This window comes from Dermacentor silvarum, chromosome 3 (genome assembly GCF_013339745.2).
Source record: "Dermacentor silvarum isolate Dsil-2018 chromosome 3, BIME_Dsil_1.4, whole genome shotgun sequence".
Lineage (NCBI taxonomy): Eukaryota > Metazoa > Arthropoda > Arachnida > Ixodida > Ixodidae > Dermacentor > Dermacentor silvarum.
The window spans coordinates 133,512,832-133,657,010 of record NC_051156.1 but is presented as its reverse complement, the minus strand read 5'-3'; the positions used below and the strand labels follow the sequence as shown (position 1 = coordinate 133,657,010).

Sequence of the window (144,179 nt, the reverse complement as noted above, 5' to 3'; positions counted from 1 at the left end):
GCATTATCCCAGCGCCGTCTGCATGATCTCGAAAGGACACCACTGAATAAGTGCGCCGTTATTTATCAAAGTACTCGTCAAGGTCGTGCGGTGGTTAAGCTAACGAGGTTGTCTACTTCTTTTTATTACTACACATATTAGTGTGGTGAATCGGGTTATTTCTATAAAATCCCGCTCAAACGTCTCGGCAACGCGCATAAGCAGCGTAGATTGTAATGAAAAAAAAAAAAAAAACATCACGCTAGTTCAGTTTGAGCCACGAAGCGTTAAGGTTGTGATACAAGCGCTGCATTGCTACTCGACAACGGCACATCTAAGAATGCCCACAAAAGGCTTTATAGCCTTAATTTCATAGTTTTGAAAATTGCTTTAGCAAGTACATTTAGGGTGACGGGACAAAATGTTAAATTTCTGTTTTTAGTGAATGATACCTAACCTAAACAATACTGTTTATTTGCGAAAATGTACTACGCTGGTGGTTTAGATGCACCATTAGGATGAACAAATCGACGAGCATTACCCAATTATGTGGCGTGCGAGGCTTTATGACACTGACCTATGTTACTGCACGCGCTGCTAATCTCCTGTGTACCTGAAGTATTCACGTGCAGGAAGCTGCCTTTGAAGCCAGCATTCCCGGAGGAGAACGGAGCGCTTGATAATATTGTCATGCTTTGCGTTGATGATGTCCTACTTATCTACCTTACTGGCCGCTGGGAAACCACAAATTTTCCCTTGTCACTTTTGATTTGCAACTACTTGGTGGATAAATTTGCATGCTTGCAGGAACACAAAATGACAACACTTACTGACCTGTTCACAGTGGCGTTTAGACGATGGATAATTTTGCGAATGGCTACTTTAAACGGTCGTTTTATCGTATGACTGGGGTTGGTAGATAAACCGAAGTGGTGCATGGCGCTGCAGCTGAGTGGCACGGAATGTGGCTGGGGGATGCGGAATCTGTGTAGCCTTATTTGTAATTAAGACCACCTGGAGTGGCAAGTGTGCCTTACGCGGATGTGTTAATTGTATATATTCTTACGCTTGAACACTTTCCATTCTTTAAACGCCAAATGTTCCCGAACGTCTTCCGACGTTTCGAGGCGTTAGGCAAGATGGACCGGCAAAAATATAAGTAGTAACTTAAGAAGCATTTGTCAATTGGGCTTATAAAAAACACTTATAAAATGGACGCTTATAAAAAAGCGTCCATTCATTGCGGTATAGGCCTGTCAGGCCAGGAAGGACGCATGAACAAAACACCGCAGACTCGCAAAAAACACGAGACAACCTTCAATTCAGTTCTATTAGGTATGTGGGCGATAATGTTTTGAATCTGCATGCCTCCTTGTAAAAAATAGTCTGCTCTAAAGCCAAAACAAAAGAAGAATATGAATTGAACACAACCCTTATACATGGAAGCATTATTATACGGGCACTCACTGCGTTGAGATGCAATAATTAAGCCATGACTGATGCTGCAAATAATACACAACCTCTTTCACGAGAGCACTACTATGTTCCACGACACAATTTGGTTGTGTGTTAAGAATGTGTCCTTGTAGCTATACCTGAATGTTTGGTGCTTAAGAAGCTATACATTGATGGTGACAGGTTAGTAACCGGCATGTTCAGGTGAAGATATTTAGGGTGACTTTTGTTAACCAGCAGCTGTAGTAGAGGTTATGTAAGTTTATTGAGATAATGATAGCTGTTCGAGTACAGTACACGCTATGGTCTCTAAATGTATAGTTTTCCAACATACATTAATAAATTATTGATTGTGAAAAGTTACCACAACTGGCTAATGGGTTGAACACTGCTTGATAAATCTCTCATAAAGTTACAACAAAGAAAATGATGACATATCCATCCAAAACTTCCTTATTGTTGTCCACAGCTAGTGAAACTCCTGATGGAAGGCTCTCAGATCAAACGTGCCAAAGCCGATTTCTCGCAGTAGCTTCAAAACAAGAACTAAATGTCACACGTACTTAGTTTTTCCCTCCTCTGTCAACCTATTATGAAGAGCGAAAATAGTCATTGTATTCGGCGTCTTATTGGCGTAAACAACCGTACATAAACCTATACCTATTATTGCTTCGGCCGCTTGTGGTGCTTGCTTCGGTGGTGTGATGCTCTTTCATTTTTTTTTTCTCCAGCGTGATCTCAAAAATTGCGAGTAGTGCACTTAGTTTCACCCATATTATCATTTCCAGTGTTTGAGCGCCAAGCAGATAAAACTAATATTCCTTTTGAGCCCTATAACAATTACGGAACCACACTTCCGCTCACATGCCCAATGGTCGCAATATTGCTGCAATTCTAAGAGCAGTTTCGGCAAAACCGTTTCAGTTCCAAACTTTACCAACATCGCTGCACAATTTTCGAAGGAGCTGGATGCTGAATACCCTGCCACAATCCCTCGTCATCGTTATAACCGTTCTCCGAGTTGTTTAGCTGTAGGTGCTTGTATCATGGCTTCGTGCTTGTCTTGTAGTTGCGAAACCAAATTATTTCTCCAGTAGACGAAGTATGTTTATATTGTGACGAATAGTTTTTTTCTTGTGTACATTTGTACTCAAGGTATGACTCTGTAGTTCAAAATTCTTAGCCTTATATCATTAAAATTGCTACCCTGAATAGCCTGCAACTGCCTTCACATTGTGCTCTTGCGGCACTTGAGAGGTAATGTCATTAAATAAAAACAAATGGTCAAATGAGGCAACTCGGGTGGTAGCCTCAAAGAAGATAATCATTCGAAATCCGGCAAGCAGTATTACACCGGCCAGAAGCATAAATTGGAGCTGGTACAGGCTGTGAGGTGTGATAAGCGCAATGAGCGTACGTTTCATAGCAAAATGTGGAATCAGTCACGGACATATATGGGTCAACTCACTCATGAATTGACGTGTGCGATCTCAGGCCTAGTCGTAATAGCCTGGGTTGCTACCCCGAGATTTCGTACATGTTTGAGTCGGCAGAAGAGACCATGAACTTGTAAACTACGTATAATACGCGCCTAAATATAATATTTTGCCTCAGTGCTATGACTACCGTTATATGATCGGTCCTCCCACCGTAATTACTCGCATGCGACGCATGCTCCCTTCCCCAGCGATTCTTCATACGGATTGTGCCGGAAGTAGTCATCGTTATAAACTTGCTTAAATTCGAGCTTTCAGACAGCCTAATTTCGTTTCACGGTCTAATAGAAAGTTATTTCACTAACCTTAAAACTCTGTTCTACCGAACGCATTTCCGTATTCGGGACGCATTCAGATTGGACGGCGTCAGTCCTAACATTCCATCTAAATTGGTACTGCCTGCTGTAACATTTATGTATAAGGTCGAAAGACAAACAAGAGCACCACGGCGTTCGCAGTTATTCTACAGTCTGCCTTGGCGTCTCCCAGTGATGACTGCTGATCTAACGGCAATGTTATGCAATATAAGGTGGCTTCCTATCCTCACCGTGATGGAGCCTCCATCTGGTGACCGAATGTAGAGCACATATGCGGTCAAGAAGAAGTTGCACACCACTAGTGGCACCACAAAAAGCACGAAGAAGCAGCAGATCTTGACCCAAGTATTGTCGCTCCGGCTGCGCCACTCATCAGGACTGTCCTCGGCAAGCAGTCGACGCCTATCGATGACTCGCACCCTTCGATTCTGCGTTATGGAGAGTTAAAAAAGAAAAAAGAAGTTTAGATAACGTCGAAGCGACCGAAAACATTGAAACGCTAAAGGCAGAGTTTCTGAGCACATCAATTGTAAAAAGTTGCGTCCGATCGTTTTTTTTTTCTTCGCGACACCAAATAAAATTGTGTATTACGGCTAAGCAAAGTTTCCAAAGCTTGCAGAAAGGAAGAGTCGACGGTGGCGTAGAAAATAAAAAGCAGTGGCAAGTACGTAAGGAAACAAGAAAACGAATATCTACACGTCAACTGAATTGTGCAGTCTCCTTCAGTGTATACAGGCTGTATTTATGCCTCCAAACAGTTTGGAGCAAAATGCAGATATCATGTACTAACCAGTCAGTCATTGATCGGAATAATTACTTCCCGCTAGAAGCGACGAGTAAACGGCTGTTGGGAGTTCTGTTTGCTCTTTAAGTGGATGAATAAAAATTTGTTGTAAAACAAAAAATTTGAACGACATGACGAATTCTCAGAGTTGCAATGCAAGCATCAGGTGATAGCGGTGACGACCAAAGCAGGAAACGGCGGGGCGAAAAACGTTACCCGCAAGGTAACGTAACTCTGCGCGTTAGACTACAGTGCTTATTTGTGATCCTCTTTATGCTTTTATTGGCAGAGAATACATCTGTCTTGATTACAAGGCAGGCGCACAGACTACTTAATAATTATTCCTGCGAAGCCTTGTGATTTTCTTGAGCATGTAGAAGGCCTGCAAATAACTTAACGCAATTGTTGAATTGTTGGCAGGCCAGAGCAAATAAAACTGCTGGGCAACGAATTTAAATGCAGATTACACCTATTGTTCATGTACAATAATAAGCGGAAAATGCCAGCTGAACGTCGACAGCATGAAAAGAGGGAAGGTCAAGCGACAGTTAAATACCGAGTGAACCAGTTAACCTTGTGCCGAGCATAAAAAATTCTGGTATATGATACCCGAACGCATCCAACTCAGTACATTGTTCACTGCGCCTTCAGAAACTGGAAGCAGTTTGTAGTATTGGCTGAAGTGAAGAATTACCGAATGTAAGTCAATAAATTTTTATGTATTGGTTACGATGAACAACTTAAATGAAGGTGTAGAGCATATTGAGTTATAGCAGAATATTTTCTACGACGGTATCTGCCATATATTTAATTTAGGGGGGGGGGGGGGGCTTCAGTGAAAGCTTGCGTTGTCTGGTAAAGTGGCACGGGACGAGGCGTTGGAACACTGTGACATTGGTGTGCCGAAAACATGATCGCGATGAATAAATAATGTTGCACGTCGATAGCATTTCTGCACAGGCCTTAGGCTACGGAGATAAATTGCACACCACGGTCTTGGCTTCCAATTCCGCTAAGATATTTTGCCTACTATTGGGACAAAGCAAATCGAGCCATGGTAGTTTAGAAATAAACAGCACGTGTGAACTACTGAAACTCTGTCAACGTGTTTACACTTCACACACTGCCTAGAGAGCAAGCAAGTGCTGGCGAAGGGTGGCAGTTGCATCAGTTGATAGGCGTGGCCCGCGCCTCTCAATCCTAATTTTCTTTTGCAGCTTGTTTTGTGTTCCGTCCAATAATGTTATAGAGTACATGTGATTCTAGGGGTAACTTTTCTTCGCATCTTACACACTTTCTTTGAAGCCCCAGAAAGTAATACCATCGGAGAAAACTTTATTTAAAGTCGTTATTTCTCAATACGCGCGACAATATATTGATGGAAGTATGCGTTCAAAGCAATACTTGAAGAGTTCAATTACTTTTTCTTAATTATTGATCATCTTAGTGAAAGAGAATGCGTTTGCATAAAGAACAGTTGGTTGCGTTATGTAGCGCTTCCAGATACTCTATACAGCGGGTGAAAAGTTAGCTGGAGCATCACATAAACGTACTGTCACGTTCTAGGAAACAGGCGACGTTTAGCTCAAGCGTTGAGCTCGAGTCTCTAACCGCCAACTGAGCACACGGAAGACTCAAGCACCCGTGCGTAGATCGGAGGGTCTGCGTCTGCTTTTAGCGCGACAGCTTTAAGGGCCCCGTGTCGCAGAAAATCCAGCGTTGGAAACCGGCGTATGATGTCAGCGGGTGGCGGAGAAAATCATCCCCAACCATCCCGACCCCGCAGGCCCCCCACGTGATGCAATGTTTTGGTGAACAAAAATTGAATTTCTCACAGTGAAGTTCGTCAGAAAAATGGTAAAGTACGACTTTACCATTCGGCGTTGGATTCGCCGTCGAATTGTTCACCCATCGGCTTTGGATTGCAGTTTGAATGTACGAGAAAACCTAATTCTGCTACGAGGAAACTCAAACACAAACCCCCTTTCCAGCATTTGTACCCGACCTAGAGCGACGCGCTCGGGTACTTTATTTGCGAAAATGTTATCCAGATGGCTCTCGGATTCTAGGCTGGTCAAACTGCGACTTCGCCTGCTAATGCGCTTTTGGACACGCGCACGCGTCGGGGCAATTGCGAACAATAAAATAATAAACAAAGGTGCTACGGCCTTCACATTTTAATATAAGACCACTCATATTGCCCCTGGAAAAACGTCTTTCCAGCAATGCATTTCTGTTTAAAGTGAACGCGACTTTAAGGGGATCAGTGTAAGATTGTTCTTTGTAAGCTGGCTTTCCCACGTTCGGTGTTGCAGTGAATAAAGCCTACTTGCCGTATGCGAACGGTGCGATGCGAACGGGTTCTGATAACGCTATCGCGTTGTACTATTAAAGGCGAAGCTTAAGCGTCCTCGAGTTTTTTTTTTTTTTTCACTGGTGCTCGTCAAAGCAGGTGACGGCGCGTGTACTGCTGCACGTCTTCGTCTGCTTTATAAATATGCGGCTCCTGTTGCAAGGTGTGGCATTGTTCTCTCCCCTCGGAAGAGCATCGACTCGATGATAAAAGAAGCACGCACACTACAGGGCGAACGTACAAGTACACACGCAAAGACACATGCACACACAAACTGTTGTGTCGGCGCGGCGGCCATGGACGCCGGCGCCGGGCACGCGGAAGGCAGGGGCACACCGCGACGGCGGCCGAAAAGTACCGAGTCGAAGAACTCTTTAGATTCAAAAGCCGCAGCTTATATAGCCCTGGAAGGCACAACATCACCCCATGGGGGCAGATTACGTTGGTTGCGAAACCGAATCCGCGATACCACATCATCCCCCTTCTTTTTAGCAGAGCAGGGAATGTAAACAACATTATACAATTGTTAATGAATGAACAGAATGACCATTCAGATGCAATGTTGTAACTCAGAAAAATATTACGTCTGATCGAATGACTCACTGTAACTATCTCCCCCCCCCCCCCCCCCCTGTGCTACGAAACATACTAGCATATGTTACATTGAAGACTAAATAGGCACTCGTTTATTTTTCTTTAAAAAAACACTACCGCACACTTTCCTTATTTGCAACATATGACAAAGTATGGTACTTCCATACATACAGTGGATAACGCAGCCGATAATAAATGAAGAACAGCGACACACTCATGCCATACTGGTGAAAATGAAATCTAACATCAAAATGCAATGCAACCAAAAATAATAACAAAGAACACCTGAGTACCTCTTGTAACAGTATAGCACACATGAAATACAAGCACTGCAAACAAAGAGATTTCATACATTACGGGACAAAGTTATTTAAGCACTGCGGTCTATTCTGCGTCTTTCCGACCGCCGAGGCAGCTGTGGCGTACCAACTGAGGGCCCAGTGACCTGTATAGGAGCCAATGATGGCTCAGAAGTTGTATGTGGGCTTTCCTGCTCAGTTAAGCACTCGGCAGACAAAGATGGGGGAGGAGACAGTGACTTCGAATTTGAGCAATTACGCTCGCTGAAACGTCCGCCAGGCAAAGCTGGGCAGGGAGACAATGACTTAATGTTTCAGCTCTCAGGCTCGCTGAAGCGCCCGCCAGATTAATATGTGTACGAATAAGATGCAATAGAGTCGGATGACTGAGTGACACGCTCCTCAGGAACAACTGGAAACGAACTCTCATCTCTAACTGCATGGGAGGGCGAAGGCTCAGAACTATGTCCGTTGTTGTTAGATGAGAACGTTGCATGGTGACTGGGCACATCAGTCGGTGGTTGCAGTGGTGCCTGTATTAAACCCTTTAGTTCACATAAGCGCCTATCAGGCGAAACGGAAAGCGTTCTTTTAGCTGGGCACCACAGCCGGGCATTGAATTGGTGCCTGGATAGAAGCCGATTCTGTAAATGCTCTGCAGTCGACGCTGCGAGCGGTGCATATTGACTCCGCACGTCAGTCACAGTTTGATGATGCGGCTTATCATCTTGCCTTGCGGCTTAAGACTGTTTCACTGCTGGAACGGGAATAGCTACCAAGGCAGTAATTTCATACGCAACAAACTGGGAGTTCTGCTGTGACAAATGAATATTTACTGGCGACTGCATATTACGATTTACATCACGATGTTTTTTCGTATGTACCAGTACCAACTTCAAAGCATTCCAAATAATGCCCTCACTCAACTTAAATACTTCGGTACCAACCTGTAATAGTACCGTGAAAGAACCTCAATATTTATGATGTTTTCCTGGCATTCCTACTTTAACTCTGTTGCCAATCTGAAAACTAGGCGACTTCGCTCCCCTGTTTTCGTCCACATGCTGCTACACATACTGCTGCCTGCGGAATACCCTGTCCGCACAACGGCAGGCTTCAATGTTAGTCTGAAGTGTTGAGTTGTAGATCTGTTATGTGAATGAATAAACGAGGTTGGCCGAATATGCAACAGCCTAGCAGCAGATAACGCTGTCGTTGCCTGTACAGTAAACCTGTAAATACCTAAGAAATCAGAGATGGATTTTTTTCAATGGACGCTGCTCAAGGCTGCGACAACTGAACTTGCTCCTTTAACGTCCTGTTAAACCGCTGTACCTGTCCATTAGCTTGCGGATATTAGTTATACGAACACAGATGTTTATCCCTCGCTCTGTAAAAAAAGCCTCAAACTGGTGCGATTTGAATTGTGGGCCATTGTCCGTTACTGTGTATGTAGGAAAACCTTCTCTACTGAAAACTGCTGACAAAAAGGTCATGACAGCACCTGAGGTGACTTCACGTGCAAAACAGTGTTCAGGCCATTTTCAATAATTATCGACCAATGTTATTGCAAATCTGGAGGCAGGAGGAGTATGTGACAAGGGACCGACAATGTCCATTGCTAGCTTTTCCCATGCCCTTTTTGGAAAAGGGACTGGCTGTGCAGGAGCACATATTGGCTGTGCTGATTAATCTGCAGGCTGACAAATGTAACAATTTCGCACTGCATTTTCGACCTCGTTGTCCAAGCAAGGCCACCAGCACCATTCTCTGAGCTGCTGTTTAGTTCGAACTATTCCTGGGTGATTTTCATGTGCCAGCTGTACAAACTTATTTCTTAAAGACTCGGGGATGTCAGACCTCTCATCACGGAAGATTAACGCTTCAACAGACGAGAGTTCTTCCTTGACTGCAAAGTAAGGCACTAACTCTGAAGGCAAAGCCTTTCTGGTAGGCCAACCATCAGTAATGAAATTGGCAACCTGCTGGAACAGGCTGTCCCGTGAAGTGGCTGCCTGTAATTCAGCCGTGTTCACGCATGAAATCACTACAGAAATTATTTTTTCCTCCAGTTTCTCAGCTGTGGGAAGCTGGAGAGTAAACCTAGACAAAGCATCTGTTACGAAATCATTTGAACCCTTGTAGTATTGTACGGTAAAATTTTAACATAGTAGTCTGTCACACCACCTTGAAATGCGCAGTGGGTGCCGCCCTACGGCACCGGCTGAAAGAAGTGCGGTTAAAGCCTGAGGATTGGTGCGCAGAATGAAATGGCGACCCCACAGGTACACATGCCAAATTTTCGCAGACAAATAAACATGCCAATGCCTCCCGTTCACTAGCAGAATACCTGCGCTCAGCAGGCGACAATGCTCTATAAGCAACAGCAACTGTGACCAACTGATTTCCTTTCTTCTGTTGAAACACTCCTGCGGGCCTACATTGGATGCATCGGTAGTAATGACTATGGGGAGAGTCTCAACAAATATATGGATCATTGGATTATTGGCAATAAGTTTCTTTATTTTTGCATAACATGCAATACCTTCTTCGGACCATTCAAATACCTGTCCCTGCCAGCGCATCCGGCGCAGTGGCTCAACAAGTTCGGCATATTTTGGTAAAAACTTTGCATGTTAGCCTGCTAGACCATGAAATGACGGCAGCGTTTTACCAAGAGTAGCAGGGGCTGCATTGAGGATAACATGTACTTTTGATTCAAGCGGCGATAACCCTTGAGTACTAACATTATGACCTAAAAATTGTACTTCATTCACAGAAAAGACATTTTTGGTTAAATTTCATACCGGAGGCATCAATCTTGTTCAAGGCAGCTTTAAAGTTAACGCCCTACTCCGCACGAGTTACGACAGGCTAAAATGTCGTCTAAGTAACAAAGTACTCCTGAAAAACCCTTCAACACCCGAGACATCATTTTCTGAAACACAGCAGGGGCAGATGCGAGCCCTAAACACAGTCTCCGGAAGCGAAATAAACCTTCGTGAGTGATGAACGTAGTTAAGTCCCTACTATCCTCAGCCAGTTCAACTTAGTGATAAGCTAAGCAAGATCAAGTTTAGAAAACTAAGTGGCACCTGATAACAGATGAAGCAGCTCCTCGATGTGGGGCAGGGGAAATCCGTCGTTCAAAATGACCTTGTTCGGTTCACAAAGGGCCCCACACAGTCTAATGGAATCGTCCTTCTTCTTGACAACCATCCGCGACACCCAGTCCAAGACGTCCACCTTCTCGATGACTCAGGTTGATTCCAACCCACGGTGTAAGAATAAGGAGAGGTGCTGACACTCTCCCCCCAACGCGCGCGAAAGCGCCGCTCGCTCGTGTCCAGATTATGTTCGGCTTGGTTGCAGCTGGTTCGGCGCCGTCGTAGAGGGCGCTGCGGTATACGGTCCCAGCCTCGGCGGCAAGGCGCGTGCTGCCGCTGCTTCGTCTTTCTGCTTGCATGTGCGGTTGCGCTGTTTTGAAGGCACGATTTTTGTTCGCGTTCGTTTCATGAGTTTATGCTTGGGAATGGTCGCCACGGGCCCTCGACGAAGGTGGCAGCGGCCTTCTGAGGGGCGTTTGAAATGGCTAGAAAGTGCTTCGTTCCGAACTGCAATTCTGGATACCTGACTTCTGCGGAGCCTGTGCCTTTATTCAAAGCGCCGTCCGACAGCGGTCGTCTAAAGCAGTGGCGCCGTGCAAATCTGAGGGCAGACCGAACTCTAACGCCTACCGACAATGTCTGCACCAGCCATTTTTCAGAGGATACGATATCGATGGCATATTGTCACGACGTCCAAAGCTCGAGAGACAAACGAAACGCACTTGTCGGCAGAGGCAGTAACAAGAACGGACGGTTTGAAAATAGCGCGCGCTAATCACTGCTTCTTCTTCTTCTTGCTATGTTTTTCATAAGTGCCGATGTGTCCTATGCCGTCGTCATCGCCGCGCTAGACACGTGGCAATATTACGCGGAGCGCTCGATAGAAGGATTCCCACCTTATTTCCAAACTGTCCAAAGAACCTCACACGGTCAAATAAACCTCGAAAGCCGCTGCGGAAGAGAGAACCTCCTGTGTGCCGCAGTAGTTTGTGTAAATTTTGCTGCATGTAAAAGATATCTACTGGGTGGTTTACTATCATGCACCATGATTGGAAAATATGTAAATGTCACGTAGCTGGACAGAACCAAGGTAATGTTGTCTGCCGTCGCTTGGAGATACTCAGATTATTTTTTATTCCGCTTAATTACATAATTATTTTCATAATTGATTTATCAAGTCTTTTAATGCTATAATTGGATAAAAAGTATGAACAAGAGAATTGTACAGCAGGGTGAAAAACTCCCAAAATAACTTTCTGTTGCTCAATACGTGATACATAAAAGTGTTTTCCGAGCGTGAACGAAACCCGCGAATACAGCAATATTGCCGCGCGACTGGCCGCGCGACTGGCCGCTCGAGGCACTTTGCGTGTATTCGTGAGCTTCTTTCATGCTCGGAAAAACACTTCTACGTAGCGCGTATTGAGCAATACAAAGGTGTATCGGGAGTCTTTGATGTTGCTCTACAATTTTCTCGTTGACACTTTTAATCTAATTATAATAATTGAGAAGTTGATCAATAAATACGACTAATTATCTAATTATGCGAAATGTAAAAAATAACCGAGTATCTCCCAGGGACGACAACAACATTACTATGGTTCTGTCCAGCTACGTGACATTTGCATATTTTGAAATATTTGTGCACCCTGTAAAATACTGCTGTTTTCCGTGCAGATGTGTGCCTGATTTTCAAATTTGTTCCATCCTGGCTACTGAATTTTTTTTACAATGCGCGTGCGGTGTATATTACACGCTTGCATTTTTTATACATTTTTCCATTGTGGGAGTGTATGAGACCGCAAGCTTCTGGGATGGTTATCACCTATCAAAATTATCGAGCTGCTTCGATCATGCACAAGTTTTTTCGTATTGTGTCAATGCAAAAAAAAGTCTATGGGATTATTGTGTGGTGGGTGTAAGTGTATTTGTGGACAGGCTGTAGCATGCATTGTCAAACACGCTTACATTGGCACATTCTCATATGCAATTTAAGAAAAAAAAGTTACCTCTTCTTTTTTAGATCCTGCAAGAGTCACTCAGTCCTCAATGGACGAAAGCCCAATGAATAATATACACGGTCTATGTTAAGTGGAATTGGAATAAAAAAGGCATTTGCTCAGGTTTTCATCAGTAAACTGTGGTAGTGATGCTCTAATTCAAGATAGACGCCTGCCTTCGTCCCGCCTAATAAATTCCCATTTGAAAGAGTTTTTACATAGCTGATGTGCATTCTCATCTTAAGTTCTAGCCATGAACAGCCACTTTGTTCTAGTGCATTGCATATCGGAAGCTTGCGCCGTTTCATTTCTTAATTTATATCGCGGCCACATTGAATTCGCGCAACGATGATTGAACGGTTTTCTGAGTGTGAATGGAAGCAGCGATAAGCATGAAATACATTTTCTGGGGCAGTCACTATTTTCTTCTGATTGAGGGGTAGCACGTGGGCTAACACTTTCATTTTTTTATGCTTGGATGAACGGCTAGACCGGACGAAACAAACTGCGCGCGCGAGGGTAACTTCAGTGGGTTTTGAGTGCTGCCCGATTGATCCCTGTTCACGTCATCCACGCCCTGCACAAGGAACCTTCATGTTAGCAAAGCCTGGTACACTTATCACTTTAATGTGAAATAACGATTTTTTTTCGCGCTTTGAGATTTACTCACTCCACTATGAACGAAAATTTAGCGGAGGCAGAGGAATGCCAAGCCGCCGGCGCCGCTAAGCTGGGACCGCTGGCCGCGGCGCCATCTATCTGCTCGCAGCAGAGCTACTCGGTGCGCCCGCGCGCGGCCGAACATAATCTGGACGCTCGCTCGCGCGCAGTGTCAACACCTAAATATTCTTCCACCGTGTTCCAACCGAATAAGTTCATCCGCCGCTTTCTGACGAAGGAGGAGGGGAAGCCGGCCGCCGCAGCTTGTATGACACTAGTTGTACCTCAGCTCGACGTTTCACTTGATATATGTGACCCGTTACCAGACCCAAGCCTGGTGCGAACAGGTGACTAAATTCCAATGGTGTGTTGACCAGCACTGGAGAAGTAAGTGCGATCGGCGCAGAGGACAAATCTCTCGAAAGATGACTATTTTAAGGCCTTGTGGCGTCGAGCCCCAGTGAAGATCCTCTTTCACTTGCGTAGAAGTTGACAGGTGCCGAATTGCCTTGGAAAAGTGCTGTTGCCTTGAAGAATCCTAATTCCTGACAACTTGTTCTGAATAATCCTGGATAACCAGATGAGACTGAAGAAGACGGACGTGTGAAAAGTACTGTTGATAATCTTGAAGATTCATAAGTGACACCACCGCTCCGGTGTCAATCATGAGTGGCAGTACCACGTCATTCACTTGTATAGGAAGACGCATCAGGGTCAGGGCAGTGACGCCGTCTTCGATCTTTAAAACAGTAACTGTATTAATAACAGTACTGTCGGTGATGTCGACTTCGTTGATGTTTACATTTTGTGACGTTCGGCACATTTGAAAAAAATGGCCTTTTTTCCGCATGTTTGGCAGAAATTGTTACTCGCTGGTCAACCAGGGAAATTTGCCCCATGATGCAGTGACCCGCAGTGAAAGCAGCCGCTGGCTTGAGTCGGACGACGCCGAGGGAGAGGAGGCGCCCGGTTGCCTTCTTCCCTGACGCGGAGGCCCACCTCCTCATTCTCGCTGTCCGCCATCTTGACCTCGCCTCGGTCGGGAGGGGGGGGGGGGGGGCGAAGGTCAATTTGCTGGCCACCATATTGTTCTTGGCCCAGATGGGGAGGGAGGCCGGTCCACTGCCCGCCATCGTGCCTTTGGCCAGGCTGGGGAGGAAGGCCGCCATCTTGCCGATCTCGTCGTGGGCGACGCTCATCGCACCGGCCATGTTGGGGTTGTCGCTTATTACAGCGTCTACTTTTAGAACGCTAACTTATTGCATAAGTTTCTCCGTGCACTCTTCTTCCTTGCCAACCTCCATGGCCTTCTTGAACGGGAAATCGCTGCTCATTCAGAAGAATTTCTGGCGCAATAGGTTGGACAGCAATCCACAGTGGATTTCAACCCCTTTAACATTATCTCGGTTACTGCCCCAAACTTTCACGCGTTCGCTAGCCTCTGTCTTTTAGAAAATCTATTGTGGATTATCAGGACCCTGGAGTCTCCTCTTGAAATGCCATCTTGTGGCGACCTCATAATCTTCTGGTAAGCAACACCTGCTCAGTACCGCCAGCGCCTCTCCATACACGCCAGCTACCTCGGCGACGCTGGTTCCCCGTCAGCGCCAACCTGGCTCTGATCTTCGACAGTAGCGAAGTAGATTCTGACGCCCTCCACTCCTAAAGCGTTTAGAAGCATTGCTTTCTTACGCGCCAGCGCGACGTTCCTGGCAACGGCGTCGATGTACACCTGTAAGACGCGATGCCAATTACACCAGGTAATTGCCGGCATGCAGAGGGGCACTGCAAGAATGGAGGTGGAGGAATGGTGGCATTCATAGTGAGGCAGAACGGAAAGACAGGAGGTGAAAGGACGACGTCGTAGCAGCATCGGAGAGAGGCTTGTGAAAGGCAGGGTTCCAGAAGGAGTCGAACATAGAGGTGGCAGGCAATAGCAGGTAGAATGGGCTTGCCCTAGTAGCAATATCGCATTCGTGCACTCACATTTGGCTGCACTGCACCCAGATTATCCTCATCGCCAATTTTATGTCAGCGCCGGCCACGCAGGAACGCAGGGGCACGCCGGGACGGCGGCCGAACAGAGATGCAGGAGCAGGCAGGTACCGAGGCGAAGAACTCTTTATTCTCCCTCTTCCCTTCCTATTCCACATAATAGGCCATCGAGCCTTCCTACAATAAATACATTTTTATCATCATCATTATTCAAAAGCCACAGCATACATAGCCCTGCACGGCTACAACAGCGCCCCCTGGGGGTGGATTACGTTGGTTTCGAAAACGAAACCGCAATACCGCACAAACGACTGCTGATGCGCGGTCATATAATGCGCGGAAATGTCACGAGAACATGATTGTCTACGACAAAAATACATAGCAAAAAGAACGACATGTTCCAAAAACTATGGTGGTCATGAAGTGCCGTATGGTTTGAGCTGCACAACGTGCACAATCCCGGGTAGTGTCGACGTCGAGTTGGTTGGCTGCTTTTTATCTATAGATCCTCATACTCAAATATTCCCAAATTACCATATAGAGATACTTCTTTTGTACATGAGCTATTAGCAGCAAGACGAAATTATTGCACCCGAAGTACACTTTATCAGTATCTCACAAAGTTTGAAGCTTGACACTAAAGAAACTGTTTTCATGAAATATCGACGCTGTGTAGCGGGCTGCGAGTCGACCATTTCGAAGGTTCTGGAACCCTTGTAATCTAACATTGTAATGGTCATAGGACCCTAACATCAGCTCTGTTGAAAATCACAAATTATATCCTGTGTAACAAAATATGTGGCTTTATGAACGATAACACCACACAATTGTGGAGCATAGCGCTATCTTCGCACAGAAGGGACACGTAGGTGCCCTTATTACAGCCACTTATACTGCACTGACACAGTTGCAGAATAGAATTAATAACATTTAAAACAAGGCACGCCGAGATATTGTGCGCAATATACCTTACAGCGGTAATGATTCCCACTGATAAACAGACGTAAAATTTGCCCCACTGATGGATTCGCCACTGAAGCAGCCGTTTTATGCATAAATATTAGAAGCAACGATGAACATGAAAGCGTACTTTTAGAATTAAGGTATATGTTCTCTTATGTCGTCTTTGTATTGTCTTCGAAGAAGCGCGGCTCTCAGAAATAACGTGAATATCCCTACTACCACACAAGTTATTACCAATGTGTTAGTTTGGTACTTAAATCGCCATCCCTCAAACAATGCTACAAAAAAGTGGCACATCACCATGACGCAGGTAAGCTCGTTGAAGAGGATCCAGATGCAGCAGGAACGAACGCGATGGCCGTTGATAGTGGAAGGTTGTTGATGATGATGGTAATGCTCACCTATGGCACGCACCCACAGAGGGATAGGCAAAGAACGGGTTGGCACAGGCTAGACATGTAATTGTTAGACATGTGAACGTTAGACATGTAATTACTCGAAGCAGAGAAACAAAATTTAAAAAGGCGCACTACAAATTAAAATTGGTAAGATCATTTCTATTTGTACCAAACTAATGAGGTGGACCCACTACAGAGGATGCAGAATATAACACAACAAGGGGGCGGTAGAGTAGATACTTGTTTTGCAGTTGTGCACAGCTATTCTAATGGATTGATCCAGCACCTGACAACCCAAATGAAAGAAATTGCAGTAAAGTATAAAATAGGGAACATTTATACAAATGTAACCTGTATGTCCACTCCATATTATATATCCTGACGAATAAAATTTGAGGTCAAGACAAGGGAAAATAATTGCAGAACAAACCTTTTCAAAAATACTTTTTCTGCGAGACCATTTCTGAGTGGAGTCGAACGCCTGCTACAGTTAGCATACTTGATAATGAAGGTGTTGCAGCGGCAAACAAATTTTCTTTCTTTCTTAGATCGACTGCGGCTGATGTTCTTTCTTGCGATTTAAGTAGAAACCAATGTGGATATGTGAATACTGTGTTTTATTGTTACACGGTCATATTTCATTTACCGAAGGTCTTAGGCAATTCCTTAATTCTTTATATTGAAAATGTGCAATACTATTGGAATGTAGTACTTTATTTTTTCCTGTACAGACTGTTGAATATTGCCGCGACGCTATCTGTACCCAACCACGCTGACAACAAAGACGACGACCTCGAGCGTGCAAGCGAGGTGCTAGAAAGAAGAACTGCTGCCACCAACATATTTGAATGCCCTTTTGCAAGATTATTTGGCCCCTTTCCCAATAAATGTAATAGCGACTGATGCTTCCTCGTGTGAAGAGAAGGCAGGCGTGGGAATATACTCACCATCCCTCGATTGGTCTTTTTCACTTCGCCTGCCAGATTACACACCAGTTTTTCAGGCCGAACTTCTGGCAATAATTCTTGCATTGAGAAAGTTACCGCTATATGTTACAAAACTTATTATTGTCACAGATTCACTTCTGTATGCTGCGCGCTTAACGCATCTACAAATTTGACAGCTTTAAACACGTTTTATACATTAGCTCCTCCCCACTTAAAGTTAGTTCATTTAGTATGGGTACCAGGCCACCGAGACATTCAACTTAATGAAATAGCTGATTCTTTAGCACGAGCTTCTTTAAAGGGTCCGGCGATATCTGTGCTGCCAGCAAATGCGTATATCGCTGCAGTCAGATATAGGCAGTTTTCTTTGACTGAAGACAAGAACAGCCTCGCACTAGCAAAATCAACAGACTTTATACATCTAAATTATTCTTGGAATCGACAGTGCTGTCCCAACCGGCAATTCGAAGTAACATTTACAAGACTGCGTTGCCGTATTCCACAACTAAATTTTTACTTGCACAGATGTGGTCTGGCGGCAACCCCATTATGCTACCTCTGCAATGAACCAGAATCTATCGATCACTTTTTACTATCCTGTCGGCGGTTTTCTAATCATCGACAACGATGTTTAGAAATCCCACTTCGTAATCTAGGACTGCCATTAAGCAGTTCAGTTTTACTCTCACTTGGAGCCACGGTGTTAGGATATAGCCACGGGAATGTTTGCCGAGCCATTTATAACTTTTTATGTGACACAAAAAGATTGCCTTATTATTATTTTCCCATTGTTACCTGATTACTTTATTTATCCTTCAATAAATTATAGCTTTAGCAAATTCAAAAAGTAAAGTCATAAAACCAGAATTATATTACTATTATTATTATTATTATTCAAAATCTACGTACTTCCTTTGCTGTATTTAATTTATTATTAAATTCATATTACTATTCCTATTCAGGCAAGGCTGACTAACTTAGTATGGACTACTTAATTCTTTTATTATTGCTTTATTTCTCATTTTCAATTAGTCAATTATTTTTATTCTTATACTTATGTATTTATAAATTAATTTATTTCAAATTTCTATCATAATACCACCCGGTTCGTGGCCTATCCCCGTCAGTGGGTTGTGCCAAATGTTGAGGCATCATCATCATCATCAGAAGAAGAAGTTTTAACTGAGTGGTGTCCCAACCGGCAATTAGAAGTAACATTTACAAGACTGCGTTGCCGTATTCCACAACTAAATTTTTACTTGCACAGATGTGGTCTGGCGGCATCACCATTATGCTACCTCTGCAATGAACCAGAATCTATCGATCACTTTTTATTATCCTGTCGGCGGTTTTCTAATAATCGACAACGATGTTTAGAAATTCCACTTCGTAATCTAGGACTGCCGTTAAGCAGTTCAGTTATACTCTCACTTGGAGCCACGGTGTTAGGATATGGCCACGGGGATGTTTGCCGAGCCATTTATGACTTTTTATGTGACACAAAAAGATTGCCTTATTAATATTTTCCCATTGTTACGTGATTGCTTTATTTATCCTTCAATAAATTATAGCTTTAGCAAATTCAAAAAGGAAAGTAATAAAACCACAATTATATTATTATTATTATTATTATTATTATTATTATTATTATTATTATTATTATTATTATTATTATTATTCAAAATCTACGTATTTCCTTTGCTGTATTTAATTTATTATTAAATTCATATTACTATTCCTATTCAGGCAAGGCTGACTAACTTAGTATAGACTACTTAATTCTTTTATTATTGCTTTATTTCTCATTTTCAATTAGCCATTTATTTTTATTTTTATACTTATGTATTATAAATTAATTTATTTCAAATTTTTATAATAATACCACCCAGTTCGTGGCCTATCCCGCTCAGTGGGTTGTTCCAAGCGTTGAGGCATCATCATTATCATCATCATCATCAGTTTTGTCCTAATTGTCTCAATTAAATACCGCTCTTCGCTCTTGCCTCCAGTGAGCCGTGACACTGGTGGAAGTGCTGCGTATCGCATCCTCGCCTAATGATTCGGACGACTCCTGCGAGTAGCCCTGCATCCAGCCCTTCAAGTCATCATCCACGCGTCGAGACACCTGTGCACCGCGCAAGCCGCCGCCTGCAAGGTCTGTGTCCGGAATTCGGTCTCTTGCAAGGAAGCTTGTCAGCGACCGCACCGACTCAGGAAATGGCTCTTGCAAATACAGCACAGGTGACTGTTCAGAACAATCTAGTCCCCAAAAGCTTCCGCGGTGACACGTATGAAGACTCCGAAGACTGGCTGGACCAGTACGAACGCGTGGCTAGGGTCAATCAGTGGCGTCCGGACCAGAAGCTTTCCAATGTGTACTTCGCTCTTGACGGTAGCGCAAGGACGTGGTTTGAAAACCACGAGGCACATTTGACAACGTGGGACGAATTTTGCCGTCGGCTAATTGATACCTTCGGAAGCACTGATCGCCGAGATAAAGCACAACGCCTTCTCGAGTTGCGCATTCAGAAACCCAACGAAAGTGTCTCCATGTTTGCCGAGGACATGTCTCGTTTGTTTCGCCGCGCAGATCCCTACATGCCTGATTCGAAGAAGCTGAACCATCTCATGCGCGGCGTCAAAGAACAGCTATTCGCTGGTCTCGTGCGAAACCCGCCTACAACAGTGGAAGAATTTATTAAGAAAGCCACAGCAATTGAGCGGGCGCTCCAGCAGCGTTGCCGGCAATACGAACGCCTAACTAACGATGCACCTGCAGGAGCCGCAGTCCTGGCAGTGACCGACGAGACCTCGCTGCGTGAACTGATCAGAGACATTGTGCGCGAACAGATTGCGATGCAAACTGCGACACCGCAGGAGTTTACTGTTGCTTCGGTCACTGAAGTTGTCCGCCAAGAAATCCGGCAAGCATTTGCATCCCCGGAGCCACTCCCTGAACCGCGTCCCTAGCCGCGATTCGAGCCCCGCTTCGAGCCACGCTACGAGCCACGTGCATGTAGCTACGCAGAAGCTGTCCGTCGCCCGCTTTCTACCGTGCCAGTACAGCAGTACCACCAGCGGCCACCTACTGCTCCCTGGATACAGAGAGAGCATTTCAGGCAACCCCAGATTCGCAGGACTGACATATGGCGCACTGCTGATCGCCGACCATTGTGTTTTCACTGTGGCGAACCAGGGCACATTTATCGTTTTTGCCCTCATCGCCAGGGTGGCATCCAGGAAATGTCACCTGCTACTCCGCGACAGTTTCCAGCGAGAAATCCAGGCTTCGACGACAGTATCACTCGGGAACAAGGCAGCACTGCTAACCTCCGGTCGCGCTCACCGTCTCCATTACGCTATTCTTCGCCGGACCGTCGCAGTTTCGCCGACGTGGTAAGAGGCCGCTCTCCAAGCCCACGGGGGGAAACTGAAATCAGCGACCTCCGGGGGGAAGGTTGCAAGTCGTCGAACCGCCGAAAATCCCCCATTATTACTGAGAAACGAGCAGAGCAACCCGGAGAAACGGAACACCGACGAATTTGTGAGTGCCGACCTACTCTTAACGATTGATGGACACGACGTGACAGCTTTAGTTGATACTGGTGCGGACTTTTCGATAGTGAATGAGCAGTTGGCAGACCGGCTTAAGAAAGTCAAAACGCAATGGACGGGCCCTCATATTCGAAATGCCGGGGGCCAGATAATGACAACTACAGGAAAATGTACTGCACGACTCCAGATAGGAAATACAGCTTTTGTCGCCTCTTTTATGATTTGAAAAGAGTGCTACAGATCACTCATCCTTGGAAGGGACTTCTTGCGGGAGTACGGCGCCGTGGCTAACATACGTGATGGCGACATAACCTTATCGAATAGTACAGACCCGAGCTACGACGAAGAGCGCCAACGTACATCGTTACGTGTCGCCGACGACGACGTCTGCATACCACCACTATCATGCAGTCTTGTCTCCGTCAGTTGCGGAGAACAGTTTAACAAGGACGGTGTCCCCGAACAATTAACTACACTTCTGTTCCATCAAGGTGTTGCCATCGCTCGGGGTATCGTCAGCCTAATCGATGGTAGCACAGAGGTACTACTGACATATTTTACCAATGAACGCCGGCACATCAGTAAAGGCACCGATGTGGCATACTTTGACGAAATTGACCACGTTCAATACTGCTTTGCCGTAAAAGAGGAATCAACCACCGATACGATGCCGCATGCACCCGTCGTCGACGTTGACCCAGGTTTAGCGCCGCAACAGAAACAAAGTCTCAGGGAACTGCTTGACCATTTTAAGGACTGCTTCTCTACAACATCCCGAGTGCGTCAAACACCACTGACGAAACACAGCATTATTACGGAGGAAACAGCAATACCCATCCGGCAGCATCCGTATCGCGTGGCTGAGAAAGAGCGTGAAGCAATACAGCAGGAAGTCAAGAAAATGCTAGAAGATGATGTCATCCAGCCGTCAAAAAGTCCTTGGGCGTCGCCCGCGGTACTCGTTAAGAAGAAGGATGGTAGCTTGCAGTTTTGTATCGATTATCGCAAGCTCAATCGGATTACGAAACAAGACGTGTATCCCATACCACGCATCGACGATTCCTTCGACAGGCTACGGCATGCACGCTACTTCTCGTCAATGGACTTAAAGTTTGGGTACTGGCAAATAGAGGTCGATGAACGGGATCGCGAAAAGACTGCTTTTGTGACGCCTGATGGGCTCTATGAATTCAAAGTTCTCCCTTTTGGTTTGTGCTCCGCCCCAGCCACGTTTCAAAGGATAATGGATACCGTTCTCTAAGACCTTAAGTGGAAGACTTGCTTACTGTACCTAGACGATGTCATTGTTTATTCTGCCACATTTGATGAACATCTCAGACGGCTACGGTTAGTTCTTCAAGCCATACGGTCCACTGGGCTTACTTTAAAAGCTGAAAAGTGTCACTTTGGCTATGAAGAAGTGCAGTTTTGGGGTCACGTTGTAAGCCACACAGGTGTCAGACCTAATCCTGAGAAAATCGCAGCTGTCGCAGTTTTCAAGGCCTACGGACAATAAGGCAGTCAGACGCTTCCTGGGCCTATGCGCATATTACCGGCGATTTATTCTTCTCACTTCAACTTCTCACCGCTCACCTGCCTAACCAGAGAAGATGTCGCGTTTGTGTGGGGCGAGGAACAGGAGGCGGCATTTAATGAGTTGCAGCACCGTCTACAAACTCCACCTGTTCTTGCCCACTTTGACATGGATGCGCCCACAATGATCCACACCGATTCCACCAATGTGGGTCTAGGCGCCGTCCTTGTTCAGCAGCAAGACGGCGCTGAGCGAGTCATCGCTTACGCGAGTAGAACACAGTCACGTGCCGAATCGAACTACTACACCACAGAGAGGGAATGCTTGGCTGTAGTATGGGCAGTTACCAAGTTCCGCCCGTACATATACGGCCGCCCATTTCAAGTCAGAAGTGACCACCATTCTCTCTGTTGGTTGACCAACACGAAAGATCCATCTGCACGTTTGGCACGCTGGGCCCTACGGCTTCAAGAGTACGACATGACAGTGGTCTCTAAATCGGGAAGGCAGCACTTAGATGCCGACTGCCTTTCCAGATCGCCGATCGAGTCGTCAGGCGGAGATGATGACGAATCCACAGGCTTTTTAGCAGTTGTTGATGTGGCCACCATCTCTCAACAACAACAACAGCACCAGGAGCTCACTTCTCTAATTGATTTCTTAGAAGGCTGCACCACAAACAAGCCTGGGTTGTTCTCAAGGGACCTGTCATCATTCGGCATACGCAACAGTGTTCTTTTTAGAAAGAACTTCTCTTCAACAGGGAACAGATATCTACTGGTCGTCCCTAAAACTCTCCGCAATGAAATAATGCAGGCCTGTCACGATGAAGCTACCTCAGACCACCTAGGGTACACAAGAACATTAGCACGGATCAAAGAGAAGTACTACTGGCCACGGCTTGCAGCACAGGTGAAGCACTACGTTCGAACGTGCCTTGACTGCCAGCGATGAAAAGTACCACCTGCGAAACCTGCCGGACTATTACATCCTGTTCCGGTGCCGGAAACGCCGTTTCCACAAATTGGGATGGACCTCTTGGGCCCATTCCCAATATCTGCCGCCGGAAATAAGTGGATCATAGTTGCGACAGACTACCTCACGCGATATGCAGAAACCAAGGCCCTTCCGAGCAGCACAGCAGCCGAGGCCGCACAGTTCTTCATTTAAAACGTCGTCCTGAGGCACGGTGCTCCAGCGGTCATCGTAACCGACAGGGGAACCACGTTCACGGCTGAACTTTTGCGAACTGTACTAACGCTCAGTGGCACGGTACACAGAAGGACCACAGCCTATCACCCGCAAAGCAATGGACTTACGGAGGACCTCAACAAGACTCTCGCAGACATGCTGAGCATGTATGTCGATGTGGACCACAAGAACTGGGACCAAATATTACCCTACGTCATGTTTGCTTATAACACGGCTCGACAAGAAACAACAAAAATGACACCATTCAGTCTCCTCTACGGTCGAGAAGTGACGACAATGCTGGATGCTATGCTGCCTCATGATTCCAGCGATTCCGAGACTGACGCCGCAGATTTTACAGCGCGCGCCGAAGAAGCACGACAGCTCGCGCGCGTTCGCATAACTGGCCCGCAAGAGCGAGATGCCCGACGTTACAATCACCACCATCGATGCGTCGTCTACCATCCCGGCCAAAGAGTCTGGGTTTGGACTCCAGTACGCCGCCGGGGCCTCGCAGAGAAACTTCTACGCCGATACTTCGGACCATACAAGGTTCTACGACGCCTTAGCGACGTCAACTATGAAGTTGTTCCTGACAGCCCATCCTGCTCGAGGCGCCGTATGAACCGGCCTGAGACTGTGCACGTGGTGCGCATGAAACCTTATTTTTCTGAATAACATGGGTACTCTCTAATTTGCTGATCACCCGGTCCTACCCGCCGAGTATCGGGACGATGCTCCTTCTGGAGGGGGCAAATGCCGCGACGCTATCTGTGCCCAACCACGCTGACAACAAAGACGACGACCTCGGACGTGCAAGCGAGGTGCTATATAAGAAGAAGTTTGAACTGAGCGCTTTGTCCTAATTGTCTCAATTAAATACCGCTCTTCACTCTTGTCTCCAGTGAGCCGTGACAATATGTACTACTATGCTTTGTTCCCTTTACTCCATGTAGCCCCCATATCGGCCCTCTCATTGTCGCTGACGTAGTGGTATGCTTTCGCGTTTCCGTCCAACCGAGTCACTGACGTCACATAGGAATATGAGTACCATACCAAGAGAGCATTTGCCATTATCTGTGTCATTATTTGCCCCTGCATAATCAAGACTACATTGTAGTGCTCGTTTTATAATATACGGGAAAAAGAAACCGACGCTCGAGGTATGTCACCTCCGAAAAAAAACCCGACGCACAGGGTTAATGCCTAAATTGCGCTGTCGATAAGAGCAGCTGGAAAATAGCTTTCGACTAGTATAAAAATTTCGAGGAGTCCAAAGCACTTCTTATGAGTTGTGAAAGCCAAAGAATTATTGTCCAATTGAACGTCGCTGACCAGACCTTCGAGTTATGAACTCCTCGCGGGCAAGCGAGTGCGTTCAGACGCTAGGTCAACACCTCCTAGACAGCACGAGTCCGCTGCACTTCGATCCTTGACATCATGCTAACTTGCCCGACTTCCATAGAATCTAATGGGGATTCTGTCGAGTAAGCTGTGGCTATTTTGACGTGAGCGCTTATGTCCAAGGAAGATTGCGAGTAGTATGATGTCATAAAGCAGAATGCAGAGATCTGCTACCTAGGAACGTGAGTAAGACACGCGTCTTTTGAGCCTGTGGGTCTCCGGTTCGAAACGCACTTCCGCCAAAGATTATCCTTTGTAATTTATTCCGTTTTTTTAACGCGACATTATTTTATCCAGGGTCCACCATCAACTTCCAGTAACGGCTGTGACGTCGGCGCGAGCGCGTAAAATATGGTCCCTCTTGACAGGGATGGTGCCACCATCTAGGAGCGGTGAAGCGAAGTACTGCATTATGACGCTAACGAGTACCAGCAGTATGCTCTTGGCTAGCCTCAGCGTAGCGGAGGCGGTCTAGGCCTTCGGCTGAGGTAACGAAGCAGTTTCCGCACAGGATTTGTCTTTCGCGTCCGATTAGCCTGTGACGCCTCCTCGACCATGGAGTGCTGCTTCAACATGCATCAGGAGTGCCTACACGCCGCCTACTTCTTCGCTTGCGGTGGCACCAACTAAGAAAATTGCGGCGAGATAGGCAACGACGTCGACAGGCGAATCTCGCTTTGGTCTGAAGAGAGACACACCAGTCTAAATCGGAACGCTTTCGTGCGTTCGCTGCACATGCTGCGAACTCTGCCACTCGCATTCCTGAAGCTCAGCGCCTCGCAACTCAGGTGTCAACCTAAGACACTACGGAGCCGGACCAAAATGCTCCAACTTTCGCCGAAGCGAATTGGCAGCAGGATGCCGCTCGCCATGCAAACCTGCCACACGGTCGTTGACCCGCAAATAATGCGCCTTTTACTGCATCGGACGGTGAGTTCACGCCACACGGGGATAAGATAACTGCATTGTGTGTACCAAAGATAAAGTGATGCGTCGTTACCAAAGATCAACTTGCAGAGGAACAGCATAACGACAAAACGTGACAATCTGTTTTATAACGTCGACAGAAAGTTCACGTCACCAAAAGGTCACTGCTACTCGTTCCTTGAAAAAGTTGGGCTTCTCTACCGAAAGTACTGTCAGCTACTGGCAGGACATTTAACCAGCTCATCGTGCCGAAGGTGGTTAGAAGACCTATCCTTGAAGTCGCACACAAAACTCTTATGGCCGGACATCAAGGCATTCGGCGCACGACAGATCGAATCTTGGAGGATTTTACTAGCCAGATCTGCATGGCGACGTGAAAAATTTCGTCAAGTCCTGCGATAAGTGCCAGCGAACAGCACCGAATCCCAAAATTGGTGTTGCACCCCTGGGCAACATGCACATCATACGTACACCTTTTGAGCGCATTTAGGTCGATTTAGTCAGTCCTTTATCACCGAAATCGGACCCTGGCAACCGTTATATTTTCACCCCCATTGACTCTGCCTCCCGATATGCGGATACCGTTGCTCTCCTTGCAATTGATGTTTTGCACGTGGCAGAGGGAATGCTTGAGATTTTTTTTTGGGGGGGGGGGATTGCTCTACCGAAAGAGATCGTAAGCGACCAAGGAACAAGTTTCACAGCGGAAATCATAGAAGAGGTAGGGAGTCTACTTGCCATCAGGTTTCTCCGAACAACCCCCTCTCATGCCATGGCGAATCGGTTCGTTGAGAAGTTCAACGGGACCCTGAAGACCATGCTGAAGAGGATGTGCCAAGAGAAACCTGGATCGTGGGATAGGTACCTCGCTCCTCTGCTCTTCGCCAACAGAGAGGTGCCGCGAGTAAGCTGGGGCATCTCGCCTTTTCTGTTGAATTATAGTCGACACGTACGAAGACCACTGACGGTCCTCAAAGAGCTCTGAACCAATAAAAATATCGACGGCGAAACTAGTACATCCTATACCTATCTTGTCGATCTTCGAAACCGCATTGAAGAGACATGCAAACTCGCCCATGATGAGTTGGAGTGGGCACGCGCAAAACAGGAAACGTACCTTGACGGGAAGAGCCGTCCTCCCAATTTAAACGGTGGCGATAAAGTACTACTTCTACTGCCGACTAATTCCAACAAATTATCAACGTAATGGAAGGGTCCATTTGAAGTTGTCGAACAAAAGAATGCTTGACCTGTGATAAGCCAATGAAGCCAATGATAAGCCAATGAAGCCAATAAGCCAATGAATTCCGCAGTGTCCTATCCCACTAGCTTTACGGGAAAGCGTCGAGAAGGAAGTGCAAGGAATGTTAAATTGGGCGTCATTGAAAAGTCGCAGTCACCCTATCACGCTGCCATCGTAGTTGTCATGGAAGCCGACAATACGATCCGTTTATGTATAGACTTCAGCGAGCTTAATAAGACCTTGACTGCTGACATTGAGCACATACCACGCATCGACGTGGTTCTTGCCCTTGCTGGTCAGTGCAAGTTTTTCTTAAGATTTGATTTTACCAAAGGTTATTGGCAGGTGCCTACGTCTGTGGACAGTCGAGAAAAAAAACGCCTTTTCCAGTATATCTGGCCTGTATCACTTTGTAGACATGTCGCTTGAGATCAAGACCCCAGCTCCACTGGTCTCTGGTGTTTGCGGTAGCAGAGCCACGCATAATTTTTTATGCAGCGTGTTGTTCCCGCGACCTTGACATTACTGCCACCTGCATAGTCCGCGACGACCTGTCTTGTGCTTCGGCGCAAATCTTGGTTTTCTGCGTCGGGATTATGGTCAGCTGTTTCACGCACGCAGCGTGCAGCGACTGGTCACATAGATGGTTACGTTGAAGAAAAACCACAGTTGGTCAAAATTTCGACCAAATCATAACAGACGGTGTTCTCTAGGTAATGGTACTAATAGTGGTAACAATCTTTGGATATGTTCTCGAATAGGTTCACATACGTCGATACTGTTGTCCTAGAGGTTGCCAACACACGTTTCATCAAAGTTATCAGCTTGAGTATAGCTCAAGTTGACCAAATGTTCAGCTCCAACCGCGGCGGCTTGATTTAGATGGATGCGAAATGCAAAAACGCCCGTGTGCTTGCGTTGTAGTGTACGTTAAAGAACCCTAGGTAGTCAAAATTATTCCGGAGCCCTCCACTATGGTGTGCCTCATAATGAGAACTGGTTTTGGCACGTAAAACCCTAGAAAGAAGAAGCGAACAGCATCACAGTAATGAGGTTGCTGGAGTGGAAATGTACCTCTTTGTTTTAACGAAGGCATTGGTTGAAATATCCAAAGTGAAGCTAGCTATTCGTAGCTATTTAGTAGCAGTAAATGTTTATGTATTGGCTACATTTGTTATTGAGCGGTGATTGAGTGCAGAGCAGAGCGGCACTTCCCACCACACAGATTAGTCAAGATGGGGTATGCGTTATAGCACGCATCACTTTCTTAAAGGTGGCCCGACTAAGTGGAAACGGATGAATAGTTGAGGCTATACAAATTGCCGTTTATTTGAACCTATATTACGAGGCACATATGAATATCGTAAGCCATGGCGCCTGCTTTCGTAATAACGCTCAGCTCGAAGAACAAAGCCGAGAGTGTATTGCTTTTAAAGAACGGATAGTCTGAATGTTCTTCCATATTCATGTTTCATTTGAAATCGTTTGTCGTAATTTGAGTAAATTTAGCATGATGTACACGTGTATAATATGCAGATCCAACACACATGTCCATTCTGTGTGACCCAAATCTTTAGTAAAAGGGGCAATTGAAATCTTTACGCTAAACGGATATATTTACAGTAAACGATGCGATTATGGGGCACGCCGTAGCGAGGGACTACAGAATAATTGCGACCCTCTGGGGTTCTTTAACATGCACCCAATGCGCTGGCATTTTTGCATTTTACACTCCCTAGAAATGCGGCTGCCACGGCCGGGATTTAATCCCGCGACCTCGGGCTAAGCAGCGCAATGCCCTAGCCGCTTGCCCACCAAGGCGGATAAAGAGCAATCTCACAGAATATGTGTGCTTAGCTACAACATATGTCACAATTTACTTCCATTCATTGAATTCATTCAATTTCTCAAAGTACAATCTGTCTGAAAGATTGTAAAGTACCACTTAACTACAATCTACACAGATGATAGCGTTGGATTGTGATTTAAATATGCGAGAAAGAAAGCCTGATAAGCAGCGAGCGATCTTTGAATGGTATCGCGTTCCACTCTTAAAGGCATAGCTTAAGCGTCCTCCAATTCTGATGGTGTTTCGCTGTACTTTGGTTCTAGGCACATTGACGGGAATGTTGAAAACCAAGCCTTTATAAATTTTGAACAAGCGCGCGCCTCGAGGCAACAGCAAACAATTAAAATAAGAAGGTCCTAGGCTCTTCACATTTTGACATAAGACGGCTTACATTCCCAGCAACGCATTTGTGTTTAAACGTGCAGCAGACTTTAAGCGGATCTGTATAAGCTTGGTCTTTGTGAGCTGGCTTTCCCACGTGTGTTGCAGTGAAGCCTACTCATAAAGAAAAATGCGATGCGAATAGTGCGAACGCTATCACCGCTCTTAAAGGCGAAGCTGGAGCGTCCTCCAATTATTGTATTTAACCTTAAATACACGTTTCAAACATAAGGTCGAAGATGAAGTTTCTAAGGTTAAATGACGTTTTCCACATATTTACTTCTTCTTTCTGAGGTTTTACGTGCCAAAACGAGTTCTGATTATGAGGCACGCCGTAGTGGAGGGCTCCGGATTAATTTTGACCACCTGGGGTTCAAAATCAATCCGGAGCCCTCCACTACGGTGTTAGCCCATATTTATCAAGCATAATTCTGGCTTAGCATGAAATACATTAGCATTATGTACAGAACCATAGAAGAAAAAGACGCAGCACACTGCAAGTGCATCTGATAAAGCTCCTCAAAATTATTCGCGTGTTTTTTTTTTTTCGTTGTAAAAATTCAACTTTCTTTTGTCTTCATGCGTTGAGACTTCCTGATTAGTCTGAGTGGGCGAAGTGCCACTCAGACTAATAACAAAAATAATACCGCCTGAAATAGTATTACCATATGCCAGCTCCCTTCCATAAAGTGATAAATAATTCGTGTGCTGAAGTTGCGAAATCAGATCTAATAATGCTTCCCGTGAATTAATGTACCAGCGCTCTAAATAAAAAAATATGTGAAGGAAGACCATGCATTGCGACCGTATCGAGAAGAAGGCGAGTGGAAAGCATTTTATGACCAGAAATTGCACTTCTTTTTCGGGTTCATGGGCTGCCCTGCCACGCAGCCGAACGCATTCGAGAACTCGGGCATATTCATCAATGGCACTATACACCGGGAGCGGTATGGTGCATAGCGGCTCGTTATTCGGCTGTACTGAGCGCACGACTTGACACAGTGGCTGATGAAAAAGAGCCTCTCCGCCGATATGTTGAGGCCGGCCAATCTGAGCATCCGCTCCTCGTGGGACAACGAAGTGAAGGCGTCGTATGCAATCCTCACGCCCACAAAGTCAGCAAGGTTCTCGGAGTCGAGCGTGTCATTCACCACATGTTGCCGGGGCCTCCGCCTTACCTGCGAATTGTGATCACGGTACAGAATAAATCTATAACGCGAATGTTAAATAAATCAAACTGTTACGCGAGCTACAGCCGGTCGTTTAAGCACATTCCGAGAAGTAATCAAGCAGCAGAATGGCTTTTACTGTGAGAAACAATGATATGAATGTGTTTTCTTTGGCGACTTGGTTCTGAACAAAAAACAACAATCATCGCTCAAGATATACAAGGAAAAAAACGCACTACACAGGACAGCGCTACGCGAGCGCTCGTCCTGTGTAGCTTCTTTGTCCTTACCTTTATTGCTCTATCATTTGTAAAATTTATTTGTTAACAGAAAGAGGCCGATCGCGTTTGTTCGCTCCTGCATTTGTTTATTCGTCTTGCTTTGATTAAGGTTCAAAATGGCATAGCCAAAAGTTTTCTGTGGTAGTCTACCAGGCTGAAATACGCACATGCTTCATAAGCCCCCGAGACTTGCGTACATGACGTCACCGATTTGGGATGTCTCCGTCTATCATTGCAACTCTGCTGCCGTGCATCGTGGGATCTGCACTGAACTCCTCTCAAGAACTCCGAGATCCCGGAGAGCTGCAGCTGCTCTATAGGGCTCCATATCTGTTGCACACATAATCCCAAGATTAAATTCCTATTTCACAACATCGTTTCATACGCCGGGACTAAATTTGCCAAAGCTTGTTGTCCTCTCTTTTCAAATGATGTCCGACAGACGGTGTTAGTAGCGCGCAGGATTTTGCCACGTGAATTAATAGGCCGCTCCTCAATTATCTCTCCAATCAGTGGCGAACGACATTCAGTCAATGTAGCTTGGTTACCCATTAGCTCAGTCGTAAGATGTTGCAGTTTGATTGCTTTTAGGTGCGCTTCCTGCCGTCTCCATCATGCTACGCACATTATTCTGATAATATGACCGTTCCCTAATGGTGCTGCCACGTGTAGAGTAATGGCGAATGCGTGTGTATTTAGAAATGAGGTAACCTAGCTAACCAATAACTATATAATCAATGCACGGGAAACAAACCTCCAGATCAAGTGTCTGACATGTACCAACCACCATTTCGGCCTTAACTGAAAAACAATATTCCCTTTACAGTTCTGGTTCGGTTCTTGGAATAATGATGGTCATTTTTAGTGAAATTTTTGGTTGATATCCTCAGTCGGATCATTGTATCTGCAGCACGAATGCCAAGCAAGGTTTCTATCGTATGTACTAGCCATCCCTCGCATCGACGGAACGTACCTTGCAATGGAATTGATCAATATTTGGGTACCATATATATTGTGACGGAGGGAAGAAGCAAGACGGGAAAATATATTTACAATATTTACACAATTGACAATGATTGACACAACCAGTCAGTCACTGAAGCGTAGTCTTCTTCAGTCTTCAAGCTCGAGCTCCTGTTCCTCGATATTGTGCAGAGCAGGGTAACGTATGTCCGCCCACCGTGGGAGCGCCATCCCGGTGCTTCCTAGGTTGAAGAGGACTGGTAGCGTTTAAGGCGGCTGAGGTGAACGATGTCATGGGGAGTCTGGAGGGAGCAAACAGTAGGTGTGACCGGAGAGATCTCGTAGATCACGTCGGTCACCTGGTGAAGGACCCGGTAAGGACCGGAGAATCGAGAATTAGTTTTTCAGAGAGGTCAACGCGGCGGGTCGGAGACCATAGAAGGACAAGATCCCCGGGAGCATAGTCAGCGTCACGGTGACGACTGTCATAAATGCTTTTCTTTTTGATCTGAGAAGCACGAAGACGATGGTGAGTAACTTGGCGTGCTTCTTCGGCTCGGGCAATGACATCGTGGGCATACTCAGACACGAGCTCTTGAGGGGTAGGCAGTATTGTGTCAAAGGGCAATACGGGATCGCGGCCGAACAACAAATAAAATGGCGAGTGACCGGCGTTGTCGTGGCGCGAGGAATTGTACGCGAATGTGACAAAGGGGAGAGCAGTATCCCAGTCACTATGGTCATCAGACACATACATGGAGAGCATGTCCGTTATTGTTCGATTAAGCCGCTCAGTAAGACCATTCGTCTGCGGATGATATGCAGTAGTAAGTTTGTGTGTGGTAGAACAAGAGCGGAGCAAGTCGTCCCCAACTGTTGAGAGGAAGTAGCGAACCCGGTCGGTAAGAAGTTGACGAGGAGCGCCATGGTGAAGAATGATGTTGTGCAACAGGAAGTCGGCTACGTCTGTTGCACAGGAGGTTGGAAGGGCTCTGGTCATCCCAAACCGAGTTGTATAATCGGTTGCGAGGGCAATCAACTTGTTGCCGGAGGTAGTGTAACAATATAATAAAACCGAGATTAAATCAATGTAGAACAATTGAAGCACTTGGAAACGACAGTTGGAATAAAAAAAAAGAACTGACAAAATACGATAAGGTGAACTAAAGTGAATATAAGGTTAGCCGAAATTATTTGAAAGGAAAAGAAACTGCAGTCTGAAACATTGTTTCCACTGCTAATGGGTCATGAATAGGTGTACTGTTTGTTTCATTTTTTTTATTCTTAGCAACCAAGTGATAAAGTTGTGACATCTACCATATTTTAGGCTTCTTGCAGGAAAATGATATCGAAAGCTACTAGTATTTAATATTCTCGGCTTTCGATAGTGCTTTCTGCGTCTCCTTTTTCCGTAGATAATTGCTTGTGCGATCAACTTCCACTAGGCATGAGCAAAGACCGACATGTGCCTTTTTTAATCTTAAGACCTATCAGGAAGATTTAGCACAGGGCCGACTAATTTTCCTAATCAAAAAGATGTAAAACGCCGAAATGCTTTTGATCAGACAATACCTTGAACGCTTTGAATGAAATTTGTTTTAATTGGAGAAAGCTCCAAATTTTAGTGATCCTATGAAGATGAAATTTAATTTCGGGCCTTAAAGGGGCCCTGAACCACCCCTCGCGCTTGGTGAAATAACATAGTCCGCGGGTAGCATACGTTGTTGTGAACATCTCAGCCAAGTTCTGCTGTCGTTAGCGGTCCGTGGAGGCTCGCAAGCGGAATGCAAAGTCACCTTTCTCTCAAATGCTCTCGTTTCAAAAGACCCCATAATCCCCGCTCTTTTCTGCGTGCTTTATTTTGTAATAAAGCACACTCAAATACACGGCTGCTATGGCCACTGCGGTCGGCTACACCGCGGCCGCCGCGAGGTGGCGCCACGAGTCCAGTGGCTAAGAGCAGTGCGGCTCGCTGAGGACAACCGCGTTTTGCTTACGTTTAGCGCATCGTAGGCACCAAAATAGGAACTCCAAAATGAAATTTGAACTACGCGCCATGGTGACGTTTCGGAGGCGGGGCGTTGTAGCTCCGCCCCTCTCCGCCGTAGCCTTCACAGTGCAAGGCATTGAAGGAAGAAGGGAAGCACATCGGACGTTTGCACGCTTGATTGCCAATAACTCCGCTTCTGCTGAACATTTTGCCGCAAAGTGATTCCGAAATAGCCTATCTTCACTTCATATGTCTTTCTCCACTTCGGCAGAAAGTGATTCAGGGCCCCTTTAAAGCTTTTGTAAATATTCTCGAAATCGGCAAGTTTAAAAAAAAGTTAAAGCATAGAATTTACAACTCTACAAAAATAGATATCGGAGTACTGTAAACTGTATCTGTGAGACTATCTCAAGAACATACATTTTATATAAGAATTTATAGGTTACATGAACTTGTTTAATGTTTACGATGGTTTTGGAAACTTCGAAATCGCAAAGTACTGATGTTTATCAGAACAATGTATGATAGAGCAGTTTTGATTGTTTCAGGTGCGTTATTTGTTTCTAGAATTTTAAAGAGATTGTCGTAATTTCTATCGCTGAGCTGCAATTGTAGGCATGATAGTTTAATTTACGAAATTAGGGAATTTTCTATCTTCTTTTTAATTCAGTTGAACCGGCGCCAACATTCGCGAACGAGACCAGAAAAAATGACCGATCAAATTCAGCTACGCTTATTTTTTGCCTGTTTATACGACCCAACACACGCCCGTCACGTTCCCTGTCTTTTGTCCTTGGCGCTCTATCAACAGTGTCAGCGAGATGAACCGATGCGCTGCACAGGAACGTTTTATTGTTGCTTTTGCGTGCCTTTGTTAATACTGAGCCACCTGCTGTCGCAGTCCACACTGGAATCACCCGACTTCCTACGGACTTAAATTACCAAATTATACAAGGAGTTTTCTGGAGTAGTAAACTGCGTTTTGGGAGCGATAACTAAAAGTAAGTAATCGTATATTTATCATTAACACAAGCTACAGAAAAACCTCCTCGAAAATAAGATTTCTTCCTAGGCTCATTTTTCCTAAGGGCCTTGCATCTGCAATGCCTCTAACTGTTGCATTTTTAGTGCAGCGTCGCTCTTATTGGCCATGCCTTTATGTAAGGAGCTATAAATACCCCATTTCGGCACTTGCGACTCACAAGGGTGCTCGCGATGAACGCGTCTAGAAAGATGCATAGCTGTGTCCAGGTGTATGTACTTACAGCAGCTTGATGCGATTTCCGTATGCACCGTGCCCTTCGGGCGTATTTCTTCTTGAACTTGGGCGTCACCCAGGGTCGATTGAAGCCATTGTGGTCAAACTCGGTTCCTCTCACGTCATATGCGTGCATCATCTCGTGGCCCATTATCTGTAAGCCGACAATATTCTTTCATCAAAGGTAAACTAAGAGCATCGGGCGACAATAAATAAAGAAACTATAGGTCACCAGCCGTGGAATTGCTCACCAGCGCGCGCAAGCAGCTGGTGAGGAGCAAATGTAATAATAATGAATGGCCGTCTGTGCGATAAAAAAGCGAGATAGCTGCGTACTTTTTTCTACAAATAATCATTTTAACGCCTGTCACAAAAATTCAACCCAGTTCCACCCAATGTGGAAATATGCTGAAACAGCGGAGCTGTAGTTCACTTGTGTTTCTCTGTGATTTTTTGTGGGTTTCTGTCATTGTGTGTGAGTTTGTGATTATGTTGTGATTATGTTTGTTTTCCAGTGATTTTCGTGTGATTATGGCTAATGTTTTGACTGTCTGCTTAACACTCCCTGCTAACTCCCGGTCGAAGAAATCTCTTGCACCGTCGGTCAAAGCGGTCTCTCTGCGCTTGCGTCTTTGTTCTGCCTCTTGCTGGGAAAAATGAGGGTTCGTTTTCTTCCAAGAACGCTTGACTTGCGTGTCTTTCTTGCGTAGCTCTGGATTAGCCTCCCGCCACTGCCGTTTCGCTTGCGCTTCCCGCCGATGATCCTCTTTGGTAGCGGTCTCTTGGCAGTTACGTCTGGCTTGCGCTTCCCTCTTGCGTAGCTCCAGATTAGCCTTCCACCGCTGCCGTTTCGCTTCCGATTCCCGTGCTCGAAACGTAGAATTCGTCCGGCGACGGCACTACCGCTCTCGAGAGAGCTCCCGCAGCCACTCGCGCCGAGCGGAATCCATCAAGGTGGCCTCTCATTGAGCGCAGCGCCCCAAGCGGTGGGGCGCGGAACCTGCCCCTTGCGTGACACTGGCGGACAGACGGACGGCGTAGCCTCGACATACAATAGCTCCGCTGTTAAAATTGGTTAGGGCGAAACACTGATGGCGATAAGACGTTTTAGCGTGGCGCTTGAGCTCCTTGGACGCCGTACTAATTATACGCGGATGCGATACGCGTTGATGTGGCAAAATTTCTGGCAGCCCTCCGTAAAGGTGACCTGAAACACTTTTTTAACTAGCCACACATTCGCTGCACTGTTAAAGGATGTGGCGTTATGAGTCCTCTTCCGCAAAAGTTTTCGAATCCTTCAAATATAAGCTGACTTAGAGGTAGTTACCACACCAATGCGACGCTTTCTTTGCCCTTCCGTCTCCACTAACGCCTTGGAAGCTACAAAGGGATGATGGCAAAGGCGCAAGGCCCCGCTCAAAACTAGGACATTTTCGTAATTTTTTTATGACGCAGCTTCCGGTTGCCACGCCCATGTCGCCACGCCCTTGTAGCTACGTCGCTCACAGAAACCAATCGGAGCAAGTGGTTGTCGGCCGCCAGATTGCTCGTCATGGCACCTTGTAGCGGCCGTAGTAGTTACGCTACGCAGTACACCGCTGCGATCGCCGAGGCCTCGCTTAGCAGACTCAGTTACATGGAACAGTCGTGTGCAGACATCAAGTATCCGCAAACACCGGTTGGTGGGCTTTCTAGCGGCCATCATCATCTTTATTGGTCACCTTTCATTTACGGCGCGCTCATGTGCGTGGGCATGCGCATGCGTGCGTGCTGCGATGTTAGAAAAAGAGAAGAATAAAATATAGTCTCTGCTGCTCCTGCCATCGGCCTGAACCGTTCCTTGTTCTTGCAGATGCAGTTGCAGAACGGTGCAGATTCACCTGCCATCGCTTTGGCTACAGAATACTGCAGCCTGGTTTACACACGTGGCGGCCATCTTCACCCTTCGGCGCATTACTTCGTAACAAGCGACGTTCTAGCACGCTGTTACCGCTCTCTCAACCGAGGTGGTTGCCGAGTTCTACAACGTTGGGGACGCGTCCAACGATACCACCCCCTATGACCACTTTAAAACGACGGTGCTGCATCGCACGTCTGTGTCTGTGCGCAGGTGTCTTCAGCAGCTTCTAAACGAAGAGGAGCTTGGCGACCGGCGACCGTAGGAGTTTCTACGTCGCATGCGGGGGCTTCTCAGTGACAGTTTGCTGGACGCAAACAGCCCGCTGCTGGGAGAACTGTTCCTTCAGCGCCTGCCGCAGAATGTGGTTATTGCCTTGGCTACCACACCAGACGACCTGTCCCTCGACAAGCTGGTGGAGCTGGCCAATCGCGTCATTGACTATTTAGCAAGAGGTATACTGTGGCGACGGCATCTACCGTTCCGCTGTCGCAATTCGAAGACTGGCAGTCTCGCCTTGAGCAACTGATCGATGACCTTGCTGAGACTGTTATGCACTACCGCCTCCGTCCCACCCGCGTCGACGAGACCGCGATTCCCGTTCCAGATTGTCTCTTAGGTCTAGCTAGCTCCCGTTCAAGCCCTCGTCACCGCGTAAAATGCTGGTACCACAGTAACTTCGGTGCCAGCACACATCAGCGCCTTTCCCATTGTGGCTGGCAGGGAAACATACCTCGGAGCCACTGATGGTGGCCAGTCACTCTTGCCGTGCGACAAGCCGCCTGTTCTACGTCACTGACAGGATTGCCGGACATCGATTTCTCGTGGACATGGACGCAGAGGTCAGTGTCGTTTCTGCCATACGACTACATCGGCAGCGATCTCAGAAAACTGCGCCTCTTCAAGCAGCCAACAGCTCTGCCATGAACACTTATGGTCAGCGCTCCCTTACTATCGACTTGGGTCTCCGACGCACCTTCCGTTGGGTATTCGTCGTTGCAGACGTACGCAGGCCATATTGTGTGTTGATTTTCTGACCCACTTCCACCTCAGTGTTAATCTCCGCGCTCGACTCGTCGACACGACAACCAGTATGTCTACACAAGGCATCATCGCACCTACGACATTAAAGCACTGGAACGGCGCCTCAGGTACCATCATCAATGTACGCCTCAAATCTGTCAGACTTCCCAGCCATCACGAAACCGTCCAACCTCGAGCTGCCAGTACGTCTCAACGTCACACATCACGTTGTCACTACTGGCCCTCCAGTGTTTTGCCGACCCAGACGCCTCTCTGGGGACCGCCTTGTCATCGCCAAAAGAGAATTCGAGCACATGCTGCAACTGAGCATCATCCGTCCTTTGTCGAGCAGTTGGTCATCAGCTCTCAACATGGTTCCTAAGCGTGATCCTGGGGATTGGCGCCCGTGCGGCGACTACAGTGCCCTCAATGCGCACACCGTCCCTGATCGCTATCCCCTCCCCCACATTCACGACTTCTCTGCCAACGTACCGGGAGCGGTGATAGTCAATGACAGATTTGGTAAAGGCCTACCACCAGATTCCGGATGAGCCAGCGGACATCCCTAAGACTGCAATTGCGACACCATTCGGGCTTTGCGAATACGTTCGCATGTCGTTCGGGTTGAGAAACGCTGCTCATACGTTACAGAGGTTCATCAATGAGCTAACCCTGGGACTCCTCTTCCTATTTTGGTATCTCGACGACCTCCTGGTGGCCAGTGTTTCCCCCGAACAGCGTTGCGACTATTTGCGCCTGCTATTTTATAGGCTTCAGGAACATGGCCTTCTCACCAACCCCGCAAAGTGCCTCTTCGGTGTCGACGACATTAAGTTCCTCGGACACCGCGTGACTCGCGAGGGTATCAGGCCGTTGGAAAAGAAGTCTCAAGCCTGTCGCGACTTTCCTCGCCCAACATCAATCTGTAAGCTCCGCGATTTCCTTGGGCTGCTGAACTTCCACCGCCATTTTCTTCCCAACATCGCCCACATTATCATACCACTGACCGACCTACTCAAGAACACGAAAGCTCCGTCCTCCCCACTGTCTTAGACGTCTGACGCCGAAGCGTCCTTCCAAGCTGCCAAAAACGCATTGGTGGATGCCACACTGCTGGTGCATCCTTTGCACGCTGCACAAATGCGTCTCATCATCGATGCATCTAATAGGGCTGTCGGTGCGGTGTTACAGCAGTTCCAGCGCAACTCCTGGTACCCACTCGGGTACCACTCGGGTAACTGAAACCTGCAGAAACGCGATACAGCACGTTCGTTCGTGAGCTTCTGGCGGTATACTTAGGCATTCGACATTTCCGACACCTGCTGGAAGGCTCAAGCTTTCACGTCCTTACGGACCACAAGCCCTTGACATTCGCTTTTCGCGCTAACCACAACACTCATACCGCACGAGAAATACGGCACCTCAACTTTATCTCCGAATTCACCCTGAACGTTCGGTACATTGAAGGCCCAGTCAACGCGGCCGCAGGTGCCCTCTCCCGTATCGACGCAATATCAACGGCCACACTTGAATTCGAAGAAATCGCCGCGGCGCAACTTACAGACGTCGAACTTCGGCACATCCGCTCATCCACCACGTCACTGGCGCTGTCCGACGTTCCCCTTCCTTTTTCTTCGGCTACCATCGCTTGTGACGTCTCACGGGATCGAACACGTCCGTTTGTCCCACGCCGGCTCCACCGTCAAATATTCGACAAGCTTCACGGCGCAAGTCATCCCAGAGTTCATGCTACTCAGCGTTTCATTACGACCCGCTTTGTGTGGCCGAGTGTGAACTCTGACGTGCGCCGCTGGGCGCGTGAATGACTTTACTGTGAACGCTCCAAGACGACACGACACACAAAATCACCACTTCACTCCTTTCGCCCACCCAACGCTCGGTTTGATCACGTTCATATCAATATCGCTGGCCCACTTCCACCATCCAGAGGTGCTCGCTATATCCTCACTTGTGTGGACCGTTATACACGCTGGCCTGAGGCGCTCCCTCTCACCGACGTAACGACATTTACCGTGGCTTCCGCGTTTTTAAGCGGTTGGATCTCACGCTTCGGATGCCCCAGCGTTGTTACCACCAATCGTGGCCGACAGTTTCAATGCGATCTCTTCCGCGAACTCACTGCCTGCTTGGCGTCCGCCATGTCCATACTACCGGGTACCACCAGTAGTATGGACATGGCGGATGCCAATGGAATGGTCGAACGCCTTCATCGTCAACTTAAAGCTGCCTTGATGGCTCGCCAGGCTCGCGCTTCTTGGGCTGAAGATCTTCCTCTCGTCCTGCTTGGCGTGCGCTCGTCTTTCAAGGACGACCTCGGCTGCACAACTGCGGAGTTGGTCTATGACACAACGTTGCGTATGCCTGGTGAATTTTTTGAGCCAGCTACTGTCGCCACGACCGATTCAGACAGTTACTTCAACGGCTCCGCTTCCTCTTTTCACGCCTGTTTCCTTGCCCTAGCCGGGATGCATCGTCGACTGGCGTTTTTGTCAGCAAGCACATGACTACAGTTAGCCACGTTTTCGTCCGGCATGAAGGCATCTGAGCTTCCTTTACGCTTCCCTACGACGGCCCTTTAAAGGTACTCAGTCGGACAGAAAAAAACTGTGACCATCGAGCTCAACGGACGTGAAGAAGTCGTGGCTATCGACAGAGTCAAACCGGCCTACCTGGCGACATCGCCAGCATGGTGCGCTTTCGACCACTTCACCACCACGGAAAACAAGGATTTACCCGACCACCCGACGCTAAAGGCCGTTTCATGGGCACCCATGCATCGCTGCGCTTCTCCTAAACGAGGGGGGGGGGGGGGGGGGGGGCGGTGAGCCCTCTAGCGGCCATCGTCATCTTCATCGGTCGCCTTTTATTTATGGCGCGCTCAAGTGCATGGGAATGCGCATGTGCCTCGTTTCTCGTGCGAGGTTAGAAAAATTACACCATCTTCCCGAGGGGAACCATGGGCTGATGCGGAGCATCGCGGTCGTTATAACGGCGTTCACGCGTCGCGTGTATCATCAGGAGCAGCCTCTCGTTGTGGACGTTTACACGCGGCTTCCCGTTCTCGAACTTCGGGTTCCGCCACTCGCTTCGTACGTTTACGTTGAACTTCGCGGTCCCGAACCTCAGGTTCTGCTGCTCGACGTTCTCGAACCGACACCGCTTCACGTTTCCGAAGCTCAGGATCCGCTGCTCGACGTTCACGAACTAACGCGGCTTCACGTTCACGAAGGTCGGGTTCCGCCGCTCGCTTCGTACGTTTACGTTGAACTTCACGGTCCCGAACCTCAGGTTCTGCTGCTCGACGTTCACGAACCAACGCGGCTTCCCGTTCTCGAAGGTCGGGTTCCGCCGCTCGCTTCGTACGTTTACGTTGAACTTCACGTTCCCGAACCTAAGGTTCTGCTGCTCGACGTTCACGAACCAACGCGGCTTCCCGTTCTCGAAGCTCAGGATCCGCTGCTCGACGTTGACGTTTCGAAGCGGCTTCGCGTTCTCGAAGTGTGAAATCCGCTGCTCGACGCTGACGTTTCGAAGCGGCTTCGCGTTGGCGAACTGAATCTGGATCCGCTGCGCGTCGCCGACGTTTACGTTCTGCGTCGCGAGCTCTTCTCTGCGCAGCCTTGTCTTCAGAGGTGCTCGCGGTTCTGTTAATGAACTCGCAGCGTGACTAAACCGAAGCAGCAACTGAGGCAGACGCGCAAGCTCCGGGTTTATATAAGAAGCTGGCGCGGAGGGGAGGAGGAGAGAGAGAGGCGCGCATGCGCGTGCTATCGCACAGGTGGCGGATGAAGACAAGGAGGGAGAAGCGCGTTATCGAACAGATGGCGTGGAGAGGGGGAGAGAGGCGTTATCGCACAGCTGGCGTGGAGAGAATGAGGAGAGGTGCGGACGGACGCCGACGCCAACGACGCCGCGGGACAGGCCGCCGCTATAAGATGCTCTGCATCTAAAAAGAAGAATAAAATATAGTCTTTTCTCCTCCTGCCATCGGCCTGAACGGTTCCTTGTTCTTTCGCTCGCCGACTCACATATTGTTATAGTAGACCTAACCTCGGTACCCTATAGCTGCTACGCTGCTTACGACGTAGCTGCTGACGCTACGCTGTGGCCTCGGCTGCGGGAAGTTGTGGGCTCCATTCCCACCGCTGCCGGGCACCCACTAGTTCAAATGGGTACAAGCGTACCCCGGACTGGCGTATGGCTTCCTTCAGGGGTGATACGCTTGGGTAAGGAGCCTGCGCCCAGAATTCCCGTCGAAACCCTCAGTGAGCAGGGAAAAAAAGTGATGTATGGGCCACTCCCACGGCGGCCATGTCGCATGTGGCGCCCCAAGCACCTATTGAGGTGGGGACACATTCGGGTTGAGGCCCAACACCCCTTTCCAATCGTTGATGTCCCAAATGGCCAAGCACCAGGCCGGTCGCTCGGTCGCTCGCTGGCTCACATATTGTTATAGTGGTCCTAACCTCGGTCCCTATAGCTGCTACTCTGCTTGCGACGTAGCTGCTGACGACATTGCGAACGAAGATATATTGCGAACGAAGATATTTTTTTCTGTTCTTGACACGAGATTGTAAATATCCTGCGGCATGCAGTGGTATAATATTTCGCTCACATGTTCAAGGGAGCCTCGTCTACAGATCGGTAATGTTTTCTTACTACTTTCAAAAAGTGTAGAGCCGGAAATGGCATCGCAGAGCACCTACTTTGGTGCTTGAAAAGTGCGGCACCAGTGAAATTATATTACTTTCAGATTGTGAGCACTAATACTGTTTGGCACTTTTTATTTAACTGAAAAGATTTATGATAAAACACATGATTGAGAATAAACCTTCTGATTACGTTTGTTTGCGCGCTGCAATTCTCAAACTTTTTGAGGAATCCTTAGTCAGGAAGACAATGCCTTCAAGAAGACATTGGTGGTTGAAGATTAGAGTATGTGCCTGCCACATACGGCATGGATGGAAATACATTATACATACAACTAAATATACCTGAAACATCACGGCGACGCAAATGCTGAAAATTCCCCAGAAGTGTTCATATAATGCTATCGCATTAAAATGAACAGCAGAACTTATTCCGTAGCAGAGGGATGCCCACGCAGTGACGATTGTCACGTACGTTTTCTAACTAGTCATTGCTGCTAAACCATAGCATAAAAGATGCAGGGAGCATGTTGCTATAAGGGCCCAGTCCTCAAACATTCTCTTTAAAAAAAACACACAAATAATCTTATCGGCGCGAACACATCGCGCGACGCGCTTGGTCCACCTCACCGGCCGCAGACACTTTGGCCATGCCGACTTAAACCGACTTTTTACATCTAACAGAACCGTTTCCAAGGTAGAAGACGCCAGATCATACAAAATAGATTACGCTAGCAAGAAAAGAACCACCAGGAACTGCCGCCCATCCATAACCTCGGGGAGGTTATGGATGGCACACAACGGGGAGCGTTCGCCTAAGCCAGGACGCCGACAAAAAGTACCGGTTCATTTCACACAATTTCTACACGCAAGTTGAATTTCCTTTTTCCTCCCATAAATTCTTCCAGGCCACTGTTACCATGCAAGAAAGACTTGTTTTTAAAACACTCGGCTTTCTTATAGTGGTTCTCTCAACGTGACCTCACTGCAATTTAATGCGATGGGACGTGTGAGCGACTTCCGAGTGACATCTGGTGCAGCACCATAAATGTATATTCGCATCGACTTTCTAAGTTTCCTTTTGAAGAAACTTACAGCGAAGAGCTTTTGAGCGTGTGAACGGTATGGCGGTTCCACACCCGAATGTGAACATGCAATAAAAGGTTAACCTATAACGCGCAAAAAAAAAAAGCAAAGCATGGTATTGTAGATTTAGTAAGAAAGGATAAGATATGCGAAACACATTATGCAGCTTGAACGCACAGTTTGAAATTTGTGTGAAGCGATGCTTTCGCGAAGCTGGTAATTAAAATGCAATAAATCTGGCCATTGAATTCATGCCTCATTGGTGCACAAACAACTGGAGCACACACGTGTACTCTCTCTCTCTCACCCGTTTAGCGCATTACGATAACTCGTATATTTCCTGGTATTCCTTGTTCTCTTATTTCTTTAAATGCTGCGGCCTTGGCCAATGCCCAGCTTTGGGTACATGCAGTCATCAACACGGGGCGATCATCTCATGACGGCAACATACATTCACACAACAAAAGTATAGATGCGATTGTGACCCAATGGTTATAAAAGGTAGGCATAGAAATGTCTGAACTGTTCTTTTACTAAAGCACCGTTTTTCTTGATGGCGTATATATATATATATCTTCAATAAGGATATGCAGCTATCAACAGTTTTATCTTTTAGTAACTTCGCAGTAAGGAAGCCTAGTAACCTAGACACTTATAAGGGTAGTAACCTGCTGTCCTGCATGCGATGTTTTCGGTGAGACAGCAGCAGCAGCAACCATCCAGCAGCCACAGCCTGGAAAGTCGGCGAGGAGTCATAAAGAAAGCTTCGCTTAAAGCGAGATGAGAGGAATGCAGTCTGGTGGGACCAGCCCTTATGCCGGACGTATACCAGCTTAAGGGCCGGGTAGTATCAATAGCCCTCGGAGCCGCGGTTTAAAAAAAGGCAACGTTTCTGTAGAGAAAACGCACCCCACCACTTCCACAAACCGCAAACCAACACGTGCTAGGAAGCGCCGCGTTGAAACTCGGAAATGCCGGAAACTCTCTTGTGGACACCTAATTCAGGTAACTGTTAATAAATTTCCTCAGATAAAGTGAACAGAGTACATTAGCGTTGACTTCTTTACTGCAGCCTAAATGTGATGCGCAATGACCTGATTCATGTCAGCTCAAATATAGAGTACAATTGAAATGTGCATCCATAAATTAGCAAGAACGCCGCCACTTATGTGCAAGTGGTTTCTTATTGGATCCTTCAAGACGTTGGTCGGCTGCATATAGTGTCTCGTACAAGTGCGGCTTATGTGCAACCAAACGACATAATGTCCAAGCGCTTACCATTCCGAGGCCACCGTAGCTGAGAGCCAGTGGACCCTCGTAGTAATACAAAGGACGCTGAATGATGGCTGTCGGTATGACAATAGTGTTCTGGGTAAGACGGTAAAAGGCGTTCACAGCCGCCTCGTCGTACAGCCACGTTGTCTGATCGGTCCAAAGATAATGGGACGAAAGCGAGACAGCCTTGATCCATGTGGGGAAAAGACCATCTAAGGGTACGTCGGGGAACGGTCCTGGGCAGCGTAAAAGAAAAAAAAATGTTAGTCCGAATTAGTGCTACTCCAAACTATATACACTAACTATATACACTCTAACTACTATATGCACACTCTGAATACTGTAATATGGTATTGGCCTCAAATGAAACTTAAGTAGCATAACAAGAAAGTTTCTAAACAGCTGTAACGAGTGACGCTCTTGACAGAGGATCGCGAGCAATCGTGACAGGTAAGATTACATTTATCGGCGGAGACAACATGGGACAGGAGCTATCAGCTGACGAGATATTGTGGCACAAGAATTAAAGAATGTAAAATATGTTTAAAGCTTATGTACAAAAGACCGCCAGAGCAGGCAAGTCCCTAACGTCGTTGTCTTCTGACAACAAGCGTTGTAACATATGGCCCTACGGCGTGTTAAGTGGACGAAGACTGGTAGCGTTTAAGATAGTGTTACGCGAAAGAATAAGCGTACTAGCATTTACAGATGGGTTTTAATGGCTGCGTAGAGAAGCGAAAAACCAAAATCTTCTTCGTCGTCTCCCAGGCCACCAACCATGTCCTCTTCTTTCTAGATTACAGACTGTGACATTACCCCCGTCGGAGGAAGCACCTTACTGGTGCGACTCACTGGTTCCAGAAAGGAACGGTTTGAGACGGCTGACGTGGATGATGTCAGATATAGGTGAAGGTACGGCCGCCTCCAGTGGAGACACTACATATGTGAAAGGCCTCACCTGGTGGAGGATGCGATAAGGGCCGTAGTATCGCGAGAGGAGTTTCTCCGAAAGACCGACACGTCGAGATGGAGACCAAACCAGCAGAAGAGCACCTGGTTCGTATTCAATGTCGTGGTGACGCTAATTGTAACGGCACTTCTGACTTGTCTGTGAAGCAAAGAGACGAAGACGGGCAATCCTGCGTGCTTGGATCGATTTGGCAATGACATCACGAGCATACTCTGTCGGCGAGTCGAGTGCGGTAGAAAGCAGAGTATCGAAAGGCAAGGTTGGATCACGGCCGTATAGAAGGTAGAAGGACGAATAGCCAGCTGTGCCATGGCGCGAGGAATTGTACGTAAACGTGACAAATGGTAGAGCAGTGTCCCAGTAGGGATGATCGGAGGAAACACACATCGCGAGCATTTCAGTTCTTGTCCGGTTCAGGCGTTCATTAAGACCGTCAGTTTGAGTATGGTAGGCTGTAATAAGCTTGTGTTTAGTAGCACAGGATCGAAGTAAGTCGTCGATGACTTTGGTAAGAAAGTTTCGTCCACGGTCGGTGAGATGTTAACGAGGTGCGCCGTGGTGTAAGATAACGTCGTGAAGCAAGAAGTCAGCGACGTCTGCAGTGCAACTGGTGGGAAGGGCTCTTGTCATGGCATAGCGGGTAGTATAGTCTGTAGCGACAGCCATCTAGTTATTTCCGTCATTTGATATAAGGAATGTTCCAAGAAGATCAACGCCAACGCGCAAAAAGTGTCGCTCGGTACATTCAGAGGTCGGACGACTTCCGCAAAGTTGTGCACAAAGCGGCTGAAATAAGAACACAGGCCCATAAAGCTCGGTACATCCTTGGCGCTCGTCGGAGCGGGACAATTCGGCACAGCCAGAACTTTATCGGGGTCTGGGTGCACACCGGAAGAGTCAACAAGATGGCCAAGGATAGTGATTTGGCAGTGACCGAAGTGAGACTTAGCCGAATTAAGCTGGAGGCCAGCATTTTGAAATACAGAGAGAACTAATGAAAGGCGCTCGAGGTGTGTGACAAGCGTGGAAGCGAAAATGATGACGTCATCTAGTTAACAAAGATGGACCACTTGAGTCCATGTAGAAGTGCGTCCATTATGCGTTCGAACGTGGCTGGTGCATTACACAAGCCGAAAGCCATGACTTTGAACTGGTATAGGCCATCCGGTGTTACAAAGGCTGTCCTCTCTTGATTCATGTCGTCCACAGCAATCTGCTGGAAGCCCGACAGAGGGTTGATAAAAGAAAAGTATTTCGCACAGTGATGACCGTCCAGCGCGTCATCGATGCGTGGGAGAGGGTAAACATATTTTTTAGTTATCTTGTTCAGGTGCCGGTAGTCCACACAGAAACGCCAGGCGTTGTCCTTGTTTTTTGAGCGAAGCTGTTAAGGGCTAGGTTCCTCAAGATCGTGTCCGCGTGTAGAAAAAGACTATCATCATCAGCAGTGGCTCGAGCATCGTCGTCATCTTTCGCAGCTGGCTTGTTGGCGCCCCTCAGTTAGCGCTCGTGCCGTCGGATACCGCGCCTAGCACGAGCACGTGCTCAGCACGGCATCCAACGGTACATCCGTCCCATAGGGAGTCCGTGACCAACTCGTGCTCGGCACGTCATCCAACGGCATGTAGAACAACGAAATGAAACGTAGAGCAATAATTTCGGCTCCATGTGCGTCGTGTTTTGGCTACATGTTTGTGGCGGTTTCCCGCCAGTTGTGCCTTAGCACAGGTGTCAGAACGGATGATGGATGGTCGGTTGTTATACCCCTCGCCATCACTGATGATTCTTTCACAAGTGTCGCGATACTCGGCGAAGGCACGTCCTACCAATTGTTGTGCACCTTTGTCTCGTTACATAGAGATTTCTCTAGCGCTGTTATCTGCAGTTGCCTTTTGGACTCGCTATGGGACGGAGGCTCGTTTAACGACATCCTTAAGGATCCTAATGCTGCGCAATGTGCCACGGCATATGAACGCTGTGGCTCATACGATAGTCTATGACGATGGGGTGGACTTGGCGCAGCAAACGCACTACTTGGCCATCGCACCGGGCGAAAACAAGACGCCGGTGTCCTTGCTCTATGACAAAGATGCCGAAGACACTCAATATAGTCTTTAATGATAATATATAAATTTACTATAACAATATTCACTATAGCAGACCCACCATAGTCACAGCTTCGCTGGCTTCCATCTCCACAGTACAGGAAGGGCTATGAATGTTTTAGCTAGAACTACAGGGGACGGCGGGGGGGGGGGGGGGGGGGGGGGGGGCACGCTCTTGAAGGCGGCTCAATTATTCCCTAAGAAAGCATCTTTTCGACTTCCGTTTGAAGCACTTGTCGCTCATGCAAGGATACCGATATGGTCTCCAGTGACCGCGGGGACATTCTTTAAGACCAGTGAAAAGAACACATGTTTGACGGCCAGTGGCCCTGACACGAGCAGCGCACATACCTATGACAGCCTGCGTTGTGCCGTCGGCGACCCGCACAACAGAGGACGCAGCAGCTATGATGACTTTTGTCAGGCATCTACGAAGATGGTCACTCATGACAGAGATGTGCGCGCCGGTATCATTCACCTCAAGTAAATTTCTATTCGTCTGCAGGATCAGCAGAAGAATTTAAGTCCGTGTAGATGTTGCAGTGTCACCCCTCGGAGCTGCGCCCGTCAGTTTTCCGACGAGTTCCGGTGCATGGGCGACAGAGAACGGCGAAGAGAAGCTGGGTGAGGCAGGGGGCATCGCGGAGAAGGCGAATGACTCTGCCGTGTAGGTGGCTAAGCCTCAGTAGGGTGGTATGGCTTTTTAGGTCATTCCGGTGGCGGGCGACTGCCTCTTGAGTGACGGTATGGTTGGAACGCAGATCGATATGAGGGTATCCAGATTTTGTGGCAGTGACGGAAAATACGACCAAAACATCGGCATTCGAAATAAACAGGCCTGTCATCTGGTGTTCGCCATTCCTTTGGGTTATGATAGGGCCTTGAGGAGTACTGGTTCCGCGGAGCCAGGACAGTAGCAAAGGCGTCGGATCGGTTGATTAAATTATGGGGTTTTACGTGCCAAAAACCAGTTCTGATTATGAGGCACGCCGTAGTGGGGGACTCCGGAAATTTGGACCACCTGGGGTTCTTTAACGTGCACCTAAATCTAAGTACACGGGTGTTTTCGCTTTCCGCCCCCATCGAAATGCGGCCGCCGTGGCCGGGATTCGATCACGCGACCTCGTGCTCAGCAGCCCAACACCATAGCCACTGAGCAACCACGGCGGGTGGATCGGTTGATGGAGCAAACGGAGGGAACACCAAGGTTCGCCAGCTCTTCGCGAATAACGGACTGGATGAGGAAAACCGCCGGTCAAAAATCATTAGGGGCATACGTCTGGGAGCTAACCGGCGATGCAGCCTCTATCTCTCAGCGAACGGTGCGCACAGTGCTCACGGACGTGGTCAGCTGTGGTGCGGAATGGTCGTCGCACGGTGATGTAGCGGCTGTATTTGGAAGACGGGTATACTGATGGACAATTCGACGGCCTTTAGCTTCTTCGAAACGCTTGCAATCACTTATGATGTCGACGATGCTGGTGAAGTTCTCGTACACGAGAAGGTTAAAGGCATCGTCGGCTATGCCCTTCAGCACATGATTGACCTTTTCATGTTCGGGCATTGGCTCGCCCACCTCGCGGCAAAGGGCAAGTACGTCCTCAATATACGTCATGTATGACTCGATTTACGTCGGGGCGCGAGTACGAAGTTCCTTCTTCGCGGCTCGTTCTCGTCCAAGTGTCCTTCCAAAAAGGTCGCAAAGCTTTTCTTCAACTGCTCCCAACTGAAAACCAGACTCCGGCCGTGCCTTTGAAGTAGAAGATCACATTGGCTAACATAAGGGTCTGATCCCACCTGTTGTTTTCGCGGACACGCTGGTACATCCGGAGCCAGTTTTCGACGTCCAGGTTATCGGTACCCGTAAAGGTGCCGGGGTCGCGGGGCTGAGCCAATATGACGGTTGGCATTGTGGTCACCATCGTTGTTGCCGTTGTTGCGGTCTTTTTGTCAGTCGGCATGGTGGTGACGGCTAGGCTATATATACGTCCGCTTGGGAGCTCCGTCTTGCATTAGGTGTACCCCGCAGCTCCCCCAAAATGTCGCACAAGGATTAAAGAAACAGTGAAATCTATTTACAGCTTATGCAGAAAAGACAGGCAGAGCAGGGAAGCCCCTAGCGTCGTTTGTCTTCCGATACAAGTTTGTGCTCTCCTTCTTCCACCTAGTTTCCAGCGTTGTAACAATTGCGCGGAACGGCTAGAGGCGCTCCTAATCCATTAAAAAAGGGTAGCTTAGGAGCGACAAGACAGACAAGGTGAAGCACGAACGCACAAATTTTTATTAAGGTGGTGCGACCAAGGCAGCCATCTTGCGAGTAGTTCATATACCACTTTCCTTTAGATTTATTTATAATTTCTTTAATTTAGTTAGTAACTATATATAATTTTCCCTATTTTTGCCATTAATATCATGGATTTTTGACTTCTTATGACTTCACTAATAAAAATCGGGCTGTACGCTTTCCTTTCTTCTCGTTTGTTACGTAGCAAGGGTCTCGAATCCGGCAGCTTCGATGCCTTCAAGTATAGCATGGTTTACTGCTTTATTCACGTTTACTGAGTAGCCTTTACCCAAAACATTCACACACTGTACGTGATGCCTGTGGCAGGTACGATTTTCTACATCCACTGTCATGGCCGTGATTGGTGGCGTCCTCTAAACACTACTCCCAGGGTTAGTTCTAGTAGACAGACATAACTACCCCAGAAAGTGGAGGGCGGCAGGTTGTTAGCGCGGCCATGGATTAGCATGGCTGTCAGCGCGGCTGAGCCCATACGCAACCCGCACGCCCTGTTTGTGAGGTAATCTGCGGCGCGTGCAAAGAGTGGGCGTGCCAATATGGCGTGGCATCATGTGCGCTCTCTTCGAGCGCGTTTATGTGGGCCGGGTCATCAGGAGGTAGCCGGAAGCGAGTTGGCACACCACTCGGCCCAAACATTCGTTCCCCGAGCTCTGTCTACCGACCCCTCAGCTCGCGGCATTCAGTTATCAACGCCGATTAAAACACACGCAGATATACTGCAATATATATATATATATATATATATATATATATATATATAGACACTGCGCAGACGAACTCTACCGCATCCCGTTAAGGAACCTATTAAAGCAGAAGAGACTCGTCTGCGCAGGCTCCAAACTGTTTCTTAAGGCGGCCCAGCCGTGCTGGCCAAAAAATAATTCCGCACATTTTAACGCTGCATGTGAATTCGGTGCCGACTGCGCTGGCCTGTATCACATGATTTGGTCCTGCCAAGATAACAGCAGCAAAGCGCAAATTAAGCGGCCGACGTGGGAGGGGTGGGAGGAGCCTTTGTCCAGCCCTGCTCTAGTTTACCAGTGGAATCTCGTGGAGTGGGCGCGGATCAACGTTTATAGATACTTTTTCAAAAAAGTATCTATAAACGTTGGCGCGGATGGCATCCCTGTCCAATAGAGTCCTGGAATAGGGACCCACCAGACCTTCCCCAACAATAACTAACGCAACATATAATTTTTCAATAAATGTTTTATTCATTCATTCCTCCGCGTTCAGTACTAGAATTTGCGAAATGTCGAGTTTCCGAGACACGTTGAAGTAAGGTGTGCCTCGAGCGGCCAGTCGCGCGACAATTTTGCCAGTATTCGCGGGCTTCTTTCACGCTCGGAAAACATTTTTATGTAGCACGTATTGAGCAACAAAAAACTGTGTCTGAAGTTTTTCATGTTGCTCTACAATTTTCTTATTGACATTTTTCAACTAATTAAAATATATCAGAAGTTCAATTATTATTTAAGACTAATTATGTAATTACGCGGAATGCAAGAAATAATCTAAGTATGTCCAAGCGACGGCAAACAACATTACCTTGATTCTGTCCAGCTATGTGTCATTTGCATATTTTTAAATCTTGATGCAGGATAGTTGGAACACCCTGTACACGGTGTAAAAAAGGAAGGTGATTCGACGGCGGCGCGAGGCGCGGCCACTTAATTAGTGTGACTCTACACACGCCGCCGCCGCAAGGGGCAGCACCTGTTCTGGGGGCCACTTTTTCGCTCGCTTTGCTGGCGCTTTTATGGCGACGCGAGGCAGAAGTGCTTTATTTCGATGAATATATGTCGTTCGGGTGCTTAAAACGACTCTTCTTGGTTGGAGGAACGTCCCTTTATATTTCTGCCGACATTCCGATTGACTCCGACGCGGCGAGCAGCGGTGAGCGCAGCGCGCCGTCTGCTCGAGCAGACGACGCGTCTCTCTCGTGTTCGAAATGACGGTATTTTCACTGTAAGTGGCATGAAACCTTCTACCTGCTCAGGATTTGGTGTCTAAATAACGAAAAATTGCACATCTTTGGGTATGGGTGTTTAAATGCTGACGGAGGTCGTAAATTATCCACTGTTGTGTCGCTTCTCCAAGGCCTCCTTAGGGTGCCTCGATGCCCAGCGCCGCCGTTCAGGGTGGAGACAACCCCGCTGGCGCCGCCATATTGAATCACACGAGCTCAGACTCGGCTACGCTTGCGTTCATAAATAGTGTTACTCGCGGCGCACTTCCAAGTGCTTTGCCTTGATGAGCATTTTTTATCGGTATCGCATCTGCACATCTTTATAACCAATAGCGGTTAACTCGTCAAAGGTCGAAGACGTAAATGTATGGCGCCGGGAGCATGCCCCAAGTTGCCTAATTCAATCAAATTTAATATGCCGTGTGTATGTTTGAAATACGCACTTTTTTGCGCTTCGATGCTTGGTATATAAGGTTTGCGACCCCCTGTGTGTGGAATATTCTTTTTCACTGTTGTATTTTGGCTTACACGTCACGCCTCCTTTACCGTAGCCTGCCACTCACGCACGGCGGTTAGATTCCCTTGCGTTGTGCGTGCTCTTCGCGTTCGTTGCAATTATTTGACAATATCTAGGCGCAATTTTGCGTTTTTTGCCCACAAAACTGTGTGCTGACAGGATTAAGCTGGTGTAAAAATAACTGCGATGTGAAAATAAGCTTTAGTTAGTGCTGTAGAGAAAAGTGTAAAGTAATTTGTCTGTGTCAATCTTGCGTAGTACACACAAGAAACCAAACGATGCACAAAATACATTTACTTAGTAATTAGTAATGTCTAGTACAGTCAATCATGAAAGAATATGTACATGAAAAATTATATGTACTGTGTGGCGCCTGAATGTTATGTTGAAAGACGAGATAAAAAATTCGCAAGGTAGGCTCGACACACACAATTCGGGATAGGGAGAGTTTTTTTAAAATTTATTCATTACATGGGGGGTGGGGTTCAAGTGAGTACATCAACGTTATTACACACAATATAAATCGAAAACAAGAATACAAACAAGAAAACGCAACCGCGTGTAATATTAATCAAGATATCCAGCCAGAATACATCAGCTACCATCGAATACGTCGCATCAGCCAAACACATCGATGGCGAGTACAGAACATTTTATAAATAACCATTAGAACACTGATAACTACATTGAAAAAATAAACAACACGGCATAGATATCGCGTACAAAAACCGTAAATGAAACTAAGACAGTCAAATACAGATTAGCAATGTTTTTCACTTCGAAAATATAGTCCATGATGATGTAGGGCTGTTGACTTTAACAGACGGCGCCCATCCTATCGATTTACCTCGTACTGGTCCTCTTCAAAGTGTTTCTAAGTACAAGTAAAAGAACGAAAGTGATTATTGATATGAAAAGTTGCCTTGTAAATACAGAGAACCCATTACAGTGCTTAAAAATAAATTTTCGCAGAAGTAATGATCTATTACCTCGCTTCACACGTTTCGAAGAAATGCACAGGCTACAACAGACACCATGCCAGAAAGCGCCGAAACATTTTGGTCCCATGATGCCCCTTAACTCTACTACACCTGGGCATACCGTGCACAGGTATTTAAAGACCGTCACAGTACCCACTACGATCGGGAATGAGCACGAATGACCATCGGCTTACAAGCACCACGCTACAAATATATTCGTCTAAAAAATAAGCTATATAACGTAACAACCTGAGATCCGCAAGGTATCTGCTGAGAAATCAGGGAAAATCACAATGCTTCGCTTACCACGTACACAACAGCCGCTCTCCCCAGAAGAAGCACTGCGTTCTTTAGTCAAAATAACCAGTAGCGAAAAAAGAAACTGAAAAAAAACAAGAAATAAGACACACGATGTGTGCCTCCCGTGAAAAAATAAAATATGTGGTTTACATGACCATTTGTAGCTAATGTAAGACTATTTCGGGGCGAAGCATTTGCGTCAGTCCTTAAAATAAGGGTACTACTCGCATAGACTGCGCCGATCAAAACGGCAAAAGCCTGTGCGACGCGCGCTCGCAAACCATAGGCTACTCAGACAGCACCGGTGCAGTGCTTAGTTCGTGAGCGAACGTAGGTACGTGAGCGAGGATCAGAGAATACCTTCTTATTTAAATGAAAAACACGGTGCGATAGTCTAAACCTTCTTGACACTTGCCTCGCAAATGTAGGAGCTATCCGTTGCCTTCCAGTGATACCGCTTTACTTGGGCTTCCCATCTCTTCCTTCGCTCTGGGTCCCGGGAGAAGCGTAAACAACGAAGCCCTTTACGCGTCGATCCGGTGCACTTGGGAACACAACATCCCGTCATGTCGACTCGATGCACTTGACATGCTTGTCATTCATGCGGCTGAACACTGTCCAGCAAGTAGAAGCGTCAGCGGAGCATCCGCGCGCACTGTGTGTCGAACTAAGCACCGGCACCAAGCAATCGCAACCGCTCGCTGTGATTCAAGATGGCGTCGCAGCGAGAAAGCGGCGGCGCGGGGGCGGTCAAAGGATGGCACCACCCTGAACGGCGGCGCTGGCATCGAGGCACCCTAGGCCTCCTGAACCCGTGCTGCCCCTAGCGGCGGCGCTCGCTTCCGGTCACACGAAGTGGCCGCTCTCTCGCCCCAGCGCGGGCGCGCCTGTCGGAACACCTATCTTCTTACACCGTGACCCTGTATATATATACACTCACACTCTCGATTAAGTTATCCCGTCCCCTCTCTAACTGTGTCATGTAACCAGCTTTCCACACTTCCCACGCATACACTTTTTCTCACTGTCGCACTCCCAATGCTAACGCAATAAATCGATTAACTGGACAGCCACCGGCGCGGCATACTCAACTAGGTTCAGTTCATGAGGGAGGAAAAGGATAGGAAGATTGGAGGTGATGATGCAATTCCGGGCAGACCGTACTTCGCGTGTGAATGCGCAAGAGCAATAAAGAAACTGATAGGCAGATTTGGAGGTTCATATTCATATTCGCCACAGCCAAGAGACAGAGAGAGCCAACCATTGGAAGGTCACAGCCATGATATAATAATATAAATAATCCAATCAATTATTTATTCAATCAATCACTTATTTGGTTTAATGAGCTCAGGAACAAACACTGAGATCTAGATCCTGGTGCACAGAAAAAAATCAAAAACAGAAAAGTTAGACATGTAAACCAACAATGACTAAGAGTTTATGGCATTAGAAAAATAGAATGGGTGAGCGCAATTGTTTGATGAAAAAAAAGTTGCTGTAGATCCAAAGCATCTTGCTAGAATCAACAAACAAGCGTGCCTGTGCTGAAACCTGTGTTAGTTCTTGCGTTATTTCATTGCCAGTGTAAGGTGATACCAAAAGTCCTCGCGCAAATCACACCATCCACAGGCCATTCGCATCTGAGCAAGTGGGAGCGCCTGTGCTTTCGCACATCTTACCTACGAAATGTGGCACACGCTGTGAGCTCAAAGAGGTAGTTAGTGCTGACACGGTAGAAGTATGGGAGCGATTGTGACCCAATGGTTACAGCATGGCGCTGCGCTGTTGTGGTGTAGGACTGAGGTTGTATCCCAACATCGGGCACGTAATTGATTCATTGCTTAAAGTATATGTATAAGCTATTCGCCAAAACAGCAGCCAGTGGCGTACCAACTATTTCTCGAGTGGCCGGCAAACCGCAAGAAATCTGACCTCTCTCCTTCTCGCTCCCCCCCTCTCTCTCTCTCTCTCTCTATATATATATATATATATATATATATATATATTATTATATATTGAGTGTCTTACAGAGGTCTCGGGTCCCGCGCAGTAGCAGCACTACAGCGCACATAAAAAATGTACATTTGCTACAAACACTCATAACAATTCAACAAACAATTGCACCTGGAATTATAGTCTGCAGCATAAATGCATCGCTCGTTGAGGTAATAGTATTGTCTAGGTTCTACGCAACGAAACTATCTAAGGAGCAAAGTTGGAGCACAGGCGCTCCGAATACTTGTCGGGACTGGATGGGACCCCACGGTTCAATACATCCAAACGGTGACCTGGGCACCGGGACACGAGGGTGTCACCGGGAACCTGCATGCGGACGAGGCGGCTCGAGGCTTTACAAATCACCGTGCCGCCCCAGACTCTGCAATAGAGGACCCTACACCACCCCTAGACCCTTCCTTTGCAACAATTCTGAAATACTTCAGAGAAAATAGAAAGATCTATCCACCCCCGTACGGTAAACTCAGCACTGCGGAGGCAACCGTGTTGCGAAGATTACAGACGAACACCTACATAAATTTGCACACACTCCACCTGATCTACCCCACGGCATACAGAGACATATGCCCGTGGTGTGGAGCAACACCAACACTCTTTCACATCACGTGGGAGTGTGCAGAACACGGAGAAGAACACGAAACAAACGGCACGTGGAACGAATGGGAGGCGCTGCTGTCTAGCCCGTCCCTGGAAGATCAGCTACGACTGATCCAACGAGCTGAGCGGATGGCCCGTGCTAGTGGGGCCTTGGAATAGGGGCACCACCCTGCTGGACAAACTTTGTCTTTAACCCCCTACCCCCTCTGTGGACTGGGGTAGGAGCCTGTCCGGTTTCTGAATATAATAAAGTTTTACTACTACTACTACTACTACTACTACTACTACTACTACTACTACTACTACTACTACTACTACTACGCAACGAAGTACAATCTACATAAATTACTTGCAATATTCACTAGAAAAAAGTTACAGCAGATGTGTGCAACAACCGGATTTATAGCGAAGCTGTTTCTTTCGAACAGTTGCAATAAAACTTTCAATTTCTGGTAATTATATCGCTTACATTAAAAAGTTGACCATCTATGACTGTACCATTTGAAACTTTGCTCGCATGTAATATTTTGGAGCACTTTATGTTGGGAATTTCATAAGAGCCAGTAATTCATCAACACACATGTTACTTCGCCATATCATTTACCACGGTGTCCTCCCTCCGCCTCGCCCTCCTAACTCAATTTCCACTAGATTTGATATCTGTTGAGTTCACAGCTCTGCCAGAGCAACGGGACAAATCGTTCGTTCGCAAAACGCATTCATAAAGCTCGGGATCGCTTGCATGCGTAATTTACGGCAAATATCATAATTAGTCGTCTGTCTTTATACTTGACCTACATATTGTCCATAACGCGCCCTTTATTTTCGCCAAATATAAACAAAATGTCTTGCTTAGTTCACCGAGGACATCGCTGAAACCAAGTCTGCACATCTTATGACGCCTTAAAATAGGTCCATAACAACGACGGCTCAATAATTATTTGCAACGCTATCTGGATCAGGAACGTAAAAAATTTTGTCGCACATTGCAGTTACCATGTCCCCGCTCCCCTTTCAAGAAAATATAAACCTGCTGTAACCTACATCGATGTCGGGACACTAGGAAGCACAGCTGATAGCTGCCATAACACACGCTTTAACACTTGAATAAGAATCTATTTACAAAGGCTGTGTATGATCCAGCCACATTTAACTTCGCAAAGACAGTTTCCATAGCATTCCACCAATTTTCGCTAAATTTGGTCTTGCTGGGTTTTATAGCCCTGCTACGGCAGCGGGCTCAATCCTCCCCCACGTTTTAGACACGCTCATAACATTCCAGAGTGCTTGCATACGTAATTTATTGCGAAAGGCCCAATTACCAATCTTCTCTGAACATCACCTACGCATCACCTATTAACTTGTCTTTACAGTCACCAAACAAAACGAAGATGCCTCCTTTAGTTCAGTGAGGACGCCAGCGGAACCTAGTATATCATGCAGGAAATGTAAAAATAAATAAATTATGAGGGCTGAATAATAATTGGTATTTCTTCTAAATAAGCCAGAAACGTTAAAGCTACCCGACACATTGCACTTAAAATCTGCCAATACCTTCAAAGTACAGTATATCTGAAACCCAGAGTTATCTTGGGACATTGGGAAACCTAGCAGCAGCGTTATACTTTCGAACAATTGGTTACACTTCTTGAAGCTCTTTTGATCAACATGCATTTACCGTCGCAAATCAACTTGGCGTATTGTTCCCCTTATATTCGCAAAATTTGACCTCAGTTGTAGTTGTAATTATGCCAGCGCAGCTAGCCGTCTAAGTTTTACACCGCTCGTAAAACAGGCTAAAAACGCAAGGAACAACTAGCATATTTATTCTACTGGAAAATGCGCATTTAACCCACCCATTTGGAGCGTTGCCTGCAGATTACCCATATCATGCGCCTAGTTATCCCCAGATATAAACAAAATGCCTTGTTTAGCTCAGAGAGGACACCGGAGAAATCAACTACGGATCGCTCGGATGCACGAAAAACACATGGAAAAAACGAATGTTAAGTAATTATCTGCAACACTTACAGCAAAAGGAGGAAAGTGAATGTCTTGCAACGCATTGCGTTACAAATGATCTCTATTTTCACGGAATTTCAACTTTCTGTCGTGCCGTTGCTTTAGGAGTCTGGGAAACATTTCGATTAGCGGAAGTATGACTCCCTGGAACGCTCCAGTGAATAATTTTCTACGAAGACTGTTACGAACCTACACAGGATAAACATTTATCGCTCGCCACCCACAACATGTCTTCGTACTTCAAATAAATAAAAACACCATGCCCCCGGCCCCGCATAGTTCACCGAGGATATCGGGGAAAACAACTAAATGCCGTGTATAACGCATAAAAATTGGGAGACAAAGACTTCAGTAACTGTTTTTCGGAGCACATAAGCAACCTAAACAGTGCAAACTTTCGATACGCACCTACAAAAATGTGACCCTCATTTTTTCAAAATATAAAAACATCTGCTGTTCTTGCTCCTGCTGGGATACAAGTAACAGTGTACCTCTTATATAGAAACAGCCGGAAAATGAAATCGACACGGTGAGAAGCGACCACGTCGATTAGACCGTGCCTTTAGAAAAAAAAGTTAATTGTTCTATTGGTGTTTAAATGGCTCTGCACGTTCGACTAAGGTCACTTTCACAAACATATCTACAAAGAGTCCTGATTAGACAGTGAAACTCGACAGTTATAACTGTAAGACGTTTGGTTACACTTTTTGATAGTGATAAGTTACTGAGACAGCTACGCTATGTAGCCTGTCTCCAGAGAGAGAGAGAGAGATTAAATAGCTCCCGCATTTGAAGATCCAACGATTTAATGTCGTAAACTATACACCAGTCTTGAACGCGGCTGATTACAACACGTTATCTCCCCCCCCCCCCCTCACCCACCGGTTAAATAATCTGACTGTGCTTTCAAATACGGATATAGTGGTCCCGAAACACTGGGCGTGATGTAAGTAGCGCAAGCTGACATTGGTTAGGGCGGTAACTGCCCAGCGCCAGGCCTTCTCCGCAGCGCGAGCGTGTATGGGGAATCCCGCGTGTCATCCGCTACAGCGCGTCCCGAGGAGACACAAAAGACATTCCACGCTGCCCAAGCAGGGGATACGTAGTAAAGAAAAGCATTACTGACGTGGCCACTCTACTACGACGGAAAATTTAGCTTCAGCTGCAGTTTTGTCGGACTTTCCAGCATGCAGCCGAAAGGGCCCGCTTTCAAAAGTGGGTGAAGGGGTGGGGGAGGCATGCTTTGCCCCCCCCCCCCCTGTCTAAAGTGGCGGAGAAAGTGCCCCCCTTGCCCCCCTCCCCCCCTGTCTAAAGTGGAGGAGAAAGTGCCCCCCTTGCCCCCCCCCCCCCCCCTCCCGGTATATACGCCTATGACAGCAGCATCCAGTAGCCAAGATCAGGAATGTGCGGGGGAGTTCGCAACGCAACATTTACTTTAACAGCCTGCAGGCAGAAGTAAAGTAGTCCGCAAGGTCAATTCTGCCGTCACAGTAAATCGCCCCAGAGCCGACGAGATCGTTGAATTCTGCTGCCTTGGCTTCACATTTAGTGGCCTACCAACGGGCACAATTTCCAGCACCTGACCGCCTGTAACCATGTTTTCTGGATACACGAGAGTGGGCCAAATCACAAATGCGCTTTCGAAATCGCCGTGGGCTCCCGCAGGGTGCAACCGTTAGCGACGTGGTGGTTGTTAGCCTGAATCCTTTTGTCGCACGCAGCATAGCATCCTTGGCTCTGGCTAAATCGAATGAATGTTGGCAACTCAACTGCTTAACTAAGTTTTAAGAAGTTCCCTAAAAATAGGTCATTGACTCTAACTAAATGTTTGTATTTAGATGCACGTCACAAATGTAACGTAGAATGTTTCCGGGTCAGCAGGTGTGCAGAATGACGTATTGTTTATAAGTACCCTGGCAGAGGTAGTCACCTAAAGGTAGATACTGACATAGCCATACTGAGTAAAAAAAATTATGCAAGCGTAGCTTGCACTTGTAATTACGCAAGTGCAATCATACCTTGCTCTAGTGGCGCAAGGCTAAAGAAACAGCGGAGCTGATCGGCACCTAGCACGGTCAAGTCATCCCCAGCATTTTCCGGAATTCATTTATTATTGATCGATTATTGGTTACCTATTGATTGGATATCGATTGGCCACCGCAAGGTTTTGGCCACGTATTTAAACTAGGCTAAGCACTACCAAGTGATCCCCAGCATTTTCCGAAATTCATTTCCGAATTGTCATGTAACAATCAACTATTCCATGCGTTTCTTATCTCTGTTAACTTTGGTTCACGGTGATTTCCTGGTGAAGAAAAATCCGGTAGCACCTATCTCACCACGCATGTCGATGGTAATGCAATTATCATTGAATCAATGGAGCGACGCATCGTACTGTAGCCGCCGAACCGCTTCATGTGTTGGTCGTGTATGCAGCTGGACGGAGTCTTTTTTCCTGGAGCTCCTGGTGGCGCTTGTGGATATGTATGTATGCGTGCACACACACACACACACACACACACACACACACACACACACACACACACACACACACACACACACACACACACACACACACACACATATATATATATATATATATATATATATATATATATATATATATAGAGAGAGAGAGAGAGAGAGAGAGAGCACAGAGCGACATCACCTTCCGCAAGGCACGGCTGTGGCTTATTTTTGCGGTGTTGCGGTCGTTCGCGGCTGCTGTTCACTACTGCAAGAAGTGCCTACACAAGACCCAGCCCCTGTACTTGACGTCAGCACTGTTTTGCCCTAGCACGAACGAGAACGGGTCCTTACCCTATTGGCCAAGTTCAACGACTGCTTTGCATCGACGTCAAGAGTATGTCGGACGCATCTAACAAAGCACCTCACAATTACAGAGGACACGGCAAAACCAATTCACCAAAATCCTTATCGTGCGGCTCCCAAAGAATGTGAAGCCATACAACAACAGGTGACTAAAATGATTGAATACGACCTGACCCAACCATCAATGAGTCCCTGGGCATCCCCTGTAGTTCTAGTAAAAAAAAAAAGACGGCAGCTTGCGTTTCTGTGCGGACTACCAAAAACTAAATCAGGTGACAAAGAAAGACGTGTACCCGCTTCCCCGTATCGACGATTCCCTCGACAAGCTTCGACACGCACGTTACTTCTCTTCAATGGACTTAAAAAGCGGATATTGGCAAATAGAGCTGAACCCGAGAGACCGTGAAAAAACTGTTTTTGTGACGCCAGACGGTTTTGCCTTTCGGCTTGTGCTCTGCCCGTGCTACGTTCCAACGCCTCAAGGATACTGCGCTTTAGGGTCTTAATTGGAAAACCTGCTTAGTGTACATCGACGACGTCATCGTGTTCTCTGCAACGTTTCAAGGTCACCTTGAACGGCTTGAAGCGGTTCTGCAGTCCATACGATCCGCCGGCTTCACCTTGAAGCCGAAAAGTGCCACTTCGGTTTTGCGCAACTACAGTTTCTTGGACACGTCGTCAGCCACGCCGGTGTCAGCCCGGATCCTGTAAAATTTCCGCTGTCGCACAGTCGCCAGTACCATCTGATAAAAAGGCTGTCAGGCGCTTCCTCGGCCTCTGCGCCTATTACCGGTGGTTTATTGTAGACTTTTCTCGCATTGCGGCACCGTTATAACTTGCCTCACGAGAGACGATGCTGCTTTTGTACGGGGCGACGAAGATAAAGGTGAGAAAGGTTGTCTTGCGGCAATGCCTCCACACAACTCCAGCGCTTGCCCACTTTGATGAGACCGCTACTACATTGCTCCACACTGATCCCAGCAATGTTGGCTTGGGAGCTGTTCTTGTGCAGTGGCAGGAGGACACGGAAAGAGTGATTAACTACGCAAGCAGAACGCGCTCCGGCACAGAGGCAAATTATTTTACAACTGAGAAAGAATGCCTCGCTGTGGTATAAGCGATTATGAAATTTCGCCCATATTTGTATGGCCGCTCTTTCAAAGTTCTCAGCAATCACCATTCACTGTGTTGGTTGACGAACCTTAAAGATCCATCTGGACCATTGGCGCGTTGGAGCTAAAGGCTTCAAGAGTTTGACATGACGGTCATGTACAAGTCGGGGAAGCGACATACGGATGCTGACTGCCTGTCTCGATCGCCGATAGAGTCGCCTTCTCCACTCGAAGAAGAAGAAACAGCACTTCTTGGTGTTCTGGACACATACTAAACTAAACAATAACGGGACAACCCTGAGTTGCTTGTACGATTCTTAGACAATTACTTGTACAATTACTTAGAGGGAAGATCTGCGAAATCACCTAGAGTTTTCGCAAGAAGATTGTCATCGTTTTGTTTACGGGCCAAAGTCTTTTACAAAAGAAACTTTTCTTCGACCGGGTCCCCCTATCTGCTAGTCATTTCTGCAGCTCTTCGTACGGAAGTTCTTCAAGCCTGTCACAACGAGGTGACTTTTAGTCACTTAGGCTACACGCGAACATGAGCAGAGTGCGGCTAAATTACGGCTGGCCGAGGTTTACCACCGCCGTGAAACATCACGCTCGCACTTGTCTCGACTGCCAGAGGCGCAAGTCGCCTCTGACGAAACCAGCCGGCCTCCTACAACCTGTCAAGGTTCCTCGAACACGATTTGATCAAGCCAAAAGAGATATTTGTGCCCACTTCCTACTTCTACTGCAGGGAATCGCTTTGTTCTCGTCGCAACCGACTATCTGAGACGCTACGCGGAAACAAAGGCCATCCAGAGAGGCACAGCAGCCGAGGTGGCGCGCTTTTTCATTGAGAACGTTGTGTTGCGACACGGCGCACCAAGCGAAGTAATAATTAACCGAGGAACCGCATTCACGACTGTACTCTTAGATCACATCACGTCTTGCTACTAAGTGGAACGGCTCATTGGAAGTCAACCGCCTACCATCCACAAACCAACGGATTGACAGAACGCCTAAACAAATCAGTTGAAGACATGCTTTCAATGTACGTGGATGTCGAACATAAAAATTGGGATGACATATATATATATATATATATATATATATATATATATATATCTTATATCACGTTTGCGTACAACACGGCGACACAAGAGACGACGCGCATGACTCCGTTCAGCGTTGTTCAAGCCCTGGATGTAGGAACGATGTTGGGTGCAATGCTTCCACACGAATTTGACGACACTGACACGGACGCCGTTGTTTCTACGCAACTCGCCGAAGAGGCTCGGCAGCTCGCGCGCTTGGGGATCTGCCAGCAGCAAGACTACGACGCAGGCCGCTATGATGCTCACCGTAGAACCGTAACCTATGAAGTCGGCGACAGAGTGTGGGTTTGGACACCCATACGGAAACGAGGCCTCTCCAAGAAGATGTTAAGGCGATACTGCGGCCCATATCGAGTATTGCGGCGACTCAGCGATGTCACATACGAGGTCGTCCCCGATAGGCACAACTGCATGTACGCAGCGCCGCCCGCACCATCCTGAACTGGTCCATGTTGTACGCATGAAGCCGTATGTGAGCGAATGGCTATGCGAGAGACCCTCACATCCCAAGTGACATTTCTGGTCCAGCATCGGGGTGATGCTCCTTTAGGGAGGGACAAATGACGCGTGTGCTCAAGGCGGATGACAACGACGATGGGGGAATTACCAGACTTTGTCTAGTGGGTCAGTGGGATTTTTGAGGACGAAGAAAACGTATCTCTGTTTTGTTTTGTTTTAACAGCTTGTCCTGCTGTTCTTCAAGAACGTCTCCCTGTCTTCTGTTCGCGTTGTACCACGACAATATACTGTCCTAATGTTCACCCTAACAGACCATCCCTCTTCCTCGTCATTCCCAAATGCCGGCGCTCCATGGTTCTCCGCAGACTTCACGACAAGCCTACTGCTGGACAACTCAACGTCTATTACACTTACGACCGAGTCCGTCAACGCTTCTTCTACACGGGGCTTTCCCGCACCGTCCGATGATACTTTACTGCGTGCGAGAAATTTCAACGCCGCAAAACACCGTTGACGCTACCTGCCGGATATCTTCAAACTCTCGTCATCACGCCCGAATGATTTTTCTCGCGTTGCAGTTAGACTTGTTGTGCCGCTTCCCACATTCAACCTCTGGCAACAAGCGAGTCACCGTCGCTACCGATTAAACAACGGGCTACGCTCTCATGCGAGCGCTTCTCACAAGCTGCTCCTCAGGTGACGGCGATTTCTTACTACACGATGTTATTTTGCAACATCAACCACCAGGCCAACTGCTCACTGATCATCGCCGCACTTTTCTGAGTCATCGCCGACATTTTGAATGCATGTGCAACACGCCAGACTATTTAGAGAAGTTAACTCAGCTTGCAGGTTAGACTTAAAAATGGCAGAACCGGGATGCTGAGAGAATATGCTCGCCTAGTCGACGTAAACAGGAAGTATACTTCGTGAAGGAGACAAACTGGTAAGACAACAATATACATCAATAATATCACGTCAGCTAAACTTGAGCCTTTCGTAAAACAACAATTAATTCGGGAACGGAGAACATGCATAAATATTAATAGTAGAATGCCAGCTGTTAAGGAGAAAGCTCTTTAAAAGTGTCCCTTAACAGCCAGTTATACCATAGTAATTTAATTTACGAAATACAATAGGAGATCAACGCTGTCAAATGCTTCACAAGTGAGAGGTGAAATTAAGTCTGTAAATATTTTTGAAAGGAAAGCGGGACAGCCGTAACGTGAACTTGGTCTTACACTTTTGATAAATCAAAAACAGCGCTCAATATTTTACTTGGCTAGTGCTCCTTGTTTATAACAGCTGCGAAAATTAATCATAGCACTTCACGAGGAGTTTCAATATATTTATTCCATCTAGCTTGTCATTCGCGCAGGTTAGTGGATAAGATAAAGCTGCAGCTTAGATTGCATGATAAAGAATACATAACGTCCAGTATAACGATAGCGACAATTGAAAAAAAAACATATTGGCTTACACGAATCTACGTTCGGCACTCTATCGATTCGGTCAAAATAAAAGAAGTACTAACTATAAAGTTCTTCCACGAAGGCGGCGTCAAGGTGCAGTCCTGGACTTCCCACGCGCGACTTCATTCTGTCTAGCTTGCGGATGGCGATTTCACGAACATCTCCCTTGACCCAGGTTGAAAAGTTGAACGCATCCCGGAAGACATTGCGAATGTTGGCGAACATGGTCCTCACCCGTTCCAGCATCATCGGCTTCCCGACTGCGTAGCCGATAAAACATGCAAACAAATTACGATAATGAAAGCGCGTGTTGTTTTACAGTCAATTTAAACCGATATCAATTTCTGTTTAAATCAGTTTCATTTCCCTTTTCCTCTCCCGTGCTCCCTTCACACTAATTGGGAAATCAGATAAATAGGCGGCAAATCGAAAAGACAATAATAAATAAAGTAACTTGAAACTAAAGGTGCTCTTCCCCACCTGGGTAGTGATTTGCAGTGGTCTAACAAGCGCTGTCGTTCGAGCGAATGCTTCGTCATTACAACTGCATACTTGGCCATACTTTATTCACTAACTATTTTTGACCGAAAAATGATAACGCAGATTGATTGATTAAGTAGAACGAAGTCCACATAATGAAACGGAGGGAATGCTTAGCTCTGACAAGGAAAGAAAGGAAGAAGGTATGTGAGGAGGCAATGCTTACACCTCTTCCAAGAAAGAGCGGTAACAAAAGCGGAAAAGAGTCTTCAGCTGTCAGAAGGCACCTTTAAAAGTACCATAAACCACCCAGAGGTCGAAATTTAGTTGTGGTGTTGCAGTTGTGCACGAGTCTACAACGAACACGTAGCCGCGAGAATTTTTCGAAATGGTGGCGAAATGGTGGCGATCATCAAACGCGTTACACGCGTTTGATGATCGAAAAACGGCCCTCACTCGTTTCGCTCTTTCCTTCGCTAGTTTCATCGTCGGCTGGTCTCTCCTCTTCGCCGAGTGCTGCTCCAAATGTCACGTGATAACATCATCGCCAAAGCGCTTCTCAAAACACCACCCACTTCCGGTTAAGGCACGTCCACGCTAGCGCCAAATTACTGCAAATATACCGACGGCGAACCAGCTTCCAGTGCCGTAGAACGTCTGCCGCGCGAGAGGTGTCCAAAGTATACGGTAGTTCGGCCGGTGGACCACCCGCAGCACGATTAACGGGCCAATCGACGACTGCGAAGCTGCGCGCCTCCGCCACCGGCGACGAAAACATCTTCTGCAGCTTCTGTTCCAAGCGACATAACTTTTCCTAGATAAAATGATGCGTAAATTGAACATTTTATGAAGAACAATATACACTGTCAAACGTTAAATATGAACTCGACAGCTCCAATACTTGTAGAGCTCAGCAGCAACCGTGCAACGGCTACCGGCGGGAGACGACCGGCTCGCCTGCGCTCGGAACGCAGCGGACGGCGCCGCTAATATACGCGTGTTTTCTTCTTCGTGTACAATTATTGCGCAGAGCGATAACAACGGTAAGAAAATATTGCGGATTTTGAGCGTCGGCGATAGATTCCGAAGCGCCCTCCGCTTTAGCTTTGAAGTGAACCGGAGAAGGCCTAGCGACGATATCGGCGCCGTTGAGCTTTCAGCGGCGGTGCGGCTGCCGCACAAATGAGTTCCGGTCTCATACTCTCTATACGGCAACGAAATCTCGCCGATCGCGAGCAAAACCGCCGTCGATCGGCGGCCCGCGAACGGCGTGTGGCGAGTTACCGTGCCTGTAGCGTGGACGGGCCTTATATCCGCGACTCAGCGCTTCTCGGGTACCCGCTGTTGCTGCCGTGACGGCCCGTGCTCATGCGGAACGTGCCGCTATGGACCCTGTGTTGCGCGCACGTCTAGAAAGGCCAACACTGTCGCACTCTGTTCGTGCAGCTAATGAGACCGCTAAACACGACTGTGCTGAAACGCGAGAGATTTGCCAGTTGCGTTGCGGGCTGTAATTACCGATTCGCAAGTGCGCACAAGCGAGCAACACGACGAGGAAGAGCAGGGACACAGCGTATCTGCTAGCAGACTAACCGGAATTCGTAGGTGCTTGCTCGACCAATCGACATCGTCGCCCCCGTTGACATCACGACGACCGCTGGGGAAACCGGAAGCGTGTTTCTATTTGCGCCCATGCCCAGTGCTCGACCGCTGGCGCCACGCTGCGCCACTCGCGCCTACCGCGTTTCTAAATGGGTTCTTTCGCCGAGGGCGCTCTAACGCAATCATAGGGTTCGCATGAATGCAATATTTCTTAGCGTGGCTCTATGGTCTAGTTTTTTTTTAATGCCGATCAGGCCCTCAGTTAAAACATTCTTTTTTCAAATACATACATACACTCTCCCTGTCAAGCCATGGTTACAAAGTAAAGGTCTTTTTGTGCCTTGGTCCGTAAATTGTTTAATCTGCAGGAAACCGGAAACAATAGAACATATTTTTCTAGACTGCCACGATGCCGTATTCCTGTGGGATGTCTTGCAAAGAACTCTTAAAAAAGAATTGCCATTAAGCCCTTTTGGAATCCGGTTTCTTCCATGTGCGGATACAGGGGAAGTGCCGAGTGATATGCTAATGTTGCTTTGCATTCGTTGCGTAGGGAAGACGAGGATGGATATTAGGCATGCTCATATACAAACTCACTCAGCAAGACACTATTTTGTTCAGAGTGTGATCTACACCCGAGACTTGTTCAGAGCGCAAGGTTGGCTACCCCAGAATGGCTACGTATATTGGATCAATTGGCTTCTGTGAAGCATATTTAAGCCACATACACCGGCCGAGTTGTAGCTGGTGTATTTAGAATATGTACATGTGTATGTGATAATTTTTGTTTGTGTTTGTAAAATAGCAATGAAGAAAAAAAAACGGCTGCAAAAAAGAGGCTCTATGGTCTAGTGGTTACGACGCACGCTTTGAGATCAGGCCTACGCGGGTTCGAATACCGCTTTGTCTAGAAACATTTTTTTCTTCTTGGTGGCAAGCTTTCCTTTTTTCCCTGTCTGTTTGGTGGCGCGGTCGGTTGAACCCCGGTGCCGCGGCGGAAACCGCGGTGGCGGGCGCTTAAGCGAAGCGGCGGTCGTTGGGTTGTTGCGGAGCGCAGCGTAGCAACACCCTAAAAGTTGTCGCAGTTTCACCTGAAAGGTGAAGCATCAATTGCGATAGCAAATTTGTAGAGAGCTATACGGAGTAATGATATTAGCTTTATCAGCTGTATAAACTTGGACATGCAGCAGCACCGGCAACGCGCAGAACTGTTGTCGACGCCGTCGGCGTTTTGCCCGCGTTCGCTCAAAATGCGTGCGGCGTTGGTGACTGTTCCCGGAGCCTCTGATATAAATAGGCACTTGGTGCCGCAGCTAAACGTCGCCTCCCTTCCCTCCCCCTTCCCCCCCTCCCCCACGGCCTCTCGCGCATCGGAAGAAGGCGCGTTTGCGCTACATATATGGTGATTGTAAAGGAGGAAAGAGACGCCTACTTCTGCAGCCCTTAAGGAATCACGGCGCAGAACGCGCGTTTGTTCTCCGCCGTGCGTTCACTCCCCGTGAAAGAGCGCGTCCCTCGCGCCCTTTCACTCGCACATACAGCGTTCGGCGGCGCGCGGCCACGATTTCATCCCCATTGACGTCATACGGAACCTCACGGCGACGGCGACGGCGACGCCGACGGCAGAAATCTGCTTTTGAGTGTCCATATAATTGCTATCGTAATAATAAAAAAATACTGCTCCAGTCGGGTAGACTGCTCCCTCCCTGATAGTGATACTATATTTGAATCATCAAAACAGTGATGCGTTTATTTAGGAGTACCATCGATCCCTTAACAGCAGCCACAGTTGTGCCTAGTCGCCACCAGCCCAGCGCGTGCTCCGTTCCAACGGCGGCGGCTAGCACGGCCGGGCTCCACTGGCGCGCGCGAGTCGAGCCCGGCCGTGCGGCTAGAAACATGGTATGCGCGAGTGGCGCATGGTGGCGCCAGTGGTCGGGCTCTGGTCTTGGGCGCCAATAGAAATACGCATACCGGAAAGGCTCGGAGAGGAGCACGGCATTTTTTTTTAGGAGCGAAGCTACCTTATAGCGGCACCCGTTCCGTCCCCGTCGTCGTAGTAGTAGTGTGTAACCAGTCTGAGAAAAATGAGAAAAATAAAACACCGCATATCCACGGGGTGAATGATGATGAGTGGGCGAAGCTCCGGAGGGAATCATCGGTAAACCGTGAATCTTCCGTGTAATTCGCCCAGTCTCGCCGCACTAAATCGAACGATTGACTTCCACCAATGACACGCGCCATATGTGACGTCATTCCTATTTTATAACAGCGCCCTTCATTATAATTGCACCATCTCCCGCTTAAGGGGACGCTAGCACAAACGCGTTAGAAACGTGCAGTACTCTAAGGGGAAGAGGCCACAGCGTCTTACGCAGCCGTTTACACATGCCTGAACGTGCACCGCGTTTGCCGACGCCATCAGCGTTTATGAATACGGGGGTAAGGCGGAGGCCCACAGCGTCTTACACCAGCTTCTTGCACGGGCCGTAACGCGCTAGCACAAACGCGTTAGAAACGCGCAGTCTTTCGTTAATGTTCGGTATTTATTGCCATCGGGGTGCGTTATCCATGTGCGCTTCGTGGCGTAGTGGTTAGCGCCAGGCGTTCAGAAGCGAGGGGTCCCTGGTTCGATTCCGCTACGGCTACAACTCTCGGAATTTTTTTTTCTCATAGTAGACGTGGCTACCTACTACGACGACTACTACTACAGAGGAGGGACAGACCCACACCCTAAGGAGCTTCGCCCCTAAAAATTCAGAAGTTGAGTCTGTAGCGCGGAATCGAACCAGGGGCCCCTCGCTTCTGAGCGCGCGGCGTTAGCCCACTACGCCACGAAGCGCACATAGACACACGCGCCACGATGGCAATAAATACCCAACATTAACGAAAGGCCGCGTTTCTAGCGCGTTTCTAACGCGTTTGTGCTAGCGCGTTACGGCCCGTGTAAGAAGCTGGTGTAAGACGCTGTGGCCTCTCCGCCTTACCTTCAACGCGTTTCGAACGCGCTGCCCAAGGCGGTGGCAAGTCAAGTTCAAGTCGAGAAGCATTTATGAATACGGGGGGTATACTCTCTCAGCAGTCATGTGATGGCGTCGGCAAACGCGTTGCACGTTCCGGCATGTCTAAATGGCTGCGTAAGACGCTGTTGCCGCTCCCTCTTACGAGAGAGTACTGCACGTATCTAACGCGTTTGTGCTAGCGTCCCCTTAAGCAGGAGATCCGATGATTCCCTCCGGAGCTTCGCCCACTCATCATCATTCACCCCGTGGATATGCTGTGATTTTTTTTTATTTTGTGGCGCGCCCGCGGCGCGTAGAGCTGCAGCGTTTGGCATCGCTGATCGTGGCGGCATTCTCACCTCGATGCGCGTGTTTACTTGACATGTTCAAAAAATATCTGAGGTGGTTTAGGGGCCCTTTAATGATGTGGTTTTTTGTTATCCAGGAAATCGGAATTTGAAAAAAAAAGGTATTCTTAGAAAATGTCTAGGAACGCGAACGCGCGAAAAACATAGTAAAGCAATTACAAATAAAATAAACAATGCTGTTAAAACGGCTATTGGTCACTGTACATTTTAACATTGTTACGAGCTGCAAAGTAATACATCGCACAGAGAGTAGACACAACGAAGTATTTTCGCATTAAAACCGAAACTTTCCTCCCAAGATGTTTTGACGAGATTCTTCCGAATGTGTTCTATGGTGTCTAGCGCGTTTACAATTCTCTCAATCTAAGTGCAGTGAGCAAGGTGGTAAACGCACTCGACTGCAAGTAGGGGCTGACCAAAGCCAACTTCATCGCCCTTCCGACGTGTTCGTAGCACGCATCGCTCGCTTTTTTGTGGCCAACCAGGGACCATGGCTTCGTGTAATCCACCAGCTGCGTGTAGACGCTCCAGGCCACCAGATGTCGCAGTCCTTTCTCGCCCACGGACTTGTCCTCGAGCAGCATCTCAAGCATGTTGATCACGTGCGTTTGAAGGAAGACTGAGTCCACTCCCTGATAGGTGTTGTTGGTGTACTTGGCAAAAAATTCGCCCCATTGCTCTGGTAAATAGAAAGACGCAGACACGAATAAAATATAAGTACTCCAGCAGTGCAAGAGTGGCATATCGCGAATTGTCACTTTTTGTTAACGTATTCCGAACGTGGACTCGGGCGGTGCGGAGTAACACGCCCCTCATCTCCCCATCCCTACCCTCACTTTGGAGCGTTGCACGCGACTGGGAGACGGTGCGCTTCCTTCCCGCTTCGTTCGCTCCCGTGCGGGAGACTGAGCCGCGTTCGCCGGCTCCCCCTCGCACGCTTTCGTTCGCGCATAGAGAATACGGCGCACCGCGACGATTTTAATCGCCCGTGGAATTTACACGGAACCTCACGGCTACGGCGACGCCGACGGCAGAAATTCGCGTGGAGTGTGCATACAATTGCTATCTCAATAAAACGCTTTTATAATAACATTTAAATGGTCAATAATGAACTCCATGTAGTCAAGATTACTCTTGAGCGTTTCACCTGCATCCTTCCTAATAACCTAATGCGAAGTTGCGATAAGCTACGCAGTTAAATTTAATTTAAAACTTAATGCGACGTTTCTGAGGGCTTTGTTTTGGCACCACTACATGTTCCCAAACGTTATCGACGTCACGTAGAATAATCCCGTCATATTTAGGCAGTACGACTAAGCCGCATCCTCCACACTGCAAACGTAGTGCAGAGGACGCAGACTAAGCTTAAAGGCTTAGCATATATTCAACTTTACAAAAATATTCGTTTTGTGCGTTTTCAAATGGTATATAAAGTAGAGCACTGCAAGGGACGATTTTTTCAGCCCGGGCCCGGCCCGGGCACGTTTTTACGTTGGGCTGCCCGCTCGAGCCCGACCAAAAGTTTTATGGCGAGACGCGGGCCTGGGCCGGGCCCGGAAATAATCAACGTTATCCGCCCGGCCCGCCACCCCTATACCTTAGGCCTGAGCCTGGCCCGAGCCCGGTTCGCAATCAACCCGAACGCGGCCCGAGACCGAAAAAGAGCACGGAGCATCATTCAAAAAATAAAACGAAGAAGAGAATGAAAGGAATTTCTTCTTATGGCACAAATAGATGTCATACAAAATTACGAACACCATTTGAGCCAATACCACCGCGCGAAGTAGTACGAATGGCCCTGCCGAGCAGTATCGCCAGCAGTTTCCAACGGCGCGACCTTGATGCGGCCCAATCCACTTCTATCGCAGCGCCACCGCAGTATTTTTCCACGTCGGGCGTCTTACTGCAAAGCATGCGCCGCCCCAGCCGCTCGTCCCACTCAATCGTATTCTAGTACACTCTAGCCCAAGCGCAGCCACGACCGGCCGTGAGCGCAGCGCATGGATGGAGTAAATGGAGAAAGAAAGGTTCTCATTCCTCATTGGTGCAGCGTAATGCGCTGCTGCTAACGGCCGGTTGAGAACATGCGTGCAATCATGGATGGATGCAGCGCCATATTTCAGCCGCGTGACGAATTCTTATCTTACCAGTCATCGTTTGACCAATTCGCCTTTGAAGAATCAGCAAGTCGCGAACGCGCTTACGCTGCGCTGAAAACATTAATTACATTGATTTAGGTAAGGAATACAATGGCATCCTTTGGTTTGAGGCGACTTCAGTCTTTCTGGACTTTTACATTCTGTTCAAACAGCGCAAATTACGACGGAAGAAGAAAAGGGAAGTACACAAGACTAGCACTGCTAGCTTCCAGCTGCGCCGTGGCAACAGGTTTTTCAAAGTCGAGACGCGCGAGAATAACTCGCTGCACGTTACATGGACACCATCAAAAAGTCCAAACCCGACCCGGGCCCACGTCAAAATACCCGAGCCCGGCCCGGGCCCGGGTCAAAACACACATGCGGTGCCCGAGCCGGGCCCGAGCCCGTGAAAAAAACACAGCATATCCACGAAGTGAATGATGATGAGTGGGCGAAGCACCGGGGGATCATTCGGGTAAACCACAGCTACTGACGAGAGATAAAGAGAGCGCGCGTCGGGAACGAGAGAGAAAATTACTCCATCTTCCCGTAGGGGAACCCTGAGTAGTATGCGAAGCAGCCATGGGGTCGACTCAAGGTAGTTTTATCAGCTGTATAAACTTGGACATGCAGCAGCACCAGCAACGCGCAGAACTGTTGTCGACGCCGTCGGCGTTTTGCCCGCGTTCGCACCGAACGCGCGCAGTGGAACCGGAACCGGAAGTGGAACCGGAACCGGGAGTGGCACCGGAAGTGGAAGCGGAACCAGAACGCCATCTAGTGAACACTTCGTAAAACTACAGGTGGCTACGGACACACAACGCCATCTATTGAGCAATTCATAAACTAGAGGTGGCTACATACTGCTACTACTACTACTACTACTACTACTACTACTACTACAGAGGAGGGAACGACCCACACCCTAAGGAGCTTTGCCCCTAAAACTCCTGTACCCGGCCCGACCCGGCCCACGGGCCTGGCCGTGCACGGGCTTTCGGGTAAGTCCGAGCCCGTGCAGTGCTCTTGTATAAAGTGCTGCGAAGAGGGGCAGATATAACTTTATAAGAATACACAACAGAACCCCATTTCTCACAAAATGAATCAGTTGTTTAAATTTTTTCGAAGATAGTACAATACAGATATACGTAAGACCAAAAATTTGGAATAACTGAAACTAAAGATGCTGGAAGATCCCCCGCCCTGTGGGAATCGATGTTATGCAAAGCATTGAGCGGGGAGCTGCCTATACCGCATTACTCGACTTTCAGCCAAGTGTTATACGTCGGACGGACGTGTCATACTATGCAAATTTTGGTACCTAGCTACCAGGTTGGCGAAACGAACATGAGACCCCCAGACGTAGTCGGCTGTTTCATAATATACATGACACGCATGTCATGACATTCACGGTATGACCAATCATTTGTGTTCGTCATACACTCTTGTTATACTATGCCAGTTGTACATACCAAGTTTACGAAACGACTATGGGAGCGCTAAGAGCTAGGCAGCTATTTCATGAGCTATACGACAAGCATGTCAGGACATTTAAGTCATGCCCTATCGTTTATGTTCGTCATACAATCTTGTCATAGTAGGCCAATTTTGGTACCTACGAAGGTAACGAAACGACCATGAGAGCACCAAAACCTAGACGGACGGATGGACGGACGGACGGACCGACCGACCGACCGACCGACCGACCGACCGACCGAGCGACTGACCGACCGACCGACCGACCGACCGACACTCTCAATGTGGCAAATTCTCGCCTAGAAACGCTTCGCATTTAATAAACACCATGATTCTTACGGAAACAGCTCAGAAGAGCTATATTATTTCAACACCAGCTGTTTCTCTGAAGCAATTGTCAGACCACACCTTTGATTAGGGTACAAAAATATTGGATCCCGGTGCTAAATATAACATGGAAGAAATATTAACAATCCTACACAGGCTAATAACTAGGCCTTTTTGTGGTAGCTTTGGTGCAGGTCGGTAACGTGTATTTTATCCAGACGCGACTCATGGAGTACATAAAATCGATTCATTCGCTTAACATTAGAGAATACTTCATTGACATTACTAGCGGTTTGTTAAACCATAGTGGAAATCCGTATTGGAACCGAAGTTAAGGCAGGAACTCTCCAGGAAGGGGCTGTTCGCGTAATAGCGTCTAATAATGTTGTTAAGATAGATAATGATTGGTTAAAATGTTTGGTATAATAAATGTTCACAATCTAGTTAGTTAATATATTGGTGTCATATTATACAGAACAATTAACCGTTATCTGAACTTAATGATTGTGTCCTTTTTCAGTCATCTGACAGAAAGACTGCACTTTATGTCATAGATTTTCTCTACTAAAATAAACAATTATTATGGTGCCAAACTTTAGAATTTACAAGACCTACAATTTGGGAGTCATATACAATTACGAACACGATTTCAGCGGTCTGAACGCCGATACCAGCGCGCGAAGTAGTACGAATAGCCCTGCCGAGCAGTATCGCCAGCTCGTTAACAACTCCGAGTTCGTGGCGACGTTTCGCTCATTGCTCAGAAATATGAAGAGTTCGATGCATCATCATTTGTACTAAAAAAAAAGTTTGCCGTTTACCAGACAGTAGTCGAAGCTACAAAACAAAGAAAAAAAATAAAAAGCCAGCAATGGTTTCTCCGAAATGTAAAATTTCGCCGTTGAAAAAAAATTCCTCCTTGTCTGGGAATTGAACTCGGGACTAACGCCATCGAAGCTAACCAGGAGGCTAACAAATCTCAGAGCAAGGGCATAAAATGGAGGACGTTAAAGCTTCGCTTTTAAGAATGGAACGCGATAGCATTCAAAGATCCCTGATTGCTTCGCACACTTCCCGGTATCTTCGGCTTCATCATCATCGTCATCATCATCAGCCTCTATTTATGTCCACTACAGGATGGAAGCCTCTCCCTGCGATCTCCAATTACCCCTGTCTTGCGCTACCTGATTCCAACTTGCGCCTGCAAATTTCTTAATTTCATCACCCCGCGCAAGGCGCTCTCTTGTGCGACGTTGGTGCTCGAGGATGTTTCCGGCCGTAAGTGGACTAGGTTGGGAAGGGCTGTGGTTCGCTGCTCGGTTTGTGAGTTCGCGAGCTAGGGAGTGTGCCCTCTCATTCCGTGGGATGCCCTCATGTCCTGGACACCACATGATTGCATGTTGTTCTTGGAGTGCATCACCTATGATTCTGAGCACGCTTCGTGGCAATCTGCCTTGGATGTACATTCTGCACGCTGCTTTAGAGTCGGAGATAACCAGTGCCGATTTCCCGGCGTTGTCGCTGTGTTTGATTGCCATCGCGATTGCTGAGGCTTTGGCGGTGGCTCTGCATGTTGTGTTTATTGAGGCCATTACCTCGACTCTTTTTCGCTGGGTGTTCCGAACTGCTACTATCACGTGTCCTCTGGTGGTCCTAGCGGCGTCCTTACGTTGAACTTCTTGATTGTTCCCAAAGCTTTTGATAAGTTGCTTGGCTCGGGCTCGTCTTGTGCCTTTGTGGTATTCGGGATTCATGTTCTTTGGTATCGGTGTGGTTTGTATTTGCTTCCTGATGTGGCTTGGGATCTGGTGGATGCGGTCACTGCAATATTGCGGTCTCAACGGGTATCTTAGTTCAGTCAGTAGTTGTTTTCGTGCTTCTGCGAGACATAGGCGTTGCTTCCTATTTATCAGAACTGCTGCCTTGAGCTCTTCAAAGGTGTTGTAAACTCCTGTGTCGTGCTGTCTTTCATTTGAGGTGTTCACCGGTAATCCTAATGCCGCTTTGTACGCGCACCGTATGATCTAATTCACCATTTTGGTTTCTGTGTGATTTAAGTTTTGACAGGGTAAAGGGTATGTTATTCTGCTGATGATAAAAGCTTGAACGAGTCGCATTGTTTTGTTTTCGTGCAGGCCTCTCCCCTTCTTTGTGATTCTTCCGATTATTCTCGCTATTTGCTTCATGGTCTTTTTCAGGGTCGCGATAGTGGGATTCGCTCACCTGTTGCTTTGGATCCAGACGCCCGAGACACAAATCTTGGTCCTTTCTGGAAGCGTGCTGTTTTTTAGTTGGAGCTGCAAGTTTGGCCTGTTATGGTAGTTTTGTCCATGGACTCTGATCCATTCGGGCATTTCTGCTGCACAGGCCATGCCGTATTCCGCCACGAAGTGTTGGACAGTGTTGATGGCTTCTTGCAGGGTGCTTTGTGGCCTAACGAGCCTTTGTGCATCCATAAGGTGATATCATCCACATAGAGCGCAAATTTGAGGTCTTGAATTTGATGTAACCTTCTTGCTAAATTGTTCGTGTCAATGTTAAACAATAATGGCGAGAGTATAGCTCCCTGTGGAGTTCCCTTGTTGGGGAGGTTTAGCTTGGGTGATCGTATATCTTCCAATCCTGTCGTGGCAGTCCTGGCAGTTAGGAAGGATTTGACGTAGTCGAAAGTTTTCTTTCCGCACCCCATTTTTTCTATTTCCTCCATGATGAGCTTATGAGACATAGTGTCGAATGCGCTCTTTAGGTCTGACGTCACCACTAAGTTACCTTCTCCTGTCGCCATGTTGTTAATTACTTCGTCTCTGAGTCGCATGATGTTTGCGGAAGCCATACATGTGAGGCGACAGGAGGTTGTGCCTTTCGATATAATCAGTTATTCTGGTGAGCATCAATTTTTCAAACAGCTTCCCGAGACATGACCTAAGTGAGATTGGCCTCAGGTTTTGAATAGTTCTCGGTTTTCCCGGTTAAGGGATTAGAACTATCGTTGCTTCTTTCCATTGCTGTGGAATCGTACCAGTTTCCCATATGTCCTTGTTGAAGTAGTCGACTAATCGTACGAATTGATCATTGCCGCGGTTACGCAGCATTTCGTTGGCGATGCCGGCCTCTCTGGGTGCTGTGTTTCGTCTGATGTCCTGTGCCGCTGCGTACAGTTCTGCAACCGTAACGGGCGCATCTAGAGGATCGTTTGTTGGCCCTTTGTAGCTGAGAGATTCGACGCTATCACCCCCTGTTTTGATGTACTAGTCCCTGATGTGCTTGGATCGCTGTATCGGTGTTAATTTTGTATTCACCTACTAGGGTACGTATTGTTCTCGCTGTTGCCGTTTTTGCAGAGTCCGCGTCTATCATGGTACGTAAGATGGCCCATGCTTTAGCGGTGGATAGCGTCCCTCTTAGTGAATTGCAACTGAAGCCAATTTTCCGCTTGCAGCTCTCTGGCATACTCATTTGCTTGTTCCGTTACGGTTACTATTCTTGCTTAAGATTTCTGTTCAGTCTCTGGGTATTCTAGCGCTTGGTTAAGCTGAGCCGTCCCTCCCACACGTGCAGAAGGTGTGGGTCGACTGAAAGGGCTTTTGCCGTTATTGATATTGTTACGCCATGTCACAGCCAGTGTAAAAGTGAGGGAAGCGAGAGAAGAGAAAGAGGCAGACGACGTTGCTCCGACGATTGACACCAGCCAGCATAGCCCAAGGAACTACATTATTGCGCCTTAATCATTAAACGCTCCCTTAATCCTCTCCCGAGGCCGTAACAAATTGGTGTAGGTGCTGGGTAGTACGAACGCAACGACGGAAGCTCTACTCCCTGTTCTTTGCCGCAGCCGCCGCCTTGCCGGACTTCCGCCTTCGGCGATCGAGATGATGTCCCAACTCCAGACCTCTGATGCATCGGGGGCGACTCCTACGGCTCCTACGGGTCCTTGGCCGTACTACCGAGTGCCACCAAACTTTGGCGGGACCTCAGGGGAAGACGTTGACGAGTGGCTCAAGAACTATAAGCGGGTGAGCAGAAGCAACGGCTGGGACTCGGCAGCGCAGCTCAGTCATGTTATATTTTCACTGATGTACACTGCTCTCATGTGGTATGAAAACCACGAGGACATGTTCACCACTGGGGATCGTTTTGTTGAGGAAGTACAGAAGTGCTTCGGCGATTCTAACGTGAAGAAGAAGCGAGCGGAGCAGACATTGGCTCAGAGGGCACAACTTCCAGGGGAGACATGTACCACATATATAGAAGAAAGTTAGAAGCTGTGCAAGATAGTGAATCCTAGGATGACTGAAGATGAAAAGGTTGGACACGTTCTGAAGGGGATAGCCGAAGACGTGTACAATTTCTTGATTGGCAAAGAAAACCTGAACTCCGTGTCTGACGTGATGCAGCACTGTCGCACATTTCAAACGCTGAAGACGCGACGGATAGCTCCGAAATTTGGCCGTCTGTCAAGCGTCTTAACAGTGGCTAGTGTCGACACTATGTCGCCTAATGACCTCTTGTCGACAATACGCCAGGTTGTACGGGAAGAATTGCTTCAATGTCAGCAAATCTCTCATTGCCCCAGCGCCTTTCAGGACGACTATGCAAAAGAGACAGCACGCGCGCCAACGCCAGCCGCTCTGGCCCCATGACAGCCATCAGTTAATGCAGCAGAGGTCGATGAATGCCAAGGCACACTGCAATCACTTGAGTACTCCGATCAGACACCCTCCAATTACGAACGGCGTTTTCCATCTCCTCGTTTCACTCAACGAACGTCGGATGGCTACCGTCCCCATGAAGAGCGATACTGCTACCCAATGCCTTCTGAGAGGACTGGTCACTCCGAGCTGCCATGGGTTTATCGACCTCTGCCGGCGTGTTACAGCTGCGGCGTCCCGGGATCTCGCGATTTTGCGACAACCCCCCTACCTACCAGCGAGATCCCTTTCTCATGTCTCCCTAGCCTTTCGACCTCCCGTTCTCTGCGCCACGGCCACCACGCACGACTACCAGTATACGCTGCCCCTCACCGGCCTCTGATTGAAGCTTAACGTCGCCACCAGCCCCACGTTCTGGAAGATCCCCATCGCCGCGGCGACGCACGAAGTCACCACCACCGCAAAACTAGTGAGGCGCAACCAATGGGGGTGAGGCCGCAAGATACCAGGCACTTTCGACAGATATACCCCCGTCAGTGTTTATGCTGAAGCACAAAGTTCATGTACTTGTTGATGGCGGACCTACCATGGCACTTGTGGATACAGGCGCGACAATTTCTGTGATGAGTGTGAATTTTAAGAACCTTCTTGGACTGAATGTGATGTCTTGTATAAGTCGTGGTGCGACATTCTGTGGTGTGAGCGGTGATGCGTTGTGTCCGGTGGGAGTTTGCACTGTGGACGTGTATTTGTGCGCAAGGTGTTTCCCACAAAATTCGCGGTTATTGCACGATCGACGCATGACGTTATTTTGGGAATCGATTTTTTGCGGGAGTGTGGGGCAACTGTTGACTGTAGAAGTGGGCACCTTTCCGTGCATGGTAGTTTGCCAGCTGCGCTATTGAAAAATTCATCCCGTGACGAATGAATCTTTTTTGACTCCGAGGACACGGTCGTTCCTGCCTTTTCTGCTGTGTGCGTTCCAGTAACCTGTTGTAGTAACTACCTTGCCATGTTCGACGCGACGCTTGAACCGATTCATGCGACCTATGTGAACAAGAACATTTTAGGTCCCCGTTGCGTGGTGTCTGTAGTTGAGGGCCACGCAGGTATGTGGACAATCAACAGTTTAATGGAGCCTGCAGTGTTTCCTCGTGGTATGAAACTTGCTGTCTTAAAACCACAATCCTCTACGACGCTGGTTTCACTTGTTGATGCTACAGGTGAGAATTGACATCTCGGTTCTCTGGGTTCAGCCGATTTACAACTTCTACAAATGATCAGCAAGTCACTCAGCCAAAGCGAACGTGACACACTCCTGGCCATTCTCTCCAAGCACGTGAAAGTGTTCGACTTTTCAAAAAGCGGCAGAATGCCTTTAATTCCAGCGTCTCGAACACGTCATCGGATCAACACCGCTTCAGCGCATCCCGTACGGCAGAAACCTTACAGGGTATCACCATCTGAGCGCAACATCATCAACGAGCAAGTGCAACAGATGCTAGAAAGGGAGTAATTCAAGAATACACGAGTCCCTGGGCCGCTCCCGTTATTCTTGTGAAGAAGAAAGATGGTACGTGGAGATTCTGCGTTGACTATCGCCGACTGAATTCCGTAACCAACAAACCGCTGCCCCGTATTGATGACGCCATCGACTGCCTGCATTCCGCTTCCTACTTTTCTTCCGTGGATCTGAGAGCCGGTTATTGGCAGATTCCGATGCACCCAGATGACAAGAAAAAAAAAACGTCAGTCGTTACGCCGGACGGGCTGTACAAATTCAACGTCATGACATTCGGTTTGTGTAATGCACCGGCTACATTCGAAGGGTTCATGGACACTATTCTGCGTGGTTTAAAATGGCAGATTTGTATGTGCTACCTTGATGATGTGGTAATTTTTGGACGCACATTTGAGGAGCACTACATTCGTCTCAATATTGTACTCGACTGTATCGAAAAAGCTGGTCTTGAGCTGAATTCAAAGAAATGTCATTTTGGCGAGCGCCAAACAGTGGTGTTAGGACATCTCGTCGGTAAAGATGAAATCACACCCGACCACAGAAGACGGCAGCCGTTGAATCATTCGAGCAACCTCAATCTGTCAAACAGCTTCGTAGCTTCGTAGGGCTCTGCTCATATTTCCGGTGGTTCATATCCGGTTTCGCGGGTGTCGCTCAACCCCTGACGAATGTTCTGCGTAAAAACACTCTGTTTCAGTGGACTCCAGAGTGTGAAGCCGCTTTTCGCCAGCAGAAGTTTTGGTTAAGTTCACAGCCAATACTCCGGCACTTCGATCCTTCGTCTCCAACGGAGATTCACACAGGCGCAAGTGGTGTCGGCATCGGAGCCGTTCTCATTCAGCGCTCTAGAAACAAAAAACATGTCGCGTACTCAAGCCGTTATTTAAGCAAGCCGGAACGCAACTACACTGTGACGGAACAAGAATGCCTAGCGGTAGTACTTGCCGTGCAGCGGCTTCGCTTGTACGTATATCGTCGCCCGTTAACCATCATCAGAGATCACAATTCTCTGTGCTGGCTGGTCAGTCTTCGTGACCCATCCGGTCACCTCGCGCGATGGGCCCTTCGTCTACAGGAATATGTGTTCACTATTTCGTACAAGAGTGGTCGTCGACACGCTGACGCGGATTGCCTTTCTAGGATGCCACAACGTACGACGGACAGTGAAGCCGACAACTTTGACCACCTTATCGCTTCGCTGTCGCCTGACTTTCCTGATGCCTTGACATTCGCCGCAGAGCAGCGCAACGAACCAAGCTTGAACGCTTTCTTCTCTGCCACACAGAGGCCTATATCCGAAGGCCAATTTTGCGTCCGATATGGTCTTCTTTGCAAGAGGAACTTATCAACGACGGGCACCCGTTTTCTGCTGGTGGTTCCGCAGTCTCCTCAAACATCTGTTCTGCGCGTCACGCATGATGACCCGACTTCTGGTCACTTAAGGACCGCGCGAACACTTAGTCGCACAAATGAACGATTCTACTGGCCTGAAATGCGCAAAACAATTGACACCTATGTGGCCATTTGTATACAGTGTCAGCACCACAAGCGACCTACCTCAGCACCAGTCGGTCACCTACAGCCAGTAAAGCCCCCCAGTTCCTCTTTTGAAACAGTTGGCATAGACCTGATCGGGCCGTTTCCGCGTTTTTCAAGAGGCAACCAGAGAATAATTGTGTGTGCCGACTACCTGACGCGCCATTGTGAAACCGCAGCCCTTTCCTCCGCCACTGCTGCGTAGGTTTCTTATTTTACGCGTTATTCAATCATACTCCGACACGGGCCACCTCGCGTCATAATAAGTGACCGTGGTCGCCAATTTATTGCCGACGTTGTGTAAGAATTGCTGCATTCGTGTGCCTCCTTCTGCTTCTACTTCTTCTTCTTTCTGGGGTTTTACGTGCCAAAACCAGTTCTGATTATGAGGCACGCCGTAGAGGAGGGCTCCGCTATAATTTTGACCACCTGAGGTACCTGCAAGTTCCGACATTCAACTGCTTATCATCCACAAACTAATGGCCTCACCGAGCGCACAAACCGAACGTGGATCAGCATGTTATCAATGTACGTTGCTTCGGACCACAAGAACTGGGATGAAGTATTACCGTTCGTGACGTACGCTTTCAACTCGGCGAAACACGAAACAACCGGTTTCAGCCCTTTCTTCCTTCTTTACGCGCGCCAACCTCGTCATACGCTGGACACTATCTTTCCTTTTGTGATCGATGACGATTTGTCTATCGCAGAGACATTGTGTCGTGCAGAAGAGGCCGTCGTTCATGCAAGATGGAGGTGATGTATGTTGCCCGCTTGAAGCCGTTCACACGAAGGAAGCAGGAGTGGCTTGCCCAGCGGGCTCCGTCTGGGAGAGGAGGAATGTTACGCCGTGTCACTGGCAGTGAAAAAGTGAGGGAAGCGAGAGAAGAGAAAGAGGAAGACGACGTTGCTCCTACGATTGACACCAGCCAGCATAGCCCAACAATATGTTTCTTGTTGTGGCTTTGTGCGCGACTTTGAGTTCCTTTTCCCGGTCCTCGGCTGTTTTTGGGGGTGTTGTGTACATTGGATATTTTCTGTACGCCGTCCAGTTAGTGATTTTGGCCTGCTTTGGTGGGCGTTTTATCCGGGGTGTGGTCATTGAATAGCTAATAACATAGCGGTCACCACCGAGATTTTCGTCTACGTTCGTTCATTGTCCATCCGCAATGTTTAGCGTGAAGGTTAGGTCGGGGTAGGTGTCCCCGCACACGCTATTTCCTAATCTAGTGGGTGTTAGTGGGAGGGTTACTAGCTCTAGATCATATTTGTCTGTAATTTCTACCAGGCTTCTGCCTTTGGGCGTATCTCGTCGGTATTCCCAATCGGTGTGGCAATCGTTGAAATTGCCTAGGAGTATAAATTTGTCTATTTCTTCTAAGTGGCTGAGTGCATACTCAAGAATTGCCGCAAAGATAGGCCTAAGTTTCTTAGGAGGGCTCTGTATGCTGCAAACAAAGGTCTTTGATCTCCCTTTCTTCGTTGTGTGCATTTCAATGATTTGATACTCTGTTGTGCATTGAGGGGCATAGTGTGCACTCACCGCTATCCCTTTGTGCGCTAACGTAGCAACACGCGGGTATTGCTGATTCGTAACTGTGTAGTAATCCCTAAGCTTGACTGTACCCTTCCCTCGGTTTGCTTATGGCCGGGTCGATGTATGTCTGTAGCGCTGCCGCTCTTCTTTGGGAAGAGCGGCACGTCCTGGCCCGTATTTACAAAAAGTCAAAGGGCTCACTGGTAACAGTGGTGTCCGCAGAGTCCTTAGATGTTCCCGAATCACGTATCCCACACGAAATTCAGCACATCGTATTAAAAACTGGTCAAAAGATGGAAAATCGCGGTGCTCCTTGCAGAGCCAACCGCATTTCTGGGCTCCATCTAGGCGTCCTTCCCCTGCGTTCAGTGAAGTGTACTTCACCGCCATGACTGCTGGTAACTCTACTGAATGAAATGCTATTTCATAATCTATGAAAGCCATATAGAGAGGTTCATAGTACTGCGTAGATTTCTCGAGAGACAGACCAAACTGTATTGCAATAACGTGGAGGCCAGTTCAGCCTCGAAAGTGGAGCCCTTAGTCCGGGGCCCCATAGGTAGCCCCCACCTCGGCACGGTCGACCAGCCATTGCGGGCCAGTCACCGTCGTGTCGGTCAGCCGCTGCTCCCAGGAGATCAGCGTGGGGTTTGGAACGGGAGGGACGTTGGGAATGTCTTGGCAAAGCCAGACCTTATGCAGTAGGGTGGGGCGGTCGCCGCAGTGCGGGCATTGAGCTTGAACACGGAAGGGGAAGAGGTAGGAATAGAAAAGGGGAATCGGGAAAGTATTTGTCTGGAGTAAGGGAAGAATGAGGTGGGGGTAGTGTTGCCGAGTTAGGCGTATCTCAGTAAGATGGGATGCGTACGAGAAAGGTTGCGGTCGAATGATGGCAGAGCGATCCCCAGCGGCTCGGTATGAGAGTTCTCGGGCCAGCGCATGAGCGTGCTCACCGCTCTGTTCACATTGTCATTACAATTCAGGAGGTGGCTGGAGGTCGAATTTTCTAGACTATCAAAGCAATCTATCACTGTCTTGCACGTATTCATTCACTCTTAAATTACTTTGAGTAAAACGCTGAAAAAATAAGCATCGTCATCATCGTTGTTATGTATGATGCTTATTAGGCATTTTATTTGTTGTTGGATTCCTAGTGATAAACCAAAATTAAAAAAGATGGCTGACTTATGGAGTAGCACACGAGGAATAAGGATTATGAACAGAGATAAGGTGCCTCAGAAAGGCTGGCCAACGTTTCGATAGGAGGACCTATCTTCGTCAAAGGCGGCCTCGTCATCCTCGGCGGGTGAGTCTTAAAGGGTTAGTGGAGTGACGTCACGTCGATGTCCGCTGTGGCTGGCTGTAAAGGGAGAGACTGAAAAGAAAATGAGCGCCTGCGCTTGACTGGCTAGTCGCGGTTTCTAAGACGAGGGGACAAGAGCGGGAGAACGAGAAAGTGGCAAAAAAAATTATAAAAAAGGAAAAAAAAAACCGTCAGAGGGGGATTGGGGGAGCGAAAGGCGAGTGAGCGTTCGGAGGAGTCGTGGTCGGCGTGCGTTTGGGGTCCCTGAACAGCCGGTCAGTGTGCAGGTCACAATACGAGTTGAAAGCATGACTTGAGTAGCGTAGCATCAAGGCATCGGGTAATTTTGTGGTTGACAGGGAGCAGCTTGGTCCGTCAAGGGACGTTAGCCTCACTAGTTCGCCCTAGGCGTCGTCGCGGCGGTATACAGAATTGGAGAGACCTTGTGTGGTCAAGGCGCCGAAAAAGGTATCCTGGCGTCTGGGATTTTGGACTGTCTCAGTGTGGATCTTGTGTGGAGAAAAAAAAAAACGGCGCAGGAGGGTGACAGTGTAGAAAAAATATAATTAGAAATTTAGACATGGGGGGGCGGGGGGGAGACAGGTGTACCTGGAAAAGCGCTCGTATGGTTGATCAATGCGTAAAAGCATGGAGGACGATAATAAATTGAATGGTAGGGGAGATGCAGGGAAGAACTGGAAATGGAAGAATAGGTGAGGTTGAGGGGAAAAGAAAAAAAAGAAAAGAAGAAAAAAAAACTATTAAAATAAACCGGCACAGGAGAGTGACAGCGGAAGAAATATAATTTGAAACATGAACACTGAGGGGACAGGTGTACCTGGAAAAGCGTTCGTATGGTTTATCCATGAGTAAAATCATGGAGGAGGATAATAAATTGAGTGGTAGGGGAGATGCAGTGAAGAACTGGAAATGGAAGAATAGGTGAGGTTGAGCATCGAGATTAGCTGGAGGTTTAACTTCTTTTGCGCCTTTGTTAATGGTATAACAATTTAAGGTTTATGTTACTGCTTTTAGCGATTCTAAGTTGCCACGCGATAAATTCATCCCCGTGGGGTGCAGGCATTTAAACTTGTGTATGAGATATGATTCTGTATATTTTCTCTCGCGAGGTGAACGAAAACTTGTTTGTAGTATATAGAGTCTTGCTTCATCAAATATATGGCCGTGCTCATTGAAGTGGCTGGCTACTGCTTTAGGTAAATTGTGTTTTGTATCCGCGCGATGGCCGTTGAGTCTCGTGTGCATTTCTTGTCCAGTCTCACCTATGTATTGCTTGTTACAAGCGGCACATTCTAGACAGTAGACTACGTTGCTTGACGTGCAGGTGAAATTCGAAGTAATCTGACGCTGTACTTTTTACTGTAGTAGTAGATTGGATATGTTTGCATGTTGAACACCTGGAGTGGCCACAGGGACCGGATGTTGGCTTCGTCTTTGTCCTTAGTTTGGCGTGTACAAGAATGTCCTTGAAATTACTGTTCCGTCTGTCGGCTACTCTGGGCGGGTTGGGAAAGATCTTATTAAGTTTCTTGTTGCTGGTGAGAATTGGGTGGTATTTCCTGAGGATATTGTTCACGTTGGGGAGTGCGTTTGAGAATTTAGTAGTAAGAAGAGGCGTTGTTGTCCCTGTGATCTTAGGGCGGGGTTTGAGGACCTTGGCTCGATCAAGCTTGGTTGCAGCGGTGTAGGCTTTCTGAAGGGCAGTGTTTGGGTAGTTCCTGCTTGATAGGGTTTCCTTAAGGTGATCGAGTCTGTCTATGTAGTCATGGTTTTCAACGCAAATGCGACGAAGTCGTGTGGCTTGGCCTTTAAAGATACCTTGTTTGCAATGTCTGGGATGGTGGCTTGTATAATCTAGGTACTGTTGTTTATCAAAAGGTTTTCTATACAGCGTTGTCTTTAGTGTCCCATTATAAATATATATTGTTGTGTCCAGAAAGTTTATGCGCTCATTTGAAGATTCCGATGTGAATTTTATTGTTGTGTGAAAAGAATTTAGGAAAGTTACAAATTTATCTAAACTTTCCTGACCATGTTCCCATATTATGAATATATCGTCTATGTATCGTAGGTATGTGTGGGGCTTGTGGGTGCAACGAGATAGGAAATCCGTTTCTAGAGTACCCATAAATATGTTGGCGTAGGTTGGGGCAAAAGGTGTGCCCATACTTGTTCCATGTATTTGTAGATAGTAATTTTCCTCAAATTCGAAGTAATTATATGTCAGAACTAGTTCAAGAAGAGACAAGTATACTTCAATAGAGTGTTGTGCATTGTGTTTGGACAGCGTTTCTTTTATCGAGTTTAAACCATCAGGGATTGGAATGTTGGTGTACAGGGCCGTGACGTCTAGTGTTGCGAGAATTATGTTTTGCGGTAGTGTGCATTTTGTATTAATGTCCTCTATAATTCTGAGTAGATGGGGGGTATCTTGTACAAATGACGCAAGTGTTTTCGGAAAGTCACCAAGGAGGCGGTTAAGAAATGTGGGGAGGCTTTCTGTCGGGGTGTTATTGTTCGATACTATCGGACGCCCTGGGATATTAGCGGTGTGAAGTTCAGTGGGTGGAATTTTATGAATTTTCGGAAGGAGGTAGAAGCGTCCTGCAGCTTTGTTGCTTGGTTTAAGAAATTTGAATTCTGACAGTGTTATCAATTCATCATCCAAAAGTGATTTCAGCCTGTCGGTAATTTTCAGTGTGTATGGTAACGTCGGATCATTGTCTAGCTTACGGTAATGTTCAGGGTTGTTTAGCTGTCTGTAAGCCTCGTGCTTGTACTTATCTATCGGCCAAATAACTATACTTCCACCCTTATCTGCTTCCTTAATGACAATGTCGTTCCGGCAACTAAGATTTGACATGATACGATTCTCTGATGAAGTTATGTTTTTAGGTCGCTTAGCTGTCTTGGATTGGCTTATAATTTCTTTAGTGACAGTCTTGAGGTATAGGTCGAGTTCTATGGCTTGTTCTGGTTCAGGAGTCCAAGTAGATTGGGCTCTAAGTGGGGTCGTCCCGGTGTCTGTTGCGTTGTTGTCGGCGAAAAAATGTCTTATCCGCATTCGTCGGGAAAATTCCGAAAGATCCTTGTGAAGCTCAAATTCATTTATTGTGTTGTTCGTCGGACAAAAGTTTAGGCCCTTGCTAAGTACGTCTATTTCTCAATTTATTATGGTCCTCCATGCTTTTACGCATTGATCAACCATACGAGCGCTTTTCCAGGTACACCTGTCTCCCCCCCCCATGTCTAAATTTCTAATTATATTTTTTCTACACTGTCACCCTCCTGCGCCGTTTTTTTTTTTCTCCACACAAGATCCACACCGAGACAGTCCAAAATCCCAGACGCCAGGATACCTTTTTCGGCGCCTTGACCACACAAGGTCTCTCCAATTCTGTATACCGCCGCGACGACGCCTAGGGCGAACTAGTGAGGCTAACGTCCCTTGACGGACCAAGCTGCTCCCTGTCAACCACAAAATTACCCGATGCCTTGATGCTACGCTACTCAAGTCATGCTTTCAACTCGTATTGTGACCTGCACACTGACCGGCTGTTCAGGGACCCCAAACGCACGCCGACCACGACTCCTCCGAACGCTCACTCGCCTTTCGCTCCCCCAATCCCCCTCTGACGGTTTTTTTTTCCCTTTTTTATAATTTTTTGCCACTTTCTCCTTCTCCCGCTCTTGTCCCCTCGTCTTAGAAACCGCGCCTAGCCAGTCAAGCGCAGGCGCTCATTTTCTTTTCAGTCTCTCCCTTTACAGCCAGCCACAGCGGACATCGACGTGACGTCACTCCACTAACCCTTTAAAACGCACCCGCCGAGGATGACGAGGCCGCCTTTGACGAAGATAGGTCCTCCTATCGAAACGTTGGCCAGCCTTTCTGAGGCACCTTATCTCTGTTTATAATCCTTATTCCTCGAGTGAGAACCAAGGAAATTGCATATTATGCAAATTGCTTGCTCCCCCCCCCTGCAAAAATGTAACCTCCTCCCCCCTGGCAGAGATTCTGGGTGCGCACTACATCCTTAGAAGAAGTATTCAAGCCCTTAGACTAAAAAGGCTTAGGAATGTGGATCAACGGCCAATATCTCAGCAGCCTTCCGCTTGCAGATGGCATTGTCCTATTCAGCAACAATAGGGACGAATTACAATATATGATTGAGGACCTTAGCCGACAAAGTGTAACAGTGGGGTTGACGATTAATATGCACATAATGTTTATTAGCCTCGCAAAGGAACAAGAATTCAGGATCGTCAGTCAACCTATAGAGTTTGTGAAAAAGTATGTTTATATAGGTAAATTACTCACAGGGGACCCTGATGATGAGAAGGAAGTTTACAGAAGAATAAAACTAGGTTGGAGTGCATACGGCAGGCATTGCCATATCCTTACTGGGGCCTTACCACTGTCGTTGAAAAGAAAGTGCAGAATCATTGCATTCTACCGGTGCTGACATATGGGGCAGAAACTTGGAGGTTAACAAAGAAGCTTGAGAACAAGTTAAGGACCGCACAATGGGCGACGGAACGAAGAATATTAGGCCTAACGTTAAGAGACAGGGAGAGAGTTGTGTGGATCAGAGAGCAAACGGGCATAGCCGGTATTCTAATTGACATTAAGAGGAAAAAATGGAGCTGAGAAGACCATGTAATGCGTAGGATAGACAATTACCGAATGAATGCCAAGAGAAAGGAAGTGCAGTCGAGGACGGCAAAAGCTAGGTGGGGTGATGGAGTCAGGAAATTTGCAGGCGCAAGTCGGAATCAGCTAGTGCAAGACATGGTTAATTGGAGATCGCGGGAGAGGCCTTTGTCCAGCAGTGGAGATAAACATGGGCGGATGATGATGATGATGATGATTATAAGGGACAAGCATTCTGCTGCCACCCAGTGACCAAATCCTTGCTCCTGTTTTTATCTCGTCGGCAGTTTTTTTTTTTAAGTTGTCCAAGCCCTCGCTCACTCATCACCCAGTTTCTTTAATGTAATGCTTTTCTCTAGGAAATCCTACATGAAGTAAAATCATGTGAGCGTCTCCAAGCTGAGCATTACGATGAGCGCGGTACTCTGCGCTGCACAGCTCGTGCTGTAGCAATGCCGACATATATGTTACAAACGCTGTGTGGCTTTTTTTAACGTGAAATCTCTTCAACATACAGCAAGAGCACAATTTTACGATGCCGCTATCCCTCCAAGGGTTCGCTATATAATAAATGCACTTCCATAAGAAACTTCAAAACTGACTATATTGTACCGTATGTCACATATTCGTATATTTAGCACAATAAAACTTGCATCGCGAAGAGATAGCGGATAAGCTGCACCCACCTGCATTCACATGTGGCGTTGTGTACACACCGAGCCTACGGATGTCCATGAGCTGGGGCTTGTCATCACGTGCAATTTTTGTCTTCTCTATATCTATAACTGCAGCATGAGAAATACAGAATAACAAGTTGAAATACAAGACACAAATAGTCATAGCTGCATAATTCACACTAGAGTAAATACAGGATGTTCCTGCTATAATGTACACATCTGAAAGAGAAGCCAGACTTTCTATAGGATTAGATGAATGAATTGAACATTTATAAACACATAAAAGGCTACAGGACCTGAAAGTGAAGAGGTGAGTAGCACAGCAATGGAGATTGGAGGAACACAAGAACAAATATAATTTTGTTAACAGCAAGCAGACAAAAGCTTTAGTATTCCATGTGTTTTCGTAATTGGCTTGTAATGCCGAATTTTCTACCGTTAACTTGGTTTATATGTACCGCGTATATTTTAATAAAAGACTTACGAGACATATCAAAACGTCATTTAAATTATTTGCCGCATTCTATTACCTACGAGCCTCGATTCTTCGTGTTTAAAAATAGCCCGCAAAATACATGTCATGTTTGTTTTTCGCCGAATACTCGTGACATATTTTCTGCAGCAGCATCCACGTTCCGATGAGGGTAGAACGCAGCACTGCATGCTCATGTACTTACTTTGGTTGCACATTAAAGGGACACTAAAGACAGCAATTCATTCAACGCTGGCTGTTAAAATGCCATTCCAGATACCTTCCAGTGCTTGTTTCGTTCCATCAAAAACTTTAAGAGAAAATCACCTCTGAAGGGCCCACACACCTTTAGCGCCATTCGAGTCGCCCACCCCCGAGCGGGGAGGGGTGACGTTGCATACGCCATCACCGCCTTTACTACCATCGACTGCCATGTTTTACTACCATGCTGGGGTTGAGGCGCGTCCGCGTACACGGGCGACAGCGTTTCTAGCGCGTTAAATGCCGCCAGTTCCACGGAGTGAAATCTGTCGAAACAGCGGAGCTGTGGTCGTTCTGTTTCTGCGATTATCGCGTAAGTTTCTTCGTATTACCACTCGCGCCGAGCGGCGTCCATCGCGCGAAGAGCGTGCGGGTGAAAACAACTGCTATTATATCCCGGCGCCTCTCCTCCTCGTCCCGCCAAGCGGCGTCCATCGTGCGAAGAGCGCGCGGCGCAAACAGCTGCTGTTTTTTCAGGGCACCTCTCCTCTTCTTCCGCGGCGCGCGCTCCGATTGGTCGGCTCCTTTCTTCCCGTCGAGCGGGTCACGTGACCTCTCTGACTCGCCTCCTGCGTGACGGCGCTGTCATCGACAGCGTACGTTAGACTAAGAACAGCTCCGCTGTTAAAATTACCGCCCTTTCCACTCCGTGAAGATCGTTGGACAGCAAAGCTGTGCATTCGCGGCTGCTTGGCTGGCCCGAAGGGCGCTTCTTGCGGGGGACGAGATGCGTCGGCATCCACGACCGACGGCGTTCCTAGAACGTTCCTCACGACATGAGCAAGCTCTCGCTGGCGCTCACGGCGGGCGGCTTCTTTCTCGGGAGTATAAGCAGTCTTGGCAAATCTCGAAGAATGAATGAGGAGCAAGACCTGACGTTGTTTTGTTTATATCCCGCCGAGCCTCTCACTGACCTACTTTTAGCAAACGCTCATTGCCTGCCTGACTCACTCGCCCCCTTCTCGGCGCGGCGCTGCTGTCTGCCACACTCTCGTCCATTTCGCTCCCAGGTCAGGTGACCAGCCTTGACGCCAAGCAGCACGACGGCACAGGGTCGACCAAGAACAGCTCCAATGTTAAAATTATTTGGTCATCCTATGTCAAGGCTACATGTACTCGCCCAAAGTCAACGAGAGTTCTGCCGCCGTCGCGGCAGCTGCGACCTTAATCTCCCCGTTGTCGACACGGCCAAGCTGCGCCTCCACACATGCCGAGGGGCGTGGCTGGTCGAAACCTGATGAGCTGCCGCCAGAGGCGCCGGCTGCAGTCACGAACACCGGACGCGTTCGGCGCGAACGCGGGGTAACGGGAAACGCGGACGGCGTCAGCAGCAGTTCTGCGCGTTGCCTCGTCGGTACTGCTACAAATTCTTTCTGTCTCTCTCTATCGCTCTCATTTTTTTTCTTTCTCTCTGTCGAGAATAGCGCGCGCCGCGCGCATGCTCTCCTTCCCTCTCCTTAACGTCCTATGTCAAGGCAACATGTGCACCGTCAATGGATGAGGAAGCAAAGGGCACGCCGCTCCCCGAGGTGGTTGCCAGGCAACACGCGGCGACGTCATCGCCAGGAACACTTTTTGTTCGCACTACGCGGCTCAACCAAGAGCTTAAACATCTCCGCTGTTAAAAGAAACAAAACGAATGACGCCCAACAGACGGCGTTACTGTTTTCTGCGCCAAACGCAAACGCGTGTCCATGGAGAAATCGGAGCCAAGACAGAGCGTTGCATGAGACGCTGCATCTGCTCTTCGTCGAGTGACGGGGAGAAAATCCAGCGCAGAACTACGCGATAACGAAACAACTAAAGCGCGAAAGCGCAGGTGGCGCAGAGTCGAGCGAGAACAAAACCTGTCGACATCCCGCGTTGTTGCCAAGGGTAACAGCTAGGAGTTCACTTTTTTAAAGCGTAAGCTTAGTTTGGCGAGCTCCCCAGCCCAGTCACGCGAGAAGTATAATGCCTTGTATCTGCACAATAATGCGTCATTTGCAAAGTCAAGACATTTAATCGTTATGATAGAGTAAATGTAGATGATTGGCAGCTTTTAAGCGATAAGTAACACTTCAAGGCAAAAAAAGAAATAGTAGAAAGGAAATACCCATAGAGATACACAGGTCTCCATAGAAAATGCATGGGGAAGCTTAATAGCAGGATTCGGGAAACTGAAATTTGGGGGTGGATCAACTTCAAATTTGGGGTTGGGTCAACTCGAATTTTGAGTGTGGGCCATAACGCGAGAACAAAACATCTCGACCTCCGGAGTCGTTGTCAAGGGTAACAACAATGAGTTCACTTTTTTTAACTGAATTGAACTGGACAAGTAACATTTTCCTCCGTGTTATGATGCGATGCAATGATCTTTTTATTACGAGTGATTGAGTACTAGTGGCAGAATTTCAATGAGAAGTCCCTACGTTAACGGGCTGGTACTTGAAAGTCAGAAATACAAATGAATAACAGCACACTCTAGCACGGAACGCATTAGAATATGTTATTACTATCAGCAAACAGCCAAGACAGCTTGATATAAATCGCGCCTGCATCTTCCGCTCTGCTGTGCCATTCACTGTAAGAAATAGCTTAAAGTTTCTCACGCTCTTTCTCATATCCATATATTTTCAAAGCCAGCTGATAGTCAGCAGGGCGGTTGACGCCATACCAGCGGAGCAACAGGGCGTAATCAAGCGTGATTTCACTTTCCGGAATCAGGAGGTTCTTCTCTAGCCACTTTTTTTCTGCTGTGCTGTACTCAATCTGCAAAGAAATACAGGAAGAAGACGTTCACTTTGATTCAGCTAATGAGAGATGTCATGTTTGAAAGTGGACAGCTACGCTTCACCGCCGCGTTATTACTTGTCAAGGTAAGGCTTAAATTCAAGTATTCAAGGTAACGCTTAAATGCTTGTCGAACTGTTTGTTTGGTCAATGGAAACACGCACACAATCATAAAAGATTGCTGACACTGAATTACATACCAATAACAGCGTTTGCATTCGATACCCGCTAGTACAAAGAATGTATACCAAATGTGAGGTTACTGGCTCAAATATGAAAGCTTCATGAAACAAAAGAAGTGTCGCTAGAAATAATATGACGCTAAACATTGAGTGATGAGTATATAACGGGGGATGCATTGAATTAGCATGAAGAGAACTTTGCTGCGCTTGTACGAAAAAAGAGACGAATTCACATAACATTTCGTTCCTATTTGCTCTTATTTATTGACCAGCCTCCTCCGCTAATCATATGTCCCCAACATCAGGAATCGCGACGAATTCCTCTTAAGAACAATCATGTGAGCGTAAGAGCGTTCCATTAGGTTTTTTTCGTGGATAGCGTCAAAGATAAACAATATCGAATACTCTATTAACTTGGACATGTTGGTGTATCATCACGAAAGTGTCAAAGTGCGCAACTAGCACAGGTACACAGCAGAGGAACGAGACATACACCCATCGCTATTCATCCTCATGTACCGGCCGTGTCCTGACACCGTGAGCTAGTCTAATACATCCTGCCTTTCCTCAGTGTCGGTGTGCTAGATGAGCTACACTCAATACTTCTTGAGGGCCGCATAACAAGCAATCTTATTAATGAAAAAAATTATAATACATAAATTTTGTACTGAACTGTAATATAGCCAAAACGCCAGACAACCATGATCAAATGCAGCTACCGAGATGAAGTGAGAATTCAGTTCCTAACTAGAAATAATGTTGGCAAATTTGTAATGTATGCCAAGGAAAAAGCGACAGAGGAATACCGAGCTGATAAACATGGCGCGGATATCTTCTTAAACAGCGTGCGACCTTAAACACGCTAATTTATAATGATTTCAGGTGCACCAAATTGTAGGACAAGTTTCTACATCATAGTAATGTTGACGGAGTTGACAGAAATACTGAATTATGAGCCATGTAGGTTCCTTTGATATTGTACAAAATATTTGTTATACGAATTTTGATTTGAATCAACCTACACAAAGAAAAGGCTGGCTTGAGAATTAATTTCCGGAAATGAATGACATGCACTTCATCACCAAAGTACTTGTGATGTCTGCAAACGATAACTGAGCTATGTACATGTCCACAAAGAATACGCAACCACGCCGGCACGCCCCTGGTTCGTGTCCTGTTGTTGCGTCCAGTTAGTTCCTGGGCCTAACAAAGTAAAAGTGCTGCCGTTCGTTTCTCTGCTTTTTGTCCCTCTCTGAAAATGTCAGAAGGCTATCTCGCGGAAAAGCTACGGGAATGAGCTCACAATATAGGAGTAATAGACTCCCGAGCTACACTCCGGTGCCGACAGTTGTTCTTTTTTTGTCACGGAAGCGTACTTATTTTCCCTCAAGAAAAGTTGACAGTCATTTTAGCATACACTAAAGAGGATGGAGGCGAAAGCCTGCGGTTCGAGCGCATTAATTATACCTGAGTTAATTATGCGTTAATAAATTACACCCTGATTAACACCAAAGGTCGCGGTTTCGAGTGATTGAAATACCTCTATTTTAAATACCTTTGCGTTAATTACCACCAAATGTTGAGCGTTCGATTACCACCAAAGGTCCGGGTAAGAGTGTCCTAATTACCTCTATCTTAAGTAACTCTATCTTAATTACTTCTGCACTAACTAACTTCGCCTCATGTAACACCAACGGTCCTGGGTAACACCACTACGACCAATGGTGGTGGGTTTGACTTTCATCAAAGGTGGTTGGTTTGAGTGCCTTAATTAGCTCTACCATAATTAAGGCAGAGTTAGTTAAGGCTCTAGAACCGACGAACTTTGTTGTTGGAACCATGGCGGCTCCAACAAATGGTGGCAGCTTAATGAACTTCGCCTTAATACCCAAGGTCGGGGGTTCGACTCCCACCAAAGCTTATGGGTTCGAATGCCTTAATTATCTCTATCTTAATTACTTGTACCTTAATTACATTTGCCGCAATTAACAGAAATGTTCGTGGGTTCGACTCCCACCAAAGGTTGAGGGTTCCGACACCCAGTTTTGGTGCCATTAAGTTTTGGTTTCATTAAAGTTTCCGGATGGTCAAATTTTGGACTCATGAGCCGTCGAAGGCTTTCGCCTTAATAACGGATGCCAGCCAAGGATATTTAACGTAAGGAAGACCTCTCAGCGGAGCATTAAATGTCTCGCTTAGCTCATCAGGCTTCCAAGCTCACAAGCTTTAGGGTGAACGAAGGGCACTTTCGAAACCAACGATGAGACAGCCCGTTTTGTACCATCGCAATGTGACATGCATTTTCGGTAGCTGTTCAAAAGCAGCACTGATCCTGAATTTATTATCTTCTGCTCCAATGTATGGTTTTCCGTGCATGCATTTTTTATCCTAAAAATTATAACCTTGCTTCAGACGACGTCCAGAATTAGTGCTACTAGATACGATGGTTGACGGCAGTCAGGAGTCTCCAGCAATTTCCCAGCAAGAATAGATTATGTAATACTAGATTTTGATATCCGAAGCAGACCCCTGGATGTATATTTTGCTGATTCAAAATATTGTGGCACAGCAACCAAAGTTGTCGGAATAGGCTCTATCGTTTTGGAGAGCGCCGATGGTCGCTTGGTGCTAAGTAGGCGACGTTATGATGCTCATGCGCACGCCTTGCTGACTCCCCTGTGTTTATATACCGGTACTACTGGGCGCATCACAATATTTGAATTTCTAAAAAAGAGTCAGATTGTTTTGAGACCACTCGAACTCCAGAAGGCTATTGTCCCTCTTCTGCCACTTGAGTGGCAGCCGAGCAAGCATGCATTCGCCCACAGGCACCTGTCAACTGTCGGGCAATTCACCAAGCGAACTTGGCGCTGGGTATCTTAATCACGCGTTTATTCAACTGAAATATTATTAACCATTCAGAATGAGTACAAATTTTTCATCTCGTTACAGCTGTAACGAGCTGAAATATGGGCTAGACGACATCCTACTTAGTTATCTCAATTTTCATCTTTTGTAACCATCAGGAGTTCTGAATATGCAGACGCGATGCTAGTTTTGGCTAGCTGGTACAACATTTTGATTGTGTGTCCACGCAGCGGATCGAAAGGGGCGAAACACACCCCTCGTTGGTTTCTGTTTTCTTCGTCGCCGTGCAAAACAAAGATAATTATTTACTACCAGGGAACGCAGCTCATCAAGATATAAAACCCATAGCTGGCCTTCGTTTAAGAGTGGCATCAGTATGCAGCCTTGATAAAGCGCAAACACATTTTAACATATAATTGGCGTGCAACGTATATATCACATGATAAACTGGCGCACCTTTATCGCTCTCTTCTTCGAAAAGAAGAAGTTCTCGTGTAGAACAATGGAGAATAAAGCCGGGACTCCCAGATCGAGTGAGCATCGCACGATCATTTCAACTGGGTTGACTGTCGCCAATCTTGTCTCGTTGGTGAAATCCAGGTTCAGGGATATCATCCATGCCGCGAGATCTGTGGTCTGCGGGGGATATAGGTCAAGAAATTATCGCAAGAAACACCAATACAATAGCAATAGTTTACAAAACGGCTAAACTTCTCGCAGCAGCGATGTGATGGAACTTCGCAGGCGGGCCGCAGACTCCGACAGCCTTAGCGAGGCGGCTCGCTTAGCTTGCACTTTTGTTCAGCATCGACGGCGTGATGTTAATAAATTGTATTTGATTACGCTCGACATAATTGTGAGGATATTGCTATGTTGGCCACAATAAGCCATTGTTGACGAGCTGCAGCTGGATCGCAATCGTCGTTAAATTAAATTATGGGGTTTTACGTGCCAAAACCAGTTCTGATTATGAGGCACGCCGTAGTGGGGGACTCCGGAAATTTGGACCACCTGGGGTTCTTTAACGTGCACCTAAATCTAAGTACACGGGTGTTTTCGCATTTCGCCCCCATCGAAATGCGGCCGCCGTGGCCGGGATTCGATCCCGCGACCTCGTGCTCAGCAGCCCAACACCATAGCCACTGAGCAACCACGGCGGGTTCGCAATCGTCGTTGGCAGCGGCATGCAGCGTGCTCCGCCTATTGACCAAATCGGCAGCTGTCAGTGAATGCCGCAATGTTGCGATGTGTTTCTTGCTCACGCGCGCATGCATTTCTCTACAGCGTGTGTGCAAAACGAAACTGTAGCTCTAATATATATTTGTCCTTCTTGATGAGGATCTGAATTCTTCTGAGGGCACATGCGCGGGGCTGCAGATCTGGATGGAGCCTAACACCGCTCTTTCAATGTGTCTCGAGTCGTCGTATGAATGTGTCTCGAGTTGTCGTATGTGGGAAGCTGTAGAGTTAGCAAGCGGGAGCATACGCACCCGCGCATCACATTCGACGCCCGATTGTACAGTGTGTTTCCCGCGCGCAGTTCCCCCGCTTGCTGAGTGGCCGAACATCCGCTCTACTGCAAAAGACAGAAATGGGAAATGGACCCTCGAAATTCCCATAATTTTTCGCTCCCACAGGTGAGTGCTTGTACTTCCAAAAAGGTCTATTCTCACCCCAACTAACTCAAGAATATATATTTTTTATCGGCTTCAAGCAGAGGTTCAACTGCTTCGAACGCTTTCTTACATATGTTGGCCAAGGAAAAGGCGTGAATTATATTACGTCTCGTTGTCGCCCATGTTGGTGCTTCAATGCACGGCGATAGTACCAGAGCTCTTCATGAGGGGCTATTTCTCTTGCAATACTCCAGCATACGCGCGGGTTGTCATAGTTCAGATTTACGGTGGGGACTACACATAAAAAGTCGCTACGCTGGGTGTGCAGAAAAGATGTGGCGTGGTGTAGTAGTACTTTGTTCCCAAAGTACATTGTTTGCCCAAAAACCTGTAGAATGATTCGAAGCAACATGCGTGGAATTCCTTTTTTTTGTGCTCATTAAAGCGAGCGATGACCTCGACAAGTATTCAAATGCTTGCTACTACAATATCTCAGATTCAGTGCGTGCAAGCATTCCTATTGTTATTTTTATGCAATGCAGGTAGCTCATCTGAATAGATTTTCATAGTGCGGTAAGCAGTTTTGGGAGTTCGTTAAGTACTGTAGTTTGTGACGACGAGTTATGTCGGAAATTCAGACGCTCCTAATGATTATTGGATAAAAAATGACTGTCTAAAAGTAGCACGCCACGTCTTTGTTCCTCGGGCAGCTATTATTCCTGGAATTTCTAAGCACACCAGCATATTTACTACGCTACCATGATATGCTAAAGTGAAAATTCTACATCGCAAGCACATGAAATCAGAAAGAGGATAAGAGTTCCTTGGTATATTTAACTCTACAGGCATGCGATGCATGCAAATGTCTATATATCATAAACTGAAATACATCTAGCTTCTATTTACCTCGTTCCTCGAGGATACCGCGAAAGACATGCAGGCCTGGTAAAGCCCAGCTGCTTTCTCCCACGATGTTTGATTGGAAAGCGGTACTTTGGTCGCGTTGAGGTGTCGTCGGATTGAGTATTTCATGGCTATTTCAAGCTGAAAATGATAGAACCAACATAATGCACAAATTACCGGACGCATTACGTTACTCAGGTACCGTATGCAGTCCAATCAGAGTGTGACTGTAGTGGTCTTCGTAACGCGTGGATTAAAATCTAGGTACTTGCATGGCAAGGCATATTGTTCCTACGCCGAGTATTTCTCTCAATGAGCTCAAATCGATTATCTGGAAAAGGCGCCGAGACTGCACTACATAAAGCGCATTTACATTCGGATAAACGCTGAATACCAAAAAAAAAGCATCGCCTATTTAGCGGTAATTGCGAGAGGAATGCGGTGACATTAAATCGCCCCTCTTCGGGGTCCGCAGTCGATTTAAACCGCATTCACAACATTGCAAAGTGTTGTTCAGGAGCTCACTGGAGGAAGATCCTGCCTCTTCCAGGAACGAAAAGCAATGAGCGGTGGTTTTGAGTAGACCGCGCTCAGATGAACTGTATATATATATATATATATATATATATATATATATAGTTACGGAGATGTAGGGAGCATAGACAGAATGTATTTACAATACATATACACGCAGAGTTAATGTGGTCAACATGCCTGACCAGAAACAACACGCAGCAGCCAGCGTCTCACGATCTTCTTCTTTTCTCGTTTTTTTATCTTGCCGTCCCAAGACCCCGGGGGGCTGAAGCACCGTCTCGGCGCATGTAAGGCGAAGACCTGCACGCGAAGTATAGCTTCAGTCGCTAAACTTGCACGATATCAACAGGCGTCGGACTTGAAGACGGATCATACTGGAACGGCCAGATCTCGTAATTGAGGTTGTTAACTTGACGTAGGACTTCATAAGGCCCTGTGTAGAGAGAGAGAAGCTCCTTGGGAGACCGACACGACGACATGGTGACCAGAGGAGCACCCAAACACCTGGGGCGAACTTAACATCGCGATGGCGCCGAACGTAGCACTCTTTTTGTATATATTGCGATGCCAATAGACGAGATCGCAGCGACTTAGCGTGCCATGTGAACCCGATCGATGACTTCACTAGCGTACTCAGTTGCAACACGTGGCAAAGAAGGTAGGATGCTGCCAAATGACAATGTGGGGTCACGACCACGCGAAAGATAAAATGGTGAATACCCTGCGGTGTCCTGTCGGGACGAGTTATACGGGAATGTCACGTGGGACTGCCTGGCATCCCAGTCGTGGTGATCGTTGGAGACGTACATCGCCAGCATCTCTGAGTGTTCGCTTGAAACGTTTCGTAAGACCGTTCGTTCGTGGGTGGTAGACGGTGGACAGCTTATGCTCTGCGACACAACAGCGGAGGAGGTCGTCGATTACTCGAGACAAGAACGAGCGGTCGCGGTCTGTAGGAGAACTGTCGAGGTGCACCGCGGTGGAAGATGACGTTGTGGAGGAGAAACTCTGTGACGAGAGTGGCGTAACTAGTCGGCGACGCCTTTGTTATTACGTAGCGTGTCGCGTAATTGGTAGCGACGGCGATCCACTTATTCCCTCTAATCGTCGTTGGAAAAGGGCCAAGCAGGTCAAAGCCTACGCGATAGAAAGCTTCAGAGGTAACTTCAATTGGACCGAGGCGCCCGCGACAGGTGGCAGGGCAGATATCTTCTGTGCTGACACAATTCGCAACTTGCGACATAATGACGCACAGAGCGGTAGAGTCCCGGCCAGAAGAACCGGCGTCGTACGCGGTCGTATTTGCGCAAAACTCCAAGGTGTCTCGCTGTCGGTGCATCGCGAACTTGTTCCGGAACGACGGTCGCAGATGACGAGGAAGGACAAGGAGAAACTCAGGGCCCTGAGGGATGATACTGCGGCCGTAGAGAACGCCGTCGTGCAGCACTAACATGGGGCACGTGCCGTTGGTGCTTCCAGATTTCACTCCGGTGATGATAGGCTGCAAGGATTCGTTGCGTTGTTGTTCAGCGCGCATGTCGCTCATGTCAGTGAAAGCCATCACGCAGGTCTCCGAATCATGCACTACAGGATCAGGAGGATCCACGGGGAGACGAGACAGGCAGTCAGCGTCCTTCTGTAGATTTGCAGTCTTGCAGATGACAAGAAATGAATATTCCTGGAGTCGCAAAGCCCAGCGACCAAGCCCGCCTGTCGGGTCCCGGAGGGAAGACAGCCAGCAGAGGGCATGGGGGTCTTAACGACCGAAAGCGGGCGGCCGTACAAATATGACCGGAACTTGGCGACAGCCCAAACTAAAGCCAATCACTCCCGCTCCGTGATGGAGCACTTTCTCTCGGAAGCAGGCGGCTGGCGTAAGCTAACACGCACTCGGCACCATTGTTCTGCTGGGCGAGAACTGCGCCGATACCGTGGCCACTTGCGTCAGTGTGGACTTCGGTCGGCGCAGATGGACATTGTAGGCAAGTATGGCAGGGGTCGTCAGGAATCTGACGAGAGCGGCGAACGCGTGAGCCTGCTCCGGGCCCCATGAGAATGGCGTGTTCTTCCCGAGAAGATCTCTTAAGGGCCGAGCAACGTCATCGAGCTTTTTGACAAAAAGGCGAAAGTGAGAACACATCAGCAGAAGAAGAACCTGTCATCACAAATTTGTGATGACAGGTTCTTTTTTTAAATCGTTTAGACGGTTCTCTGAGGTGGAACCTCCGAAAACCCAATTGAGGACAAAGCCGTTTATTGTAGAACGCACACAAACTTTTCATAAAACTATAACGAAAAGCAACCCATATAAATTTAGGAAAGTTTGCACTCGTTCGCGCAAAGCTTAGGCACAGCCATAGTCCCTTAATAGCTTTTTGTGGTCACGAAACTCCCGCCTCATTTTAACATAGAGCCAGCGCCTGCCGCTAGGGGCGCCATAGTAAAAGAAAGGCTAGGGAGCCTACATGCAAACAGCGCTTGAATGTAGGCTTCCTAAGAAAGGCCACCTAGCCGGGCAGCCGCCGCGGGCGGTGGCGGTATTTTTTCTTCTCTGGTCACGTTGCGGCCGAAAGCCCAGCTGCTTCTCGATTTCATTTACATTCTATTTTGTCGATGCAGTTACAGTATCCAAACTTGAACATCTGAGAGTGGTTTCTAACCGAAACCAAGGCACGTACAAGAAGTCAACAATCTCAAAGTCAGCTGGCGGCTCCGTGTGTCAGCAGACGACGCGCATAGAATTCTTCTTACTGAGAAATCTACCGTTAGTTGGTCCAACCGGCTTCGATTAAAAACTTTTAAGCGACTTTTATGCGATGTGCAAAGAATAAGACATTAGCGGCGCGGCGTTTCCAGTAAACGACAACCTGACTTCGATGTCGCGCTCTGTTAACGAATTCCGATTGCACTTGAGCCGTTCAGGCGATGGTGACAGATTCTAATCGCACGTACCATAAAATGTTCTAGGACGTCAGAATTAGTCTGGAACTTGGACATCGGCAGATCGTAGCCGTGAATGAAACGCTTGCTTGCAGGAAAGTATTGCCATTTTCATGTATGCAAGCTTTGCTAGTTTTCGTGCGTGTTATTCCAAATCCGCGACAAAGTTTTCAAACTCAATTTTCGTTGTCAATATTCACTATAAAAACACAAACGGACTAATATGCCCGACTGACTCAGCACTGCGCTTATTAATCACTAACACGCATATGAGCAGAGTGACGAGGATGGACGGCCCGTTGCACTCAGTACCATGCCTCCTTGGCGAACGGCGATGCATAATAGTATTTGAATCGCGACCTTTATTTGAAGCAAATGTAGAATCACGCACGCGCGTGCGCGCACACACACGCAAGCACGCGCACGCACGCACGCACTCACGGACGCACACACACATACATGCACCGCATGCACGCACGCACACACACATGCAGACAGACAGACAAAGAACTTTTATTCAGGTCCTGAGGAACTGCGTTTGGACGCCCCCTTTCAGGGGGAGTCGGTAGCAGTCGCGGGCCGCTCCCACGCAGGGACCGGAAGACCATGGCCCTCCGCCCTCTCGCAGGCCCTCTGGACAGCCCGAAGTTGAACCGCGAGGTCGCCGCTTTTAAGGGCTTCCTCCCAGACCTCTTCGTTGTTGAACTCTGTGTCGCGTAACGCAGGACATTGCCAGAGCATGTGAGCTAATGAGCAGTGCGCCTCTCCGCAGTCCGGACATTGCGGTTCGATGTTGGGCGAGAAGTGACTAAATCTGCCCTTCGAAGGGAAAGACCCCGTTTGGAGCATCCTAAAGGCCGTCGACTGCGATCGAGTAAGTCTAGTGTGAGGAAGTGGAAAAGCCCTCCGCGAAAGATGATAATTTTTCAAGATCTCGTGGAAAGTGAGGAGCGAGTCCCTGTACCTCCCGGCGTCCCCGCCTTCGAATCCGCCGGCACCGCCGCGGTGAGCGAAACCTCGCGCACGGTCATGGGCAAATTCATTGGCGTTGGGGACATCGGGATGTACGTTGGCCCCCATGTGGGCCGGGAACCATTTTATAGTGTGAAACCCGGCAGCCCCCTCGTTGCCGAGGATGGCCGCTGTTTCCCGCGATATCGAGCCCGAAGCGAAAGGCCTAGCTGCGGACCGCGAGTCCGTGAATATATCTGGACGCGACGGGTCCTTCATTGCTATAGCGATAGCCATTTGCTCAGCCACCGTTGCCGAAACATTTCGAACCGAGGCAGAACATAGGAGTTTGCCAGTATGGTCGACAAAAACCACTGCGAAGCAATCGGAACGCTCGTACTGGGCTGCATCGACAAAGGCTGCGAGATCCTGACTATCTGCAACCGATTTTAATAAAGAACGGGCTCGAGCTATGTGGCGCCCTACATTGTATTGTGGGTGGACATTTCTTGGAAGTGGAGCTACCGTAAACGTACCTCTGATTGAGGACGGTAGAGTCACTTTACGCTGGTTAGTCTCCGTAAGACCGCAGCCTATGGATTCCAGGATGCGCCTACCAGCCCGTGAGGACGATAGACGCACGACCTGAGCCACCTGCTGGGCCTCGATCACCTCCGCGAGTGAGTTATGCATGCCTAATTGTATGAGCTTCTCGGTGCTGGTGGTGATAGGCAAGCCTAGAACTCGCTTTATACTTTTGCGCATTAGTGCATCAATTTTTGTCTCTTCCCATTTGGACCAGTGCAGCGCCGAAGCGACGTAATTAATGTGGCTCATGAGAAACGCATGGTAGAGCCGCAGGAGATTGCTCTCGCTCAGCCCTCCCCTGCGGTTCGAGACCCTGAGGATGAGCCTAAGCATTTTCTCCGTCTTGGAGGTGATGCGGGCTATTGTCTGTGAGTTGCCCCCCTTGGACTCCAATGGGAGTCCGAGGATCCTGATGGAGTCTACCCTGGGGATCATCAGCCCATCCCGTGTGTATAGAGCTATGGGAATCTGCTCTAAAGGAGTGAAGTTCCTCACCCCTTGTCGTGTGGGTCTGTACAGTAATAACTCGGACTTAGCCGGTGACAGGCTCAGGCCCGAACCGACTAGAAAGTTCTCCGTGATGTCTAGTGCCTGTTGAAGCGCCTGCTCTACCCCGGCGTCGGACCCTCCCATGCACCACATGGTGATATCGTCCGCGTAGAGAGCATGGTTAGTCCCGCGCATCATGGCGAGTCGCTCCGAGAGGCCCTTCATGGCAATATTGAAGAGTAGAGGAGATATGACTGCCCCCTGTGGGGTGCCTCTCGCTCCCAAGGTAAATTCCTCGGATTTGACTTGACCAATCTTGATGGTAGCCCTGCGATCCCTCAGAAAGGAGCTAACGTACGCGTGGAAACGTTGTCCCAGCCCCATATCCGAGACAGCCTCAAGCACAAATTTGTGCCAGATATTGTCAAAAGCTTTGGCCAGGTCTAGAGCCAGTATGCCTGTAGTATCCCTGGTGTAGTCAATAATCTGTCTCTTTATAAGGAACATGACATCCTCTGTGGATAGTGCAGGTCTAAATCCCACCATATTGTGTGGAAATAGCTCTTTGCACTCCATGTACCGGGATACCGATTGTGAATCGCATGTTCAGCCACCTTGCCCACACAGGACGTAAGCGAGATGGGCCGCATGTTCTCTGGCGCTAGAGGTTTACCTGGCTTTGGGATGAGCACAACCGAGGCCGTCTTCCAGGATTCGGGGACCAGCCCCGTCTCCCAGATTTTAGTGACTTCCTCAGTCAGCTTTTCGATGGATTTACCGTCCAAGTTGCGTAAGAGCTTATTTGAGATCCCATCTGGGCCCGGTGCAGAGCGCCCGTTGAGCTCATGGAGGACCTCCAGAATTTCGGGTTCCGTAAAAGGTGCGTCCAGCTCTTCAACCAGTCCCCCCCGGTAACGAGGATAGTCCGCATCCCCGGAAGGGCCCAGCGGAAGTTATCTGTCCGCTAACCCCTGCAGCAGGGCCTTTTCGGACACCCCCTTCGCCTTTTGGCTATGAACGATTCTGTCAATAGCCAATCTCTGATTTCCCTTGGGCTGCGACTCATCAAGTAGTTGTTTGAGGAGGTTCCACTTGCCTCCCACTCTCATCTGTCCGTCAACCGAAGAACATACTTCGTTCCACTGCTGTTTCGGCAGTTCAATAGAGTAGGCTTCAATCTCGCGATTCAGCTGCGCAATTTTCTTTCGAAGCCTGCGATTTAATCTTTGCGTCCTCCATCGGGCTAGGATGGAATTCTTGGCCTCTAAGAGGTGCGCGAGACGCTCATCCATCCGATCAACCCTCAGGTCCGTTTTGACAACCTTGGTCGCAGCATTAGCATCCTCCTTCAGCCTTGCAAAGAGGCTGTCTAAGCTGTCATATTCATCCTGGTCCTCCTTTCGCAATTTCCGAAAGGCATCCCAGTCCGTCACTTTAAGTTCTTTGAGGGGAGCTGCATTGACTGCTAGGGTAATAGCCAATATGAAGTGGTCGCTACCTAGGTTCTCTTGTAAATTTTGCCACCCTGCCCCTGGGACGTTCTTGACGAACGCCAAGTCCGGAGTTGTGTCTCGGGCCACCGACGTGCCAGTTCTCGTCGGGTATTGCGGATCCGTAATAAGTTCCAGCGAACAGTCCGATACCGCCTTTAGGAGATTGTTACCCTTGGGGGACTGCCTATGGCAGCCCCAAGCGTCGTGCGGAGCATTAAAGTCTCCCGCTACCACGATGGGGGCTCCCTTGGCCAGAGCCACCGCTTTTGCCATGATAGAAGCGAACGCCTGCCGGTTGTCCGACGGCGAGCTGTAGACATTCAGGATCAAAACGCTGTTTTTGAGCCAGCTGTTGGGGATGATTTCGACCATAATCACCTCCGCCCTGGTTTTGCCCAGTTGTAATACGTGTTCCTGAAAGGAGCTTTTTCTTGCGACCAAGGTTGCCAAACCACGCTTCCCCTCCTCGCGCACCGAGACTACTCGATAGCCCGGGAAGGTTAGCGCATCACCTAGAGTATCCTGTAATATAATTACGTGCGGTTTGACCACCTGAGAAGCAACAAATTGCTGCAGCGGAGCCCTGCGCCTTTTGAAACTAGCGCAGTTCCACTGCCACACGACCAGCTGATTAGTGTTGCCCGCCATGATTACTGTTCTCAATTAGCCACTCCCTTATGGGGTTCACTGCTACAGCGCCTGAAGGTGACTGTGCAATGCTCGGGCCTTTCGGAGGCGAGCGTGCCGTAGCTAGCGCTGCCTGCGTACTTTCAAGAGACGACACTGTTTTAAGTAGGGTAGTCATGCTATCAGCAAGTTGTTTAATCGATTGCTGCATGCTTTCCAGTACCTTGGTGTCGGACTCAGTCTCCATAGAGTCCCACTCCCCTTGCGGGGGCGAGGCCCTACGTTTACCCGAGCGCGCCTGTGCCTCCCCTGGCGGGGGCATCTGCTGTCTCTCGCCCTGCGAGGAGTAAGATTTGCGGAACGACTCAAAGTCAGCCCTCATCTGTTGAAGCTCGGCCTTCAGGCGAGCATTCTCTTGGATCAACGTAGCTACCCTGGGGTCTTCCCTATGCTCAGGCAATGCTACCTGCATTCCCTTTCGTGGCGGCGCCGCTGGCTTCGGCTTGGCACGATCCGCCCAGGTAGGCTCTTTCTGGATCCGCACCCGGGAGTGAGAGCGCCCTCTGGAGCGAGAGCGAGAGCTGCGCCGGCGGCCAGCTGGCGTGACGGAGCGCCCCCCCCTGGGAGCACTTGCTACGCTGGAATCATGTGGCCGGCCTTCCTGGGCCAGCTGTTGCTGAGTCTTTTTGGCGCGCTTACGGCGCCGTCTTCTCCGTCGCACGACGTAAGGGACTTGAAAGCGTTCTTTACACGTTCTGTCCGCCATGGGATGTGGCCCTCCGCAAAGGGCACATTTCGGTGAGCACTGGTGATCTTCGGGTGGGGAGGCGAGTCCACAGCCTCTGCACACCCTCTTGTTTGGGTTGGGGCAAACATCGGCCCTGTGGCCTAGGCCTCCACACGCCTAACACACGTCGGTTTGGCGCTTGTAGAGTGTGCAGCGTAGCAAGCTGACGCCGCACATGACGTAGTTTGGCACCTGCATGCCGTCGAAAAGCACTACCACCGTCGTGGTGTTCTTGATCTGTTTGGCTTCTAGGGCCTTTGGATTTCGGTGGTTAAGAATCATCGTTTGGAGGTGGGCCTCGCTGATGTCGGTGTCCACGCCTCGTATGACTCCTTTACAGGTGTTATCGGGGGCCGCCATATATGCCGCCACCTTGTATGATCCTTCGCTTAGTCGAATCTGTTGGATCCCTGCGTAGGCGTTTGCATTCTTCTTCGCCGGAGTGGAAACGACGAGAATGTTCTGGGCAACGTTAGGGCAAACGATGTCACCCTCGGTCTCTGCCGGGGCTAGAGCAGCCGCCATGGCAAGAGCTTGTGCGAGCCTAATTTGGCTTGTTTTTCTGATGTCAAGTCCGTCCCTCGGCCTGACGATAATTCGTATGTGGTCCCTCGGTAGCCGGGGGAGCCTCGATGCGGCTGCGAGGCGCTTCATCGCGCCTTGCGGGGCTGCCGTGCGGCGGCCTCCCTTCGAGCCCACGTGCGATGCGTTGCCCGCCGAAACTGGCGTTTCTACACGAGCTTTCTTGTTCCTGCCCAGCGCTGTCGTCCAACCAGGGCTATTCGGTTCTTCGCTAGAGATATCCTCTCCCTCCACCATCTCTACTTCGGGCATGTTGCCCCTCTTCGTCGAGGTAGGCCTAAGCCTACCCGCGCCTCGCCGGCGTGGTCCACACGAAAAGTTCCAATAATTTGGCAAAACGACCACTCACCGAAAAAGGTCCGGTATCGACGTGATCCCCTGAAGTTACTGCGTCGAATGGTGCACAGCTTGGCCACGGGAACCACAAAAATAAGTCCATCTCACATCCCAGTATAGTAGGCTTTCCAACACTGTGACCGGCCGACACATTCTACAAACCCTTTCTATCACTCCGGCACCCGTCACCAAGACTAAATACACCATTCCACATCACACGAGAACCTCTGTATCTCCCCACTTCCTAAAATCGTGCACCCTGTGCACCACAAACAGTGCAGGAGGCAGCGAGAAAAGGCTCTCCAATAACAATTCTCCTCCTCAAAAGTTGGGCTCTATGTTGGTGCCGCCAATTATGGGAACAGGAATCACTATGCAATGTCAGTCATCAACTCTCACGGACAGGTCGCTGCCACCGCCTCCAGTCCAGACTCTTCCTCGAAGGACGCATAGGAGGCGGCCATAGCCCTGGCCCTCACAATCCCAAAGTCATCAGTTATCGTTAGCGAATCAAAAAGAGCCATACATAACCTCGGAGCGGGCAGGGTCTCTAAGCCAGCCCTTTCCATCCTTTTGGCCCATCCTTTCCATCAAACTGTATCATTATTCTGGATTCCGCGCATGCGGGCCTTGCCGGAAACGAGACGGCTCATGGCAGTGCCCGAGGATTTACGGTCCGGGCGCAAGCATCAGATGTGTCGGACCTCGCTACGGAGGAGGCGCCGTTTACTGCGCGGGGTCGGCTTATTACCTGCCACGACATCTACATACACTACTGATTAGAGCGTTTAACCTTTCCGCCGCTCATGCGTAAATCGCCTCGCAGGTGAGAAGTTCTGTGGAGACAGCTACAGTCTCGCACCTTTCCCTCCCCTTACCTCCTCCACCGCATTCATCCCTCCATTTACCTTTCTCCCTCGTGTAAGTTCGGCGTCTCCCCCAGAGCAAACATAAACCACATCATGCGGGGATGCACTGAGCGCCCCCTTCCCTATTTCCTCAAACAATTCATATTTAGTGAGGAGCAGTGGGAGGCTGCCTTGCGCAGCTCGAGGCCCGAGCTTCAGGAGGCCATCCTGGAGTGGTATCAGATGGTAGAGGAGGCCTACTTCAAGTAGTTCCTCCCCCCAACCTCTATCCCTTTGCCCCCTTCTATTGCAAGAGGGATAAATAAAGTTTTTCATTCATTCATTCAGAATGTATGCTTTTTCCTTTTATTTTCTCTTTGCGTCGCGTGTTCACGTGCCGGACGCTCTTCGACGTTGTCGTCTTCCATCCAGCACGGAATTCGCCTCCGCGTGCGCATTGCTTGTCGCTGCTTCTTGTTTGTCTCCATACATCGCACCGTGTCGCGCACTCCACACACCACAATGACCAATGCGGCGACAGGTGAAACGTATCGGCTGGTCGTCGGCAGTTCTCCACTCAGTCGGGTTGCGATAACTGAAAGAGAAGCGTCGTGGTGGAGCACAAATAGTAGAAGGGCGTTCGTTGGCTATGGGGCTGGCGACAGCACAGGCAGAATGAGCTCAAATGTTTTCAAGTCCCTGGCGAACGATGGCTTGTACGAGGGGAATTGAAAGAGCGGTAGCGTTAGGGCTACACGAACATAAAGCTGCGGGCGCTATTGCTTCCAGTCACAGTCGAACGATTCGCACCACGTCCTCTGATGGCGGCGCATGCTACTGTACGGTTTATCTTCACACGTCGACGTTGCGGCAGTATTGGGAAGTCTGGCGAATGGTTGCAAGACGCGTTGGCTTTTGGCCTGCTCGAATTGTCGGCACTCTTTGATGATAGCATCAACTGTGGCGCAGCTTTTGCACATGAGTAGATTAAAGGCGTCATCGGCAATTCCCTTCACTCCCTGCCCGACCTTCTCAGCTTCTCTCATGTCGCGATCGGCTTTACGACAATGCGCCGGCACGTCCTGGATGTAAGAGGCATAGGACTCCGTGGAGGATTGGGCATGAGAGGTCAGTTCCTGCTTTGCGGCAATTTTACGGCCGACTGGTTTGCCAAACAACTACTTTGACTTCTTTTTACACTGGTCCCAGCTGATTAGCTCCTATTCGTGGTTTTCGTACCACACCATTGTCGTGCCTGTTAGGTACAAACACAGGTTAGGTAGCATAAGTGTACGGTCCCATCTGTTGAGTCCACTAACGTGTTCGTACATAGCCAACAACTCTTCAACGTCGGCGCCAATTGTACCACAGAAAGTTCCGGAATCCTTGGGTTGCACAACAACAACGATGAGGACAGCGACGTAGCTGTCAACGGTGACGTTGGAGGTGGCAACGACGTTGATCCCGCCTGCTCACCGCCAGTCATGGTGGGGACGGTGATGCGACGTCCATTGCGGAGCTCTGTTTCCAGACGTGGTAGCCAGCACCTCCCACTAATATGTTATGGGCACTTCCCACTAATATCTCGAAACTGGTGTCATCCTGAGAATTCATTCCAAGTGGATCATCCTTGCGAACTGCACGGATACAATTTGTAAATTGCAATATGGGCCACCTGGTAATTAGTTACAAACTTAATTATTGAATTGTTGGTAATTATGCGATTGTGCAGTTCAATTTCTTGTGCAACTAATGTCCGCCTCTTCGAGTAGACCAGCGCATGAACTAGAATTGTGCTATCTGCCACAGGCAACCTTTAGGAATTTTTTAAACTGGTCGCTGAAACACCCTGTATATATATATATATATATATATATATATATATATATATATATACTGTTAACACTGTGGCCCGTATCTTTATGAGGTCTTCATTTGACCTGGCGTCGACTTGCGCTCTCGGAAGGAAGCAAGTGTCATGCCAGCCGGTACCACTACGTTTTTGCCTGAAGCGTTGACAATCCGTAATTTAAAGCGCCACTGAGCCACAGACACAAGATAATTTGGTAGACAAGTAATCTTTCTTCATGCGCGGTAAGTGCGCATGCTCTACTGCGGCACCGAAGGCCTGATGATTGGTACTAGCGCAGCCCACCGGAACACGCACCTCTGACAAAACAGGCATGACAGTGTGCTCAGAGGCACAAAATGCACCGTACTCGCTTGGAGCATCCGACATGAGCACGCCAGAAATGTCACCACTCAAGAACATCTCGGAGATCAACTGTGGCCGAGCACATCTATAGGGAATTAATGCTTCCTATAACATCATTTGAGCATTGGCGGAGAATTGTGTATTCAGTCGTGAAAACTTGACCACCCAGTGAAACTTGCGCAGTGCAAAAACCAAGAGCCGCAACGAATCTCCACTCACGCCGCAAAATGTTGCCATTTAGTTCGTTTGAAGTACCCCTAGTGTTTTAATAACCTTTTAAAGCAAATCTCGTCACAGAAACAATAGCACCAGTGTCCACTTAAGCCAATGTAGACACACCACCAACAAGGACTTCCACCTTGTTCTTCAACATAAACACAGGCGGTGGCATATCTTTCAGTAGCGAATCTCCAATGACCTTAACTTCATTGTCCGCGCTCTCTAGTTTTCAGGTGGTGGTGACCTTGAACGAACAATATAGTATATAATTATGACCTTATGAAGCCAAGCAGACAATGCAGCCAAGGAATTAGGGAATTAGCATTGGTGAAATTAGCTGTGGCTGAAAATTGAAATGTACAAAATCATAAAGAAAAGGGAAATGAAATTGGGCGAAAATATTACTTGCCGCCGGTGGGAGCTGAACCCACAACCTCCGCATTACTCGTGCGTTGCACTACCAATTGTGCAAAGGCGACGACACTCAATCCGTCCACTAACTTGGGTATTTATGTGTACTAGATCTAGCCCTGAGGGTGTGGACAAGGATGTGAAACATCCTTTTTTGCCCTGATGGCGTCATGTAACACGTTAATTTAAGACTGCAGGCACGTGGTTCCCTCAACACCATCCTACTCAATAGAAATTCCAAATTTAATCCTAGCAGCCGCCTGCAACGTGACCATTGTTTACAACACAAAAACAAGCGATGCACGTTCCAGCACTTCGTCCAAACGAGTGCTTCATGAACGTGTTAGTAATTGCTGAATTAGGCACCCCTAGAGAAACCTATTAAAAAAGGCAAATGTTCCCGTATTAGGCCCGCAATATGTCTTCAGACAGGGCTAATTGGAGATCGCAGGGAGAGGCCTTTGTCCTGCAGTGGACATAAAATATAGGCTGATGACGATGATGATGATGGCTGCAGGGCGTCTTTCTGGCGGTGAGGAAGTATTCCACCGTATTGTCTGTAGGTCGACACTGGTCCTGCGATTGCGGCGTTTCCTCATTGATGAACCCCCAGGTAAATAACGAGGCTAGTTTACTAGTTTAGAGTAAAGGAACACATGTACTAGTATATTGCGCACAGAGCTGGAGTGAATGATTGCAACGTACATGGGTCAACTGATCTGTCCCCCTGAATCTTCCGCAGACGTAGCCGTAAAAGTCCTTGCACGGTTCTTTGGATTCGTCGATAATGAACCGAAGCCACTGAGCGACGTAGTTGCAAAGTGGCGTTGTACAAACATCGCTGCGTGTGCTAGGGGTCGGCAAATAATGACGCTCAATCTCGGGTGGCTTAGCGACAGGAGCAGCCGTACTCCACGGTGTACGCTCCTCCATATCGGATGATGGTTGGCGCCTTATGTCAGACGCGGAAACCATCGGAACCTCGAGCCCAGCCAAAGTCTCCACCTAGTAGAGAAGGGCAGATAGGCAGTCATAGAATTAAGGGTAGTTGCCGCGTTTCATAATTTTACGAACGCCTTGTCCACAAGGGCGCACGTACGCTCTACACAATCAGATAGAATAAATGTACCAAATGGCGTGTGATAATACAGTACAAAGAAGATCTTACTCCGAGTTTTCAAATAGTGCTATGAAGTGATGCACGAATGTCCAGTGCACCAAATACAAAAATATATTAGGAACTGTATGCTCTATTAGGAAGCAGTAATATAATTTTTCAACAGTATCGCTCGCATATCTACAAATTGTGATCATGCAGGATGCCATTATTTCATCAAGCAATAAGTTTTAAAGATTAAATAATCTACACTAATCTATCCAAATGCATGCAGCTTAGAGAATTATTCAGAAGGCACTAGCTACGCTGTTGTCCTTGAGATAGAATAGGAGATATTCAAAATGTCACGCGCCATCTACTGACCTGTTGCAAAGCGCTACCCGCCATCTTGGTTAAGGCATGTCAAAACGGGACCGCGCGCTATATAGCTTAACTACACACCCAGCTGCTGCTTTCACCCTTGTTATGTGGTGTCTCCGACTGCGATTCAGTGCTGTTTCCAGAACAAGGAACCAGTGACATAAGGCTACAGCTGTTTTCTTCAGCGGTAGGCAGAACAAAATGAGCAAATGAGAGAAATTCACTTGTGAAACAGTGGGCCAATGCACACAATGTTGTGGGACATGTGCTGTTTTTAACATGCACAGTGGCATACAGCTGGAATTTCTTTCGCGTGCGATTTTGCTACATCGAGTTGGATCCTCTCTCAAAGAAAAAAAATCTTTTTTTGGCATCTTGACCATAGCAGCTTCATTTAAATTTGCGTTTAAGGGTAAGGCTGGGTTCAGTAGGAAAAATTATTTTTAAAAGAGTTGTTTAGCTACGGACGGGGACCTTTTTATGTGAAGGTATTCTCTTATATAATAAAGTCTTTGAAGCAATTTAGCAGTTAAAGTATGTTTTGCCAATGAGAGAAACAGCACTTCGCGGGTTGTATTGTACAGATTTGGTGTATTTGTTTTTTCAGACCGACCAGACCGAGGACAGCGTCTTTCATTGTTCACTGTTGTGCTGTTCGCTCGGTTATGGTGTCGCTGACGTTCTCCGCAGGAGCGGGCCATTAAGAGCTGCGCTCTAAAATAGTGCCCTTACACACGTTAGTATAACCTGGCAGATAGAGCAGTTATTATTATTATTATTATTATTATTATTATTATTATTATTATTATTATTATTATTATCATTTACCGAAAACTTAGAAAACAAGTTCATCGAAGCAACTTTTGCCATGGGGAAAAAACACGGAATAGCGATTCCGGTGCACTTTCTCACGGTGCAATGTATCATTGCTGCTGCACATTTTCACAGTGGCGCACCAGTGGTAACAGGTAGACAAGGCCTTCGTGCACTATCCCAAATCTGTCGCCGCTTCACCACGCAGCGTGCTGTTTGAGCAAATGCATGTTCGTTTTCTGGACATTCGTGTGGCGTTTAGTGACTTTGTGTTTCTTCGTTTCCAGATGTGGTATTGAGACACCGCGTTATATTGTGCGCCTTGCCATGTATTACAGGGTTCCTTTTGTTATTCCGCTGTTGTAGTAGCGGCAGCGTCTCTAAACGAGGAAGGTAACAACTTGCATATATAAAAGCAGTGCGAGAATCGGGCAGTGCGCAGAATGTTAGCTGGAGAAAACGCTCGAAACTACCTATTCTGCGTAAACGTTGTTCGTGCTACGGCCAAGCAAAAAGGCCGCACATGTGACCAAGTCCTGACATTCCACCCGTCGATCACGTTTGTGCTCCGTTTTCACGAGACATGAATTTGCTGTTAGGAACGTTGGCAACTCGAAGCAAGAATCCAACTGCGAACTCGAACTCGAACTGCGACCCGACATTTCTCATTAGTTGCGTTTATTGAGCTTTGTTATCAGCTTTGTCCTACAGGAGCAACAGTGGAACTTTGATTTTTTTACAACGGACGTCCGTTTTTGGGGACGCAACCAATCTCTAAATAATGGGGTTTTACGTGCCAAAACTACGATCTCATTATGAGGCACGCCATAGTGGAGGACTCCGGAAATTTGGACCACCTGGGGTTCTTTAACGTGCAGCTAAATCTAAGTACACGGGTGTTTTCTCAAGCAATATCCGGCATTTCATGTCAATGCAAGATAGTTTCAGAGACTTGAAAGGAAAGTTTGGGCGGAAGTAAGCAATCTCTAGGGCCCTTGGTTCAGGTTCGAAATGCACATCACCGCTAGAAGAGGCTGGCACGCGTTTGTTTTTTCAAAGCAGGACGCCTCTTATCAATGCCATCCGGACGCACATCCAAGCGCGGAGAAACTCGTTGCCTTCGCTTTCTTGATTCGTGGCCGCAGAGTGAATTTAGCTGTCCATAATTATTTGGGCGATCAATGTGATTGCGGTATTTTAAAGTCCAGAATAGCCACACGGCGACGGTCAGCGATCCTCAAAACACACAGCCGACCTCTAAACCAAGATGGCGGATGTAGCCAGTCTTGCCAAAATAGTATGTATTTTGAGTATCCGCGATTAGTAAATGAAAAGTAATTAGCCAATATCTAACTTGCTGGTCAAGATTTCACTCAGGGGGTTGGAGGATTGCAAGAGAGGGCCAAAATAAGTGTTTCTATGAACACATGGCGTACATATTTTTCGGGTGAAGTCACAAATTCGGTTAGGTGACCGACGTCACCTATGAAATTCTTCTAGCTACGGCCACTACATTCTCCTCTGTGACAACCAGTGACATTGCCCACGTCGCCCGACTAAAGCCCTACAACTCTCCATGCGCCTTGGATATTTACCTGCACTGTGATGGCGCTTTTGCCACCGGGGGAGGGGGACGTGGCAATACGATTCAATCGACAAATGCTCAAGCGACGACCAGCCGCGAGAAAGACGATGAAGTGTCTGAGCTCTAACCGCGAGCGTCTGCCTGGTGGTCTGGTTCCAGTGTAAATGGCGTGTAAATGGCCTATTTTGTCTGTCTTTCCACCCGTGTCAATATATTAAAAAAGCCCTTGATTGAGCACTCTAACGCACAGTATAGCCGGTATATCAGTGCCGTGAAACAGTCTAAGTGGGAAAGTAATCTCTGCGTCTGTTACCTGGCCTTGCAGCAGTAACAGCGCACTTAAATTTTTTCTGTGCGCCAACCATTTCCACTAATTATTACGCATCAACATCGATATTTCTACGGTGTAGATCGATGTTCATGGCACAAAATATTAGCCCAGGAGGGAATATACAGCCAAAAAGGGTGCCAACTCGCACGTAATTTGATTTCGCGGGAGCAAGCACAGATATAGAATGCTTCGATGCGTAGATCGCACGAGGTAAATAAAAGTAAACAAATCAGATAAAATAAAAAAGAAAAGAAAATTAGATAATCAGCCAGAATTTAGGTGCGTACAAAGCATAGAACAATGTTTTATCGCAGAACTTGTGTGAGCATAAATTCGCCTGACAAATAGGAATCAAAATAAACCTTCACAAAATAGAATTAAAGGACATATGGGATTGTCCGGAAATAAATGCACAAGGCCGCTGAGGTGATAAGTGCGCTCACATGATTCCACAACATCTGACTATATGTTGTGGAAACAACCTTATCGGAAATGCCTTTCAGTGAAAACGGATATGTGATGAAGTTGGGTGAGGCATTTCCTCTCAGAAAACGCTATCAATTCTTGCGTGTCGTAAGTAATCTTATGCTACAATCTATAGCTAGCATGGCGCTCACCGTATTGGTGTCGTCGTGTTGCGACTGTATGGAGAGCAGAAATATGATCACGAAACTGCAGCACAGCACTGCAGGCACCATAGCGAGCAGGCACATGAAGAACAGCCTGGTCGCACTATTCTCGCGTCGGCACCGCTGCTCAGAAATGTCCTCAATAAGGAGCCTGTCCTTGCCAAGGAAGCATGTTCCTGAATCCTGGATGATGAATGTTTGATACAGAAAGACCAAGTTAAGAAATAATGAACCGTATTAGATTACCCCATAGCGAGCACCGAAGTACGTTCATAAATGACGACACATATGACGACATACGGAACACGCATAAACATGCTGAAATTCCGCGCTAAAGCTATTTCATTAGATTCCGTAAATATATACATATATATATATATATGGATCGGGATGGCAGGCCTAACTAATGTAATGCACGAACGTGAAATCTACAAGACCAGAAAGCCGCCTTGATCAAAACCAAAGCTTTTGTAGCACATCAACAAGTGTACGGATCCGCCGCGGCGGCTCAGTGGCTATACGCAAAGAACCCATACACACACAGAATGCACTGATAGCACAATAATAACCAGATGCGTGAGAACGCGATCTGTGAAGATCTGCTGTAACCATAGTTCACGCAGTCGAAATGCGTCGCTGCGTACTTTTAAAAACTGTGGTTTCATATGCCAATAAACAAATTGGTAGTTTTCACTCCATTGTGTTACTTCGTATCCGCTTCATACACAAAGTTCGTTTCGTGCCTGTTGCCTGCTACAGTACTTAGCTCAAGAAACATCAACACACCTCAACTAGGCTAATTCATAGCTCTTCTATCTAATGTCGTGTTAGAAATACACATTATCTATCCAGCAATGTATTGGCCGACACATAGCCTGACCAAGGCTTGCGGTTTTAAAGTAGTGAAACAAGAATGTTTGCTGTTGTCAATGCTGTGGACTCCAAAGTTACGGTGCGAAGCCTCAATTTGTCGAAAGCAACAAATGATTAATTGCAACACCTGTTGTAAAACTGGCCTTTGCAAATGCTTGCTTTTCCTTAAGGATTGAAAGGACTCAGCTTTTGTCAACATGTCCTTAGCGTGTGGGTTGCTCCAGTGGTAACCAGTACCGCGAGACCGCCACAACAGGCTTCGGTGACGTAACTTATCGCCTTTTCTCACGTCCGAAGCCATGCTGCTCTTGGCGCGTGTTTTTAATGTTCACTACTTATCATTATCATGTCACCGGCCGCACAGAATGATATCTAACTTAGTGATTCCAACCATCACGTTCTGCGCAACTAAGACTGTTGTTCTCCACTAAAACATACTCTTGCGATTTCTTTTTTTCTTCATGTGGTTTCAATGTCGCAACTGCAGAACAACCTTTTCCCTTGCGTTTGACTCTACATTGACAACATTGACAACAGCAAACATTCTTGTGTCAGTACTTTAAAACCTCAAGCCTTGCCAAGGCTCTGTAAACTTAATCTAAAAACATAAGTGGTCCACTCGCAGCGGCTATAACGAAATCGAAAATACCGCAGGGTAGTCTTCAATATTCGTATCTTATTTCTCTCACAGGCACTTCAGTGTTCCACTCTACCTCTGGACTGAAAGGTGGGGAACCTTATCACAGTATTAACATGATAGCTCAAGTACCTCTCTAAATTAGAGACCATGATGTAAGACAAGCTTCCCCCGCAAATTCCTCCAACATATAATGTTCACCAATCGCATAACATTTCCACAATATTTTTCAGTGACTTTCAGTAGGGTTTTGTCATGAACTACTCGTGTGAAACGCAGCTCTTATTTTTTGTTCGTAAAGTAATTTCAGCCACACATACGTGATTCGCAGTTCAATGCGTAGCTATTTGTTTTCTCAAAGCATTGGACAAGCTTTCTCATCAATTACTGCTGGTTAAAACGAGATCACTAAATATTCACCCCAACATCTCAACATAGCTTTACAGTTTTTTGACCAATATTTTGCACTCACTATGTGATAGCTAAGAGTTGTCCTTCTTCACCCTGTACTGGAAAATCTGATGTTCCTCAGGGCTCTCCTTACAAATATCATTGATCAACGTCAACAAATGGCATTTAAAGTACATTGTGATATTGCTCAAACATCATTGAGGGAGTTGTTGACAAACGTTGATAATTGGCCCGCAACATTTTGTCGAAACATCATTGAGGCATTTCAGTTTGAGAAATCAGTGGTGTATTGCTGAAGCCATGTTGTATTTCAATATTGAGTGCCCACTGACGCATAGTCGAAGGTGTGTTGAGTCTCAACATTTACATCCCATTGAAACATTGTTGGAGTGTGTTGCATGACAATGTTGAAAGCTTAATGAAGTATTGTTGAAGATGTGGTGAGCCTCAACATTGAAAGCACATTGAAACAATGTTGTAATGTGCTGCATGTCAACATTGAAAGCGCATTGAAATATTGTTGGAGGTGTATTCAACGTCAACATTGAAACGATGTTGAAAGCCCATTCAATTATGCCCCCCATATACAGGATGTCCCCACAATCAGGCGCAAATATTTAAAAATATGCAAATGCCACGTAGCTGTACGGAACCAAAGTAATGTTGTTTGCCTTCGCTTGGAGGTACTCAGATTATTTTCTGCATCCCGCCTAATTTCCTTATCAGCCCTAATTATTAAACTGCTCAAAGATAATTAGATGAAAAGCTTCAATGATAAAATTGCCGAGTAACATAAGAAACCACCGATACAGCTTTGTGTTGCTCAACATGTGGTACATAAAAGCGTTTCGGAGCATGAAATATTTCCGAATGCGAAATTTCCGCGAGACTGGCCGCTCGACACACTTTTCGTGTATTCGCGGGCTTCTTTCACGCTCGGAAAAACTCATTTGTGCATCACGTATTGAGCAACAGAAAGCTGTTTTGAGAGTTTTTCAAGTTGCTCCAGAATTTTCTCGTTGACACTTCTCATCTAAATATATTATTTGAGAAGCTGATTAAGCCTGATTATGTAATCCAGCGGAACGCAGAAAATAGTCTAAGTATCTCTAAGCAACGAAAAACAACATTACCTTAGTTCTGTCCAGCTACATGGCATTTGCATATTTTAAAATCTTATTGCAGGATAGTTGGGACGCCTTGTATGTTGGGCAATGTTGAAAACTGCACTTTTCTTATATTACTGCTGTGTTGTGTCACTTAGCATTATTTTGATGTCACGTTGATACGCCTTGCATATGAGAGGACAGGGGCAAATTTATATACAGGCGGTTTGTATTGCAGGCCTGGGCTCAAAAGCATGCTCTTAAATAGCATATAAAAACATATTGTGAAGCTGCTAGCAGAACCGTTATTGCAGTTCTTCAATTGGCTTAAGAAAGCAAAGTCAATGCTCCTTCCTACATCAACAGTGCAAAATCGATGAACACAAAAACAATTTTTCTAGTTGAAGTGTTTATTACTAAGAATACATTTGTGTAAGTGTAAAACAAGCGTGAGTACATCAAAAACTTTAAAATTATTGCAAAGTGAAAACTGCTTGCAGCTTGACACCATAAGAAAGTTGAATACTGACAGATGTAAAGTCTGTGCTGCCGTAAAATAAACCACATTTCAGAAATAGCAAAAAATAAATAAACACTTAAACAAATATACGTACAACAGACTGACATGACACTAAACAAGAACACTCAAAAGAAGTACTTGGTTCTTTATTAAGCAGCCAGTGACAGTAACCATGGCACAAGTCGCATAAGCCCTCCGCAGACACTCACATACAGGGTTGTCATTTTAAGTTTTGCGGAATTTTTAACACCGGAGCTGTTATAGGTCGAGGTTGATCCCTACTTGATCACGAATTTATTTCAAGTGGATGCATCTTGGAAACTCACCGGCTACAATTTGTAAATTGAAATATGTGCGATAAAGTAATTAGGTGTGTTATGAAAGGGAAATATTGTCATCCACTGGAATGTAACCCGAAGCCAAAAAGGAAACCCATACGGGTTTCTCAGAAAAGAACACTTCGCAGCCGAGAAAAATTTTGTCCTGATGCGCGATTCGAACCCGGGACCAATGCCGTTCCGGGTAGCTGCTGTATCATCTAAGCTAACCGGGAGGCTAGTAAATCGCAGCTCGAGGGCGAATTATTCGACAACTCCAAGCGCAAGGGCATGGGTTTGTTTATTTTTTAGCTTCATGCTACACTCAGGTGGATGAAAATACTTTCCTTTCAAGATACTTCCACCACCTTGCGGGATTCCGCAGAACTGATTTCCTTTGAGTGTGTTAGTAAATTTGTGAGAATTAGTTCGAAATGCGCTTAAATTTCTTGTGCTAGTAATGTCCACTGCTTTGAATACTCCAGCTCAAGAACAAGAATTATGCGATCTGCCACAGGCAATCTTTAAAACTTCTGTTCAACTATAAAATGTTCACTTTGTACAATCCTCTTATCTATAGGTTGAATGATGTGTGCCACCTTCACGAAACATTATCTACCTCTGAAACAACATGGCAGTTGCAATAAGTGATGCCTTGGTCGCAGTTTACTGTGCTGCTTTGCTTATTGCATAATCCAGATGTGTTTTCTGCTATCGATTACTAGGTTCCTGAGCAGGTCATTCGCCACCAAGCAACTTATTCATTTTGATTACTTCAGATTTCTATATGAAAACCACAGATATTAGTGACATGCTAGAAGACCTAAAAATTCGGGGTAACTTGCACTAGTGGCGTAAGGCTAAAGACATAGCGGAGCTGATCAGTTCCTAGCTGGTCCTGGCTATACGAAGTGATGCTAAGTTATACGAAGTGTATAAGCACTTCCTCGTGGTCCATGGCATCGGGGAACGCCTCGCGAAGCACTTGTAGTCCGAGCACATGTAGGGGAAGTGGGGCGAAAGCTATGCAGTTTTCGGGCGGCGGGCAGCAGACGACACGTCGGGATGACGTCACGGCGCAGGCGCAGTAGCGCGCAGCTGGTAGAAGCTCGGCTCGGCCTCCGCCATAGGCGCCTGCTGCAGTGACGGACACCGCGAGCGTTCGGCACTAATACGGGGAAACGGAAAAGCGCGGATGAAATCGGCAGCACCTCGACGCGTTGCCTCGCTGGTGCTGCTACAATTTGTTTCTCTAGCTCTCATTTTCTATTTCTCTGTCCCGAGCATAGCGTGCGATGCTCCGCGAGTTGGTTGGTAGGCAACAAAGTGGCAGGCGGCACACATTACGGCCGGCGCAAACAGCTCTGCTGTTAAAATGTATTGCTGATGTGAGTTCGGATTTTAATTTTCTTCAGTGCCACAAGAAAAGTTAAAATGAATGGATTCACAAAAAAATCTGCTTTCATGTATACATGAACCGCACATCATGGCCCTTACCGGAGAGCCCCCCCCCCCCTTTTGTTGCACTTTAAATTCAAACTAACTTATACTTTCAATTCTTTACTAATGTATTGGGAAATCAAAATAAACTATTATGCGAACTTATGTAAAAGACAGTTAATACTGAACAGAACCACTCTGAAAATGGCACAGATGCACTTGCAGGTGCATGTATGAATCCACAGTTTTCGAAAAATTTTTCGATCAACCTACTTTTGCTCCATCAAACACACTTGAAATGGCGTGCCATCATGGAACAGTTTGTGAAAAAAACTTTTTTTTGCAGCAAAGCTGTATAGGGCTAGGCTAAACCAAAATCCATCCGTCCGATGTGCGCAGAAACTCCTACGCCGGAACCTATGTGCATGCGCGAAAAAAAAAAAAACAGGTACGAGAAGACCTGTTGGAAACAGGTACGAGAAGCAAGGGCGGAAATAATGGCTGAATTTGTTGATTACGTATAGGTACACTCTCGCATTGACGGAGACGTGTAAGTAGGTAGTTCGCGTCGGAGGAAGCAAGCGGCAAGGGCAAATTCGATACATCAAACGCAAGCGACAACGGAAGGCCGAGGAGGCGGCTGTGCGGGCAGAGCAGCATCAGCGTGGAGGGAACGCGTTCGCCGGGGCCGATGCCCTCTTTCGGCGGAGTTTCTCGAGCGGCACGTTCGCTCTGGCTGCAACGTCTGGGACTGCCTGTGGTTCAAGAACAACCTGGCTGCTACGATGGAATTCGGCCTAAACAACCACGGAACAATGCCAAGGCGGTACTGAGATGGTGGTTCCCAGCTGCTCCCGACGTCGGTAAGTTTCGGGTCTGTGGGACACGCAAGTAATTGTTAATCAAAGGCAATCGGCCAAATTTAAGCACCGTTAACGCCTGCGTTTACCCCCCGGTGCTTTCGCATTTGCCCAGGCTCAACATCGTCGAGGAGCGACTAGTAGCCCCATGTCTGCCGTTCGCGTGCATTACACAAAATCACAATAATTGACAAAGACTTTAATGAACCGTCGGGATCAGCCCAGTGATAAACACCGGGGCCGCATGTTTCTGCTTCGCTGATTAACCATCTGTACGAAGTGCCTGGGCGCTGATTTTCTGGCATGAAATGACCGAACATACCTAAAGAATAAAAAAGTAAGGAAACACTGTCTTTGGTGGAACCGTATCAAAAAGTAACATTAAAATGTGAATGAAAAATTACAAAGCAAAGACTTGTATGCTGCTTTATTGAGCCATCCAACATGTGCAATTCAGGAGACCAGTATAATCCATATAGATATTATTAGGGTAAACATTTTAAGAGTTACAAAAACACATTTTCATGCTCGTTTGATACTAACACAGCAAACATAATTGGACGTAGAAATGTCGGAATTTACGAATGCACAACACTTCTGTGTTGGTTTGAGCTGTCGAACTTGGGCTCTTCAGGAGACTTTAGGTCCCATTCGAGAAGCCAGGCCAGGATGCTCTTTTCATGAGGCACGCTGGTACCAGGAAATTTGCGACAGGCGAACCCTGCGAAAGTTACATAAAACCAGAACAAGTTTTAAGAACGACCTACCACATGCAAGAGTGTGGCATACAGTGTGCCCTCGTTTTAACAAAACTTATTTGTCTTTCTTTATTGAAAATTTTCGCTGGTACGACTACAGAGCAAAACCAGTTTATTTTATTCAAAGTGAAGTGGCGCTACACCCCACTTAGCATAAATGCAGAAGAGGGCAAAGACGAACAGCACATTGTGGCAAAATAATTTTATAAATATCCTCATGTCAAAGATGTGAGCTTTGCTTGCTTATAAAGAAAATCGTGAAAAAGAAACTTTATGTCATTCCTGAAGAAACCTAAGGACCGGCACTGGCAACCAGCCAAATAACATTATTTCTTTTAACTTTCATAATTATAATGTGCAGCACTTTATTGCGATTTTCTATTTTCCAAATACAATGCTGTCATGTCACTAGAATTGAGTGTGGCTCATTTGAAGTTATATTTTACGAGCCAACATGGAATTCGAGTGCACTTCTTGCCTTAGTGCACTTCTCGCCGTGGACATGGACCAGCGTGAACACATAATGGTTCCCCTTACTAGATGCAGGTGTTATGGGGCCTATTATGTCAATGGCCACTCCGTAAAACGGCATGTCGACAATGGGCATGACTCCAAGTGATGCACGCCCCACTCGCAATTTTGGTACAGTTCTTTGGCACACATCACAAGACCTCACGAAGAGTTCAAAAGAACTCTTCTGTAATCCTTGCTAGGGTGTTTTTTATGCCCTGGTGGCAAGCCATGACACTGTCATGGCCTAAGTCCCATCACTGTCTCCTTATATGCTATAGGCACAATGAGCTGTTGAGCCTCTCTGCCCGAGCTGAATACGCATCTTCTATATAAAAGACCACTGTGCATAACAAACTCAAACGTAGTGCGGCGTAGTTTCCTTTTCACTATTTCTCTATCTTCTTGTGGCACGATCTGATCGACTCGTCCTTGTCTTGTTCCTCCCTGAAATCAGCGGGCGTGATTCTTAACCACTGAATTGCAGTTACCTTCAGGGCTGACATGAGTGCCTTGCTCTGGGTTTCGGGCTCTCGTTCGTACAGCCGGCGATATAACTGGACGGCATACCCCAGTTTCCGCTTCTCGTGAATTATTGTTGTACAGCTGTAGTTTGCTCACTTCTTGAGGTGGTTGTTCACCACAGTCATGCATCTCTCTTTCTGCGATAGCTGTACTCCTCTTCCAGCTCCAATCTGGATCATGCACTCTCCGTACTCCAGATAAATTCCCTAGAAATAGATCGTATAATTGCTCTTCAAGATATTTTGCTTTAAGCCACCCGGTATAATACGGCGTGAGGACTTGGATACGGGCTTCAGGTAGGTAGCTAACGGTGTTATCAGCCAAGGTAACTTGCGTTCTCACTCCTGTCAGATCTTCGTCAAGTACCAGGCTTCTCTTTTACTAAAACTGCATTTGTGCCGCTATCTCTTAGCACCGTTGCCCGTTGTCCTATGAACCTCTCCTTCTACGACAGTTAGAGCTTGTTCCTTTGGGTCTCCTTCTTCCCGCTTTTCTCTCAGTACCTGTTGGTTCTCTTGAGTCTGGTTCACCTATACACAGTTCCGTTGCGAGTCGGATTTCTCCACACTTGCTTAATACGCACGCTGTTTTTTGTGATGTGCCAGATCTACAGTCATTCGCATGGTGTCCCTTTCTATTGCACAATTGACACATTATTTGTTGGTGGGGGCGGCTGTTCCTTGCATGACAGTTAACGGCGTGGTGCACAAAGGAAACACCTTAACTGGGATGGGCGTGCGCTCCCCTGAGGCTCGTATTTTGCCTCGTCTACTTTCCCTCTGGCTAGGTCCTCTTTCACTCTTCCTAGGTTTCTCAGTCCCTGTGCCTCCAAAAATTGATCAGCGTCTTCGGCTAGATCGTTGAGTGAATCCAACTTTCTCTCTTTTAAGAAGACAGCCATATTATGGCTACAGCACGCTAAGAATTGCTCACTGACCATGCAATCACTAACCCCCTCATAATTCTTCGTGACATCGGCAATTTCCACGCACCGGTCAAAGTTATTTGACAGATGGCATGCAAATTGCTTTCCCGTTTCTGCGTCTTCCGGCAAGCAGTTTAGGATTTTCTCGCGAAAACGTTCCGCTGTAACTCAGAATCTTTGTAGTAGTAGTACCTTCTTAACCTTGTCACACTCTAGGGAGCCGGAGGCGGTCATTCTCCGAAAGACACTCAGTGCCTCGCTTAGAGCACTGCACAAGCCGATTTTTTCAGCCCGAGTCCGGCCCGGGCCCGGAAATAATCTACGTTACCTGCCTGGCCCGGCCCACCACCCCTTTACCTTAGGCCCGAGCCCGGCCCGAGCCCGCCTCGAACCCAGTCCGTAACCGAAAAAGATCACCGAGCGGCATTAAAAAAATAAAGAATAGAATGAAAGGAATTTATTCTTAAGGCATAAATAACATGTCATGTGTAATTATGAACATCATTTGAGCAGTCTGAACGCAAATAATAGCGCGCTTAATAGTATGAATGACCCTGCCGAGCAGTATCGCCAGCAGTTACCAACGGCGCGACCTTGATGTGGCCCAATCCACTTCTATCGCAGCGCCTCCACAGTATTTTTCCACGTCGGGTGCCTCACTGCAAAGCATGTGCCGCCCCAGCCGCTCGTCCCACTCAACCGTATTCTAGTACACTATAGCCGAAGCGCAGCCACGCCAGGTCGTGAGCGCAGCGCATGGATGGAGCAAATCGAGAAAGAAAGCTTCTCGTTCCTCCATGGTGCTGCGTAATGCGCTGCTGCTAGGCGGCCGGTTGAGAAAATGCGTGCAATCACGGATGGACGCAGTGCGATATGTCAGCCGCGTGACGAAGTATATTATCTTACCAGTCATCGATTTACCAATCCGCCTTTGAAGAATCAGCAAATCGTGAACGCGCTTGCACCGCACTGAAAGCATTAATTACATTGATTTGTTTAAGGCATACAATGGCATCCCTTGGTTTGAGGCGACGTCTGTGTTTCTGGACTTTTACATTCTCTTTAAACATGTGTTACATGCACACCACCAGAAAGTCTGAGCCCGGCCCGGGCCCGCGTCAAAATACCCGAGCCCGGCCCGGGCCTGGGTCAAAACGCACATGCCGTGCCGAGCCTGGCCCGAGCCCGTGAAAAAAATGCCCTACCCGGCATAGCCCGGCCTGCCGTCCGGGCCCGGGCTTTTGGGTAAGCCCGAGCCCGTGAAGTACTCTAGCCTCGCCTACCACGCCAAGACTTAGGGCTGTGGCCCATTCGCTCCCGTCCCAGCCTTGTCCGAGGGCTATCCATTTGAACCGGTGCAAGTATGCATCCAAGTCGTCACGCTTTTCATCAAAAGGTGCCATTAACTCACGCGAACAGATTTGTTTGGCTTTTGGAGACTGCGAGCTGGAGGACGCCAAACTCTCGTCGTCGCGGTGACACTCCGTTGCTTGTGCCAACCTCAGTTTGAGTTATAAAATTTATTTTTCCCTAGCACGCACTTCCCGAGCTTCCGCACGTTCGGCCTGGCATTTCTTTTGGAAGATCTCTCTGTTTATCAATAAATTTCAGGGCTTCGTCCTCCGCAAAATCCAACTTTTTCCCTGAGACTAGTGTCTTGTCCCATTCCATTTTCAGACCACAAAAATTCGTGACGGGGCAGGAAAAATCGATCCTGTCAAGCTTGCCAATTGTCACAAACTTCAGCGCTCCAGAAATGGACAGAGGTGCAATGCAGATAAGTTAAAGAACATTTATCTCAAACAGAAAAATTTTAATGAAAAAAAAAACAAACAGCAAACTACCCTGACCCACTATAAACACTATACACAATAGGGATCCTTCGTACGACATGCGTTCGGGTATAGCGGCTTCCTGTCACTTTCGCGCGCATTCACGCTGCTGCTCACGCCGGCGCTGTTTCCATGCACGTTCTTCTTCTTCAGTACGGACTACGTGCGTCCTGGCCATAGCAAGACCTAAGTACAACTGCTGATAACGTACGTCACTAGAGCATGTGAACGTCACAAGAAAACGAGGCACATACATTGGTGGATACACAATGACCTTTTATTATTCCACCATCCACTCCAGAGCCACGGAGCACCGCCGGCGCGAAACAGGCTACTCTGAAATCAATTTTGTCGACGCGACTTTTTACAGCTAAGCTCTTTATGCGGACCCTGTGCCGTCGTTGTCGTTGCGCTAAAAAGGGGCCACGTGACCTAGCGGGAGACGAGAGGAAAAGAGTAGCCCAACAAGGAGAAAAGCGTTGGAGTGACTCCTTTCCCTTGTGAGAATACTATGAGAGTGTGCAGATGAAAAGGAGAACGGGGAGGGTGGTTGGCGTTTATCTTACCTACGCATGTAGCAAGGTTTTCTCGAGCGATCATTTTCGGAGGTACCTTCCCTTTCGCGACATTTAGCGTGACTAGCGCTGGACGCGTCGGCGCCTACGAGCGACAGCGCTCCTGGCATGCCACAAACGCAGGCACGCTAACCAAGTTTGGTACAGTGCCAAGAACGCTGTCGCTTGCCGACGCCGAACGCATTGGCGACATTTTGCGTGATAGCACTGGACGCGTCGGTGCCTACGAGCGACAGCGTTCCTGAGATGCCACAAACTCAGGCAGGCTAACCAAGGTTGAGACATTGCCAAGAACGCTGCTGCTTGCCTACGCCGAACGCATTGGATGGTGGTGGTGGTGAAAACTTTTTTTTAGGAAAATACAAGACTTGATCCCCTGAAGGGGGACACCTAAGTGGACTCCATAGTCCGGGATTACATTGGAGATGGCCGCCGCTCGGGCACGCGCCACCAGGGCACGCTGGGCGCACATGGTGGAGCAGCTGAGCAGGGTCTCCTCCCAGGCTTTCGTGTGGGAATGGGAAAATGGGGGAGAGGAAAAGAGAAAGAGACACAAGCTGCAACCATGTGGTAGGTGTCGGCTAGGATCCCACAATGGCGACAGTGCCCATTTGTATTAGGCAGAAAATGGCGAGCCACGGCAGGACACAACAGGGTGTTGGTCTGTAAGAGGCACAGGATTTGCTCATCGGCCTGAGACAGACCCCGGACCGGGGCCGGAAAGAGCCGACGACCATCGCAGTAATATGCCAAGATTTCTCGAAAAGATGTGAGGGACTGGGTTGCAGGATCAGGCGAGGTGGGAGTAGGGGTTACGGCCCGGGGAAGAAGCGCGCGGGCGGCCGCATCGGCGGCCTCGTTACTATGAAGACCCTCGTGACCGGGGACCAGACAAGTCGGACGGGGTCAAGGAGGTTCAACCTCCTTGGACGGGGTGAGGTAGGAAACACCAGGAGGCGGCCCGGAGTAGGTGAGCTGCAAAGGGCGAGATGGAACCGGCAAGTTATCGGGAGGAGACAGAGCGCCAGTCCGAGATGGTGACCCTTGCGTTTGGTGGGAGGCATCCAAGGCAATGGCCACCTCCTCCGCCGGAGTTGAAGTAGAGGCCCGAAAGGAGGGGCCATCAATCATGTTTGCCTCGTGGATCACGGCAGGCGAAAAGTAGCCAGAGGGGGAAGGATCGGCGACATCCAAATAGAAGACACCAGGGCGAGATCCGTGTTGGGATGCAAGGGCTCTGACACGAGCGGCCTGACGACCAGAGTGGGAGAGAGTATCCATATTACGAGAGAGAGGGGCAACCCAGAGTTTCTGGTGCCAAGAGCCGGGAATCCGATCGGGGGGTGCAGCAGGAACAATAGGTTAAAGAGCAAGGCTCGCAAGCAGACGGCGCCGAGAAGCGTCTGAGACAGGCGACCAAGTTGGTTAATGAGGTGAGCCTCCCGAAGCTCCGTGTAGGAGTTGTGCCAACCCAAAGCCGCAAAAGGACGGTTGGAAGTGGACACCGGGAGGTTCAGCGCACGCTTATGCACAGACCGGATGGGGGCATCCAGCTGGGCCTCATGGTGGCGCCCGAGACGGAGGTAGGGGTCGCGTACATGATTCGACTGATGACGAACGCTTGGGCCAAACGAAGGGCATTTCGCCCCAGCAGACGACCACGTTTCGTAGAGACCCGACGCATCATGCGGCTCACCTACTCCCCCGTACGGTGGAGGCGGGTAATTGTAGAGCCCGGGTTGAGAGATGGAGATAAAAACTCCCAGAACGCGCAGCTCGGGGACCACGGGGATGGGACCCGAGGGCAAGAGCCGAGGTGGGGTTAAAGAGAAAAGAGAAAGAAGTGCTGTTTCTGAGGGGCGCACTCCAAACCACAAGAGGTGGCGTAATTAGTGCCCGCTATAGAAGCACCCTGTTCAACGCGCTGCTCGATTTGAGCGGGGTAGCCAGAATTAGTCCAGACGGTGATGTCATCGGCGAAAATTGCGTGCTGGACACCCTCCACCTCGGCGAGAAGAGCAGGAAGGCATAGCATGGCCAGATTAAACAGGAGCGGAGAGAGAAGCGCTCCCTGCGTCGTGCCCCGCGTGCCCATGGTGCACGGCCCGTGTTCAGAGTCATTGTTGGAGGCTAGCCTCTGGATATCAAGCGGCCAGCTGCGCTGTGTCTTGAGCTTTGCGCGGCCTAGTACAAACTTTCGCCTTGTTTTTTTTTTCTCATGGCTCAGCGCGCCGCGGAGTTGATGATGATGAAAACATTTTATTGAAGGAAAAGGAGAGTGGAGTTAGGGGAAGGGTGGTCGGATCCTTATTCCGGGATTCAGTTGGCTAAGGCCGCCACCCTAGCTCTTTTTACGAGGGCTTGCTGGTCCTCGAGGGTTGAGCTCGACAAGGCTGCCTTCCATCCTTCCCACGTTGGCTATTGTGTGGTGTCTAAGGCACTATTAGCCTGACAGGCCGATACCATATGGTACAAATCTGCTTTCTGCCCGCAGAATTTACATTCGGCTGAAAAGGATTGTGGCTCGATAGCATGTAGCTTTACTGGATTGCTGAATGACATGGTTTGTAATCTCCGTAGATGACATTATTCTGGTTTATCTAATCCCTTGGCAGGGCCCGGGTATTTGCGTCGCGATAGGCGCAAGTGCTCTAATACATCTGCATATGCTATTAATGGCAATGGGAGGTCCGGTTGTGCGGGGAGGGAGGAGGAGAGACCCTGGGGGAGGCAAGCTCGGGCGGCGGCGTGTGCACGCTCATTTCCCTCTACTCCCTGATGACCTGGCACCCAAATCAGCTCTTTGCGCGAAGGGAAGACCCCAGATTGTTTGAGAATCCTGCAAGCTAGCGGCGCAATTCTGACCCACATGTAATTTCTATATGCAGTTTGCGAACCCGTAATGATGTATTCGGAATTGGGATTTGAAGCTGCCATAGCAATCGCCACCTCTTCCAATTCTGCAATTTCCCCGTGCCGAACAGAAAGTCCACTGACCGTCTTCCCTTGATGCACAACCGCTATTGTCGAGACCCCGCCTACAGGACCTGCAGCATCCACGAAGAAGGCTCCCTATATTTTGTAATAGATCCAGTCCATCCTCCTTGCTTGATGATGTTCAGGGTGCATGTTTATCGGGAGGGGCAGTGTCGCAAACTTGCTCCTCCAATCTTTCGGGATGTCTAGCCTTGCTGCCGTGTGGTAAGGGCAGCTGATGTTCAAGTCCTCTAGCACCTTGCGCCCCGTGTTCGTTCCTGCCAATCTGGCATATTGACTTAATAGGTAGGCCTCAATTAGCACATCTGTCGCGTTGTGCACCCCCAACTGCAGCAACCGCTCCGTAGATGTTTTGACCGACAGTCCCAGCGCCTTCTTATATGCTGTTGTAAGCATGACATCGAAATGATTTAAATCGCACTTCCTCATCCGAAGGTACGGAGCCACGTACACGATTCGGCTGAGTATAAAGGCTTGGACCAACCGAAGAGTGTCATTTTCCATCATCGCTCTCGTCTTATTGGTGATACGAGTGATCATACGTATTACTTGTTCGCATGTCGTACGGAGCTTAGCAATCATTTCTGCGTTGGTACCCTTGTTGTTAAGCAGTAGTCCCAGGATACGCAATGCCTCCACTTCAGGGATCGCGGCGTTTTGAACCCTAATTTCTACCGGGGCTTCATCTTGTCGTCTGCGCATGATGAAAAAAGCCGATTTTTCTCGAGAGCAGTGCAGTTCGCACTCCTCGGCATATCTTTGGACCCTCGAAGCAGCCTCTTGAAGCACCTCTTCCATCTGCCCCAGACTGCCCTTGGTCACCCAAATAGTGATGTCGTCTGCATAGGGGGGTGCCGAATTTCCTCTAATCGATCGAGTTGTTCCGGCAGATTCATAAGGGCGATGTTGAAGAGCAGAGGAGAGAGGACTGCTCCTTGTGGCGTACTCCTAGTGCTCATAGGGATTGGTTCGGACCTAAAATCTCCAATCCTTACATGAGCTCGTCTGTTTTGTAGAAAGTCTCTGACGTATTCAAGCGTCCTTCTTCCACATTGTGTCTTCCGCAGGTTGTCCAGTATCTTTGAGTGTTTCCCATTATCGAAAGAACCCTTGAGATCCAGGGCTAAGATGGCTCAACTATTGCATTTGCGGGGTGGGTCAATAACTTTCATCTTGAGCTGCAACAGCACGGCTTGAGTGGATATAGGCGCTCCCGAAAGCCAAACATGGTGTGGGGTATGAAATCGTTTCCTCCAAATACGCTGAAAGCCTGGCATGCACTGCTTTCTGCATCAGCTTGCCGCCACATGAAGTGAGCGAAATCGGACGGAGGTTGTTAATGCTTACCTCGTTGCTCGGCTTAGGGATAAAGCTGACGTCTGCCGATTTGCACGCCAGGGGCAGTTTGCCAGTTCTCCAGCAGTCATTGATGTAATCCGTCAGGTGGCTTAGCATCTTGTTCATGTTGGCAAGCAATCCTACCATGATTTTGTCATGTCCTGGCGCCGTACCTCTTCTCATGCTTAGTAACGCCGCCTGTATTTCTTCTTGATCGAAATCTCTGTCGAGTTCCGGATTATCCTTGCCTTGATAATGTAACACAGGTTCGTCATCTTTGGTCATACAGAGGTATTTGCTCGCGAGGGCTGCCACCAGCTGCTCATCCGTACCTGCATAGCCGTGGAGTGCTCCCCTGAGGTTCCGCTGTTGCTTTCCCATCGTCTTGCTTGGCTCGATCAGGCATCGCAGGAGGTTCCACGTGGACTTGGCGCCAAGCCCACCTCTCAGTGAGTCGCACTTGGTTAGCCCGATGTTCTTGGCCAAGGTCCACGCGTATTCCTCTGCTTGTCGTGTGATTTCAGCGATTTTGATTTTAATCTTGCGATTTAGTTTTTGCTTCTTCCATCTTCTGGTGAGGCCTCTCCTGGCCTCCCAGAGGTGAAGCAGGTGATTGTCGACTGCCGGGACATCCTCTGAAGTCTGCAGCGTTCTCGTGACTTTCTCGCTGGCAGCTAGCTGCGATTCAGCCCACTTCTCATATTCTTCGATAGGCGAATTAATTGAGTTGAGGATCTTCGGACTCTCCAAAGCACGACCAATCCGCAAGCAGGGCTTGTCCCCTCTGTTTGCGATGCTTGTTGTGGTCTAGGCAGATACGAAGTATATAGTGGTCACTGCCTAAGGCTTCGTACGTATTCTGCCATTCGCAATTTTTAACATTCTCGACTAGCGTTAAATCGGGGCATGTGTTTCTTGACACGCTATTGCCTATTCTCGTACGATGCTGCGGGTCCATCAGAATAGTAAGAGGCATATGCGATATTGCTGCTGCCAATTTTCTGCCTTTTAGGTTCTCGTTTTTGTAATCCCAGAGAAAGCTGTACGCATTAAAATCCCCCAGTATAATGAGAGGCGCGGATTTTGCTGCCTGCGCCACTTTCTGAAAGATTTCGTCAAAAACGGCTGTCCTGTGTTTGGGCCGGCTGTATACATTTAGTAGGTGCGCTGCTTTACTGGAACGAGTGTTAGGGAGAATACAAATAAACACATGTTCTATGTCAGTATTGAGCTCTAGGTCTATTGTTGAAGCCGTACTATCCTTATGTACAAGTATGCAGGTCGAATTGTTAGTTTGATGCGTAGTGTACGACCTGAGTTTAGCTTCCACATTAACGTCTTGTAAGGCGATTACATCCGGCCTATCGTCTAGAGAGTCCGCATACTGTTGCAAGGATTCCCGCTTACGTTTAAAACTCCTGCAGTTCCATTGTAGTACTGTCAACTTAGTTTGACGAGCCATGTTGCAGACTGGAAGAGGTTAATCTGTGTTTTTCTGTACTCAGGTCAAGCGTGTCATCAAATGCAATCTGCCTGGTACCCATTTTGCCTGTCAATCTGGGTGTTTTCGTGCGCGCGCATTCAGTGAATTCCTGTATTTGCGGTCAGTCCTAATTTTATAAGCTTGGAGTTTTGACAGATACGGCTCCAGCATTATACGTATTGTCCACTCCGCCATACCTTTTAAGTTCTGCTCAATGTTTTTGCTTAGCGTCTCTTCAATTCTTAGCGTATCTTCAATGCTACCAAGCCTGTAGGCTTGGTAGCATGCGCGATTCCATTTTTGCGATTTCCTCCTGCATTCGCTTTTCCATATTTTCCATCCATGCACTGAATTTCTGTGTAATTGCGTCCGCGTCTGCGTGCGCCGTACACACCCCTTTCGAAGGTACAGCTACCAACGCTACGCCGTCGCCCGACGCTCCTCGCCCGATTTCTGACGTACGTGAGGGTAACTTAGTCGCACTACCTGACGGTGGCGGAGGAGGGTTGTCCTCCTCTATCGCTTGCGCGGAGGGTACCTGCGGTGGTATACAGTTCTCCGAAGCATTCGCTGCGGTTTTCTCTCTAGGTTTTTGTATTTCTAGCCTGAGCCTTGCGTTATCAGCCCTAAGTTTCTCATCAGCCAACGTGAGGGAAGGGGTGGCAACCACATCTTCCCAGCTCACCTTGTTGCTGCTCGTTTTGTTTCCGCGTTTGGGGTCTGGTTCGGGCCCATCATGCTTGTCTGCTGGACGACCGCCTCTCCCAGGGCCCCCGCTGAAGGCTCTCGCATGCGGTCGAGGCGAAGGGGTCTCCCCCGGCGTCCGAGCTTGCAAGTCAGGGGCTTTTCTCATTACAGAGTTCTTGGATTGATGTTGCTGATTGGCTTTTCCATTGACCGGTTTCCACCCGGCTCCAGTTCCAGCACCTCCTCTCCTATAGTTTTTGTTGCACTGGAGGGACCCCGTGAGATGAGCGCCCCCGCAAATGAGGCAGCTGGGTTGACACTCGTGGTCCTCTTGTAGATTTGTCTCACCACAAGCCTGGCATCGGCCGGTCTGCGGATTAGGGCAAACATCGGGCCGATGTACAATCGTACCGCAGCGTGGACTGACTGGTGTCGTCTTGCGGTAGAGGCGGACCGGCACAGCTTCTCCCCAATAATAAACGTTGAAAGGCACCTTCCGGCCGTCGAACGTGATCGCTGCTACGTTGGTCTTTCCTAATTTTCGTACTCCAACTACTGGAGCCTCCGGTGAGCAAATGACCTGAGTGATATCCGCTTCAGTGGCCTTAGGGTCCACATGAGTGACAAAACGTCTTGTTTTGTCCGATGTCTTGAGGTAGGCTTGAACAGCTCGGACCTGTCCTCCGAGTTCGGGCTGTCCGATCGCGAAGACCTGACGAATAAGTTGGGCGTTCTTGATGCCAATAATAATTATATTCTGGTCCCAGGCCGGCCAACTGGCGAGTGCCTGCGACGCCCGCGGAATGCCGGCGGCAGCGTACGTGGCTTCCCCGATCTGGTTGCTGCCCCTAAATTGTGCGAGGTTGAGAGTTCCCTTTGGCTTGATGATGATCACAGCTTCTTCCGCCCCAATTCTGGGCATAACTTGTAGCTTCCAGCGTTTAGCTTGAGCTTGTTTGCCCAGCGCCGAAGCGTCGCCGCCACTGCCACCGCCGTGGCTAGGGCTTCTTTGTTGTTCGGAACGGGCGCGTCTCGATGTTGCTCTTTCCCACTGTTCTAACTTTCTCTAGATTGTATACTCCGTAGTTTCATCAAAAACTGGCGTCTCCGCGGTCGAAAGCTCCATTTATCGCATGCTGCATGCTGTCTGGATCGTAGCCCGTACGACAGCCATAGTGGCCGCGTCTGGTTCCGCGTCCGCGGACTCGGCGTCTACGGCGTTCGCGTGGTCGAAGAATAAAGTCGCGTACAACTGCCAAAAATTGGCCCACCTGGATAAGAATGCTGTTCACGGGTTCCTGATAACTTCACGGATGCAGTCCAACTGGTTTCGGGCGGTGCAGACCAAACGTTTGGCGACAGGACATCCTTCGCGCGAGCGTCAACCGCGCGGCAAGTCAGCGGTTTGCGGCAACGCAGGGCACTCGACCCTGATGCCAACAGAATACATTCGAACTACAAATTATCCCGCGCGTATTTTCGCCCAGCTCATCGGCCCTCGCTGCTACAAGGGTGCTGACACGCTATGGAGTGGAGCACGTCACTGGACGGTGTGGCGAGGTCGAAATTTATTTGATTACAGTACAGTTCAGATGATTTCACGTCGCATTGTTTTCCACCAAAACGGCAAAGCACGAGCGCTCACTAATAAGGTTAATGCTATCGGTTCTCGAACACCGTACCAAAAATTGGGGCGGACAACATCGCAACTTAACTAGCGCCACATAGCTGATTTACGTCATCACAAGCGCACTGTGAAGTTAAAGCTGAGGCCAAAACTCAATATTCAATATCACAAATCTAGTGCTGTACAACCCACTCTCGGAGCGGAAGGATAGTACTAGCAATGAAAACGAGCATAGAGGCGCGCGGAAGACACGCACAGGTGTTGTACGCATTTTCGCGCTTTGCTTTATCGCGCCGCAATGAAAGAGCAAGGGGAATTCGAAACACTCACTCACCTTTGATGTGGTTGAGTCGGAGCCAATCACGGTGATCTTCGAGGCAACGAGAAGCCCAGTAAAAGCCAGCAACAAGTTGGAATATACCAAAGATGTCACAGCGAGGCAAAGGGCGCAGGAAACTCAAGCAAACCACACGCATACGCCACATGCACAAACTCCCGCAATGGGCCAGAGTCATCAACACCGCGAACGCGCATTCGTACAAGTACGCGCGCACAAATACAAGCTTTCGTGGACATGAATGGTAATATTGATTAACAAATTTTGTAACACAATGACATTATTTAACGATTCCTGTGGTTTGCAAGTGTGTGAAAGTTTTTTGCTTAACTTCTTTGACGATCTATTTTCTTTATCACCGTAACGCAGTGCACCAGCTGGCCGCGTACGGAACGAACGGGAAAGGGTGCAATATTCAAACGTCGCGTCCTGTATGCGCGCACACTTTTCATCGTTTGGATTTTATAAAGAAAATATTATGTAATACGTGAAGCAACCGGCGCGAAGTGAACTATAGACCGAAAAAGTACACAAATGTAGCTGGTTGTGCTTGTTAGTTCGACATCATGACAAACCGTGGAGGGCATGTCGTCTCTTTAAACATTTGTGCATGAGCTTCTACGCTACAATTTGTCACCGGCAAAGTATAGGAGCGCAAATTGTGTTTGGTGGCCACGCATTTTCGCAGCACATTGGCCAACATCCTGTTTTACAGAATAGACCTTGGCCTTCATGTAAAATATGGACACCACGTCGCAGATATCGGCCAAAGTTTTGTTGCATTATATTGTGCGCAAAGGGCTGACAACTAAGCTAAATGCACTCTTAAAATTATATACACCACATTCCCATCATCTTGTCCATATTTAACGTGGAGGAAATGAGTTTTTCTAACACACAGCCAGCTCAGTGGCCACTTACAATAGACCCCGATAGGAATCCAGGATGTGTCCAATCATCGGTCATAGGTCACTGCTTGTAGGTAGGGACGTTTGTCTTGTGTTCTATGTGTGTATATTTCTATATATTGTTACGAACTCCGGTGAGGGTTAAGGTTTTTTTAATGATCGAGGCACAAAAACCGTGGAAATCGAAGGAGCAACGTCGTCCCCCTCTTTTTTCTCTTCTCCAGCTTCCCGCATTTTTCAATGGCAGTGACACTTTGTAACATTCCTCCTCTCCCAGCCGAAGCCCGGTGGGGGAGTCACTCCTTCCTTCGTGTGAACGGCTTCAGGCGGGCAGTATGCGTCACCCCAGTCTTGCATGAACCGGCGACCATTTGAAGTGAGATGTGCAATTTTGTAGTTTACCTCGCTTAGACGACCGAGGATAATAAGCGAGCCGGCATAGTTTGCAAGTAGCTTTTGGCTCAAGCTTAGTCTGCGTATTGGAGTCTACAGTCACACGAGGTCACCGGGAACTTAGGTAACAGGCTGGTGTTCACTGTCGTAGCACGTTTTCGAGTGGTCTTGCGCGTACAATGTACGTAAGCGAGCAAGTCGACGAGCTTCTTCTGCTCGACACAAAGTCTGCGCGATCGACAAATCGTGATGGAGGACAGAAGAAACGATAGTGGCCTGCGTATAACGAGTTGGGAACGCGTAAAAATGGAATAAAGGGCGGAAAATGGTCGTTTCCTGTTTCGCAGAGTTGCAGGCGTACAACACGAATAGTAATACTTCATCCTAGTTCTTGTGGTTCGAAGCGACGTACATTGATAACATGTTGATAAATGCTTGGTTTGTGCGCTCAGTGAGGTTATTAGTTTGTGGATGATAAGTTGTTGGGTGTCGCAACATACAGGCACATGAACGCAGTGATTCTTCCACAACATCGGCAATAAATTGGCAACGATAGTCCCTTATTATCACGCGAGAAGACCCGTGCGGTAGCAATTGCTACAAAAGAAACCCATACGGGTTCCTCGAAAGAAAAGCCCCGCAGTTGAACAAAAATTCATCCTGGTCCAGATTACTTCTGGTTATGTAAATTAAAGCTGGTTATGTAACCGCAATGTTTACTGCGAAACGCTGGCGGCGAAAGCTATGAACGATGGCGAGCTTTTTTGCAGAAACGCAGCCTTCTTCGGGGGCCGATCTAAGAGGTCGTGCACAGCGGCGTGCAAAAAAACAAAAACAAAAAAACGTCCTTTTCTGGTTTCTTCTATTGCTTCGCACTTTAAACATTTCTGTCTGAGAAGATTGAACATAAAAGGCATGCGCTGTGGGTGTTTGCTTCAAAACATTTGTTTGTGGGCTATCATTCTCAAAATTTCGAAGAATAACTTTGTCAAGAATGTATGACAATGTATGAGCAACTTTAGGAATCAGAATGATGTGACAATATAACCCGCATTTACGGCATGTCATATAGGGAGACGTGGCATATACATATACCTAAATATAATTTTAAATAACGGAGAACGCCGTCAATGCCGACGCCGGATTTTCTGCGACACGGGGCCCTTCATCCTATCGCGTTAAAATATTTTCACGAAGACAGGTGAAAAGCTGCCTGGCATACCGGTCTGTGACTGACACGGGCCCCTGCCTGCTCGCGTTGACACGGGCTAGAACAATCAACCGCGTTGGTGTCGCCAATATCCGGTATTCCTTTGCTGCATTGAACGCTATCAAACAAACTATCTCTATACATGCAAAACATCACCATGGTTTGGCTGAATGGCGCACGAAGAGCCCTGGAACGCAGGAGACGATCATGTGAGGCACAGTGACGTGGCACTGCCAAATGTGGAGGATGATGAAGATATGATCCCTTGTAAAATGGCTCAAACCCACTGCAAGGGATAGCCAACAAGCCGGGTGGTAATATAATAATCGTAATAACAAAATATACTACTACTTGAAATTAAATGGTGTGTCATAAGGTAGCGAGCCTTGTATAAACAAGTAGTGTAAAAAGTGCCTAATACTACTAATACTTATATTTAAGTAAATGTTTGAGGTAGAGAGTGCGGTAAATTTTGAATAATACTATTGTTAATCTTAATATTGTGAATTTCTGTTTTTCGTATTTGACTTCGTCTTTGTGTTTTCGTTATTCCTACTTATGCTAACTGAAGGAGAAATAGCCAATTATCACGCTTTGGCAATGACGATGATGTTTAGGTGGCCTTAAAACATGGCCCATACGCACCAAGAGGATTGCCCATGAAACGGTGACTAAAACGCAAGAAATTTAGGCCTCCATTTTCAATATACATGAAATTAAAAAAAATGATACTGGCCTCGAACAGCAAACTATTGGAGAAATAATAATATATATGACGAACATGTGAAAAAAAAGAGACGCTGCAGCCTAGACGACGCTTTTCATCAAATAAACTTTCTCAGTACACTTTCATACTGTCATGTCACAACAATATTTGCACACCTGGGACCCGATAAAGCTAAACTATTCCAATCTGTCTTCGCTGCAATCCCGTGACATCAAATTTACGTAACTATCGACGCAAGCCTCTGGCGGTGACCCGCAGCGTTGCCTCAAAAGCCCAATCAAAAGCGCTTCTCGCTTATAGGATGTAGCATTGCCTACACTGAGCAGTTTTTCTTATCTAATTGGCTGACAAGAGGCGAAGAGCACGCTCAAGTGGAGAGTTTCGATGGGGCCGAGTTAACACAGTGAAAGTAGATAACTGGATGAGGCGGGTGGTGCCGGCGTCAGTGATTCGTCCGCTTCCCCTAAATAGCTAGCGGTGCCTGGTCGAAAATCGCGGCGGCGTGCAACGGCATGTTAAATATGGCACTAAAACGGATCATCAGAAAAGAAGAGTTGACATAGCGATGTCGTATACATGCCGAAAGAACTCGATAACGTTATACCGCCGCGGAATGTTTTTTGATTATACGCAAATAAATCCATGCTTCACGGCAGCTCAGAGTAGGCAGTGCCTGAGCGATCGGTGGGCAGCTATCTTCTATTCATTTCGGAACAGGGCAGTCTCCGACTTCTCAGAAAGAAATTCAGTTTTGCTCGGCATATTAATGCGTCTTTACCGCGTACAGGTCATTTTGACGCGGTGCGTTTTCGAGGTTTGGTGATGTCGCGTGAGACACGCGCATTTACGCTGGCCGGGAAATTTTTTGACCGATCGTGCGGGGCGGATTGCGTAATTGGTATAAATATGTTTTCGATTCGTGATGAAGGTGATGATGATTTATTGGCATTCCCTTTTTAACGGGGCGGTGACAAGTAGTCACCTAGCCGGTATAATTTATTCAGGGAAAATGTACATGTTTTTTATTCTAGCGTTTTTGTATATATATTTGCACAATCTTTTTTTCCTCAGTACTTCTCAATCTAGTTTGTATCGCTAACTATACGTGTAACGGATCCGGTCGTAATTATTTCTTCGGCCCTTTTTATGCACCAATACCCTTGCTGTCTCGACATGGTCTCTTGCTCATCACGACTGGTGAAAGGTGGATGGTTCGGTGCCCTTTAAATCCAAGCGCTTCTGGAATGGCCTCGTTACCTCCGGTTCTCACTTGGTGAATCCCTTCGCACTCCATAATATGTGCTGAGCGGTCTCGGGTTTTGCGTTGCAGCATTCACATGGCCCATCTTGTTGCGCAATCATTGCTCTAGTATGCTTTGGCCTTTCCGCAACCAGCTCGAGCCTCAAATGGCGAGACACTGCCCTTTGTGATATCGTACAGATTTTCCCTTGCAATTTCTTTCTTCTCATTCTCGTAAATATCCATTGTCCTTTTTGTTTCCATTCATTTCATCAAATTCATTGTCTCGGTTTCTCTCACTTTTTTTTATTACTCCAGGTTGTCTGATTTACACTTTCAATTACTCTGCACTTCGTTGCAAGCCTTCTTTACCTTTTCCTCCATTCTGTGTCCACGCTTTTCAGCTAAGGATACTTGTATCATTACGTACCTTTACGAATAGCTTTACGTTATAGCGCCTGTTAAGCCGGTCATCTCTCAAACATGCAGAATGGGCGGCATGACGCACTAAGTAAACAAGTTATTTCCCGGCTCTCTGCGCGGTAATTGAACGTGCGTGACGCGTTCTATTGCATGGGTAATTACCTACCAATCCCTATCCATGAATGTGGAGCGTTCACACCAAAGGTGGGCGGCGATGATGCCAACTTAAATTTGGTCATGGGCCAACTTGAATTATCGGTGCGGGCCAACTTGAGATTTTGGAGTGGCCCAATGTCCAATTGAACACAACTGAGCGTCGTTCGAATTATGAACACCTCGTGCGCAAGCGAGGTGTTGAGATGCTTGGCACATTTTCATTGGGCCTTACTGAGGCGCAGTCAGAACACACGCGAGAGCTTGCGTGGGCAAGGAACCCGCACGTAACACAGGCTTGCGAGAGCGGCAGGGAGGGTGACATGGCTCCACAGCGATCCACTATCCCCTCCCACAACGCCCCACGCGCTACTGGACAGCTGGTGTTCCCTTTTCACTTATCTGCTTCGTCTAGGGACACTCGTTCCCGGCGTTTCGGCGCAATTCGTGCGATAGCATTGAACGGGCCGCATGCGGTGAGAAAATCTGACAAAGGTTAAGCATTCTTTGCCACCGGACAGGCCATGGGCAGACGTGCATAGACTCGGAAAAACAAGTAAGCAAGAATGAGCGAAAACGAGCTGACAGCCGACCCAAACAATCCTTACGCCTTAGTAGACAAATCTCGGAATTTCTGTAGCTTTTTGAACTGTATGTACACTATTTTATATCTATTATGACGAGGAAGTCTAGCACGGCTGTGGACGACACGAAGGACGCCGACAGGAAGACACAACAGCGTAGGTTTAGCCAGGTGCACCAGGAACAGCGTCGAGCCCGAGCCCCACTTCAGTAGTGATGGCGATCCGACTGCGGAGCTCTACACGACGCACTTCTTCTTCCTTACATCTTCCCCCCCTCGCTGAAGACGGAGCCGCACAGGAGGCCTAAGGCGTCGTGAGGACGAAGGGCTCGTGATACGGCTCGAGTCTATCGACGTGGACAGTTTCGCGGCCTCGGCGATGAAGGTCCGTAAGGGGCGTCAGAGGTTCGATGATGTAGTTCATCGGAGAAGTTTGCTGCAGAACCCGGTAGGGTCCATGATATCGGGATACAAACTTGGAGGAGACACCTGGTGTCGAAGTAGGAGGCACCCACAACCAAACGAGAGCGTCAGGCGCAAACTGGGTGTGGGGGCTCCCGTCGTCATGACGAAATTTCTGTAGTGCTTGTCCTTGCGTTGTAAGGGAGCGAGCTAGTTGCCGACATTCTTCTGCATACCGGGCGGCTTCGGAAACCGGTGTAATCTCTGATAAGTCGGGACGATAAGGAAGAATAGTGCCAATGGGAAATCACGGTTCACGGCCATATAGAAGAAAGAAGGGAGAAAAGCCCGTCGTT

At 47.7% G+C, this 144,179-nt stretch overlaps 2 protein-coding genes across 2 annotated transcripts; both read right to left on the bottom strand.

Moving 5' to 3' along the window:
- Positions 1-30,256: 30,256 nt before the first annotated feature.
- On the bottom strand, positions 30,257-66,032 carry LOC125944541 (neprilysin-1-like). The gene is made up of 4 exons (XM_049665039.1): positions 65,868-66,032; positions 45,047-45,279; positions 35,100-35,246; positions 30,257-30,609 (listed from the first exon to the last, which is right to left on the bottom strand). The coding sequence occupies exons 1-4, from the start codon at positions 66,028-66,030 to the stop codon at positions 30,268-30,270; spliced, it is 885 nt and encodes a 294-aa protein (XP_049520996.1). The 5' UTR covers positions 66,031-66,032; the 3' UTR covers positions 30,257-30,267.
- Positions 66,033-71,604: 5,572 nt separating this feature from the next.
- On the bottom strand, positions 71,605-108,265 carry LOC125944351 (uncharacterized). Its single transcript, XM_049664747.1, has 6 exons — positions 108,017-108,265; positions 100,172-100,309; positions 98,106-98,285; positions 94,419-94,578; positions 91,104-91,202; positions 71,605-71,936 (listed from the first exon to the last, which is right to left on the bottom strand). The coding sequence occupies exons 1-6, from the start codon at positions 108,263-108,265 to the stop codon at positions 71,605-71,607; spliced, it is 1,158 nt and encodes a 385-aa protein (XP_049520704.1).
- Positions 108,266-144,179: the final 35,914 nt, after the last annotated feature.

Coding starts and splice junctions, on each gene's coding strand:
- LOC125944541 (XM_049665039.1), bottom strand. CDS start 66,030: ATGTTCGCCAACATTCGCAATGTCTTCCGGGATGCGTTCAACTTTTCA. Junction 45,280..65,867: donor CTTCGTGGAAGAACTTTATA/GTTAGTACTTCT, acceptor TACGCTGCCCAG/GACCGTTCCCCGACGTACCC. Junction 35,247..45,046: donor GCTACGGTGGCCTCGGAATG/GTAAGCGCTTGG, acceptor GTCGGCTTACAG/ATAATGGGCCACGAGATGAT.
- LOC125944351 (XM_049664747.1), bottom strand. CDS start 108,265: ATGCAGGTAGCATTGCCTGAGCATAGGGAAGACCCCAGGGTAGCTACG. Junction 98,286..100,171: donor CGGTATCCTCGAGGAACGAG/GTAAATAGAAGC, acceptor TATCCCCCGCAG/ACCACAGATCTCGCGGCATG. Junction 91,203..94,418: donor ATATGGATATGAGAAAGAGC/GTGAGAAACTTT, acceptor CTCATGCTGCAG/TTATAGATATAGAGAAGACA.